The sequence below is a fragment of the Xiphophorus couchianus genome, chromosome 7, assembly GCF_001444195.1.
Source record: "Xiphophorus couchianus chromosome 7, X_couchianus-1.0, whole genome shotgun sequence".
Lineage (NCBI taxonomy): Eukaryota > Metazoa > Chordata > Actinopteri > Cyprinodontiformes > Poeciliidae > Xiphophorus > Xiphophorus couchianus.
In genome coordinates this window covers 2,639,759-2,783,937 of record NC_040234.1, presented here as the reverse complement: position 1 = coordinate 2,783,937, position 144,179 = coordinate 2,639,759, and the positions used below count along the sequence as shown (strand labels likewise).

The 144,179-nt window shown below is 40.8% G+C and overlaps 2 protein-coding genes and 3 long non-coding RNA genes across 8 annotated transcripts in view; 2 read left to right on the top strand and 3 right to left on the bottom strand.

Moving 5' to 3' along the window:
* Positions 1-13,241: 13,241 nt before the first annotated feature.
* Positions 13,242-27,369, bottom strand: LOC114148470 (uncharacterized). Its single transcript, XR_003596286.1, has 4 exons — positions 27,058-27,369; positions 26,784-26,940; positions 25,800-25,801; positions 13,242-13,252 (listed from the first exon to the last, which is right to left on the bottom strand). It is a non-coding gene; the product is annotated as an uncharacterized LOC114148470 (long non-coding RNA).
* Positions 27,370-47,129: 19,760 nt separating this feature from the next.
* satb2 (SATB homeobox 2) lies at positions 47,130-109,938 on the bottom strand. 4 transcript variants are annotated; one of them, XM_028023717.1, is made up of 14 exons: positions 109,832-109,938; positions 92,935-93,150; positions 87,839-88,024; positions 75,696-75,822; positions 73,770-73,893; positions 73,248-73,350; positions 72,089-72,142; positions 71,420-72,003; positions 68,497-68,709; positions 68,296-68,382; positions 66,730-66,882; positions 64,277-64,471; positions 50,653-50,859; positions 47,130-49,364 (listed from the first exon to the last, which is right to left on the bottom strand). In XM_028023717.1, exons 2-14 carry the CDS (start codon positions 93,104-93,106, stop codon positions 48,867-48,869), a joined length of 2,703 nt encoding a protein of 900 aa, XP_027879518.1. In that variant the 5' UTR covers positions 93,107-93,150; positions 109,832-109,938; the 3' UTR covers positions 47,130-48,866. The 4 variants fall into 4 exon arrangements, with proteins under 4 accessions (XP_027879518.1, XP_027879520.1, XP_027879519.1 ...); XM_028023719.1 differs by having other exon boundaries at positions 50,653-50,838; XM_028023718.1 differs by having other exon boundaries at positions 72,089-72,139.
* On the top strand, positions 74,880-89,030 carry LOC114148473 (uncharacterized). The gene is made up of 3 exons (XR_003596289.1): positions 74,880-74,920; positions 80,251-80,409; positions 89,017-89,030. It is a non-coding gene; the product is annotated as an uncharacterized LOC114148473 (long non-coding RNA).
* A 130-nt stretch (positions 109,939-110,068) lies between the features above and the next one.
* On the top strand, positions 110,069-114,203 carry LOC114148467 (uncharacterized). Its single transcript, XR_003596283.1, has 2 exons — positions 110,069-110,181; positions 113,961-114,203. It is a non-coding gene; the product is annotated as an uncharacterized LOC114148467 (long non-coding RNA).
* A 28,942-nt stretch (positions 114,204-143,145) lies between these two features.
* dnajb11 (DnaJ heat shock protein family (Hsp40) member B11) overlaps positions 143,146-144,179 on the bottom strand; it is an 8,383-nt gene continuing 7,349 nt past the window's right edge. The window contains exon 10 of the mRNA XM_028023743.1: positions 143,146-144,179. This exon is cut by the window's right edge and continues 341 nt beyond it. The gene's annotated coding sequence lies outside the window, so the exon portion shown is untranslated.

Sequence of the window (144,179 nt, the reverse complement as noted above, 5' to 3'; positions counted from 1 at the left end):
ATTTAGCAGATTGTTAAATTATTAAAAGCAGTAATAATCCATTCCTTCTACATTAAGGACGTCCCTGCTTTGTAACAGCTTTAATATCAATCCGTGATTAATATCATAATTATCATTCATATATTATGTACAGTGTCTTTAAATGATGTTGCAGCGTCTTTTGTTGTTTTGTGGTTTTGGACATGAGCTGTTCTATTTGACATTTGTAAAGTTTTGCAGCTTGCTAAAGCACCTTGAACCACCTTGCAGCTGACATGTGCTACAGAAATAAACTTGATTGATTGATGGATTGATGTATAACAAAGGGGAGGAATACATTTTTGCCAAAAAAAGCTGTGAAATTTTGAGAGTTATCGCAGAAATTTTCTAGAAAAATGTTGGAAATTCCTGAGCCTGAAAAGTCAAAAATTTCCTACCAAAAACTCAAAATGTTCGAGATTAATCTCAGAAATGTTCTAGAAAGAAATGTAGAGATTTCTGAACAAATGTTCTACCAGATGTTCGACTTTCCAAACTCTGGCATTTCAAAGTTTTTTTCTAAATACTGTTTTTAAAAATGAATCTCAGAATATCTGAGTTTGTTTTAGTTAGTTTTTTTTTTGCAGAAATGTACTCCTTTTTTATATCTACAATGACCTAAGTACGTCGTGGTGAGGGTTCAGTCTGGACAGGTAGGTTCCTCCAGATGTTTGGTCTGCCACCACTTTCTACCATAACTAAATGTAACTCTATAGGACTGTGGCTGAGTGTTTGCTACAGAGTTGAACGTTGCTGATTGCGTTGCATGTTATAAAAATCTAAACAACTACACAGCCTTTCATGGGACCCGTGTTTATACTTGAGCTGGAGAGTGCATATCTGCGCTCTGGCCTTCTCAGAGCGGGGACCAGTGGGTGTGTGTGTGTGTGTGTGTGTGTGTGTGTGTGTGTGTGTGTGTGTGTGTGTGTGTACGTTGGGGTTATCCTCTCCAGATCACCTCTCCACAACAATCACAGGGAGGATGAGATGAAAGGGAGCGAAGCACGGAGACGCGGCGTGTTTACAGCAGCGAGGCCTGAATAAGAGGCTGCGGCGGTCGGTGGCTGTAACTCGAGCTGCGTGTGTGGATGAGCGCGGAGGGCAGCGGGGCCCTCTGAGACGGGGACTTGTTATTCCACAGTCGCACCACAGATCGTGACCAGCAATCAAATAAACTGTCTACAGTTTTTTGGGGGGTCCTTGAAGAAACAGCTCAGCAGGTTTTGACCTAATGCGGCAGCTGCACGTAGGGTCAGATGCTCTTAAAGGGGAAGTGTTATGTAAAATTAACCTTTCTGAGCTTTACATCATGTTAGAATGGTATTCTCTCATTAAAAACATACCTGAAGTGTTAGTTTGATTCTTTCATGCATGTTTAAGAAATCTTTTAATCTCTATGGCAACTATTCAGCTGTGCCGAACGCCTGGGTGGACTTAGCACCGCCTTCATTCACAACCCAGCTACAGTTTCCAACTCCCACAGCAGTCTGTCACCATGACTCTCCCACTCAGCTCCTTCAGACTAGCCAGCAGCAATTAGCAAACACCTGGTGGAACTGCTGAGCTCTTTATAGGAGCTACTTCTCAGAGCACCTGGTAAAAACATTGTTAAAGGTTTCATAGAGGAACCATGTTGTGATGCTGCACAGTTTCAGGAAGTTTCTTAAAGAGACAGAGGCTCTTTAAGCCTTAAGGCGTTAAATTACAAAGTCAAATTTATTATAAGTCATGTCTGATATATGTGGCATTTTTATAATAACTGAATAGTTGCTTGATTGTGCTATAAAATGGAACTATGGAAAACACATAAGCATGTTGCACAAAGCAGCTACGTGATTGGCTTATTGCTCTTCTAGACTTCTGCTGATGAATTTGAACGGTTTGTGTCAGAAGTCAGCAGAACAGAAAACATGCATGTCAAGTTATATTTATATTTATATTTTACTGGAACAACTTATTTTTCAGTGATGCGAGCAACATGTGACCAGCATTCCTGAAGTGAGAAGGCCTATTTTTGATATTATTAATGCCATATTTTCCACTGTCAGACATGAGTTAATTTAAGCACATAAAACCTAGCATGTTTTAAAGCATGGTGTCCAAAGTGTGGCCCGGGGGCCATTTGTGGCCCTTGAACTGAGATTGTGCGTCCTCCACCTGACCTGTCCAGCTCAGGTACTTAATGCAGATCGAGACTTATTTTTGATCAGCGTAAAACTATTAACAACAACATTTTTACACAATGTAAAATGTTAAGTGTGACACTTAACAAGTGTTCGTCTTTTATAGTCAAGCTTTTATAATAAGTAGAATAAAGTCCATCCAGAGACTTTGACTGAAATTAACTTTTATTTCATTTATTAATTTTAGCTAAACAGAGCAAAGTGAGTCCAAAATATTTGAAATCTAGATGTTTCTCTTTTAATATAAGAAACACACAAAATGTATTTTATGTTTTGGATCTACAATGAAGAACATCCCTTTCCTACAAAACAAAAAAATTGGACAGCTTTATTTGCTTGTTTTTCGTTTTCTTGGCCCGTGAATAGTTTTGAATCAACGACGTTGGTCGACATGGCAAAAAGTTTGGACTCCAGTGTTTTAAAGGTTAGTTTGGAATATTTTTGAAGTGTCCTTCAAAATATTGTAGTGAAGAGTTCACTAGTACTAAATAATTCCCCCACCTGTCGTAGAAAGATGAAACGTCTGTAGAGAAGCTCACAAGGCTGGAACATTGAAAACATTCAGCCTGAGATGGAGATGACCTGCTGTTCCCTCTGCGGCCAACAGGGAGCAGTAGAGGCCTGGTAAAGTCTGCAGAGAACCTCGTTAACGTTGTCGCCTCACCTCTGGCTTTTCAGGCCCTGACCGTCACACTGCAGGCCACAGTCTGTCTGTGTGTGTGTGGGCGTGTGCGGGTGTGTGACATTGAGTGTGTTATAGGAGAAATAGAGGTGCTGTGCAACATCTCTCAGTGAGTCTGCGTTTACATTCCCAGCCTGGGTGTATGTGCGTGTGAGGGTGTGTGTGTGTGTGTGGGTGTGTGTGTGTGGGGGGGTGTCTAAGCATGCCTGTTGTTTTTGAGAGGCTGTGTGTGAACAGAACTCAGTCATCAGTCTGCTGGGTGTCGGATCGCTGATCTGCAGAGCGAACATGAGTGGGTGTTATGGAGCCTCAACATGCATGTCAGTGTTTGACACACTTTCCTCTTTTGGCAGTTAAACTTTAGATCGCTTCACTTTTGCTTTGACAAAAGAAAAGTAAGAACTGAATTTGAAAAATGAACTGCAAAACATCATGCAGTGGCCACATTTAAATTTATGTTTTCAAAAATATTCTTCATGTTTTGCCTTTTACATTGAATTTTAATTAAAAAAAAATTTAAAATTCCATTTCAATTTTAGATTAATCTTAGGAAGATTATCCAGGCTTTTATTTGGGTTTCAAAACCCACAAAAAGTTAAAATTGTAACATGAGTTGCAGTTGTTTTTATCAAATTAATATCCTTATATGTGGTTAGTTTGACAACATCATTCATTAACAGAAAACATTTAAAAAGTGTCAAACTGTCTTTAAAACTAGTTGCGTAATTTTGGTAGAAGATGAACTAATTTGTCATTTTGACTCCAGATTCAGCCGATGAAAGCAGAACATCACCTTGGTCAAACTTTAACAGATTCTTCCTGGTGGACAGAGAATATTTCTGCATATTTAAGGAAGCAGGACAGATAATGGAGCTGTCTTAGGGCCGAAACTAAACCAGGTACAGGTGGTGTTGAAAAATAATCAAACTAATCAAACTGTTAAAGCCTGGAATAAAATATGACACAACACTTAGATTAATACATATCCACAAAATGCCTTCAAGTTGAATCAGTTCACAGTAAAGTGAAGCAAATCCCATCTTATTAAAGCTAAATCTCTGCCCTGTCTGCAGGTTTGTAGGTCTGACCGGCGATTCCACTTTGCAACACATCAGCATTAACTCACACATGACAGAAAATACTAAACATGTTCACAAGGCACTTAATCCAGTTTATTTTCACTCATATACATATAGAGCCAGCTCAGAGCCATAAATCCATGCATGGCAGCCGTAGGTTTCAGGAAATCTTTTCATTTGACCAAAACCATTCTTCTGACCTTAAGTAACATTTATGTTTTGCAGAGACTCAGTTTCTTATAGTGGCTCAGATAGAGAACATAGAGGAACCTACAGTAAGGAGGCCTTTCAACCTGAAACACCTGGAGACGGTCAGGAGTTACAAGAAGGGTCTGATTGCTGTAATGCCAAAAAAAGATTTCTCTGTTTATTATTGAGGAGTATAAATAATGCTCAGCTTGTATTTTTATGTAAAATAAAATGTAAATAAAATCAAACTTTTTTAAAATTCATATTTCTTTTACATTGTTTTTTTCTTTTGAGAGATGCCTAATTTTTCTGTTGGAGACAAATGACTTAGTTTATTTTAATTTAGGAGGTCTCAGGGGTTTCAATAACCTGAAGCTTGTATGAATGAATGAATGAATGAATGAATGAATGAATGAACAAATGAATTGCACTGCTGGTTAGTACAGCCCATTAGAACTGGAGACCCTCAACAGACCTTGTACTTCTCATGGAAGTTCTGGTTCTACAATCAGTTCTAAGTTCTATCTACACTTTGAAATTTAAATTAATTTCCACATTTAATAATCCAGACGTTTACAGTCTCTATCATTCTTTAGTTGTTGTTTTTAAATAGCCTAATGAACTAATTTATATCAGTTTATTGCTGTCCTCTTCTTATTAATATGGCAACATTTCCATTAACACTCTTCTCATCTATTCCAGGTGTCAAACAGAATTTTTTAACAAAGAATTTGTCCACAAAAACTGCATATTTTTAAACAGCACCCATTCCTCTTCATTAAAATCCCGTTTTAACACACCTGCTATGCTAACCTCTCTTACATAATTAAGAGAGAAAATCTGTGCTGCTATAACTCACGTTTTAACTCCATCCTCTGTGAGGGTCAGAAGGCAAAATAGCAGAATACCCCACAGTGCTCATCATCACTGCTGTACCTGCTGTACGGTCATTTTCTCCTTTAAAATATAACAATCATAACATGGGGAAAATGTCTTGTTATAAATAATCTGCCAGTGGAACTGATTTCAATAGTATTAAGGAATTGTTGGCTCTAAGCAAACTTCTATTTCTTGCTGAAAAGTTACATATAAGTTAGTTTTATATATTTAAGTGTACTGAGATATTTGCACCAAAATCTAGACCAAAAACATTTGCTAAGATTTTGTGGTTTTGTAGCATTTCACCCCTGACATCACATGTTTGTGATAACTTATCACTTTGGAGAAACTTTGATCAGCTTTCTGTTGCAGAATTGTTTTAATTCAGCCACATTGGAGGGTTTTTGAGCATGACTGGCCTGTGTAAGGCCTCACCGCATTATCTCAATTAGATTTAAATCCAGAGTGGAACATTCCAAAGTCAACTGTTTTTAGCGACCAGAGGTGGAGCTGCTGATGGGATCCTCTGGTCCTGCTGCATAAACCAAACCCGAGAGAGTTTCAGGTTACAGACTGATGGTCAGACCTTCTCCATCAAACATTTTCTGCTATGGAGCAGAATTCATGTTTTCTGATGTTCCGTACAAACTCACTGTTGGTTTAACTCGCTCATAGTCAAACCACCCATACCTGAATATATACAATATATAAAATTCACCAACCGGAGCATGAGCTTTCTGATTATTGGGAGATAATTATTAATAGCACGCCTCTAGAAAGAGCCTGATCTGCTCTGCATACAAAAGCTGTGTGGCGTTCAAGTTCATCATGTAAAAATATTGATTGTTACGTTTAAAGTAAAACAAGACGTTACTGTCACTCAAAAAAAGTTTCATTTGAGAGCATTCATTATATATTCCCAGTTCCAAATATGAAATCCTGTCGTGTTGTTCTTTCCCATGTGTGTGTGTGTGTGAGGGTGTGTGGGTGTGTGTGTGTGTGTGCGCCACTGCAAATTTTCAGCTGCATTTCCACTGACCATATAACTGAGCAATTTGACATTTTGAAAATAAGTTTGCTTTATGGTAACATGCCAATTTTGGAAAAATTCTTGTTTTTTTGCTAAAATAGTTTTGGCACTAGAATGAGGTGATTTTATACACATTTTTGCAAAACTACAATACAATTTTTTCTAAATTCCTGAAAATTTGGCACTTGAAAAAAATAAGGGCTTAATGGAAACACCTCATTTTGGTTTTTTGATAAAAAGTTTTGGTGTTGGATGTGTTTTTTTTTAATTATTATTATTGAAAGTGGTTTATTTTGCAAAACTGCAATGGAAACATCACAAGTCACATGATCAACAGCACTATTGTGCCACCAGCGCAAACCATGAAGAAGAAGACAACAGGGAGCAGCAGGAAGATGGCGGCGCGGAATGTTTCTTTAATGACATTGTGTGAACAAAGTTATTCATGCAAGATTTTAAATGCATTTTTTTTAATCTAATGCAAACACACCAATTACCAGATTGTTTATATGTTTTAATATTAGCGGAATTTTGAAAATATTTCTGGACTACTCAGAGTATTTCCCCGCCTCCTACCTGTCCTAGCAGCAGTCAGTCCTGCTGGCGGTTCCAGCCGCTGGTTCCCACGCTTTGCTCTTCCAGTTGGCGCTCAAGCTGATCTGCAGCAGAGGCTAGGCCGGTCCTAGGACTGCGGTCAAGTACAGGAAGGGAGGGAGCGCGAATCAGAGCTGACCCACAGAGGCGCCTTCGATCCGAGCCAAGCGAGGGCCTTTTCTGGTCCACTGCAGCGTGTGGAGTGTAAACAGACTGGACAATAACATAGAAGCAGAAGGAGAACAGGACGAGGCAGCCGACCGCAGGCCTGTTTGGCATCTGCTCACACCCGGACAGAAACAAGCTGCACGAATCCACACAAACACACAAAAACACCAGTAATGCCGAATTTTAAAAAATGTTGTCTATTTCAACCTGTCATGTGCTTGAAGAAGTAAAATGCATCTACTAACAAGCTAAGGTGATGTCATCAATCTACCACACCAAGGCGCTGAGCAGGCTTTGCTGTTGGCTTGTTTTGATGCAGATGTGATGCAGATGTGATGCAGATGTGATGCAGATGTGATGCAGATCGGATGCAGATCGGATGGTGTACCAGGAAGATGTAGCTGTAAAAATAGTCTAGTGGGCGCTGTGGAGTCAAACTTTAATGAACTTTTAGGAGTTCAACAAAGATCTTTCATATCCAGGTTTGTGCAAACCGGATCATGATTTAGAACCCACACCACTCTGCCACGCCCACTCATCCCAGCCAACAGTCAGCTTTGTTTCTATTGACATACAATTGAGTAATTTGACATTACAAAAATAAATTTGTTTAATGGAAACACAGCAATTTCTATAAACTTGCACTGGTTATTTTCAATAAGAGGTTTTGGTGCTGGGATGAGATGGTTGATCAAAATTGGTTTATTTAGCAAAACTGCAACCGAAACACTTTTTTCACATCACATGAGTCACATGATCAACAACCAGATGTTGCCGCTGGTGCAAACCAAGAAGAAGAAGACAGGAAGTAGTTAGAGGATCAAGTTTTCAATAACTTATCAGGTGAACAAATGTGATTGTAATTGTGCTTCTTATTTAATGGAAACACTGCAATTGCAAAACTTTGCTTTTTCAACATTAGCAGAATATTGACAAAGTTTTGCACGTTGCTATCACAGCTGCTGTGTAGAGCAGGAATCAACATCACCATCTGACTCAGCTTGAAAGTTGTAAGAGTGAATTACTGATTCACTAATAACCAGAATTCATAACGTTTACAACTTTATAAATTTATCAGTCGCCAAGGATTTGCGCTGTGTGTCTGTGTGTGTATATCAACTGAAGGTAACACTAGATTGTGCTATAAAATGGCACCATTTGGCTGTAAAAAAACATAATACTGTCTCTTCATAACAGTTTTTTGTTTCTTGTACTGTATCTCCAGCAGGATGTATCACTACACCCGTATATTCAATGTTAATCTCACCACCATTAAGGCTTGAGGGTTTCTGGTACAAGGCCCTCCTTATCGAAACAGTATAGATATAAATATTCATCATCTATCCATCTCCTATTCTGTCCAGGACTGAGTGGGGCTGACAATAGGAGTACTCTGAGAGATGCACAGGGAGACGAGTCCAGCTTCAAGCTGGAGAAGAAACAACACAATCAGTTAGTTTACTGATTGTGTTGTGGTCAGACGTCAGACCTTTCTCAAAGCTGGGAACCGTATTTGGCCAAGAACATTGAAACCGTTTCATCTCAACTCTCAGGCTTTCAGTTTTTAGAAGGTTTTTCATTAAACATTCCTGTTAATGATTACGCAACATAAAGGTGGCAGAGAAACCGAAGAAGCAGCCGTATAAATTAGTGAATGACTTACTTTATGAAGCGGACGTCAATCCCTCATTATCTTGGACTTTTCTCAGAATCCGCACATCTCAGATCCACCCAGCTCTCATTCCTTATGAATAAGTGTTTATTATAATTTTAAAATGATGGACTAATGCTAATGATGGACACTCATAATCATCTATCGGTTTGTTTCATTTTGCATGAGTATAAATTAAATAATGCTGATTAATGCATTCGCTTTGAATCAGAGGTTTGATCATTGATGCTTGTCATTAATTCATGCAGATTTGGAAGCTGGTTTTACGAGGGTTATTTAAATACTGCATGTCTTCTTTGGTGAAAAACACATGAACACATTGATAGAAGCATTATAGGCTTCTCCATTCCTTTTGATATCGTCTGCCTAGCTGCTGGAGTTATTGATATGATTTTCGTCTGGTACATATAAACTAGCAGAGAGACACCTGTAAATATGCACCACAGGCAGACATGTCCAACAACTCAGAGCGTCTGATCGGAATCCCGATATCTGGAAAAAGAAAAAGGGATAATTATGATTGAGGAGAACTCATCACAGGTTGTGCTCAGTGAAGGGCTGAAATAAACGATTCAAACTCCACGAACCTTTTCACACAAACTTCATTGTATTTTATCTGTTAGAGGAACATGAAGCGAAGCAGTGGACAATTGTGAAGTGGAAGGAAAGGATTCAGGAAACATTCAGGAAAACTCTGAAAAGTGTGGAGTGTACGTGCATCCTATCTCCTAGACTGAACAGTCTGTAGAACCACCATTTGCTGCATTTAGACTTTTGAAGTGTATCCCTATCATATTTGCAAATAATAATAATAAAAAAAGAATGAAATGGTTGCCCGTCATGCCAAATGATTTATGAGATTTGAACCGACTCATCCAAACATTTTCTTTGTCTTTAAAACTCTCCAACGAGGCTCCTCGTCTCATCGGGTCAAATGATAGCGTGAGAATCGCTAACGACCAGATCCTCCATAAAGAGAAGACCCCCATAAAAATCTCCATAAAATACCTCCTCCTCTCTGTCATTACCAACCTCCTGAAAACAATAACGCTGTAAAACACTTATATTTTTACTGGAGTTATAAAAAAGTACCTGCTGAACATGTATTTCATTTTAATGGTGATGCTTGCTTTATGGAGGGCGGTCATATGAGCCATCAATAGGATAAGGCGAGAGTTCACAGAGGATGGATGTGCAAACACACACACACACACACACAGTGCAGATCCTTGAGGACTGATGGGTACACACAGAAACAGAGCTTGTGTTTGGAACAGGACCCGATAGATTCACATTGCCTTGTTGCCTACTTAACCTGCTGCAATTAGCAGACAGGAAAAGGTCTGGTCACTGAAAATGTAATCACAAAATTAGCAGCGTTATACATCAACCCAACATACGTCTATTAAGTCCAGGTTATGGATTCGGCCTTCGTTCATATCAGTGCTGACGATGGCAGATAATTGGGCGCGCTAATCCAGTAATGCTTACAAATGGCCACATTACGTTTGAGCAACGCTGATTAAAGCCCGACGTCGAACATTACGGCCACACACACACACACACACGCCCACACACCCCAACAACTCACAACTCTCTGTTCCCACTCACACACACAGCAGCCGACAATTTTCTCTATTTGTGTTACCCCCATCAGAGGTCAAAGTGTGGCTTTGCGCCGCATTGACAAGTGACACCGCTCATAAACAGCGCTGTCATTAACCCCGCCGTCGTTTGCCAATACATCACACTCCACTGTCATAAAAACATGGAAAACACATTGCTGCGCTGGTTATTACGCGCTTTAAACCTTGACCAGCCAATAAAAAATGACTGAAATTACAAGGACAGTATCAGAAGGGTAATTCTTTATGAGATTTTTATTCTTTTTTTTAAAGTGTCTCAACTAATAAAATTGAAGTCTATCTGATGCTGACCACAGATTGCTGAAAACAAGTCAAGTCAGGTGGAAATGTTACAGTCACACATCTGACTCTGCTGATTCATGTTTGTGAGGGTTTATGACAGCGATAACATTTTCTTCAAATGTGGCTTGTTTTTCTTAGACTTGATTATCTTTAATTTACCTCTAAATTTGAAAAGCTAACACTAAAGAGAACTTTGAGCATGTTGAGGCTAATGTGGCAAAACATGGCAAAAAAATAAGATCTAAAAGATTCATTGTGAAAATGCGTCCAGTTCCTGCAGCACTGCATCAGCGACACTCGGCTTTTAATAAGTATACCACCCAGCAACTGCAGCCCACCAATCTAATAAAAGATGGCAGATCAATTTATGACTGAATATGAAATGTCTTATGCACATGACCTTATGGCTGCCTATTTAACCTAATAAAACTAATATGAGCCCCATATATCACTTATTACTGATAGAGGATCAATACTGGATTCAATTAGCTAATGATGCTGAAAGGTACTTCCTGGATCTGTTCAGATTACAGAGCTTTGTTCGCTGGCTCACCTTCGATACGACTGCTCTGAATATTTGCAGTTCATTCAGGCTTGTTGTTTAAAGTTGGGGCAGACTAATATTTTCAGGTCTCAGTTTATTGCCCAGGTTATAAATGTCCCTTAAACTGTAAAACCTATCCCTTGTTAACTCAAAAGATCGTTTTTTATCTAGGTTAATTTGTTGAGCAGACATTATTTTGGGGGTAAAAGTTGATCCTGTTGTCTTTCATTTCCATTCAACTCACCTGGTTTTACCCAAAGTGCAGATTGACAAGTAAACCGACCAGAACTACATCAATTCTCCACTCCACAGGTAAAACTGACATTTAGATGGATTTATGTGTTTCTCAGGCACATAGTACCAATTTATAACACAATGTAGTAACTATGTTAACTTCATTTGTTAGAAAGATTCTATATATATCAAATATGACTTAAAGGCAATCTTATTTTGTAATTTAATGCCTTGAAATGGGGCCTTTCTTACTTTAAAAACTCCAGTTCTTTTTGAAACTATGCCTCCACAACGTGGCTCCTCTATTAACCCTTAAACATTTTTTACCAACATTTCACTGAGAACTAGCTCCTATAATGATCTCAGCAGATGATCAGTTCCACCAGGTGTTTGCTAATTGCTGCTGGCTAGTCTGAAGGAGCGGAGCAGGGAAGTCACGGGGGAGGGTTCGAAAGTTTGGTCAGAGGAGGAGCTGCAGTTACTTGTAAAGCTTAAAAATATAAAATTTTACACAACACTAGCCTTTTAAAGTTTTTGATTAGGTTAGAAAAACTATAGTTTGCCCTGTTGTTGCATGGAGCCACTGAATGTGCCCAGTTTTAATTTTTTAAATGCTGATATCTGCACACCAGAGTCTGCATGTGCATCTGATTTATGATCCCATACAAAGGAAGATCTGCTGAGCAAATTGCTCAACAGATGCAAAACCTGAAGCTTTTCTCATGGAATTAGCTATGAGGAAACATTTTGTTATCTGAGCTGTTGTGCTTGGGAACAAGAGCTATGATTAGGCAGTGAAGTTAAGGCATTTATGACTTGATACAAAATTAACCTATATTCCATCTGGTGTGTTTGATGGGTGAGTTGCACCGCCTTATCATTAGATTTATCTGCTTTGTAAATCAGCTGCTGAGATCAAGATAAAGAAGGGCGGCGTATGGGATGAACAAACAATTTGTTGTAAAACGTTTTCAAAAGTGAGACCAGTTCGCTGCTGAGTGCACTGACAAAATAAAATGTGTCATTCAACGTAAAAAAATGTAGTTAGTTTGTTTCAAGTGGTCAAATGAAATGGGAGGATAAACTAAGAAACTAAATACAGAGGGATGAACTGATATGGCAAAACCTGAACTGATGGTCTGATCCCCTTCAGAGGCTGAGAAGAAAAAAGGTTTTTGTCAATGTTCTTAAAGGGGATTTATAATTTTTTTTTAGTGTCTGGAAAATAAGTAGTTTCAGAAACTTCCAGATTGTTGAGTCGACGAGCACAACGCCGTCACCTAGCAACCCAAGCAAAGTTTCAATATGTTTGGTCTGCTGGTTTTACTGTTGTAGGTGCTGCATAATGTCTCCTGGAAAAGACAAGAGTTTTTTTGTTGACTTCCTCAAATAATGGTCTTAGTGATTTGTTTTCCCAAAAACAATTCTTTTACTATCTAAATCACTATTTGATAATAAATAGGTGGTGATTTTTACCAAAAAATAAAAAATAAAAAAAGACAATAATTTTTTCGTAAAAAATGACTAAATAATTGCTGAATTGTTATTGGTTGTGCAGGAGGCCCCACTTCTGCTTTTCAAAGAGGTCCTAAAACAGTTCCTTCTGAAAGGAACGCAAAGTAGGCAGAACTGACTAAAATCTCATGACCTACGAACAATTTGGTGCAAAAAAAGAGTAAAGAACATGTTTTGTGTGGACCGTAGATCCATCCTAAACTGTTCAGACAAGCATAACATCGTTGTTAAAGGTGGATATTTGAAATGTGTTGTTCGGTTTTTCTAATGCTTCATACCTTAATGGGTGGATAACAGTGAGTCCCTGTTTATGTGCTGAAGCAGCTTGTCTTTCATGGAGGTTTCTGACTCCGGTCTCTCAGATGTGAGCAGCAGTTGGTGGAGGGCTTTTATTCGATTGTGGCCAAAAAGTCTGGATATCATCAGGCCTGCTCTGGGCTCTGTAAACAGAGTGGGCATTGAATACATTAGCCCCCACATCGATTTGAATCTTTCTCTCCAAACATCGCCTCTCCAGCTTTTGTTCTGCTCCTCCGACTGAACTTCCGCCTTTGCTCTTTAATCTTTTCCTCTTGTTCTCTCGCTGTCAGTCACCCTCAGTCCTTTTCAGCTCTTAGCGACACTTAAAGATAACGACTGCTCGCCGTGTCAATTTAAATGAAGTTGATGACAAAAAGATGCCTGCGAAGTTGGGCCGTAACTGATGGAACACAGAATTCCTGCTTGTTTGAGGGAGTTTGGTCTGATTGCTTCGTGGCCAAAATGCAGCAGTCTGTGAGGGAGATGAGCTGAACACATATCACCTGAGGATAAAAGCAATCTGTCTCCACAGGTACGAACAGTCTCAGATTCACTTCAATCATAATGTAAAAAAATCAAATAACAGAGAAAGAAGGCAAATGTTTCCTGCTTTAAAAGAAAAAAAAATCGTTATTTTCAAAAGAAGTGGGAACACAACAGAGCATTACGCTTCAGGCATATCTAGAAATGATCTACTTTTTGTCTTTTCTCATTTCTTCTTGCTTTGAGTGACATTTTTATGTCATCAGTTAAAACTGGGAGTGTTTGTCACTACCACTGGAAACCAGTGGCGTCACTAGGCCTAATTTAGGGAGGCTCCAAAAATATTCTCAGGCCCCAATAAATAATTTGGTGGCTCTTTGTTGTTGTTATTTCTGTTTTTCATTGGTGGGTGGTGAACTTTAATAAATAATCACATAAATGTGTCAGTTTCCCTTTACTTCATATAGTTTAGGTATTAAATATGGTTAGAATTGTTCAGAAAGTGATACAAGCATAAACGTTTTCACGAATGTTCTTTAAAAACCTACTTTTTATAAAAACCTACTTTGCATCATTGTTGCCTTCACTCTTTCATGCATCTTTGAGAAATCCTTTATTCTCCATGGCAACTATTGAGCTGTTCAAAACACCTGGGTGGACATAGCCCCTCCTTCGAGACACAGCTTTGATCTTCAGGTCTTCGTCCTCACAGAACAGCCCCCCCACCCCCCATTCCCTCCCCAACTCCTTCAGACTAGCCATTAGCAATTAGCAAACACCTGGTGGAACTGCTCATCTGCTGAGCTCATTATAGGAGCTACTTCTCAATGAAACGCTGGTAAAAACAAAAAATGTTGTTAAAGGGTTAACAGAGGAGCCATGTGGTGATGACTTCCTGAAGGCTGAGTTTCAGAAAGAGCAGGAGTTTCTTAGAGTGACAGAGGCCCAATTTAAAGGTGTTAAATTACTAAATCAAATTTCTTATAAGTCATATTTAACATATACAACATTTTCTAACAACCTAGGTTAACATACTGTAGTTACGTGACTGTGCTGAAAAATGTCACTATGTGAATAAAAAACACACAGTACTGCCCCTTTAAAAGTGAAAAAGGATTTTTTTTTTTTTTTGCATTTTTGTTGCTGCTTGAGAGGACAGCAAATACCTGGTGGAACTGCGCAAAAGCCCAAAACGTTTGCTCACATCCTGTGTGTCTCCTGGGGGGCCTGAGCTCCTGCTTGTCCTTAAAAGCTAGTCACGCCCCTGCTGGAAACAGAGCAGGCTGACGGGCGTCATGTACCTCCAAAGAGAAAGCAAGACGGACTGCAGGTTTCTTTCTTTATTTATGTATCACCGCAAAGCCGTGCTGATTTGTTACCCAAGCTCAGCTTCATATTCACCCATATGATGTTCTGTCAATTTATGTGACAATTTAAGTGCCTGTTGCCTTGCGTGTGCGTGTGTGTTTTTGTGTGTGTGTTAGGGGGAGGCTGAGGCGGGTGGGGCGGGGCAGGGCATGGCAGCGTGGTGCCCGGCTGGTGGTTGTTGCCTGGCAGGCTGTCCTGTCGCCTCGGCTCCGGTCTGATCAGCACCAGCAGACCCAGTTAGCGCTGAGCTGAGAGTGCAAAAGCATGTCAAGCAACACACAGCTGTTTACACACCAGGCCACAAACAATCCGCACCGACTCGTCTCGCTCCTGATAAATAATACACACGTCAACAGACGGCCACTGCAGTAATGGGTGTGTGTGTGTGTGTGTGTGTGTGTGTGTGTGTGTGTTGGGAGGAGGACCGGGGTTGGCGGGGGGGTCTGCGAGATTTGACAGGAAATATAAATGAGGAGACACTGAACGTTTTTAGCTATTTATGTTTGTGCATCATTAATTTATGCTCTAAAGCTTCAGTCCAGATTACTTTCTCTGGATTCTAGACATTTTCCTCATGAGGTGGATGAATTACAGGCTTAGCAATAGTAAAAAGCAGTTAGAATAATAAAAAATAAATAAATCAGTTTTTGGTTATAAAAACAAAAAAACAAACATTAACCACATAAACTGGAACTCAAACCAGTAGCATTTACAGGAACCAACTACTGGTCTGATACAATTGATTAGACTGGGCAAATGTAAACAACACAACAAAGTTTGTTAATAATTTCACTTTCATGAGATAGAGACAAAAAAAATCTAAAAAGTAAAATACTGTTGACGATATATTTTCACTGAACAAGTTGAATCAATTTAAATGTTTAAGATCTGTTTTACAGGAGATGCTTGAGACAATAGAGTAGATATATAAAAAGACAAGAGATTCACTGAAAATGTATCACAGTAAGTGTTAACAACACTCTTCAGTGTGGACGGTGTTGCTGCAGGAAGGTTAGGCCAAAGTTCGATATTTTCTGAGTCAGTGAGGTGTTTAAATGGACAGTATTATTGTCTTCCAGGCATATTGAGCCATTTTACAACACAGACAGGTGACTCTGTTACCTTCAGTTATGAAAATGCTGCATATATAAGAAACAATGTTAAAGACATTTGACTTTCCATCATAGCTATTTCTGATGCCTCAGAATTGGGCTCTGTGTCTTTAAGACACTCCTGCTCTTTTCCCCGCTCCCCGTTCAGCATGTCATCACAACAACGCTCCTGTTTGCTAACTGATGCTGTCGCTAGTCTGCAGGAGCTGAGTGGGGGAGGGCTGCTCTGTGGGGAACCAGGCTATGGACTGCAGCTCAGAGGAGGAGCTTTGGGGGAAAAGGCTGCGCTTTGTATGAGCAGGTGTTAAAACACCTTGAGTGGTTGCCACAGGAGATTCAAGGATTGCTCAAACACACACGAAAAAATAAGGAATCACAGTCAATATGACATTAATAGGCAGGAAATGTTAGTGGTCTCTGAAAATGCATTCTCTCCTGAATCTTATGTTTTCAAGGTCTTCCTGCAGCACCAGTGCATCCATTGTGCAGCATCACGCTCAAGTCTCACAGCGGCTTTTCAATGTTTACAGCAATCAGTCTGACTGCCTCACACCTCGTCACAGTTTAATGTTAATCTGTGGTCCAAATCACTCTGATGATCAGCCCAGGAGAGGAATGTCATGGTGAGAAAACTTTGATGAAATGTTGTGCTGACATTGATTTAAGATTTCCTTTGGCTCACAGCCAAGCCAGTTGGCTTTTTTAAAATTTATTTGTAAGGTCCTTATCTACAGCTATGGCTCAACAGTAGAAGCATAAATAACAATGTTGTTGGAAATGCTTATGATAAAGTGGATTTATAATTAAAGTTGAATGTGAAGTGAAATTAAATATGTGAAAGGAATCATGATGCAATGCGGCTGCAGTTCCCCTCCTCACCATCGGGGTCACCAGTTTCCCCCAGAGCCCGCGTGTGTCTGGGACAGAAGCTGCGTTTCCATTGCTAATGTGCAGAAAACTTTGTTGGTACTAAGTTAACACCAGATGGCAAAGGCAGCGTTTCCATTAAAAAAGAAACAGAATTAACATTTTTAGCGAAAAACAAGAGTTTTTTCTAAATTTCCATGTTTCCATTAAGCAAATTTATTTTCAAAATGTCAAAACGCAGTTATATTGCCAATGGAAACGCAACAAATCAGACCTTAAATTCTCCTATCAAATTTGCATTTTATAGATCACAACCTTTGTGTGGAAAGTGACATTCGCCACGTTTAGAAATGGGATCCATAATTCCTTTAGAGTTCCTCTGCTGGTCTCTGAACTGTTTAATGGTTTTCAATTCATGTTTCACCTGCAATGCACATTCTTTGAATGTATTCTTGCTGTCTACTCCACCATGTGGTTTCAGAATAGCAATATTTTACACCAAAATGTAGAATCATAGAAAGTGTCTTGACAGCCTGATTATGTAGGAAAAAAGCAGAAAAGGGAATATTTGTTTAAAAAGTTGGGAAAGTATCACTTTAAGTGGATGGGTTTGGTTTTAATTATACATGATTTCCATGATGTAAACTATATGTCTGCTTCAGGGAGGAAGTTTACGTGTATTTGTTGATGAAAGATGAACAAAAGAGAAGTCTGAGTTAAACAAGCCTCTCCAAGTGAAACAGGAACATCAGTGCTTTTTGAAAATATATGGCAGAGAACTGTAGGCTTCGTTTTGTGTCTGCAACACATTAGGCACATTAACGTCTAAAGAGTATCAGTGTTTTAATGCTTGAAGATGTTTGCCGAAGCTGTAATGGAGTAATAAGGTTCAGTTGTGGAAACTTTCAAGAAATCATCCAGGTCAGCCGCACAGTGGGGCAGGTGGACAAGGTCGGCCTAAAGTCAAGTATGATAACTGTCTTAAAATGTCGCCCATGAATAATAACTTACAATCACGGTGAGAATAAAGTACGCCCTGCACTCGTTTCAGTTATAGAGTTTTACAATCAGGACGTGATTAAAATATTCTCTATCAAGTTCAAATTTTTTATTTTACTTTTGATTTTTTTTGCACAAAACATTCAACAAGTTCCACACCAGCTGCGTTTCCATTACAAATGTGTGCAAAACTTTGTGGATATTATATAAATGGTGAAAAAACACAATTTTGTTACTGTGGTGTTCCCATGAGAGGAAAAATTAAAATCACACTTGAATAAGTTATTCCAGACATTAAATGAGATAATTAAATAAGACATTAAAACACGGTATGCCGTCTTCTTCCTGTTTTCCCCCAGTTCATTAGTAACATCCGGTTGTTGATCATGTCATGCGTTTCCTTTGTAGTTTTGTGAAACACACTAATTTTGATGCAGCTGAAAAACCTCCTCACCCCAGCGCCAAAGCTTTTTTTTTAATCAAAAAACAAAGTTTTTGTTGTTGTTAATTGGCCTGTTTCCATTGAGCAAATTCATTTTTGTAATTCAAATTTACGCAATTGAGCATTTTCTATGCTCAACGGAAACACAGCTGCTGGAACTATTTATTAAACAGGAAGTCACAATGAAAAACCTGTGTGGAAAATCAACATCATGTCATCTGCTTGCGAATGCTTCGTTTTGGTTTCAGTTTATCCTTATTTTTTAATAGTTTATTAGTTTTCATTTTTACTGAGTAGATTATTATCTTACTATCAAAGAGTTTCGTGACTAAAGTTACTAAACTGTATATGAGGAATTCTCTGTATTGAAGAAATGTTTTCTGTTTATTCTATATGGTGCAGGACACACAGTACACAGTAATACAGTAATAGAGTAAGAACAAGACACTGAGTTATCCAAGTACTAAATATGCAGCAGTGATCAAATGACATCAAATTTACATACAAATAGATTTATTCTACTTTACATTCAGATGTCATTTTTTCTCTGATCACTAGAATTATATTCAGGTTCAAACTTCTTAACCTCTTATCTGTATGGACTGAAAATGCTACAGAATCCATGTAAGAATATGTTAAAAGTGGCTCATCCAGCATACTGTTTACTAAAGCCAAGCAATCACACCAGAATTATCTTTATTTAAAATGATTCTAGCCAAATACTCTATGTCCTTATTGCTCGCTCCAACACCAGGTGACTTGGATGTTCACCACATGGACAGACGTGTTATTTCTCCCTTTTCAGATGTTTGTTTTTTTTAAAAACTGTATTTCGGTGAAATCCCTGTTTTAGAAATGTGTCAATTTTTACAATTGCTAAAAAACATCATGCACCCCTGGCTGTTCCTTTAATGGTCTGAAGTATTTGATGTGATGTTTGAAGAGGGCCAACGGAGCCCAGCATCTGGACGGGAGCCGAGCTGCAGCTCTGAACGGGTTAAAACGCAGCGAAGGAGAAGGAAGCATTTGCTGAGGAGAAAGAAAAAAAAAAAAAAGCCCCGATCTCCTTTATTGTTGAGTTTAATTAAATTTTCAGCTCTAATTACAATTAAGCCACTTAGTATGTATAATAATGTTTGCATCACAGAGCAGCACAGATGCAGTCCATCAACGCAATTAAATATTAAAATGGCTGTGGCTGTATTAATAGCAGCATGATGTGCTAAGTCTGTGACAGTGTGTGTGTGGGGGATTGAGGGTGTGTGTGTGTGTGTGTGTGTATAAACCAGCCAAGGCACTGCAGAGGGGGGATTCCCTTGGTAGCAGTGTTGTCGCTTAGAGACCTGCAGCTCCATCCTTCAGAGCGCCGCTGAGCGCAGTGTGGATGTGACCTATATTCACCGTGCGCTCTTTGTGCCAGACGAGCTTCACTAAAACGAGAGAGAGAAAAAAGAAGAAAACACAGCGCCATGGATCAAAAATCCCCATGAGTGTATGAATATTCCTGCGCTGCACAATCAGCGTACTGTAAGTTTAATGCAAAATTAGTGTTTTGGTACAAAATAATTCATGACTGAACATAATGAGGGTGTTTTTAAGTGAAAGTGAAGATCTGCTTAATTCACCTCTGCTCCTCTACCTCCCTGGTTGAGCTTCCTGTTTCCAGCTGCGTGCGAACTGCCCCCAATGCAAACCGGGGCTGTCATGGAAATTGTTCCTCATTTACGATCATCTGAACATGCTGAGAATTCACATTGTTTCATTACATTACAGAGGCAAGACAGAGATAAGTAATGAAAAATTTATTTTACAAATGATCATTTAAAACAAAGTTCACTTTGTAATTTAACACCTTGAGATTGGCCCTCTGTCTCTTTAAGAAACTCCTGCTCTTTCTGAAACTTCACCTTCAGGAAGTCATCACAATATGGCTCCTCTATTAGCCCTTTAGCAACGTTTTTTACCAGAGTTTCACTGAGAAGTAATGACCTCAGCAGATGAGCAGTTTCACCAAGTGTTTGCCAATTGCTGCTGGCTAGTCTGAAGGAGCTGAGTGGGGGAGTCAAGGGAAGGGCTGCTCTGTGAGGATGAAGCTTGGAAGCTTCAAAATTGCAGCTCAGAGGCGGAGCTCCGTCCTTGAAGGCGGAGCTAGGTTCACCCAGGCATTTTGCACAGCTGAATGGTTGCCATGAGTGATTAAAAGAGTTCTCAAACATAAATGAAACAATCAAAGCAACAATACATATATGTTTATGATATGACATTATAACATGATGTAAAGCTAAAAAATTTCAATTTTAAATATTACTGCCCCTTTAAGTGGACTTCAGGTTACTGCCTGCAGATGGAGGTCGTACCACCGGTAAAGAAATGTCTCTTTTCATTGATTGGTGAAATGTCTTTGCTTACTACAGAAAGCCAGGTTTGCCTTTTGCTCTCACTTGACCTGTAACATAGTTATTGGATCAAAAAAAAAAAAAAACAGGATTTCTGTAAAAGCAGTGAAGACGTGGTTTTGTGGAGTAAGTTGTTCATCTTCGGGCCGTCTCTGAAGCGAGCCATGATGGTCGCTGGAATGCGCTGGGAAAGCTCAGCAGCAAAGTGGAGTGGCGGGGCCCGCGTCTGGGCCAGGCCAGGCATGCACTGGTAAATATAGCCGCCGCTGAGGCAGTCTAAATACAAGGCTCCTCTTTGCTGTAATGGATGGGTGTCGCTGACCTGTGGTGCAATCATTCTAGATTCCACTGAAATATCATTGCACAGTGGCAAACAAACAAAGCAGAAAAACAAAGGCATCGGAGCAGGGAGTGCTAATCATGAGGCATGGCGAGGCGTCTGTGGCCAAGGCGGTGGAGATGCTGGATTGGCGTGTGTGTGTGTGTGTGTGTGTGTGTGTGAGAGAGAGAGCGAGCGAGAGAGAAAATCTGTGCAGCAGCAACTGTAACAACCAGCACCGATTCTTCTTAAAGACTAAAGCAGTCCCCTCTATAGCAGAGGGGATGCAAAAAGAAAGTATGTGGGCGTGCGCGCGCGCGTGTGTGTGTGTGCAGCTTGGGTGTACGTGCTGAATGAATCCAGAGATATTTATGACCAGGGATTAGCCTGAGGACGCTCTGTGGAGTCCAAAGGTCGCTCTGCTGTCTGTTCCTCAGGGTTTCTGGGAGCATCATTAACCAGCAGGTAACTGCTGGCTTATGAGTACAATTTAACGAGCTGGCTCGTCCTTTAACGTGGACTCACACACAGCACACCACTGACTGCTGCCGCTGCTGCCACACGGCCAGAACGGACGTGTCACATGAATTCACACACCTCAGTCAGAGTGGGGATGTGTTCATGTTTCACACACAGACACACACACGAGAAAATAATAATAAACACACACACAGTCATCAGCTGCCACAGGCTGTGCTGATTTGCAGGGCAGCTCCTGTAGAACAGCAAGCTGACGTGAAACAGTTTACACACACAATCAGTATTAATAGTAAAAACCCACGGGCCTCTGATCGTCATCACACGATCATGAAGCGCAACTGATTAGGGCTGTGTGTGTTCGTATAGGTTTGAGAGAGAAAGATGGAGCAGGAAAGAGAAGCAGGAAGCAGCGTAGCGTGAGGGGCACACCTGTTAGGGACACACACACGCACGCACACACCCACACATCCACACACACACACTAGCAGGCAGAGCCACCAGCACAGCAGGTTAGCCCGACAGCAGGGCCTCCTGGTCCGGTAGGTGAGGTGTGACTGGGGACTACTGGGAGGGAGTGGTCCACAGAATGCATGAAGAATCATTTCACTACATTACATTACAAATCTTTGCCAGTGTTCTGCTGTGGAAAAAACACAATTGAATTGTAATCACTCGCCTGTTCACATGATAAGTCATTAATATCATGGTAGCAATGGATGTAAACAGTTACATGAGATATTCATATCTCACCACCACCATGATGATTAGCTCATCATCTATCAGCCAATCAGAGCAGACGTCAGTGTCTTATTCAGGAGTCAGAGCGACAAGCCCCGCCTACTTGGGAGCTCTTACGTATGCAGTGTTTTGGGAAAATTCATCTTGTGTGATGTGAAAAGTGTTTTGATATGACCGAAAAACCATTTCCACTGAGGAAATTAAGTTTCGTATTTTCAATGTGTGCAGTTTTATGGTTAATGGAAAGTAAGCTAGTGATGTACTTCATGGACAGGAAGTGAAAGCTGCGTCATGTTTTGCCCGCTCTGGGTTATTGAATTTACTAAAGTACTCACTCACCCTTTTCACATCTGACTACGTTATGACAGCTCTCAGTGTATTTAACAGGTCATTTCTAATCTAGACTACTGTCCCACAATCTTTGGACAGGGCTCCATAGAACCTGACTTCATGCTGAGGAGTCAGCTCAGTAATTTGCTAAAAGTTTGTGGAACCAAATCAGATTGAAAAGTTCCAACACTCTGGCTCTTAAAGACCAGAAACACGACTGTCACAGACCAACATGCAGCAGTGCACAATCATGTATTGGAGAGAAAATCAGACATTTCTTATTAAATTATTATTAATAAAAGTGTGAAAAGTGTGACATTCATTTATATGTTACAGAGCAGCCCTCCCACCACTCAGCTCCTTCAGACTAGCCAGCAGCAATCAGCAAACACCTGGTGGAACTGAGCATCAGCTGAGATCATTATAGGAGCTACTTCTCACTGCAACACTGGTAAAAATGTTAACGTTTTATTAGGGGAACCATATTGGGATGACTTCCTGAAGAGTTCTTAAAGAGACAGAGGCCCAATTTCAAGGTGTTAAATTGTGAAATTTCTTTTAAGTCATATTTGATATATGCGGCATTTTTATAACAACTGAAGGTAACAGATAGTTCATTGTGCTATAAAATGGCTCTATGTGTCTGGAAAATACATAATACTGAAAATGTAAAGGTATTTTCTTCCAGTTCAGAGGTACATACATGTTACTTTTCTATGCTAATATTTACTTGTGTTTAATTTAGTCACTTTTTCCTCCTCACATGAAACATCTCAGTGTCTTACCTTTTGCCTGTTTTTAAATACTATTCAAACAGAAAACAAACTTTCTTATTCTTCATTCAGCCATTTCTCCTCCCTTCCTCCCTTCCTTTCTCCCATTTCCCTGGATGCAGCAGTGGACCAGATGCCGCCTTGTGGGACCCTCATATCTCCTCATTGCTCCACACAGACTGCTCCACATTGGTTCATAATTAATGAAATTAGCAGCTTTGTCTGCTGAGAAGACTCCTGCATCTGTCTCAGACTGATGGAAGAAAGACAAATGGGGTAGAGGGAGCCCCCCACCCCACCCCACACACACACACTTACCACCCTCCACCCCACAAAGGAGACGGGGGAGCAGAGAGGAGGGAGATTGATGAGGAAGACACAACTGATTAACAGGACTGGCAGTAATGAGTAAAGAGAGTGAGAAGAAATGTTTTCAGGAAGTTTGAGCGTGAACACCGAGTCATGTCTCCAGGTCTCCTGGAGTAATGCGGTCTACACATGCTTCTGCTGGCTGCTTTCATAGTCTGTCAGCTTTATGGTTGTGTTAGCAGCCAGTTAATTAGAAGTATTGAAAAGAGTAGATCAATGACTCGCAGCGGCTGCTGCTGTTAGCACGCTTGCCAGATATTTGATTAGCCTCCCCTGCCATTAGCACGGATGCCGCGTGTCCCCGGAGGAGCCTCTGTGATGAAAGTGATTGTCTGACGGCTGTCCATCACCACCACAGCTGCATCACACACCCACACACACACACACCCACACACACACACACACACACCCACACACACACACACACACCCTGGGAAGCCTTGGAGTGTGAGGCCAGCAGCACATTCGCTGTAATATTGACTTTCTGGTATTAATCTCTATCTTCTGCTACCAGTCCTCTGGGTGTCTTTAGTCAGTTTGCATGGTTCCTGTCCCACCCAACCTCTAAGCTAACACACACACACACACCCTGACACCCCCACGAGCTGCGGTTTAGACTAGGTGAGTAAATTGTTTTTTTGTTCTTGAGGTATTTATCAGCCGTGGTGCCGCCTGTTGGACCGGTGGCTTCCGTAATGGAATCTGATTAATGGCAGCTTATTAACAAAAGCTCTGTTGTTCGGGCCCTGAGGGCTCGCTGTAATTCTAGAGCCCCGCGCTGATATAATGGCCTATTTTAGGAGCGCCGTGATTAAGCACCATTAAAGCGCAGAGCGGAGCCAGGCCGCGGACAACTTCAATGGCAGCAAACGTAAACGCAGCCAAGTCCCCAGAGTCCCTCCATCCTTCTCTGCCCGTCTCACTCCGGCTCCCTCTCTGTCTGTCCGCCTCTGTTATTGAAACAGAGTGCTGTATTTATATTGAGTTTGGGGGAGGACGCTCGAAGGGGTGGGGGGCAAAATATATATACCTATATAAAAAATTCCCAAACACCGCAAATATATTATGCTGCCATGGCCATCGGCGGAACGGGAAGTCCATGTTGCTGCGAGAGTAGCAGAAAGCCGTTCGAAGAAAATATGACAGAGAATTAATCTCTGCTTATCTGTTTGTGCTGAATGTCATTATGCACACAGCATGTTAGGAGTAAGAGCTGGGTGGGGGTCTGGTGTTCAGCCAATCTGCATCATAACTGAGTGCTGAAGCTGGATCCATTTTGTCCTAACCTGAACGGTAATCTGGTTAGCGGGGGTTCAGACCACACAGTCAGACACCGACACAGCTGGCTCCGGGAGGGGACAGGGTGGGAGGGGAGCGTTTGCTGATAAAACCACATTTTGATGTTTGACTTCGAACTGTTATTTTTTCTTCTTCTCTTCTCTCTGTTTATTAGAGTTTCGCGTTAAAGCAACAAACACAAACTTCCATCACCGAGCTGCTCTAATCCTAAAGGAAATGACCGTCGTTTAGGGTCTTTTGTCTCGCTTACGTGGGTTAAGTTCTGATCAGGGCAAAGAGAACCGGGCTTTAAAGGGCTAGTTCACCCCTTTGAACTCCCATGATCTCCCAATCATGGGAGATTGAAGAAAAGTAGGAATCAAATGGGTTCGCTTTTTACAAGAACTCTAAATTTGATTCCATCAGCAGAACAACATTGGTTACTATATTAAGTAGTAACCAATGTCACTTAATGTTTGGTTAATGCTGCCAGCTGTAATTCAATTCAGTTTGATTCAGTTTCTCTAGCAGCAGTTCACAACACGTCATCTCAAGACACTTCACAAAAACAAAAAGTCATTTCCCATTGATCCTATGAATCAGTGCATTACGTTTAGTTCATTATTCTACTTAGTTTAAGACGTTTTCTATCTAAGGACACAGGGGATTGCATGGAGCCATTTACTAGCAGCATTCATTCCAGATGTAGCTCCTATAGAAAAAGAAGAAAAAAATAATCATCATCAATCTGCTGGGATAATTTCTAAACAACTTGGAGAAGAACAAAAACGTGCTGCGATACAAACAATGAATTTTAAATTATTTTAAACTCCTGAAGTAATCTAAAACAGGTGATCCATCCAACTAGCAGTTAGCCTTCCAAGTTAGCTTAATCCTTCCGAGGATTGAGCTAACCTGTTTGCTTTTCCTCCTTTCATACAAATTAGAACAATTTTCTTTGTCAAAGTTCTAGAAGTTAAAGTAACGTAATCTCACACGGTATCAGCTACACAGCTGATAGCAGGTGGCTGAGTAATCCTCTGGGCCCTCAGACTGCCACGGTCCTTTGCTGTTGCCCTGGTAAGCCTTTACTATAGTCCCATATTGCTTATGAAATCCATCTACTACAGGTAAGGTAACTATTCCTAACAACAACTTCACAGAAACTCTTAATAATATTCAGTTCTCTTAAGTATGGGCTTAAAGCAGGGGTGTCAAACTCAATTTCACCAGGGGCCACTTCAGCATATTGGCCACCCTCAACGGGCCACATTGACGGTATAAATCAGGAATGCCCAAGTTCAGTCCTCCAGACTGCAACTTTTAGATGCGTCCCTGCTAAAACATACCGCAGACAAAAAGTTGACTTCCCTCATTAGCAGCAACTCGGTTCTTTAGAGGCCTATGAATGAGTCAATGATCCAGGTGTGTTAGAGAAAGAACGCATCTAAAGTTGCAGAGTGATAGGTCTGGAAAACTAGACTTGGGCAACCCTAGCATAAATGTATGAAAATACAATGTTAAAAATAAATTAAACAACACCTCATATTGTTAAATAACTGATTTTATGTATTCAAGTTTTAAATATTACATTTGAGTTTGCATGGATGTAAAATTACTGCTCAGTTTAAAAATTACAGTATTTTTAAACTGAGCAGTTTAAAAATATGCTCAGTATTTTTAAACTGCTCAGCTAAACTTCGCTCTTTAGCTTGTTAGCTTGTCGATGTTTCAGTTTTATTCGCTGGGAAAATTATTCTTTGTCTGTTTAAAAGATAAGCAGACAAAGAATAAAAACAAGTTTTGATATTAACTCTCAACTTCATTCACAAAACCTTTTCGTTATTTATTACACAACGAACATGTATTTCACATAAGAACCAAACAATGAGGTGATGTTGCCTGTCCTTGAACACAACGCTGATCCTCTTCACCCTGTCACCAACTCACACATCCTCATTGTGTTGTGTTCTGTACATAAACAAAAAAACAAAACACAAGCAAAATCAATAAACTATATTCATATTCCAGTATACTGAATTTTGGTTTTACATTCATTCTATTTAAATTTAGTTTGTTCGTGCTTACCAATGTTTTCCCCTGGTCAGTTCGTCCATGTCTGGTTTTAGTTCTTGTGCTGAGGAAATCCGCAAAATGGCCTGTAGGTTTTCGTCAGTAATGCACGATCTGGTCTTGGTCTTGTTTAAACTCATTATTGAAAACATCTGTTCGCACAGATAGGTGCTTCTAAACGTGGACAAAACACAGGAGCTGCATGGAGTCGAAGCTGTGGCATCAAATCATGGGGCAGGAGACGGTAAAAGTCCTCGATTGAAACATCACGGGACTTCGCTCTTTAGCTTGTTAGCTTGTGAATGTTTCAGTTTTATTCGCTGGGAAAATTAATAATCAGCTTGAGGTGACTCTGCTGAATTCTAGTGGCGAGAAGCCGTAATGTTGGCTGGTAACAATCGGAAGGCATTATGGGAGATGTAGTTTGTAGTCAATTCGTGCTCAAAACCTATTTTAAGTCAATCAATGGGGCTGTAAAACGGTGGTGGGGGAGAGGGCCACATAAAATGACGTAGCGGGCCACATGTGGCCCGCGGGCCTTGAGTTTGACACATGTGGCTTAAAGCAAAGGGTATGGAAACTGAGACAAGACCAAACATCCACAAAAACTGAAGCTTACTTTAGGATTCGGTCCTGTCTGTTGCTTAATGGAATCTAAGATGGTACATTGCTGTGGTTTTCCAGGTTATATGTATGATGGGAAATTTTGTGGAGGAACAGCGACTCAGAAACAGTGTTCCCTTGTCTGGACACGGGTCACCAGGGCTCCTCACTGGAGCCAGGCCTGGAGGTGGGGCATTCTGGCAAGCACCTGATGGCCGGGCTACTGCCCACAGAGCCTGGACACGGCCCTTAAAGGAAATGTGAGTCCCCATTTCATGGGCCCTCCACCAAAGGAGTGGAACTGGCCATGTCCGGTGGCAGAAGACTACAGAAGATTGCTCTTGGGACAAATTTTGGCCCTTATACCAAAACGTTTGGACATCACTGACTCTCATATTTGATACCCACTAATGTAATGTAGAATTCAGACATCATAGATGAGACAAAGTCAACTTACATGGAGTATCCTCTAACTATCTGTCAGCCTTCCATCGCTCTTACGCGCTACAATAAACCTGCTGTATTATGACATCTGCCTACTGCAGGTAAAGGAACTATTGCTGGCAACTTTACAGAACATCCCTTCAGAATATCTGAACCATCTCTTTAAGCTCCCGGATCTTCTCTCTAGTTTCTTTCAGCAGCTGCTTGTCTTCGCCTTCATCTCTCTGTTCCTCAACAGGAAGACTCTTCACTGTCCACCTCCTCCTCCCTCACTTCCTCTCTCCTTCTATCCCACTCTTCATCTCTACCCCGGTCCTCACTGTTCTCCCCCAGCTCCTCTAGGGAGGGTGGTAATAATTATTATGTAAATAAATACGCCTGCTGTAATCACATTCGTGCCACTGATCCAATTAGAGAGCTGATAGCAGGCGGCTGATTGCGCGGACTGGCGGCTGATGGTCAGGGCCTGTGTGTCTGTGGGGCTGCTTGGCTCAAGTAGTCGGGGGAGCACACGCATTAGCAGACAAGCAGGCTGGCGTAATGAATGCTGCTTGGTGCCGTGTAGCATGCAGTCATTCCCTCTAAATAATGCTCTTTGACCAGGACCCTGCATGTCTGCCAGGCTCGCAGTCCTCTCGCTGGCCTGTCTGTCGCTGAGGTGCTCTGCGTGTTTGTTGGTCTGCACTTTTGTTATCATGATTCCTGGCTCTGGATCACTTTCACCATGCATCATCTTATCACCAATTACTGCCTTGTTGTGATCCTCATCTTCTTAATGATGCTCCACTGAGACCGTCATCGTCAAAGTCTCATCCCTCACCCGGCATCTACACTCAGATCAGCTTCAGCTAGCACTTTTTTCAACAGGCATGACATGATTTTATAAATTAATGCTAAGCATTTACAGAATCAGTCAACATGTTGTGAACCTCCTAACCAGCTTCAAGTGTTCTGCAGCTCTATCAGGTTATCTTCCAGGATTGACCTGGAGTTAGCTTTAATCTAAGTTCCATTCAACTCTGTTCCTGTTGAAGAAAAGCATTCCCACTGCATTGTACTGGCACCACCACATTTAACCTGTTGATGTGTTAAGATGCTGAGTGATAAACATAACATAGGCTAAAAATGTTTTGCGCTTTATTTTACAGATTGTGTGTCCCACATAAGCCTTGTAGAAACAAAGTTTTTATGGCTTTGTCTTTCATCCATAGTTTTCCTCCATAAAGATCAGATTTGAACAACATGGTATGCGCAGGTGGCTTTGGTTCTGGGGATCATGGAAGTGTAACTGCCTAATCCATATGTGTTTGGTGGATCATAGACTTTCTTTAGATCCAACTTTCAGGTTGCATCCTGTTCAAGGGCACTGCCGGAGGGATGACAGGGTCACCTGCTGTGTTGGTGTCAACTGAGCAGGAACTGCTTCCAAATTCTTGGAATGACATCAAATTTCTCAGACGTGTGAGATGGACAATTGTTTTGAGGATTGGGATTAGGGGTGTAGAGTCAGGGTTAGGTCAGAGGAGTTTTCACTCTCCAGGCCCCCCTTGCCACCCGATAGTTTCACAAGATATTGGGTTCCAAAGGTAGTGCATGCTCACTCGAGATCAGATCCCTTCGCCGGGCCACTGCATCCTATCTTAATGGGAAATGCATGGTGGAGTTGGCTGTTCCAAGAGGCCATTGGAAACAACCTGTTGATTTGCGTGTGCTATGTAAGGTGTAATGGAATATGGCTGGCATTTCCTCTGGGTGTAGGCATCTTGCTTGAGTAGGCTACATCAGTACTTTGAGTGTTTGTCATGTGCTGTCTTTTGTAGAGGGGGAGTAAAGGGACAGACGGAGTGAAAGAGTTGAGGATTGTTATGGTGTATATGGATGGGTTTTGTTGTTTGCTAGTGGGTGTAGATAGAAAATGATATCTTGTGAAAACCTGATGCTTCAACAGATGGGTTGACCAAGGATCTGGCTCCATTAGGCCGGAAGAGTTTTCACTCAGGGTTTCCCTTGGCCCCCAGCGGCTTCGCAATCGGAGAGATGTGTCTCAGCCTCAAGGGGAGGATTTTAATTATTTTGGCGTCTCAATCACAAGAGATGGTAGGATGGGTTGAGAGATGAATAAAAGAGTAGGGGGTTAGTTGGCAGCAATGAAGAAGGATTTGAACATAAAACCAATGGTGTTGAAATATCGATTCATCCACAATAGAAAACTAAAAAAACAAGATCTTTAATACAATGGAGAGAACTTCCTCATGAAATTGGCTGGCTGGACATTCTGGACATGTCCTGGATGCAACCGTCTGGAGATGTTCCATGCACAACTTAGTACTAGGAGATTCCTATTCAGGAACTACAACTCCCTTCTGGTGAGGACACTTTGGTGTCTCCAGCAAGGGGCAGGAGAGCATCATAAGAGACTGGGTTTTCCTTTGTGGATGTGATATTCTGAAACCAATCACAATTATACGTGGAACTTTGATGGACTTAGTTTCTTCTTTTTTTACTTTAGCCAATCAACAGTTCAAGACAGTTCAGCAGGCAAACACATCTACTAGTTTTTCACACTAGAAGAATTTTGAATCATTTAGCACATTATCCCTGGAAGCTCTTTCAAAGTTATTTTATAAAGTCAAAAAAAATCAAGAATGTCTTTGTTTTTGTTTCTTTCATTTGTATGAATGCAACTTGACAAACTATTGACTGAACTGAGGCAGGTTGATGAATTATGTCTACAGATGGGGCAGAGTGCAGAGTAATTAAGTTGATACTGTAGTGTAGCAGTGCCTTGAAAATTTGAACAGTTGACTGAATGGTATTTTATACACCTTAGGAACTTCAAAGCAAAAAAGTTGAATTACGTCAGAATTTCTGAGTCAGAACTGACTTCAGGACTGCAAAATACAAGAGCAAGAAGAACTTCGTTTTTAGAGTCTGATGGTTTTTTAATGATGTGTCTAGTTGTAATAAACTCAGTTTGGATTATTGGAGTTAAAACATTCCTTCAAAGAATATGAAACCTAACTGGTCGTTGTGGTTTGTGTTTACTCCTCAAAGTGTATTAAAAAGCTGAGAGGGAAAATCCGGACTCTCCCCGACATTTCTCCATTTGTTTTGTTCTTGTCATGTTTTGGTTTGTTGGGGCAAAAAGCAGAAATGTTTGACTTGCACTCCAGTTTTTAAGTGCTGAGGAAATCTGAGCTGGAAAAATGAGCAAGTGGTCTCAACATGATGACTCCGTACCTTAACAGATACCGCAATCTGCGAGTGTGGACGTGAAATATGTCGGAGTTCTGGACGTGTCGCTGGCCTGCTCACCACAGCTCTGGCTTCAACCGTGTCTGCCCAGGCGAGTGGGGGCATTAGTTTTACCCCGAACATTTTTGCCCGGGGGGCCATGCTCCCACCACCATGTGTTGGCTGAGTAGACTACTGTTAATGTTGAGAAGTAATGTATGGGTCCCAGTGCTAACTCCCTGCCTTTTACATCTCAATCAGGTCACTCTAGTTTATTTATATATTGTCAAGGGGGCTGGGGGGGGACTGTGGGGGCTAAAAGATGAATGTGGCAGTATTTTTTTTTCTCGCCCTCGTTCTGTATTTAGTTTGCAAAAAGCTTTTATAATGAATTTAAAAGGCGGCGCAGATCCAAGTGTTTGAAAGTCCCAGAGGGGCACTAAGTGAAATGCCCGAGCGGAGGGAGTAAAGAGGAGCCAAAATCGCAGAAGGCTTTAACTTAAAACATGGAATGGATTTTACAGAAATCTAAATTAATTCATCTTAATTTTTTTCCCCCTGCGCTGCTTTCTTTCTTTCATTAGTTTCCATTCCCTGGCCCTGCACTCCTCCGCGCTCTGCTCTTACCCACTCAGTCGCACGCTATTAAGCAAACACTCCTAATATTTTGAGCAGGCTGGCAGTTTGAATTTCATCTTGCCGACGCATCTTGTTTCTCTCAAGCCCTGACTGTTTTGACATGCGGCCCGATTAAATTATAAACAAGCAGGCCTCCTGATGGTGATGCTGGAGCCACTAATTTCCCTAATTGTTTGCAGTTGTCTGGGAGGCCAGGCTCGGAGGCCCGGGCCTGATCCCCCCCCGACTGGCACTGCCGAGCTAAAGGCAACAGAAGGAGGGGAAATGGAGACGGGAGGGAAGAGAAGAGAGGGAGTGTAGAGGAAAAGACTGGATGGGCAAATAGGAGGCTTAGCAGGTAAAACAGGGCTGGGGTAAGAAATTAGAGTGGAGGAGTAATTTAGAGGTCCTCAATCAGTTTACCCAGCAGTCTTCAAACCAAACCATTAGAGGCCAAAATGGCTGACCTGCAGGGACCCTGGAAGAACATCGGTTTATTAAGAAAGCTCATATGGTGTTTTGCTGAAGGCGTTTCAATCAGTCACTGGAGTGACTGTGTGGAACAGAAACTCATACGTAGAAAGAAAATAAACTGAGCAAACAATTTTGCTACAGATTTCATAATTTCATGAATACTGTACAGCACTTAGTAGCTGTTTTTTAAAGTGCTTTATGAATAAAATTGACATTGAGATTCTATGAGCAATCATGTGTTTTAATAATAATAAAAACATGACTGTTTCATTATCATTAATAAAATTCATAATCATCATCATCATAATGATAGTTATTATTAGATTAGAAAACTAGAATTTGCTTTGCAGACAGCAGAACAATTGAAGGTAAGTACATAAAAAATGCAGTAATAGTACATCATAACATCAATATAGCTTTGATATGCTGATTATAATAATAATAATAATAATAATACATTAAGAATATTTAGTTTAGATTTTAATGGAATTATTGATTTCATTTTAAATTACATTTAAATTAATTTAATAAATAATAATATTTGATAATGATAAAATAATGGTAAAAATAATAATAAAACAATATTGTTATATAATAATAATTATTATAATAACACGTATTATAATTTATAATTATTAATAATTATTGTTATTAGTGTTATTATTATTGTGTAATAATAATAAAAAATAATAACAACGATAAAATAATAATAATAATAATTGTTATTATTATTTATATTAAATTATTATTTATTAATAATAATAACAATTATTGTTATTATTATTATTATTATTGTCGTTGTTGTTTCATGGTTATTTTGTCTATTGTGGCTCTGTGGTTTTTCTTTTAATGTCTATTCACATTTAAAAGGCCAGACAAAGTCTTCCAACACTTTAAATAGATGCACAGTACAGGTTTGTAATTTACTGTCAGGCTTAGACCTACATGTAACAAATGCTGGTCTAGTGATATCCAGTAAATAATAAACTATGTGTTGGGCCCAATCAGAGGGAGGAACAAAAATAATTGAATTACACACTGAGAACAAGAGAGACCCCCTTCACCCCCTCCAAAAAAACCTCTGCATCCCAGAATGCACAGCGTTAATTCATGTAGGAAGTAGAGTTGTCTGTTGATTCTGTATTTTTGTCCAGCACTTGCTGTTTAAGAAACTCAGTGCACAAGTTCACTCCTTCATCTATGGTTCTATAATACACACACACCTCACTCACCATTCAGATATTCATAAAACAATCATTTATAGAGGCTCATTATAGATAATGATCTGTAGAGGCTAATTTAGCTGTTACTTCCTGATAATCACATGGTGACATCATAGGTCATTTTAATCAGAATTACTAGCTTTGGTAATAACTGCCTTTGACACTTATTAATGGTTATTTATGGTCAAACCAAACTTGTTGTTGCACAACATCATGTTAGGAAACCCGGCTGTTCCAGCAACACACACTAACCTGACACATGGTTCCTTCTGTTCCTGATATTTTATGAGAACCAGACCTTCTATGTCTTCATAATTCCTCCATTTACCAGCAGACCAGTCATTGATCTTAACTTGAATTGGTGGACCAGACTCAAAGACTTGTAACTCATCACCAAACACAAACTGTTCGATTTAAATCATGTGTCACAACTGACCAAACAGTCACAAAATACTTAAAGCAATTAGAACATAACTATCTCACACAGAAAGGAAAATTCCGGTACACTGGTAACTTTATGGTACACTGAACCAGATCCTGAGCTCACTTTGGAGGAAGCTTCAATAAAAACTGAGCAGCATGTAGAAACAGTGTTGGTTTGGATTCTACCCAGGTCTGGGATATAGCTCCAATGAAAAAAAAAGGTTCTATAAATCTGTTTTATTTTTGTTCTTCTTCAGTTTTGTCACAAAATGATACACTTCATGGAGTTCCAGCAGACTTCCATCACAGCAAAACACGATACCATCCAGACTTCCACTCAGCTTGCCTCTGCAGATCTCCAGTAAAGATGATGATGATGATGATGGGCGTGTGCGCGCGCGTGTGTGTGCATGGTCCACGTAAGAGATGAAAGGTTTCTGTGCAAAGCTGTGAATGTTATCCTGGCTGGCATCAACAGACAAGCCTGGTTCCTCCACAGACAGCACTGCAGTCATATCACCACTGTCATCACCCAATCAGTGGTGTTCCCTGTGTGAGGGCGTGTGTGTGTGTGTGTGTGTGTGTGTGTGTACATGTCCAGTGTGGGTAAATTTAGCGTGACACTGGAGATGGCAGCTATTGTTGCTGAGCAGGTGAGCTAATATCACACTTTCATGCAGAAGGAAGACCTGGAGTGAGACACGTACACACACTTCTGTAGGCACTGCTGAAACGTCCAGGAACTTTTTGTTTTTGGAGGGTAACCTTAAAATGACAAATATGGAATAGAGAATATCAATAACAAGATATTATTCAAGTTTCCTCCAGCGCTCTGTCCTCAGTACTCTGCTTTTCTTACGAAACATGAATTTTAGAGGAATTGGTAACAATGTACAATAAGGCTCCCCTTATAAATGGCTAATAAAAAGTTCATAGATTTGTTATTAAATAATCTGCAAACACTTTATAAATTATTAAAAGGTGCTTAATTATTAATTAAGAGCAAGAAAGGGACAAAACTGACTAGTTTCTTGCCAAACAGTGAGAGACCCAATTTCAAGGTGTGAAATTGCAACCTCAATTTTCTTTTAAGTCATATTTGATATACGCAGAAGTTAGGAACTGAACTGCGGCTTTGATTGTGCTATAAAATGGCACTATATGCCTAAAAGATACATTATACTGTCCCTTTAAATGAACGGGGCCTTTTAGGAGCTCAGTTGCGCTTGTGGAAGTGTATTTGCCAAAACAATGTTTAAGTTTCAGCAGAAAGCTGGAATCAGACACTTTAACATTGTTGAAAGAAAGCCACTGTGTATGTGATGTTGCCATCAGCACAGGAAGTGTGCTGCGGGCTAACTGCTCTGTCAGCTGTTTGACTATTTTTATTTTATTTTTTTTACTGAAAAAGCCCATTATGTGACAGCTTGCAGTGATGAATATTGAATTCACTGTGTGCCAGCGGTAATGTCTCCAGATGTGCGCGAGAGTTTGGGCAAAGCATGCAATAAAATGTGATAAATCAGGGAGGGATTTATCAGACGCTGGAATCACATGCTTGGCGTCCTCGCGTTAGTCTATTAGCACACACACGCACACACACACACACACACACAACACACTTCCTGCACACATTACTTATTTTCACAGTAGTAAATATTTGAATGATTTCTGTTTATCTTTGCTGTGCATGAACAGACGGGGACCAGAGGGGCAGGCAGCGAGTGTCCTGCCAGCAGGCTGGGTGCTGCAGTGTATTAAGATAAACAAGCAGAGAGAATAAGTGACAGGTGTCCATTGAAGCAGCACAGGCCAGCCGCTGGGATACAGAGGGAGTTAATGCCTAATGAGAATTCACCATCAACACTGACAGATGCTGAAAATAATAGTTACTGACTGACAGTTTGCTGCCACATTCTCACAGTTTGTATTGGAGGTAAAAGATCTCAGAGGAACATGTTGGAGGAAATATTGTTGTGATCCCAGGACGCCTTCATTTTCTCACCTGCTTGATGCTTCTCCAGCTCTCTTCCCCTCCCCGACCTGTTTCTTCTGCTGAACCCTTCTCAGACTACATCCCCGGGTTCAAAGCGTTAATTTTCATAATCTATAACTCATCCTGTGAGGTTTAGCAGTTTATCCTCTACTTGCTCTGTATCAAATGTTTTGTAAGACTTTAAAACTTAGACAAAACTAAAGATGCAGTGAAGCTGGCTGATTTCTGATCCCTGGTTTTTGTAAGAACCACATTATAAGATGTGAGAGCAGCAATAAGGAACCTGTGAGGCATTGAGCCGGTTCTCCTGACCTCCAGCTGCAGAGGGAAGCAGACAGAACAGAGCAGCTGCTGCAGCTGAGGCAGACTTCTCCTCCAGCCAACGGGGAAAGAGCCGATGGAACCCTGGAGCAGAACCCGGCTCGGTTCAGACTAAAGTAAACAGACATCGTATTTTTATGGCATACGGCACAAAATCTCATTCCTTTCTGTAAGATATGCTATAGAAGCTGCAAGTTTGGGGAAAACAATTTCTCATTCAGTCTAGTTTTTAACATATGAGGCTGATCAATACTGAGACTGATTTTTATTGCGTTAATATGACGGAACAGACGTCAACATTTAACACATGCCTTCCCTCCTAACACTCATCGGCAAGCATTAGCAGTCTTTATGACCTGCTGGTCCTTCCCTGGACAGACCAGTGCAGACTGGAAACAGCAGGAATGTCACTGACTGCTTCTCACACATCAAGTATTTTTTGAACGGTCACATGCTACCTGATACGTCTGGCCCACATACAGGTGCCGAAACGAATTGCCTTCACCTGTCAGTGGTCATAATGTTATGCCTAATTTTAATCAGGTCCATACTTTCATTCTGAGATTTCCAAAAAGCTGCCAATGTTTCCAAATCCAGCAGGTTACCATCACAGGAAAAGCGTTCATTTGACGTCATCTGTGGCCATGCTAACTAGCTTTAGCATTCCCAGCAGGCTTTGCTGACAGGGAGGAGCTGCAGCCGAGCAGAAAGAAAAAAGTGTAAGGAAAGAGGACTGAGCAGCAACCACAAGGGCATGATTGACATCATTAAGTTCCGCCTCCTGGCTCTGATTGGCTGTTTCTAGTTTGCACAGGGAGAAGGCAGAACATGATTTTATTTTTTTTTCACAAATTATCTGTCTCATATTGTCATAGTGACAGTTACAACAAACATGCAGCATGTAAAGGTACATTCTGCAGCTTTAACAGTGTTTGACAAAAGCATTTACAAATAAACAATACCACATGTGCATGGCGCTTCTGACGCCTAATTTAACTCTGAACATCTGCAGCATTCTGGTTGGTTCCTGTCTCCATCTTCTGTGTCACGGAGTGTCAGCAGCGGCTGAAGCAGCCCCCGGCGCCCGGGGACGGCCTCTGGCTGCCCTGGATGCCCGGCTTTGACCGGCCGTTACGTCAGGGCTCCCGCCACCACAGCCGCAGGCATCAAAGCTGTTCCAGGCAGAGAGGAGAGGCGACGGCTGCCTCCGAAGGTTTGATGTTCCCTGCTTCTGTAGGTCTCTTGTTTTATGATCTAACGCTCAGACAGAGAACCTTTACTTTTAGTTTAATGAACATAAATCGAGCCCCAACATCGACGGTGTGCTCATATATTCAGATTGGGTCCAAATACCAGCACATGAACTTCATTTTTCTGCAACTTCCTGAGCTAATATCTTTACAAGGGGCGCCGAGCTGAAACAATCCTCTCTGAGTGTATTCAGGACTTTAGTTTAATGTGTTTAAGCAAATCCTTTGATGGATGAAAATATTACATTTGCCCCCATGCATAATTCATGTCCCAGTCCAGATTAGTTATTCCAGGGTTTAGAGAAATGCTGAGTGTGATTTATTTTTAATCACAGCAGCTGTTTGCCTTCTCCTATCAAAGATCTGCTCTGACAGAGACGCAGACTCGACGAGACAGAGCTGACCCCGCGTGACCGCTGCGCCGTTTTAAACCGCCTGGTGGTGAATTTTTTGTAATTTTTATTTATTCTGGGTTTTTTTTAATGGAGGAAACAGCCGTGCTGCAGCCTGCGGCGGCCTCTCGAACACACATGTTCAGTAAAACAAACATGACTGTGGTTTCCCGTTTCCCGGGACAACATCTGAAAGTGTTCTGATCGCTTCGAAATGTCACAAGCCATATTCACACGAGTCGAGATGAACAGCTAAGCCCTGACAAGCAGTTGTTAATCTCTCTGTAACATTTGGCTAATTGAGTGTCTGCTGCTGTTTGCTGCTCACTTCCATCTCGCCACACAACTGAGCGTCAGCGGCTGCTTCAGGTCGCCGGGTGGATCGGTGTTGGTGGACTGCAGAGCCGCTCTTCTGCTTCTGTCCTCAGCCTGCTCTCCCCCGGCTCCAGACGGCTCCAGTTTTTTTTCTTTGCATACTAGGGCGGCTTACAATGATCCCAAATACTGTATAGTAATAAACCTGGGGTTACATTGCAGCCATCAGGGCGAGAACATGGGGGGGCCAATCAGATTTCAGGGGGGGTCAGTGCCTCCACCCTCTCTGGCTCCGCAACTGGACAGAAGGCACTTATATGGGAAGTGCGGATGCCCCTACTGTATCAAATCGATATAGGAATAACAGAGAGTTGGCCACTTTAAGGTAAAAAGAACCTTAAAGTGGTTGTTTTTCAGCTGACTCTGTGGGTGGGCACAGCCTCCCAATGCCCACCCATGCCACCGGGCCTGCGACAGGTGCTTCTATCAGTTTCTGTGCAAACCTGAAAGCCTGGAAATAGACTGAGTTCGAAGTTATTATCTTTAATGTCTAATGAACTTGTAGAAAAATTTCTCTCATTCCGCATACTTTTAAAATATGAAATTCAGTAAAAAGCCTTTATTGTGCCTCATGTTGAGATGGCTTCCTTCAACATTGATCTACTTAATTAAAAGCTGTGGTTTGGTGGAAAAATACCTGGAATATTGAACAAACTGCTCAAAAAATTTAGAAATGTGAGGTTTTGAAGCATTGCAGGGACTCTGGTTAGTGCTGCGCTGCAACGTCTGTGATGTTGATTTTGATTAGTGGACATATTGACCATCAGTTAATGTTCCTGACTGTCTGCAAGGTTCTCTTCTGAGCACAGTAGGAGGCCACAGGTGTGTGAACCCTCTCTACAGCCGGCCTCCCTCTGGGCGCTGCTTTGTGGGTAATAATAGTTAGCAGCAGCAGCTGTGCCCCGTCTCCCTCCTTCACCTCTAATGTTCTCTAATCAGCCCTCTATCAGGCCTAATGCCCTGCAGTGTGGCCCTCACAGCTGTCTGAGGGGCCCTGGGTATCCAGACACCTGTCAATCTCTCTCTGCCTCATTTCCACGCTCCAAGAAACAGAAGCACAGGCCAACAAAACTCAATCATCCCACTCTGGCTGTGGGAGAATTTCCAACAGATATTTAGAGCTGCTTCTGGCAGAAAACAAAACCGGACCGTAAATCAAAAATCTCTGCTTTTAAAAGTTTGTTCGTCATAAAACATAACTGGGCAGTATCATAGAAAATTAACTTTTTGAGCGTCACATTATGCTATAATGTTAGTTCCTCATCAGAAACATACCTGGAATGTTGCTTTGATTTTTTTTCATGCATGATTCAGAGATCCTTTAATCTCCCATGGCAACCATCCAGCTGGGCTAAACACCTGGGTGGACCAAGCACCGCTTCCAAGGATGACGCTCCGCCTCTGAGCTTCAGGTTAGAAGCTTCCTGACGGAGCAGCCCTCTCCCACTCAGCTCCTTCAGACTAGCCAGCAGCAACTAGCAAACACCTGGTGGAACCAAGCATCTGCTGAGCTCATTATAGGAGCTACTTCTCAGAGCAACACTGGTAAAAATGTTGTTAAAGGGTTAATAGAGGAGCCATGTTGTGATGACTTCCTGAAGGCGGAGTTTCAGAAAGAGCAGGAGTTTTTAAAGAGACAGAGGCCCAATTTCAAGTTGCTAAATTACAACATAGATTTTTTAAAGTTGTTCTTGACATGTACAGCATTTTTATAACAAATCAAAAATTCACATACACTGAGTAAAAAGACCCAAACACATTTTTTCTCAGTGTCTGAAGTTAAACCAGACCAAACTTTTCTTGGTTTGACTTTGTTAGAATTACCTAAATAATTTCTAATATCTCCTCGAATTCAAAAGTTTTCATACATTTGGTCAGTATCAAGGATAACCGTCTTAATCTTTATGACTCGGGTAAAACCCTTTGAGTTTGGGTTACCAGTTCTCACCAGGTTTTCTGGCATTCAGCAAACAGGAATAGTTCTAACTGAGCAAAAACAAGAAATGTTTGTTCTAACTTAACTTCAGACAGGGAGAAAACAAAATGTGAATGTGTCGTTTTATTCAATGTGTGTAAATATCTGGTTTCAGCTGTAAAATAGTTTCTTGATTGAGCTATAAAATGGTAAAATGTGCCTGGAAAATACATAAAACATCCTTTGTATTCCTCATTCTAATCCTTCTCCAGTGTCCAGAGAGTCAGTGGGTGGGGCTGCCTCACATTTGGAAACTTCTGATCTTTAAAGTGAAGTAATAATTCAATTAATGAAGCCTAGCGTCACAGGGTTATAAAAGCTTTGGGTTTTTCATTAGTTTAGTTTTATTTTCTTGCAACGTTTCTCTCAAATTCACTTTACTTTTAGTTTTTAGTGAGTTTATTAGTTTTTATGAATTAGTGAACTTTTGCTTAGTTTTAGTTCAGTTTTAATTAGTTATAGCAGTTTTAGTTTTTTCATGCTTAACTTTTAGGTGCAGAGTTCAAAAAAAGTCAAAGTATTGTGATTATGTATGCACTGACTGGTTGATGAAGACTCCACAGAAGATATTATTTTTTTAATCAAAAAATGAATTCTGTTATTGTTGGTCAACCAGCTGACTGCTGTTTTCTAACAACTTTTGTCTTTTCGTCATTTTGGGGACTAGATGCTGGCAGGAAGAGAATGGAGAACCAACCGCAAAAAAAATCTATTTTACATCAATTTGAAAGGCTAATAAATAGATTCATGAGCATGAAATCAAAGGATATTTTATCTATAATTCATTACGTTTTAGTTAGTTTTATAAACGCACCATATAGTTCCAGTTAGTTATAGTTTCCCCCCCTTAATTACCATTTTTATTCATTTTGTTTCATTAAAATGCGTTGTCATTTTAAGTTTTCATTAATCCATTAGTTTTAGTCCCGGTTTGTCAGGACTGAAGCTTTGCTCCCTCCAGCCGAACACACCCAGACGGCAGCGCAGCATCCCGGGTAACCGCAGGCCTCTGGGTGGTCTGCTGTGTTCATTACTGTCTGTCTGCATGTCTGTCTCAGCTGAGCAGCGCTGCCTCCGGGCCTGGTTCTGACGGAGCCGCCGCGCAACGCCAGGAGGCTGATTAAAATGCAGCGACACCCTGCAGGCTGCTCGGGTGTTTTATGGCACTGCATGGATGAGAGAGAGAGAGGGAGAGAGAGTTCAGGCCTGCTAACACACCCCTCCACTGCATCAACAACCCTGTCTGTTAATGACTACCAGCTCTGGAAGACCCCAGGCAGGGTGTGTGTTTAGGGGTGGGGGGTGAGGGGCTGAAACCCACCAATTGGGCGAATAATGAGTTGAATTAGGAGATTTAGGGGTGAGGTGGAATGAGATCGGGGCGGATGGTACTGAATGAAAACCAGAGGTGCTTACCACAGAACCGCAGCGCAGAGAGACTGCAGCTCTGTCAGAGACCGGACAGACACTTCATTTAAAGGGGCAGCGTTATGGAAAATCAACTATTTGAAGCTTCACATCATGGTATGTTATTCCCTCATCCAAAACATTTCTGGTGTGTTACTTTGGCTCTTTCAAGCATGTTTGAGAAATCCTTTAATCTCCATGGCAACCATTCAGTTGGTTGGACCTAGCCCCGCCTTCGAGACCCAGCTCCTCCTCAGAGCTGCCGTTTGCAAGCCTCACAGAGCAGCCCTTCCCTGTGACTCCCTCACTCAGCTCCTTCAGACTAGCCAGCAGCAGTTAGCAAACACCTGGTGGAACATCAGCTGAACTCATCATAGCAGCTACTTCTCAGTGAAACGTTGTTAAATGGTTAATAGAGGAGCCACGTTGTGATGACTTCCTGAAGTTGGAGTTCTTAAAGAGACAAAGGCCAAATTTCAAAGTGTTTAATTATAAGGTAACATTTCCTTATGTTTTTTGTTATATAGCAAACTGAAGGTAACAGTTATTTAATTGTTCAATAAAAAAGCACTATGTCCCTGGAAAACACTTACTAATGTCTCTTCAAATTTCTTAAAAACTTATTTATAAATGTATTACAGATTTTAATGATCCCACAAACACATTATATTGCAAAAACGTTATCCCTTATTTCTCTAAATCATTGAATTCACATGTCCCAATCATTTCCATTTCAACAGGTGTTTAGAATCCAACACTGAAGCAGACTGCAGACTGCTTCTACAGACATTTGTGAAACATTGGGTTGCTATCAGGAGCTCAAAGACTTCCAGTGGTTCAACAAACTAAAGCTTGCAGGAACATTTCAGCCCTTTAGGTTTGTTGTAAGGGTTTGTTGATCCCGTCTTTGTGCTCTAACATAATGCCCGCGGTCCGAACAGGCGTCTGGTTCAGAAGAACATCTGACTGGAATGCAAACTGAAGCTTTGGGATGAATTAGAGAAGAGCCAACATCAGTGTCTGACCTCTCAAATGTGTTTCTGTGAGGATGGCTAAAAACACCCACACTGATGAAGGAAAATTGAGTTTTTCCAACCTTACTTTATTTACATTTGTTCACCATGACAAGTTAATGAACTTAATACATTTACTTGGATAAACTTAGGTTGACGACTTGCAACAAATTAACTCTTTTTTTGAAAGCTGGGTTAACTGTTTTCTTATCTTTCAGTGCAGGAGCACTCTGCTCAACCTCCTGGAAAACCTTCCCAGAAGAGTAGAGGCGACTACAGCCACTTCATATTAAACCCTATGGACTGAAATTGGTTTGTGTCTAGGCAGAAGATTATTGCTGCGCTAAATGTCGCCACTGAAAGTAAATCACATTGTGAGCAGGAAGCCAGCTTCTGTTTGCTTCAGAGGCATGTGCCAGCTGAGAAGAGCATTTCCATCCAGATGAAGTTGACGTCTCCTCGAACGCCTCGCTTTGCATAATGTCCTGGATGATGGGCTTTAAAGGGAAAACGTGCATCCTGGTGTTGATCAGTTTTCTTGGGTTTGACGGAACAGAACAGCCTCCTCAGTAATATTATTTCATATCAAGTTGAGTTTGCTTGCAGAGGAAACTGGCAGGTCTGATTAGGATTAGCATCCAGACTGAGCCACTGCCCACTTATTAGCTCTATGCTGCGTAATATTTCATTTTATTTAGTTGGAGGCTGATTAGTTTGGGCGGTTCTGAGTGAAACTGGCCCTGGAAGTGCCTTCGTCGTTTCGAAGTTTGGCTTTTTAATTTCTTGGAATGTTGGGTAATAAAGCTTTTTATAAGTGTGTTCTCTCACTGTATAAACACAGGAAGCTGCATTGTCATCCAACGGTTCCTGTAAATCCCTCCCTCAGCGACCTCTTGGTTTTTTTTTTTTTTTTGTTCCATCCCTGGTTTTCTTTGATTGTGAACAAATGGAGCAATATTTGGTTCCTGTGGCCGCGTCGCTCACTCACCCGGCCCCCCGTGACCCCTCCCACTGCGCTCCTCCAAGCCAAGCCTTCTTCCAGTTTATACACAATGCACAACATTGTTCAAAAGACAAGGCGCTGCTCAGGCTTTGAACATCATCAAACAAAGCCATTCTGGGGGTTTGCTCAGACAGCCAAACATAAACTCTCAGAGCCGGGTGATTCATGCTAGAAACAACGACAGAATTTGGTTTTTTGTTTTATGAAAATGACACTAAAGCAGCAGCAGAGGAGAAGAGGGATGACTGCTTGGTCTCTGGAGGACAAGTCTTTTTTTTGTTGGTTTGGTCAGGTATTCTGCTCAGTGATGCTGTGATGGTATGAGGATGTGTCAGTGTCAGCGTGGAGCGAGTCTGAACAGTGTTCACATGCAGAACCAAACCCTCCATCCGTCACATATCTTCTACAATCAGATGTAAAATCCAAGAAATCTGTCGAAGGAAACGATTCAGAAAGCTTCACAACCTAATTGCATTAGTGGGAATATTTTTTACCCCAAACTTTGTTAAAGCATCTTTTCATTATTTTCTTTTGTCATTATGTCTTTCGGACTGTGAGGACGTCTCTTGTCCAAAGCCACATTCAGTCCGTTCCAGAGATCTAATTATGAATATTAGCTAGTTCATTCCAAAACTTTCAATTTCCACTCATGGAGTCAGTCCTTTGTTGCTCTGTGTTTTTTTTTCCAGGTCAGAACAGATTTGTGTTTAGAACAGTTTATAATTTTATCCAGTGTGACAAAAAAAAAGTAATCCTACAGTAAGATGCAGCCAGCACCATATTGCACTGTGGGCAGAGCTGTTTGGTGTCAAACATACATTTCGGAATTATGCGTCAAATATTTCAGTCTTGTTTCATTAGACTATAAAACTATGAACCACAAGATTCCAAAAATATTCTTTAGGGAATAAAAGAGATCTCTTTACCATGTGTACTGTATGATAAACATTGTAATATTCCTTAAAGGATTACTGTTTTGTTTATTACTTCTTTTGTACCATAATTATTATCATTTCCAGAAGTCATGACGTGTTTGGTTGTGCCGTAAGACATGCAGGGTGTGAGCGCTGGAAGAGACAGAGAGAGCTGACTGAGCAACAGAGAGAGAGAGAGAGAGAGAGAGAGAGAGAGAGATGAGATCATGTTGATCTTCTTTAGTGTCTCTACAAACTGCAGCTGTAGCTGAGAGATGCAAGCAAGCCAGTCATAAATCCTAGCAGACTACATAAAACATACAATCGGGTTGTGGCTTTCACTTTTTCTGAAATTATTTTTTCATTTCCAAGTCTTAAACGTGAAAGGGGTGTGTATACTTTTCAGAAACAAGAGTTTCTCAGCGGGAAGAGTCAGTCCACAGACAGAATCACAGCATGAGCTGATTGTCCTGAGGCGTAGAAGACACACTGAGTGGGGCCGGGTCTGCAGGAAGACCTCTACCCTCCGGCTCATCAGCTGCACTCAGGCTCCATTGTTTACTGAAAGAGTCCAGAATGGGCATATAGAGCCGCAGAATGCCTGATCCGGCCCCCGGCGGCAGGTTAAACACCTCCAAACACCTCAGGCTCATTACACAGCCAGCATGAAATGTGTTTGTTCCACTGATGTGGAACAAAGAGCAGTCATCCCTCTTTCCACTGATGACTGTCATAATGAAGCTGTCGGGTAAATTGTTTTCTTGTTGCAGCTTGGCGTCAGGATGCATCTGGTGATTTAAACGTTCAACATGTCCTGTCTTACTTTTCTCCTGACTGAAAATATAACTGTCCCTCCTGAGCTGTGACCAAGTGTCCTGGGTCGCATTTGAAAAGTCCGATCCGTGTTGTTCAGACAGTCGTGAACAGATAGGGTACAGGTCGCATGAGGTCAACGCAATCAGACGTGGGTCACTTCAGGCTGCAGTGTGAACGTAGCCCAACTCTACCAACCTTTTTGAATGTTTTCCTAGAGGGTTGCTGGGTCACCCTGGTCATCAAAGGTTTTGGCTAACATTGTCTACACCACACTCAAAGCATAGCAGACTCTTTATTTACTGTTCTATGATGGTGGGATGACCTACGCTGCACAAAATGAACTATCTGTCTTCATCTAGCTCCCTTCTACTGCAGCATCAGATCTACAGTTCCCTCTATTCCTGCTTTAATAGTTGTTTTCATTCTAAGAAGCTGATTGTTAGTTTTGATACTAACTTTGCTGTTTTTTCTGTCATTTGAGATAAAAGTCTCTCCATAAACATAAACATAAACATCCAGGATTAGATGAGTTGGATGTTATAATACGGAGTTACTGTATGGAACTGGATTAGAATATGATTCTGCTTTTTAATGGAATGAATCGGATTGTGTTTGCAGCAGAAATGGACTTAATGGGTTTCTATACCATATCTATACATATGAATGGGACTGATTTGTCTTTTTGACCACACTCTAAAGTGATCGCTCTGTAAATTGAATTACATGAATAGAGTTTGGTTTTAATTTAATATGATGTAAAACATGTTTGTAGTTTGAAAAAGGAGAAATGATTGTGACTTCAGATTAAGGTCCTTGTAGGTTGAGTTGTTCAACTGATACAAAGAGCATCAAGTCCACCTCCGAATGGGACAAAACACAGCAAAATGAAGACCGTAGAATGGCCTAGTCAAAGTCTACAATATTGACCAGACTATTCTACAACCTTAAATTGAACCACCTTAAATTGTGACGTGGTAGAATGTTCTTAAGCTGAAATTCTGAAAAAAGAAGAGTGAGTGAAATAAAAACTAATTAACTGATTTTAAACGTTTGAACTTGTTGCTGCTTGGAGCGAAACAACCAAATGTTAGGGAGCGATTACTTTTTCCCACAGGACCAGGTTGGTTTGGATGTTTTTTCCCTTAATGAAGTAAATTATCATTTGAAAACGCTTTTTAATTTTATTGGATTCCTTTCCTTTATTATATTATAGCTGCCTGATGATCGGAAACATTGGAAAGAAAAACAGAAACAGAAGAAATATGTAACAGGTATATCACTTTTGCATGGCTTTGTGCTAAAAAACCCCCCAAAAAACTCTTTTTATTTACATCAGTAAATATGATTTCTTTATTCAGGTTTGACTTACAGCTTTACTTATTTATGTGTTATTATTAAATGATTAATGCTAGCAGGGTGGTGGGTTTGAATCCCAGCCTGGAGTCTTTCTGTTCTGCGTGGCGTTTGCATGTTCTCCCTCTGCATGCATGAGCGACTTTTAGGTTGACTGAATACTGCAAGTCACCCTTAGGTGTGAGTGTGTGTGCACGGTCGTTTGTCCTGTGTGTGTGTGTGGGGGGGGGTGATAGAGATTACAACAACAAAACAGTTTTGAATGCACAAATTTTAATTCACTTCAACATTTATGGACAAAGATTTGCTTACTGGTTCCTGTCACACAAAAGAACACAACATCATCATCATCACACAGAGCACTGACTGGATAGGCAGCTCGCTGGGCAGCAGCCAATCACATCGTTGAACCGGACGGTATCCATGCTAGTATTTCAAACATACTGGACGCTTACACGACTGCACCAGACATCAAATAAGAAGAGCATGGGGGTGTGTGTGTGGGCATGTGTGTGTGTGTGTGTGTGTGTGTGTGTGTTTTTTAAATAGCCTTGTTGAAAGTTTTCACTGAGTCCTCCGTCTCTCCGAACTGGCTCAAATTTTTAAAAACACAGAAAAAAAAAAAAGAAACAAACAAAAAAAAAACAAGTATAATAACAACAATTTATCCCATTTTTGGGTATTTACAAACATTAAAAGCTAACAACAGAGTTAAACCTGCCACTTTTCTTTAAGAGCTCAAAAAGTAGATTGTCATCAACTGCAGCACAAAAGAAGCACTCTGGATTCTGACCTTCCAAGAAGTCTTTCCTATTTTTTTGGAGGAGGGGGGGGGGGGGGGGTGACATAGCTAATAAAAAAAATGACATAACACAACATGAAAGGACATTTTTATTTTACCCAGTAACATCAGTAACTGCCTCTCTTTATGTTTGTCCAGCCTCGCCGACTTTTTTTCTTTTCTTTTTTTTCTCGTCCCCCACTTTTTGACGGCGGAACCGAAACTTTTACTGTCTGTTGTCCACACAGCCGCCCAGTTCTGGAAACCGCCGCTTCAGACCATGGAAATAAAACCTAGAAATAGCACGCAGTGACAGCAATTCTAACCATAATAACAACAATAATAAAAATAATGATAATAATAATCATGGATAAAGATAGCAATAAATAGGCTTGGTGACGTTTAAGTGCGGGTAGGTGTGGTGAAACACAGGGACTGTGGGCAGGGAGGGGAGGAGGGACGACTACCGCACATAAAGTGACTGATTGTTTGGTTGCTGAACATCTAGGCGCTGTCTTTAAACCTTCTGGGTACTTTTTGTTTTTTTCTTCCACCACACATTGACGGGTGGAGCCAGGAAGGTGGGTCAGGCCCGACTGTCCCTTGGGGAGAGCAGAAGGTCGCCCCTAACAGCAGTGAGTCCATGTGAACTCTAAGTGCTAGACAAGACTACCGGGGGCTCTGGAGCCTCGGTTGCCCTCCTCCCTCGTCAAATTAAAGCTTGTCTGTGTGCATTCTCAGGCAGGTGAAAGCAGCGTCACCGTCTCCTGAGGATGGATGAAAGCCTCAGGCTCCCGTCGCCTCTGAGGGGAGAGAACCTGACAGTCAGGTGAGGACTTTCCCGGTGAGGTGTGCTCAGACTTCAGTGATCAGAAGGAGGAACTTCCCTTTGTGGCAGAGAAGTTGCGGGACTGTTCCTGCTTGAGCAGCGAAGGGGGGGAAACAATAAAACGGTTCTGTGGTCATTTGGTCACAGTTAACACAAACCGCTCCTAAAAAAAACCTGCAGTCTTTTTCTGAGGTAAATTCACAAATTCCACAGATGGGAGATTGTCACGATGAACTTTTTGAGTCATGTACATGTGGGATCTCAGATCAGTGTGCCGTCTCGGACATCCACGCCTCACGCCGTCGCTTTGCTGCTGTCATGACAACTTCCTAGAGTCTTCTTCTCCAGTTTCGTCCTGATCTGGTGATGTCACTCGGTTTCTACCTCTGGTAGTCAGTCTGCTGTTGAGGACTGGATGAGGAGGAGCCGCCCGGAACCAGAGGACCACCAAGCCGGCTGGGCCCCTTGTCCTTGCCCTCCTCTGGAGTGACACTGCTACCGGAGGACGACTGACTGGGGGTGGAGCTGCAGGAGGTCAGGGGTTGGTTCAGGCCCCCCGTGCTGCCGCTGCTCCCCTCGGCTGTCTGGTAGATCTCCTCTGCCCCGTCCTCGCTGGACTCTGGGTCCTCAGAGCCGGAGAGCAGCTCCTCGTCCCTGTACTCACTGACGTCAACGCCACCGCTGGCCGCCGCCCCCTCGCCCAGCTCCTTGAGGCGGCCGTGGTGCTTGACGTGGTAGCGCTGGTTCTGGAAGAACTTGATGATGGTGTGCTTGGGGAGGTCGAGCTGCGCGGACAGGGTGTGGATGGCCTCCTGGTCTGGGTACAGGCCCACATCCTGGATGAAGCTCTGCAGTATGGCCAGGGCCTCTAAGGAAATCTGGAAGGAAACAGCCGATTCAGACAGGAAGAACAAATCAGTTTTCACGTTTTATGTGACAGACCGATACAAAGAAGTGTAGAATTCACTGCATGAAAAGTTGTTGCTGCATAAAATTACTGTGAGCCTTGAGATTTCGGGCTGTCAGCAGGAGTTTTGTGTCAAAATGGAAAACTATTTCCTGCAAATCAAATATTCACCACTGGCCTTGCTGACTACATCTCCATAACCTCTTGCTTATATTTTAGCATTTTGTTGAAATGACTGCAAAATGTTGTAACCAAAGTTCTATTATATTGCAATAAAGTGAATGGAAAAATGAAAAGGAATTGAACATTTCATACAGAAAGTAAAGAGCAGAAGAATATTTTAATGCTGCAGACCTTTGAGGTATGCTTCAGTTCTCCCCAGTTTTCTTTGCTACATTCCTCAGTCTCAGTCAGACTGGACAGAGAATCTATGAGCATCAATTTCAAATCTTGCCATTGATTCTCTACTGAATTTATACACAGACTTTAAACGGGCCATTCTAACAGAAGACCATGTTTTGGTCTTCTGTTAGAAGACCACTCCTTTGATCTAAGCTGTATTATACAGTAGCTCTATCTGTGTGTTTAAAAAAGTCACACTTATTTCATAGTTTGGCTTGTCCTGTGACTTATTGTCAGGTGCATCTTATGAATGTCTTTGTTTTCTTCATGATGTAGTTTTTGACTGATGCGTTAAAGGTTAATTCATACTGACAGACGTGAACCGTCAAGTCCTTCCTTAGACTTGATCAAAGGAAGTCTAAGGAAGGACTCTGATCGAGGGCTGAAAGCAAAATGGAGGACTAAGTCTACAGCTGGGTACTTAGAGGGCTAGTGAACGGTGCAGCTATGTTCTGTAGATGCCAAGTAGATGAATATAGACGTCTCTCCATCACACCGGATTTACACTGCATGCGTCTCCGCTCCGCCTTGCTGCGCTCTTCACTAGCAAAGTGCTACTGTTCCTGACCCCACTATTTTAGCGGACGGACATCGGCGGTTCACAAATTGCTACCAGACCACCATGCCGAAGTCAAAAATTCCCGTGAGTTTGTTGAAAAGCAACTGAACACAATGTGTAACCATTTGTTTCCTCTTCATGATGTAGCCTTTGGCACTCTCCTTCCTTGATCTGTCATTTTAGCTGTCGTAACTAGCGTCATTTTGTTTGGGTCTCTCGCACCGGATATTCATAGTGTGACCCCTACCACAAAATGTCAGCTGAGTCAAAGGTCGGAAGGGTCTTTTAGTGACTGTACCTTAGTGCGTGATCGCGGCTTCTTGTTGCCGCCGGCGCTGCTGGCCGCAGCAGGAGGACATCCGCCTGCTGCTCCAACTACCGCATTCTGAGACCTCTCCTCGTTGGCTTGGGCAGGCAGCGGCTCGTCTCGCATCGGAGACAAGTGGTGCTCCTTTACCTGAAGCTGGGGTGGCCTGTGAAGTGCCTGGCGAGAAAGAAAGTAGAGCTGATTAACGGGGCACAGTGACCCCTGATCAAGAACCCAACCAGAAATCCATTTAGTAAAAGGAAAATCATGTGGGTTTAAATCTAAGATCAAATGGCAAGTTTTGAGAAAATGAAAACACAATGTGATGCAATCCATCATATAAAACAACTATTAACTGCCCCTCCTCTGGTACACAGTAGTCAGGGCTGCAGGGTGAACAAAAGGTGAGAACAAGTGTTTCACAGCTCCGAAGCGTCAAGCACCATTAACCGGCTCCAGGGCTGCATTTAAACGCCTTTCTGTCCAGTAAACCTTTGACCTAATGTGTGTAAGATTAGCTGTAGTGAAACACCAACCAGCAGTCCGCCAGGAAGTGTCTTACAGCCCCGTCACTATTTAACCAGCTCATTCAGAACCTCTGAGGGTGGACCAGGGGAAAGGGTGTTCAAGGATAATCATACAAAATAATGCTGTGTACATCAGGGCCACAGCTGTCTGAGCTGCAGATACATGCGAGATAGGCAGAAAGAAAGACCTTTCAAAACAAAATGTACGACTTTATTAACGGTGTCGTATTTTCCCCAGCAGTTAGAAGGGAGATGCGGTCATAACGGATAAAAATAAAGAAACATAAACAGTCGCGTTTGTTGATTTGGAATTAAATTTGAAACTGCCGCCATATGACAGGACAGTATGAGACAGATAATATGTGGAAATAAATTGAGATTCTTTGCCTTCTCCCAATGCTAACCAGAAACGTCCAGTCAGAGTCAGGAGGTATGTTGCTGTCAATCATCCTCTGTGAGGTGCTGCTCTTTCCCAGCTAATGTAGTTAGCATAGCTATACTGATGATGTTGGATAAACAGTTTTCCTGTAGCGGTGAGTTGTTTCTCCGCCATTAGCACATTTAGCAGCGCGTACATAAAGATGACTGACAGCGCTACACCCCTCCTCCTGGCTCTGATTGGTCGTTTTTGACCGGGAGTCACCAGCCACTCAGGGAGGTGGTGGAGATCTTTTCAGATTATCTCCTTCATATTACAAGGTAACAGTTTTTACAAATCTGTAAAAAAACATATATTTTTAAATAAAACCTTTAAAGATCAGAAGGATTCTTGTTCAGCCTTAGAAAATCATTTCAAAAGCAGGTTTCTCACGTCTCATACTCCACACCAAAGGTGTATGTGTGTTTTCATCAACTTAGATTATTCAGTAATCTGGGTTAGGACTGAAGCAGCTCAATGTTTAGCAGCGTTTGACCCGTAGCCTACGTGTGGGGGGCGTGGGGAGGGATGGAGGGGTACTAGAGGGGGGGTTTGGAGGGGTTGGTGTGCTGGCTGTCAGCTGAGGCTGTTTGACAGCTGTAAGGAGGCCAGGGGATTCTGGTTGTTTGTCAGAAGGTAGTGGCTGTTGTGAGAGCCTTGTGGTCCCGCCCCGCCCCACTGTCTTAAAGAGCAGGGAGGGGCGTCCCCACTGGAATGCCCAGCTATAAATCTGTGGCACATTAAAATTAAAGGACCCACATAAAGATAATAGTCCTTCGCGTTTCTCCCTCTCTCTTCAATAATAACAGGGTATTACTTAAATAATACTGTGGGCCGGCCAGACCATGAAACTGCTCCACTTTATTCGCGGGGGCTTTATATTCCGGGGGAAGGGAATGACCAGTTTACAGGAATTCACTCCTTTCTTTTCCCTCTTTTCTTTTCTCCTTCCATAATCCAGATTTTGATATGTTTCGCTCCCTGAAACATCTAAAAAAAAGGCTTGAAGAATGCAGGCGAGGCCAAGAGCAGAACAGAGACAGTTAAAGGCATAAGGCATGAAAAATAAGATGTGTTTCCTCGCTTTAATGAGGACCACACATCCACAAACACCCCACCACTGCAGCTAACCCAGACACTTAATAGCTTAATTGAGGGTAAATCATGGAGAGGATGGTGAAATGCACCGCGACCCACCAGCCCTCGTCCCTAGGCCTTCATCACTTCTCTGCTTATTCGTGCTGACATGTGGGGACTCGTTGGATCAATGGCCACACACACAATCACACACACACGCAGGCACGTATCAGCGGTGAGGTCTGGTCTCCCTCATGAGCTAATGATGATGTTAGCGAGCAGAGCGCAGCGAGCCCCGCTCTAAAGACACCCCTGTCTCCTCTTTCACTCCGACTCTCCAGACTCCTGGTTCAGGACGGGAGTGAGACGGGACGCTGCTGCCATGCCAACCGGGAGCCACCACATCATTTGAAGTGTCGATGAAACCGAGAATCCTCCATGACCTCCTGGAACTGATCTTATCCTGCAGGGCTTTCTACATCTTCATTTGTTTCCCCCACTGAACTTTTATGTAAGAAATTCCTGTAAAAAGTATAGAAACAGCCAGCGCTGGACAATAAATCTAATAAAATATTCAATATCATCACATTCCTAAAATATTGGGCAAAGTCTCTTTTTTGCCAAAAGTTATTTTGGGGAAAAACCAAAAAAAAAAAAACATCACTTATGGCAAAAAATTACAGAATTTTAGGAAGATGCTTATATGTAGAATGCCATAACTTTAACTTTTAGCATTATTGCTGTAAATGAGATTTCCATCATCGTCTAGACCACAGAACAATGTACTTTTATTAAATCCTAGATAATCCGTCTGATAGAATTTTCAGTAATTTCACTGAAATCCAAACCAGAACTGCACAGCATTCTGGGGGATGTAGGCAGAGGAAAGGCTTTAGCTGCTCAACCTCTCACAGCCAGCTCAACAAGCGTGGTGGCATAAACTCACTCTTTGGTTGCCTAGCAACAACCTGTTGAGTAACTTGCGCAGCAGCAGTTTCAGGTTTCGCCACTGTGACTCATAATTGCTGAAACATGAAAAACAATGGCGTGGAGAGAAAAATATGGATGAAACAGGAGATGAAATACTGACAACAGGAGAGGTCAGATGTCAGTAGTTCAGATATTTAAAACAAAAAAACTAATCAATAATTATTCATACCGACAAGTATAAAATGGTTATATCATACGTTTTTCAGCTTTTCAAGTATGTGTGTGCGCAAGTTTTCCTCAGAAACATTTCATCTTTAGCATAAAATTCCACTAAAATATGTTAAAGTTGGCATTTATAACATTATAAAAGAAGATAAGGTTGAAGGTGTAAGGCTACCTGTCAGAGCTGTGTGTATGTGTGTTTTGTGTTATAGAGAAAATCTGCCCGGTTTATGGGGTAAAAGTTTAAACGTGGGGACACGAAACCAGGTGAAAACTATTAAACATGTCTGCTCTCTCTGGTAGATTTAATTAGAAACTGAAAAAGCAAGAGCCTCATGTCACTGAGGTTACTCCACTGAAACAGCTAGCTAAACGTGTAGCTGAGCAACGGGACGGCCGGGGGACAGGACCTCGGAATCCGATTGCTTTGTTAAACATTTTCTGGTCCTTTTTTTCCTCCTCCCCCCCAAAAAAATGAGAAAAACATGTTTCAGACTTTAAAAAAGGGATTTGTTAGTCGGAAAACTGACTCATAGGATGACTGTTTACTGACCTGTCATCCACACGGGTAAACTCTGCTTAAGTTTAGGAATAAAAACTATTGTGTTAAGGTTATGTAAAGATCATGGTTTTGGTTTCCAAACCTCTGCAGCGAAGGCCAGAGAAAGATCAGAGCTACAAGAAGATCCACTGTAATCACTTCAGGAAAAAAAGCCTCATGCTCAAAGCTCAGAGGAATGTAAAATGTTCATTTGGTTAAAAAAAAAGAATCCTACACGCCCGTGGCACAAGCCGTTCGTGTTTTCCTACTCACTTTCATGAGGTTTTACCTTCATCTTCCTGTTTTAATAAAGGCAAATTTAATAAATATTTTTTATGCTCAGAACATAAATATTTGTTAGAAAAATAATTCACTAACTTTTGACCAAGTTAGTGAACTTTTGACCAACAATTTACTAAAATTCCAATTCATGTGTGCATTTATAAATTACAAAAATTAACTTTTTTTGCAATTAGATGCCTTATTGAACAGTCAACTGACAGGAAACAAGATGGAGAGAGAAAAGACATGCAGCAAACGGCTCTACACAGGGAATCGAACCCACGACAACTACATGGAGATCTACGGCCACCAGACATAACAGTTTGTGTCTCTGTATGACTTTAAATCAGACTAAACATTCCTGTTTTTGGTCATTTGGCCACATCATTTTTTATATATATATATATATATATATTTTCAACACCCACAGGCTCCCACACACCACCAAGTTGTCACATCCAAACCACATGATGGTGTCTTCAGACTTCAAAGCTTCCCGTATCTTCCTACAAATATATCGCTTGACATTACTGACAAAGTGATCAGACCACAGGACATAACAACCGCATGGGGGCTTTGTTCCTTAATATATTCCTTGTCTATAAACTTTTACTCTGAAGAAAGAAAGGAAGTAGTACTGGAGCAGCACTGTTTGATTTTCATCTTGAGATAATCAAAGGCAGTTAGATATTAAAGAACTAGCACTAGCAGGAAGCTCTAAAGTAGATGCTAATTTCAACAATTAGTGGCTAAAGGTCAGTTAGCCACAGTATTTGAAGAATACTTGTGTTAAACACATGTTTTGTCTTTTTTCACGGAATACCAAAGATGCTGCTCCACAAGCACCTTACCTTGACCTTTAAACAGGTCGCCCTTGTTGAGATGCTGCTGGCCAGCCTGAAGAGAAGTCTGTTTTCAAGTAGTAACATGAAGAAACTAAAACCTAACAGAAACAGTAGGATCTGAGTCACATATGCAAAACATTCTCTCGTTTTCTTTTCTTTTCTTTTCTTTCTTTTTTTTGCTGTGTTTCACACACATGCAGACACAAGCCCCTTGTCTGCTGCAGCAGGGCCACAGCAAGGCTTATTTCATATGCAAATATTATATTTTGTCATCTGAGTTGTCTACACTGCTTTCGCTTAAAGAGAGTGACTGGCAACTTGTGCTGTCAACATGAATAATCTGAGCCAAAGTTAACATGGCAGCATCTGGATGGGCTTTTCTGATGACCAGGATGATCCAGAAAAGTACAACTGACAGAAAAAATATTCCATTTTAGATAACTGGTATTACCACTTATAGAGGTGGATTCTGATCAAAATCTTACCAATTCTTTAATGTCAGTGAATATTATGTGGATAACATTAGCTAACGTTAGCAGGCTATAATACACCAAAAGAATGGTCACACCATAACAGGACAATTCTACCACCAACAAATTATTTAAAGTACATTTTGAGATTTATGAAACAAGTTATGTCTGCAGAAATACAGAAGGGGATCATTTTGACTGCAGGCCATTTAAAAACCTTTTTCTTACTTGGGAGACATTTTCAATTTGTGAAAACCAAAACTGGGGTTTTCTTGATCCCTGGGTGTATCATTACATCGTTAGAGAGAACTCCATGAGTTTGTTATTTTATGTAAGACTTACTCCTGAGTCTGTTTGTGTATCATTTGATTAATCTAAAGAAACTTGACTAGGTCGTGTTGTTCTTGGTTCTGAGATGCTGGGGTCTGTTTGGTACCTTTACCTTTCTCTCAGGAACAATTGCAGGACAATCAGAACAGATAACACTCATGAACCTCTGGACTAACCAGACTCCACTGGAGTCTCAAAGTGTTGCTTCTAAGATTCCTAAAAAAAATAAAGAAGATTCAATGTCACTTTTAGATCAAGCCAGTCAAACCACAAAGATCTGGAGCTTTGTGGTGAAGCCATCTCTCCTTGTGGTGTGATTTAATATTCTTTAAATCCCTTTTTTTCCCCCCAATTCCTCTACTCCCCGTAACTCACACACACACACGTCGATGCGCCAACACACCCTCCTGTCCTCCTGGCAGCATTCTGAGTGCTCTGCAGTGAAATGAGAAAGTTTTCTTTTAAACGTAAATCAAGGCAAATTACGACGCAGAACTATGAAAGAATTATGGAATATGAAACATTTATCTCTTTCTTAATGAGCTCAGGTCCTCCAGGGCAGCTAACGCTCCCCGTGTTTCTGCCGGCGTGGATGTGTGAGTGTGTGTTTGTAGGGGTGGAGTGGGGAGGGGGGAGTGTGTGACCACCAGAGACACCATTAACACAGAGATAAATATATAATGGGGGAGGGAGTCACTTTTCTCTTAGTTTTTGGCATGACTTCACCTTAGCTGTTAATTTTTGCTTCATTTTCCCCAGATCCTCTGTCTGTCTGTCTGTCTGTCTGTCATAGTCTGGACTAAACCACATCCTGCTTTATTGACATCACACGCAGTTTCTCTGATTAAAAATCATCAGCAGACTCGTGCGGGTCTACATCCCGTATGCTGCGTATGTGCACTCTGCATGCTAGTCTTTGCTGCATTGTCCTTTTCATGTCTCTCGCTGTGTGTGGTATTCATTCCATTTATCTGCAATTAAAGAATTAACTTAATTGTGGTTCACCATAAAGCCCAGACTCCACCCTGCAGCAGCAGAGCGAGAGGCCACCGGGGTACAGCGCTGAGACAAACACACTGAGGCAAGCACGGACACAACACACACACACACACACACACACACGGCGTCAACACTCCGTCCTCAAATGGGAAACATAAATGATAAGATGCAGCAACCAAAGATCCAAATGTAGAACCTTCATTTTCTTTTTCTTTTTTTAAAAAAAACCCACGTGATTTAAAGTTCACGTTAATAAAAATTGAAGCTGTGTTAATAGGTGTGCAGACGTTACACCAATGTTTTAGGAGGACATCTTGTAAAAATCAATGCTTTCCAGTCCCTAACACATTTTCCCAAATAAAAGTGTAGAATCTAGCGAGAGTGTCACGACAGAAAATAAGCAGATAAAGACAAAAGCCGAAGCTTTGCTACGGTTTACTAAAACTAACGAAATAAGAAAAAGTGAAACTGAGAAAACATTTTTGTTAACTGAAAAAAACAATAAAAACTAAATGGTAATTAATGGGGAAAACTATAGCTAACCGAAACTATATTGTGTGTTTATAAAAATAAACCATGCTTAAATTATAGATGATATTCTTCACTTTGGTGTTTATGAATCTATTTATTAGCTTTTTGAACAGATATGAAATAGATTTTTTTTCCCCACACCAGCAGTTTATGTCAACCATCTATAAATTAGTTCTCCATTCTCCTCCTGGTGGAACTTAGTCCACAAAATGGCCACAGCAAAAGTTATTAGAAGCCAGCAGCTAGCTGGTTGTCCTGCAATAACTGAATCCATTTATTGAAAACGGATTCTTCTGGTGAGTATCCATTACTCAATCGATGTATTCATAATCACATTACAATACTTTGACCTTTTCGAATTTTGCACCTAAAACTGAAGTATGAAACAACTAAAATTACTACTATAAACTAGAACAAAACTACACTAAAACTAAGCATTATTTAACTTTTACTATGTAATAAAAACTAGCAAGCACTCTAAAAACTAATTAAATCCAACTGAATTAGTCAAACATAAAGTCACAATGAAATAAAACTAAACAGTAATGAAAAAATCCAAAGTTACTATAATCCTCCTCCAAACCAAAGCGATGAAACATCGACCCTTCAGCGGCTCGTTCTCAGTCAGTGAACTTTAAAGGTTTTTAGGTTTTTCTGTGAGCTATGGAAAATCAACAGGGTCATAATCTGTAATCTGTACTTTACAACACCTGATGATGATTCAAGAATGTTGTTAAATATCCTACCTGGTATTCAATAAGTTCCAGTTGGAGTTTAAGTAATAATAAGTGTAATAATAAGTCAAAAGGTAATGTTTAACATTGTTTTTCTTTGCATTTTCACATTGGGAAGGGTTCTTTTGTTTCACTTATGAATTTGTTAGTGTTGATGTTCTGAACTCTATCAATGTACAATTTGTAATAAATACACATCAAACAGAAAAACACTCACTCTTACCAGAATTCATTCAAATTTGCATTCCTATAAAGTCATGTCTGTTTCAAAATGACCTATTGATTTATTGTCTAAATGCAACTCTAATTTGCAGCAACCAGGAGTTTTTTCTTTTTTTCTGGTTTCTACAAGCAGAAAGGTTCCAGGAAGGAGACCAACACGTTCCGGCAGCATGAGAATATAGCCGACTGCATAAACTCACACAATATTAAAAGCCTTTTTTATCAGAACATCTTATCTACATATAGGAAAGAGATTTAATTCACAGCCTCCACCCAGCTAAAGTCCATCACCAATGCTGTGGCCACAATAAACTGCAATGAGCTGACTTGTAAAGCAGACGTTTTAATAGCTTTGTTAATGATCTGTCATGTAAAATCATCAGAGATTTACAGAGAAACATAACGAGTGTGCATTGTGGTCATAGTTCAGCTCAGCTAAACAGTAACACTGAAGTGAAGCATCCGCTTGTTTGAGTTGAAGAAACTTCAACATGGCCGCCGCTGGTTTAACCACTTCGTATCTTCCTGTCTGATGTAATCGTGTTCTCATGCAAAATGTTTCCAATTCACATTCTGCCCGACATGTAGTTTCATATTTTAGCTTCTTTCTTTTTTTTAATGAGATGTAATAATTTTGCTGTTTGTTAATCTGGATGTGGCGTTTGTGAGGAAAACTGTTAATATGTTGTGGGATCTAATTATTATTATATACATATTTCTTTCTTAGGGTGGCATATTAAATATGTTCATTTCATGTAAATGAACTGCAGTCTTATATCACAATGAACAGAGGGGAAAAACGTCAATAACAAAACTATTTATTTACCCAAAATAAAACACACAGGTGTGTTTAGCATGTGAAAACTGTGCAGTAGATTTGTTTCTTACAATGGATCATTTTTCTTGTCACACAATTAGCCTGTTTAGCTCAGCGCAGCTTAACTGTATAGCACTCTGTTTTTAGCGCTGCTATGCTAAATCTACTCAACTTACTTATCTGCTTAAAATCAAAATTATTGAAACTTTATAGTTTACAAATTACAAACAACTGTGTCATTTTCCCATTTTCCACTTCATGAAGTTTTTTGGTGCAGTAATCTGAGGCTGCTTTTTCTTATTATTGTTATTATTAAACAAAATGTACATCAACCTGCTGAGGAGACAAGAGATGAACAACAACCACTTGGCTATAATCTAATGTATTTAAATGAAACTGTTCATTGATATGTAATGTCCTAAAAAAACAAACTCAAAACAATCACCAAAAAATGTATTATTGGCAATTGTAGAATAACAATAACAAATAATAATTTCTAATAATTTGTGACAGAAATGCATATTTCATAATGTATGTAGAAAAGTCCTCATCTTCTGATGAAGATGAGGACCTTCCCACTGAAGTGAGACTCATAGATGTTGTCTTTTCTTTTGCTAGTCTGAGTTTCTCTTCCAGAAGAAGAGGTCATGCACATAAACAGCAGCACAACTGGAGTAAAGAAATAAAAATAAATGGAGCAAAAATCAAAAGAGAAATTATTCATGAGGGCAGATTTACCACACTGGCAGTGGCATGAACACTGCTGCTGAGGCGGTTTCTGGAGAGCCGTGATGCCGCACCGACACACAGCACCTGCAGACCTGACACACACACTCTGGCAGGCAGTGATTTCTCAAAGCCCCCCAACGCACAGGACCGTCTCACACCGAACACCCGGGTCTGTTCAGACACACACTTCAGGGGTGCAGAGCTTCACCTCAGAGTCGCAGCGGCGCTTTCATTTTTTATGTGGATCTGCATCGGTGCAGACTGCTGAGCGGCGGAACCACCCAGGATCAGTGCCAGATTGTGTGAAACATGGGGCCAATGTGGGGCTCGCAGTGGAACACAGTCTCACGCACAGACACACCCACGCACCCACACACACACACACACACACACACACAGATGTAGTTCCTCTTTAATACATGATAAGAGCATCACTTTGAACTCTGAACCACAGCAGAAGTAGAGGATGGTAAAGCGATGCTGAGCGTTTGGATCAGAAGATGTGATGTTTGAGCATTTGCCTGAATGTGGTAGAGAGAATTTGACACTAACATCTGATATTGAAAGAAATTCTAGATCTATCGGTAACAATGTGCCCGATCCATGAGGGCAGATCTATTCAGTCTGATTCTATGCTTTGTGTCATACTTTATTATTTATTTTTACATTATATTCAGAATTTTTCATTTCACTGTCTGAATAATTCAAAAGAAGGCTTGTCACTGTATAATTTTTACATTCTTTTTATCAGTTGATGTTTCTTTATTATTTATTTTAAATTGGATGTTAATTTCTAATTTCTAATGTTTGTGTTATTACTATGTGAATCACTGCCTTGTTCCTGAAATGTGCTACATAAATAAACTTTGATTGATTGATTGATTGATTGATTGATTGATTGATTGATTGATTGATTGATTGATTGATTGATTGTGCTGACTGAACAAATTAAAGTTGTGCTGTTTTTCCATGTCTGACCAAGCTTGTGAAGCTGTTGGTGTATTACAGTGAGCTGTTCTGGTGCACAGTTATCAAATAAATTTGTAATTCACTACATTAATGTCTGTGTTTAAAAGAAGAAACGTTTTAAGTCAATTCACTGTTTTTCTGTGTCATATCAATATCAGCCAATACTAAGCCTCAGATATTGGTATCGTATCAGAAGTGTAAAAAGTGAACCGGTGTGTCTCTAGCATGTAGAATAATGATCTATTGGAGATCGGATGGATTTCTAGATGTGTTTTCCTGATTAAAGGCATATAAAGCTGGACTCAGGCTGACCAACAACCCTTCCATCTTCACTGAGAACCATAACAAAGGAAGTGACACGTCTTTCTGTTGGACGCAGCTCTGTGGTGGTTTGACTTTTTTGAGACTTTGAGGGGGGAAAAGGAGGGAATCTGATTTGTTATCATCATCACAACATGATGACTGACCTCAGTGACAGTGGCTGGATGCTGATCTCTTGCACAACTGTTTCTACAGACGTATAAAACAGATGGACGGAGAAACAGCGAAAATCTGCATGAAGAGACGCTTGACTTGAGATGCTGAAATCTTAAAATGTTGGTGTTTTGTGGAGATGCAAAGATGTTCAGCCTGGTCATGAATAATAAGTTCCTCTCTGTGACTTTCTAGAATTCTAGTCCTCTCTTTTTTGCAGCATGTTTACAGATTTCTTCCAGTCTCAGCATTTGATCAAATTTTGAGTTTTTTGCAGGACTCATTATTTGCAGGTTTTGTTGTAGCTATGTGGTTCTGTTTGTGATGCTATTTGCTTTTTTGTTTCTTTTTTTTATATTGACTCTGGACAAGTTTGGCTTAAATAACATTTTGTGATTGACTCAATGGATGTAGGCCCACATCACCAGCCTCCACCACTATGCTTGGCCAATATGAAGCTTATGCAGCTATGCTACATGTAGAGCTGGGTTTGAGAAAACTGGCAGCTGCCTTGAACGTTTTCAGCTAATTTAGTCATGGATTAATTGTAACTGGAGTGAAAGAACAACACACTCAGAGCAGTAATTAAGATAAATCTGTAAAATATATTTAAGATAAAAAAAAAACTTTCTTTGTCTGTAAATCTACCTAAGACTCGTCAAGTGGCATTTTAAGCTTCAGCTGGTTCAAATTCTTTTAAAAAATCTCCTATAAAGCATCTTTTACTGTACATTAATTAATCAGTTAATCCTAAAGACAAACAGCTCAGCTGGACACTTATTAATGTTCAGGTTGAGCTTTTTACATGTTGATGTCAGAAGGATGTTTTGTCCCTTTGCATCAACTGATCACTAAAGGAATGCCGTTACTGAATTTTATGCAATAAAATGTTTCTTTTCCTATTTACGAAAGGAATCTAGTTATTTGTTGATTTGCATTTTCTTATGCATTTCTAATGTACAAAAATAGTTAAATGAAAAATCCACAAATCTCTTTATCCAATTACTCGTCAAAATAATAGATAATTATTTTTGCATTTGCTAAAATTTAAACGCAGTCCTAAAACAGAGTTGTACATAAAGAAAATACATTTTTAAAAAGAAAGCAAAAGAACAAGGGTAACATATAATAATTTTCACACGTTCAAAGGAGTGAGGAGAAGAATAAACTTATTCTTAACTCCACCGTTTTTCCAGCAGCAGAACCATCCAGTCAGTTACTGTTCCTGTTACGTGGCTTCATTCACCAAACTTCAAGCTACGTTCAGAGTTGATTTCAAATTCATCAAACTCATCTGAGGATGACGAGGGTCTTCAGTGGGAGAAAGTGAGTGATCTCCATGCTGTGTGGGAGGGTCGCAGCAATGAAAGAGGCTGACATGTGAGCATGCGTCCTGCATCGATCCGCCCCCACCCTCACCCCCACCCTCCTCATAAACTAATGGGGTATTTCCTCTGATGCAGCAACACTGTTTATTCTGGGCTCCAGAGGGCCACGCAGGGACACAAACACATGTGCATGAGATCAAACGGCCCCATGCAGAATAAATATGAGGGTAATAATGACAAATGAGCTGCGTGATGGTGGACACATCCAGAGGAGGAAAAAAAAGTTTCATATTTTGGAAAAAAAAAAAGCAAATGAGGTGTTGAAGAGAGACATGGAGGAAAAACAAGATGGCAGCAAAGTTTGTCTCAAGGTTATTACAGTTAACTAAAACTAATGAAATAATAAAATCTGACATTGAGAAAACATGTTAACTCACAAAAGCAAAAATCTTTATTTATGGGGAAGAACTATAACTAACTGGAACTATATCCAAAAACATTCTGAAATCACAGAGATAATATCCTTGGTTTCTGTGTTTATGTATCTATTTATTAGTCTTTTGAACTAATGTGATCTTTTTCCCCTCCATATAAGTAGTTTACATCAGCTGTCGATAAATTGTGATTCTCCATGTTCCTCCTCAAGCTACTCCGCAAAAAACCCCAAAAAACAGCAAAGGTTGTTATAAAACAGTCAGCTGGGTGGTCAACAATAACTGAATCAGTTTTTTGAAAATGTTTTCTTCTGTGTAGTCAATTCAACAACCAATCGGTGAATAAATAAACCCAATACTTTGGTTATGTTTTAGTGCAAAATTCAAAAAGATCAAAGTATGAAATAAACTAAAACTACTGCTATGACTAATACGAGCTAAACTGAAACTAAACAATATTTAAGTAATAATAACTAATAAAAACAAGCAAACACTTTAAAAACTAACTGAATGAGATTAAAAAAAAAGTCAGAATGAAATAAAACTGGAAAACCCAAAACCATTACAACCCTGGTTTCTTTTCCAGTCCAGTTGGTGTAAATGGGTGTTTTGCCTCAATGCTTCAGAACCAATCAGAGTTCAAAAGGTTCAACCAACCAGAAATGCATATTCCAGCGTTTGCTGCCTGCTTCAGGAGCCAATCAGCCAGTCCGTCCACACAGTGAGGAGTGCTTACCTGAGCGTCCTGCGGCAGGTGGAGGACGGTATGCAGCCGTTCGCTGTGATGGTGTCGGGACTCCTCCTCGTAGGCCAAGTCCCTGTCGGCCTGCGGCAGCGCCAGGAACCTCCGGATGGTGCACAGGTTGTCCCACAGGGTGCGGTTCTCGGGGCTGGGGTTTTCCTTCCATCGAAGCAGCTCACACAGCCAGCCCTGCGGAGGAGAGGAGCTTCCGTTCAGACCTGCAGCGTTCAGTTTCTTATCACTTTCTGCTAAAAACCCCTCCACAGGAACTCTAGGCATTGTGAATAATCGTGATTAATCGCACATCTCTGAGATTACATTTTTGAATTGACTTAGACTTAGACTTAGACTGACTTTATTGTCATTTTGCATGCACAGGGTGAATACAGAACGAAATTTCGTTGCATACGGCTCAGGACAATGTTTTGAGCTTTGAGCTCAGAGGAGGAATTGATTCTTCCTCTGAAGTTCTCTCCTTTTTCCAACCAGCTCACAGTGACACGGCAGCTTCCTGCTGCAGGGTAAGAGAACTATTACGGGTAACTTCACCAACCCTCACAAAAAAGTACAAAGTAGCGGTTTAAATTGAGCGGAAAAGTCATGGATCTACGGGACGTTTAATGAGGAAGACGGAGAGGATTCAATTATGTCTGCTAGACTGCTCCAGTTTGTGCCGCCAGCTGCTGTGTTCAGCCAGTCTCCTCGGGCAGCATGTGCCGCTAATAGCCTGATCATCTCCGTCCTCCTGGCCAGCTGCAGCAGATGGGTGCACCGAGCCGTGACCCTCCGCCACCCCCACGGACCCCCACAACCCCCGACCTGGGGGACGGAGGAAACCACCGACACACAGAGGAGACTCATGTCCTGCATGCACACACACACACACACACACACACACACACACGTCTTGTGTACACACACATCTAGACGGCCGTCTATGAGCCAGACGCTGCTGCTGCTCACTCTACAGATCCTGAACTCTTTCACATTTTGTCAGGCTATAACCTCAAACTTTCATGTATTTAATTAGGATTATATGAGGCAGACCAACACAAAGTAGTGCACAATTGAAAAAGAAATGAAAATGCTAATAAGTTTTTAACATTCTTTTCAAATGAAAAGGCCAAAGATGTGTCATACATTATTTATTTCAGCCCCACTTACTCTGTTAAACCCGAATCAAATCCAAAAAGTTGCCTACAGAAGCCAAACAGGTAGTAGGGGTGCACCGATTTATTGGTGCCGATTTTCTTAATTTTGGGAAATCGGTGAACTGCCCATTTTTACACATGAAGCCGATCTTATCCACCGATTTTTATCTACCTCTGCAAAGGCCTTTTAATCAGCACTCTGCTGTGACAGAGGTTTGACTGACAGACCGGCCCACCAGCTCACCTCTATATGTTTGGAGACACCCAACTGTTGGCAACTCGTCCACTTTATTACTATATTTAGCAATGTTTCAGACAAGACATAAATTGGTATCGGCCAAAATCGGAATTTGCAGCTCAATATTTTTAATACGCTGGTAATCAGTGATCAGCCAGAAAGATGCAACCGGTGCAGCCTGACTAGGTAGTAAATAGTGTCGACTTGTGTCTAATGCAGCTGTTCAGTTTCAGCATCATGGACACCAAGGAAAGGTCAAAGTTCAGACTCAAATTTGGAGGATGACTGAGGTGGCTGAATAAAAATGATTGGTTTGTAAAGTTCATCGACGCTCTCCGTTCAGTCAGGCAAAACTTTTAGCCCTTACATGTGCAAAACTGGAAAAGTTGTTAGCGTTTTCCACCCAGGATAAATCCACACCATTTATCATAAAACTTCGTCTGTAAATAATTTTGAAAAAATAATTTCCTTCATCTTAATAATGAAACACATTTTTGTCTTACATAAAATCGCAATTAAATATATTAAAGTTTCTGATCGCAACGTCACACAACATGAATAAGGAAGCTTTCAGAAATGTCAGGTACCAACAAAAAAACCTCCAATAATCTATTCCTCAAAAACTAAAATTACATAATTAAATACACCTATTTCCTTTTTATTTTCTCCATACAAGAATGTCTTCATGTGAGTTATTTTTAGATGAACTTCCAGCATTGTGTTGCTGTAGAGAACAGATGCAGTAACTCTAAAGCCGGACAGAGCATGGAGGCATTTTCCCACTTTCAGCGACAAAATTTACATCCTCCAGTGAGATTTTAAAGTATTAGAAAAGTCGACATCTAAAACCGTCTGCAAACAGCACCACAGGCTGCAGCCACATTTAAAGCTCTACAGTCCATCTTATCACAGTTCTGGATCTTCTCTGTCCCACCTGTTGCTTTAATAACTTTTCAAAGCAGTTTTCTCCAAGGGGATTTTTTTGGACTCATTTATATCTTTTGGACTCTGATCCAGACAGAACCCCTGGCCGGTCGGAGCCTCCTCTCCCGGCTCACCTGGCTCTTGTTGGCTGCCACCTTGGCAAACAAAGCCTGCGACACTTTGGCTCTCTTCATCTCCTGCTGGATCTCGTCGTAGATGCCCGACGTGATGTTGACCAGTGTCTCCAGCTTCAGAGGCAGGTCTGGACCTGGGGCGGACGGCTTCGGCTGGGGGTAGAAGGACAGTGCAGGGTCACAAAGTGACGGAGTGTGAGGTTCAACTTAGAAAGCCTCCGTTCTCACAGAATAATCTGTTAAAGGACAAAAGTGCTGAACCACACTGTCTGTTACCATTAGAAAGAGCGCCACCTGTGTGGCCTCTAAAGCAACAGTATTTAACTAAACAATATCTTTAATCCATATCTATTAAAAATCTCACCATTTTGTGACATTACAATATGAGACAGATAATCTGTGAATAGATCCTCCTGCCTGAGTTTCTATTGCCATCTAAAACTATGAACTGTTCCCGATCAAAAACAACTAATCAGAGCCAGGAGGAGGGGCTTAGCGCTGTCAATCAATCTCATGTACTCATAATGTGTTGATGGCAGAGAAACAACTCACTGCTACAGAAAAACCGTTTATCTGTGGTCATTAACTGCTACGCTAACTAGCAATAGCATTCACATCAGGCTGGGCTAACTGCAGCGTAGCAAAGAACAAGGAGGGGGAGGACTTGATTTATTTTACAGCCAACGTAAAATAAATAATAAAGAAACTGAAACTGACAAAAACAATAGGCTAACTATCCTGGTGAAACGTAGAAATAAACTTTCAAACCGTTTTTCAAATGGTTCAAGTTGAATTAGGAATTAGGAATAATAGGGTTCACTCAGAACACAAAGCATAGAATTAGACTGAATAGATCTGCTCTTCCGGATCTGTTATATCATCACGGATACCCAATCTAGATTTCTTTCAATATTGGGACCGATACAGATATTAATATCGAATCTGTGCAATCTCCAATAGTTACGACAACATTGATACACGCTGTCCTGGCGGCAAGTTATTGCTCTCTATCACTTGATGCCCATTTCCTCTCTGAAACCACTCTGACATTTCTGAGTGGGACCATGTGAGTGGAAGGCTATCAGCTGACAATCGAGGCGAGCCGCTCTCAGCAGACGCGCCGCGTTCACTGCATATCTGCGGCACACGTCTCCACATGACCCGTGTTTACAGATCAAGTCATTAAGAACCCCCTCTTTTGTCTCTCTGGGCTGTTTCTGTTCGAGCCGACGTGGGCTGCCTCTCCCAGAGCTTGTATACACAGCGTTTGAAGTCGTCCGCGAGACGTGCACGGACCAGCTCGCTTACATTCCCCCAGTGTAAACCATGCTAAGATAATTTTACATAGCCATAATAAGAATGGGGCAACATATTCATGGCTGCGGCCATGAATGGGCATATGCCCTGACATCAGAGGCGGCTCCTTATCACCGCCGCTGCCAAGCTGCTGGGTGAACTTGCTGAATGTCGCTTTATTGTTTACAGCGAGCTCCTCTGAAGGCTTTTAAGGCTGCTTGGGGTCGGAGTTCTGGGCAGCAGTCAGGTTAAAGATGGCAGATAACTCACAGAGTTGGAGATCTTCGTCTTGTTCTTCCAGATGGATGCCCAGGTGTCAGGAGCTATTGGGTCGTCCAGGCTCCTCTCCCACACTTTCTATGCACAAACACACATAGAGGCCCAGTTGAACGTTCGCATGACTTCAAATGTAAAAAAAAAAGAACAAAATCTCTGTTTTCATCTTTTCTGAGGTTGGAGGAGACTTCTAACCTGCGTGAGGCGCTGGGCTCCGGGGTTGGTGGAGTTGGAAGAGGGCAGCCCCACCGAGGGGTTCATGGTGCGCTCCCTCTCCTCCTGGTAGATGCGGTCTCTCTCACTCTCCGGCAGGTTCAGAAAATTCTGCATGGCCTTGAGGTTGACCAGCAGGGACTGGGATGCCGTGCGGGGGTCCTCCTCCTTCCTCAGGATCTCCGACAGCAAGCCCTGACCAACACAACCCAAACACATCACCACTGTCACCCACTGACCACATTCAGAGTATTTCAAGGGATAGTTCAGGGTTTCAGTAGTGAGGGGAAAAGACCAGGAGGACTTGGAGTGTCTTAAAGAAGATTTGTTTTCCAGCCACATAATGCCGTTTTATAGCACAATCAGTTGTTATGAACTTGTTGATTTAATGCCTTAAAATTGGCCTCTGCCAAACTCCTGCTCTTTCTGAAACTCTGCCATCAGGAAGACAATACAACATGGCTCTTCTATTAACCCTTTAACAGTGTTTTTGTATATTAAAGTAGTCTGTGTAATGAATTCCATGAGGTGTTTGCTAATTGCCGCTGGCTAGTCTACAGGAGCTGAATCACGGAAGTTTGGAAGCTGCAGCTCTAAGGCGCCGCCGTCTCGAAGGCGGCGCTCGATCCCATCAGGTGTTTTCCACAGCTGAATGGTTGTCATGGGAGATTTAAGGATTTCTCCAGCATGCATGAAAGAATCAAGTCAAAACTCAGGATATGATTTTGATCAGGTAATAACATAATAACAAGATGTAAAGCTTGAAATAGTTGGTTTTACATGATACTGCCTTTGCAGTGGACCTGAATCAAACTAAAACCAATCAATAAATGTTTGCTAAGTGAAGTGACACATACCACCTGCTTATGAGCTTTGAAAAAACTGAACTGTCTCTTTCATGTTTTATAAACCATTTGACTTAGTTTCTTTCCCTTCACCCTCCCCACAGTTTAGCACTGTGTGAAACTAAAGCACTCTTTGGTTTTGATGAGCTATTGACTAGACAAACCAATCACTGTGTGTTTGATATTTTTGAGTTGGAATTCATCAAACCCTGCTCCGCTCCCAGTGAATGGCACACACCCGTTTGTGTCCATTTGATGAATTTTGGTTTTTCCAGATATGTGGCCAGGCATTAGAAGCCAAACATCTTGTCTTTGTTCTCATCTCCCCCAAAAAAGGCTTGGGGCCAGACAGCTTGTGGTTTTTCTTGGAGCAACTTTGCAAACCTCCATTATTATTATTACACATGCACCAATCAGGTTTTTACTGGTCAAAGCAGATTTATGGTTTGATTTAAGGTCTGACTTGCTGCTTTTGGGTTGATGTAATTAGGATATTACAGAACATGCCCTTGTTAATGTTTTTACGGACTGGAAAAGTTGGAGTTTTTACACTGGGTTGCAATTAATGAGTAATGGAGAAAAATCAGGACTGAATCCAGGGGATTTTGGCCAATTTGATGAATCCAGTTTGATAGATTAATGCTAACCAAAAACCTCTTAATTTGTACAGATTGTTCTCAACCACTATTTCAGTTTCTAGGCTTTCTTTGTTTTAAAAAATACATCACACAGTGTAATATTTTAAATGTCGTTCATTTGACTAGTTTTAGGCTCCAACCTTGTAAAGTTACAGTCAGATTAGCTTTTATTATAAACACATTACTGGTGTCGACTTACCTTCCTTTTGATCCATTTCATTATTTAGTCATATTTTACTTTTCTATTATTTTTATAATTAGTAAGTATTTATGAGAAAATGCCAAAAGACCAGTCTGAAGAATTTGTCATCTAGTTTTTGTTAGAAAGAGAAAACGATAAATTATGCAAATACAAATTACAGAGCTTGCTTTTATGTATCATGCAATTAATTGATGAGTTGATTTATGGTGACAGGCCTGTGTATTAGCAATGAGCAAAACCAATTACTTGTTCAGTCTGGTGGAGAACCAGAGCTTCCATTGAGATTTCTCAGCTGGATCTAACAGAACAGGACAAAGTGGACATCTGCGCAGGAGTCTTCTCCTCAAAGATGTACTCAAAAACATTATTTTATTATTTGAGATGAGAACATTTAACCTGCTGGACTCCAATAAAGAATGTTTTTTTAATTAATAAATCTTGCAATTGCTTATCGTTGGCTTCTAAATTGTTGATTGCCATCATTTCTGATGAGATCAAAGATGCTCCCTCAATACAGGTCAGGTATTAACATGGTGCTCTAATTTGAATATTAGAAGCTAAGAAAGGGTAAAGGTGTGGTTGATAGCATGTGACCGGGTGACTTCACATGTAAGTGCAGCTCTATAAACAGACACAAAGCTGCCTCCCTCCATCACACCTGGCCTCCCTGAGCCTCCTCCTGTTGCTCTGCTCTAATGGGGCGTGCTGTAAGCAGCTCAGCGCAGCCTGAATGCATCAGGTGTTTGTGCTGCTGGGACCCAATGACCCAGCAAGCTGCTGCTAATCACAGGGACCACAGGACAAGATAGAGGGGCCCTTCCTTTATAGACGTTCTGATGCTTGGGATGAGCTACTGGATGTCTTCAGTGACTGAGAATGCAACGGTATGATGCGATGGAGAGCATCATACACTGTAAAACCTAATTAGTTCTGTTTACTTAAAAAACATATATGCAAATTTGTTGCCTACATGTTTCCGCTACAAAATGTGCCTGGAAAACACATAACGCTGCCCCTTTAACTAACCTGTAAAGCCTTTTTACCTCAAAAACCTCTCAACTTATTTAAACTGAATTTATTTTTATTAAAGTCAACATTTTAATTCGCCAATTGAGTGTTAACAAAACCTTGACTGAAGTCAGGTAATAGTCACTCATCGTTTTCAGTGAAACACATGGTAACAGCCTACAGCGTAGTGCCCAAAGCCCCAGAGCTCATACCTGTGTGCGGTTGAAGGCCACCCTGGCGAACACGGCCTGGGACACGCTGGCCCTCTTCAGCTCATCCCTGACCTGCTGGTAGATTTCAGAGGACACCTCGGCGGCCGAAGGGTTGCTCCCGGGATGGTCGCCCGCTCCTTTGGTGGAGCCCCGGGGGATGGGCGGGTGGTTGAGGAACTGCTGGTTGAGGCTCTGAGGGTGCTGGTGGGCCAGCAGGCGACTGACGGCCAGCTGCTGGTTGATGAGGTGGGCCATGGCGAGCTGCTGGCGAACCAGCTGTGGGGAGAGCTGGGGCGAGAGGAGCCCACCTGGCCCCAGCAGGGGCTGCAGCGAACCCGGCGGAGGCGGCGGGGGAGGAGGAGGCACCTGCCCTGTGCGGAGGGGGGGGCTGTGGTGGAGGGGGCCGTGAGGCGATGGCTGCTGTTGGGGCAGAGGGGGCTGCTGAAGTGGCTGCGATGGGGCCTGAGGGTCCCCGGATCCTGCTTTGAGGAGGGGGCCGCCGGCACTCAGGTGGGTGAGCTGAGCCAGGTGGGGCGGGGGCCTCGGCCCCAGCACGCAGAAGTCCGACATGTTGTCCCTCTCAACTGGAGTCAAGAGAAGCAACGTTAAACAAGCACCAAAAAAACAACAAAAAAAAACAAAAGTGACCTGAGAGAGTTAAAGTCTTACTTTTAATGTCTGCGGCGTCGCGACCAGCCCACATCTTCTCCAGGTAATCCCCTGCTTAAAACAACGAGCAGAGAGTCAGTAGCTGCGTCGACATTGGAATTGCAAAAATAAATTGAATTTAGAAAAACGTTTTCCCGCTGGGATGAGGTGATTGTTCAGCGGCACTGAAATGAGTGCATTTTACTAAACTGCAATAGAAACACGTTTTTCGCAGGTCTATCTCGGTCGAACTCAGGAAACTGAGAGCCGTCTGAGACGCCCCATAAACTTTATGTGTCTGATTTCAGTTGGATGGGATTCCAAAACGGAGCCTAGACAACAGCACCCTTACTGCAACAGGCAGGATTTGGAAACTTTGGTTGGTCCTTTGGAAATCTCAGAGTTGAGGAAACTTTCTGCCAAATACACACAGGAACTGTTATATCATTCATGCTAACTGCTCATATAAAATGCTAAACTTATTAAAAAAGGTATTTATATGAGCTACATAAAGTGTTTGCTCTTGTTTTGAAATGATTGAACCTGGCTTACCAGCAACCAGTCTGTCACACAGCATTGTTGTCATATTTTCTAGAATTCTTAAATATTACATTATCGGACACCGGATCAAAGCTTTGTGGACACTGCAGATCCGAAATCTTTCCTAAAATACACATTTTTAATTCAATCAAAATTTGCATTTCATTTTTCCTTATTCTGACTTCAGTTAATTGTGGAATATATTGTTAAAGCATCATGGTTAAAATAATAATCTCATGGAATATGAAAGCATTGCATTTGCATGTTGTCTTGCTTAAACATTTTAAGAGTATCTTAAATTGTGGGTTGACATTTATCGCATCATTTATCATTTATCATGATAAATTTCTTATCATGATAAGAATTCCTATTTATTGTTGTCATTATAAGTTTCAGTTAATGTAAAAAAAAAAAACTGTCTGAATCCTCAGAATTGTTAGTTTTACTATTTTCTCCTCTACAAACAAGTTTGCTTGTCAAGAGCTGTATTTATGTTTGCTGTGTTAGCTAAAAAAGCAGTAATAAAGAGTTCTTATCATCACTTTTATCATTATCACAATATTACCACAAAATATTATGATAAAACATAAAGTCCATATCGCCCAACCCATACTTAAGACTGCGTGAGCATTGGCCTTACCTTTGATTTTCTTGTACTTCTTATACCAACGGCCAAACTCTTGACATTTGGCAGTGGAGACATTGGCATAGTAAGAACTGTTCACTATGGAGGAAATCATGCTCTGAGGGAAGGAGAGAGGAAAAAGATAAATAATAACTAACAACATATGAAATGCTTTGACTCACGCAACACCCACATGGCATTTACACACACAGACACACACACACACACACACACACACACACACACACACACAATAGAAGCAGAGAAACATTAATCATGACTGGAAGCCACCCATGGAAAGCCGAGCCAGCACAGTGCAGAAGGGGAATCTCCAGCCACACACACATATGCTAGCAATTAATGCAGCCATCGACACCCCCACCAGAGATGGCGTTAAACACAACATGCAAACACATTGCACACATTATGGGAGCAGGGCCGGGTGCCACACTTGTAACTGGCTGAGGAGACGGTGCTGCAGTAACCAGAACCCCGACTCCTGGGAGGTTAGAGATGGACGCCTCCTGAACGGCCTACCTGAGACAGAGGACACTCCTTGGCCAGAGTGCTTTGGTTCATTTCCTTCAGCAGCTCCTTCAGAGCGTTCCTGACAGTCGCGTGGTTCCACTGCTCACAGGGCAGATCTTCCAGCTTCGCAAAGCTACAACAAATCAAAACCACACACACACACACACATCATTCATTGCTATCCGTAGACACAAACGCATCAGTCACGCTAATCGTTTGGAACGTGTTTTACATCATTACACATGGTGTGTTAGGAGAACCACTTCATCATAATTATTAAAAGTATTTGGAGGCAAACAAATGTAAGGCTGCTCCTTAAAGCAACATGTTTGTGTCCCTAATCCCTTTATGCTGTAAAACTGTTAGTTATGACATTACAAGTTTGCTTAATTGAGCATTTTGAAATATTGGGAATATTGTAATATTTTAAATTAGCTCCATGTGTAACAGTGAGAGGAGTCTATATCATAAGAACTGTGGATGAGTCAGAACCACAAACTGTCTGCTTCAAAGAGGGAAGAACACCAGAGCAGATACATTAGATGTACACTCCAGTCCTGTAGGTGGCAGTAATTCATTTGAAGATTGTTTGAGCGCTGAGTGAGAAGAAAGTTTGGTAAAAAGTGGTTGAGTCCAAATTCACACCGACCGGCCGGTTCCTTCGTCGGCCACAAAGACAGAAAGTTAGCAGCAGCGTAATCGAACGGTCAAGCCTTCAGATTTATTCCTGCCGTCACAGTGGTGTATGTCAGGTCAAGTAAAGTTCACTTGTATACTGCATTTCAGCAACAAGGCAGTTAAAATGCTTTGCACCATGAAAACATTATGCGGTCTCTTGTCGCCTAGCAACCGTGACAATGCTAAACACAAGCTGGTAAAACTGGGAATGTATTGAAGTGCCTAACAATCCGTCTTCACTAAAAATCAACAGTTTTTTATGAAGTCCTGCATTATAAGAAGAATGTGTGTCTCTTACAGAGCACACCTGACCTGCATATTGCATAAAACATTTGAGATGTTTTTTTCCTCTCTCTTTTATTGTCAATAAATAACCAGATGTTTGCTAATTGCTGCTGGCTAGTCTGAAGGAGCTGAGTGGGGGAGTCGTGGGAAAGGGCCGCTCTGTGAGGCAGAAGCTTGGAAACTGCAGCTCTGAAGAGGTTGTTAGGTTCACCCAGGGGTTTTGAACAGCTGGATGGTTTCATGGAGATCAGAGTTTCTCAAACATGCATGAAAGAATCAAGGCAACACTCCAGGTAAGTTTTTGAGGATTAAATAACATTAACATGATATAAAGGTTAAAGAGGTCAATTTGACAGAAGACTACCCCTTTAAACACAGTCTGAGTGCCCCCAAGTGGTCAAATAAATAATTAGTCAAAAAGTAAGAAAAGTCAGAAAGTAGGTTGGGCTGCCATCAGTTGGAGTCAGAGGAGAGTTTAACCTTGTCTGCAAATTAGAGTTCCATCGTGAACTTCTTTCTTTCTACTGTCTTTTTGTTTTGTTTTGTTTTTTGTTGTTGTTTTTTAGCTATTTTATTTTCAACTTTAAATAAATGAGTCAGACTCTAAAAAATAGCAGCACAGAGCCCTGCCCTTGCTTTGGATACACACATAAGCAAGCCTAGCTGGAATGTTTCACGACAATAGAAACAAATAAACCCTCTGATGTGGAGTTTATCAGTTCTTATCTGCTCATCAGAATGCTGCTTCATTTCTTCTCTGGAACCAGGAAGTACCGAAGAACAGACCCCTGCCCCCCATCAACCCTCCCTGAACATCTGACGCAGACAGATAGCAGATAGTTCTCCATCAGGGCTTTAGCGTCTGAAAACCACTGCAGTCGCATTGGCTGCCCTGTAGACTAACAACCTGACATCCAGCTGAGATCCTACATGCTTTTTGAACCAGTGCTGGTTGGAAGGAGGAAGTCTGACCTCTGCAGCTGAATGTGGAGCGTGACCATGTGATAAACCTCCATCAGCATGTCTGCCACGGTCGCTTCAGGCGCGTCTGTGAGGAAGTGGATGGGCAGAGGGTTCCACCGTCCCACCTTGATGATGCCTGGACACAAACAGAGAGGATCCACGCAAGTTTTAACATGTAGTCTTCATTTGTTTGTTAAAAAGTCTTTTAGAAAAAGCACATGTATTTGAAAGGCTCATGTCCTTACAATTTTTAGAAATCCTGTGATAACATTAGAGTTTTGTTTTTTATTTCTGCGGTGAGACATTTGGAGAGTTTTGCTGGCGTGGATTTATTTTATTTATTTTATTTTTGTATCGTTCTGAAAAACGAGAGTATTCCGATTTTTTTCCGAGCTTGGGCATTCACGCCGATGACTTGACTCTATTGAAATTTCAGGAATAACTGAAATTTAATAGCTTGACGTAGAGGAAAACAAAACAATAAAGAATAATTAGAAACAAGCACTTTGACTGTCTAGTTAATTAAAACCCTCTGCCTGAGAAACGTTTCTCTCTCAAATATTACCACCCAGATTTTTTTTTTTTTTTTTCAGAACTTTCATGCTAAATTGGGAAGAAAGCTGCAGCACACCCACAAAAAGATATTAGACAACGCTGCATTACACCAGGCTCCAGTCACTTAGTATTTTTGAAATATCTGACCAACACCCCCATGTTTCCCCGATATGAAGCAAGAGCTGCAAGTGCCTGAACACAACCACAAAAATTGTCAGTCATGCCTAATATGCTGTGAGTGGAAACTGCTGAAAAACAAATGAAAAACATTTCTAAGCTCATCATGAGCAACAGCTGCTCCAAACTGGCAGCTTCTAATGCCGCTGACTGACAGGTGAGCAGCACCGCTTTTCAGACTGATGCTCCTGCACCTTTCATTGACATAAAAATATTCATATAAGATTACCAACAGCAGCCAGTTCACTCATCTACAACCCCCCACTCCAATGACGTCGGGTCATTGTGTAAAATTGAAACAAAAGCAGAGTACAATGATTTGCAAATCCTTTTCAACCTATATTCAACTGAATACACCACAAGATTAAATATTTAGTGTTCAAATGGGTAAAGTTTACTGATTTGTTTTCATTTTGATGCCTGCAGCAGGTTCCAAAAACGTTTGGACAGGGGAATGTTTACCACCGTGTTCCATCACCTTTCCTCATGCCGCCGACGGCGGATAAACGGTTTTCCTTTAATGGTTTCTCTGCGATTACCACATGGAGTAATGAGTACATGAGGATGACTGACAGCACTAAGTCCCTCCACCTGGCTCTGATTGGCTGTTTTTGACTGAGTGATGTATTTCTTCAGACAGCGATAGCAGCTCAGAGATCAAACTGTCACAACATGGTGACAGTTTCAACAAATATGTAACAAAACAAAAACAAAAAAATATGTTTTTAATACCGATTACATACTGTAGAGTTAATGGCAGAATCAGCCCAGAGACCTGTGGCGACTCTGGAGGAGCTGCAGAGATCAGTTTGCCATAAGTCACATAGAAAGACTTATAGCATAGGGAGACAATGAGGTGAGGCTAATGTGAAACACTGTGTTTGATAGAAAATTAACAGTTCAACCAGAAAACATCCCCACTTTTCCTCTGACTCACTTCAGGTTGATGACCTTCAAATCTTCTTCATGTATTAGAGCAGCGGTGGGCAACTCCAGGCCTGCAGGTCCGGCGTCCTGCAACTTTTAGATGCATCAAATGATGAGGTCACGTGCAGGAGAACTTGACTGCACTGAGGAGGTGATTCAGCTATTGGATTGAAGTATGTTGGACCAGGGAGACATCTAAGAGTTGCAGGACACTGGCCCTCAAGGACCAGGATTGCCCAATCCTGTGTTAGAGTGGCCCACTTAAAGTGCAGAACTAACAATTGAACGTTAAATCGGTGAAACATGTTTCTTGCAGAGTATTTGGTAGAGTATATTCCAGCTGAACCAAACAGAAATTGGCCTTTTAAGAATTCAGATTTTAACGTTTCGATGATGATGAGGTTATGATTTTATCCTTGTAAAATGTATTTGTGCATTATAAATCTTAAAGCACTTCTGCTCAGAGTCGAGAGACGCTTCTAGAAAATGTCACCAGACCACACAGACTGAAATCTGAAGCAACCTTAGCAATAAATTTAGCATTATGGTTGTCTATCTGAAATTAAAAAGAGGGGAATATTATTTAGAGCAGCTATAGCGTGGGTTAAAGGCAGCAGTCCAATATTTGTGATTGATGGGCAACTATAATACCAGTTCTTTATTTCATTAAGCGCAAATAATAATTACTAGTGACATTTTCTGATTAAGAGTGACTATAAAACACATTTTCCTTGTAGGGAACACAAAGAACATCAGAACCATTATGCCTGAGACTTTCTTCAGCATGAAGCACTTCTATGAAATGTTGTTAGAAACATACAATGGCAAAACTATCCATGACCTTTGAACTTCCAACATATTTTGTCCTCTCACATTTTACTGGCATTGTTTGTGATACTCCAACATGAATAAGTCATTCATTATTGTTTTTATTCAATACATAAATAGCCTCATTTATAAAAAATTATATCAAAATACAAGGAAATAAAAAACAAATAGAAATCACAGATTCACATAAAGACTAAAACACCAAAGGTTCTACATTCTGGACTTCCACCTGACTGAGCTTCGTAGTAACAGGATGATGGTATTTGGAGCGTTTCATAATCTTCACATTATTGTGAAGTGTTGAGTTTTTTATCAAACTATTAAATATAAGAAAAATGTGGCATGTATTTGCATTTAGCTTGCCTGAGTCAAAACTTTTGGGATATGACTCTACCTGCTTTGCACATCCAGAGGCCAAAATTTCTGCCTGCCGGTTTAGTGAAAACGCTCATGTTCAGTCAGATTGGGTGAAACACATCTGGGAACATAAACTCTCAGGCCTCACAGAGAGCCTAACCAGGCCATTTTAAAACTGGAACATATTTCACAGTAAACCATTCCACTGTAGGTCTGGTTACTTTAGGCTGGTTGTCCAGCTGGAGGGCGAACCTGACCTTACTCTACTTCCCCACAACGTCTTCATGCTATGCTCCTTATTCCTCATCATAAAGTTTGTTGTAATTTTCGTAATTCCAATTCGCACAATTTTATGGTCATAGAGCGTGCAGCTACTGACACTCTACTTTTGATCAATTTTGCGATGCACATTGTCCAAAGAAGCACTTTTTTTTTTTACCCCTCCAGGGAGTCTTTTCCTGGGTTCTAGTGTCCCTTTTTACGAAAGTAGGCTGACAGGAATGAGGAAGGAGAGGGGGGAAGACATGCGGCAAATGTCGCCGGGTCCAGGAGTCGAACCCGTGACGGCTGCGTCGAGGACTCAAGGCCTCCAAATATGGGTCGCGCTAACCACTACGCCATCACGGCACGCCCTCAAAGAAGCCCTTTGTTGCTACATACAAACTGGAGTGACTGATGTGTTGCAAAAAAAAACATTGTTTCCATTACAGTTTCGCTAAATGCACCAACTTTGATACAATAGAAAAAACCCGCCTCATCCTAGCGTAAAAAAAAAAAAATTCTCAAAAAATGTTTGTTTTATGGAAATCAGCATGTTTCCATTAACCAAATGTATTTTTATAAATCAAAGTTGCACAGTCTTTTGGTCAGCAACACAAATGTAAGGAATTTCCAGAGGTATTAAAATGTTTGCTAAACATTATATTTTTAAATTCGGTGTGGTGTAAAGTAAGACTATAATGTGAAGGGACGTTTCACCATTTCCCTCCAGTACACACAGACTCACACACATAGGCTTCTTCATGGGACTGGCTGGAGCTGTGAAAACTAAACAAAGCTAATCGCATTACTATCCTCTAAATGAGATCCAGACGCGTCCAGAGAAGTCTCCCATCATCTCTCTTGTTCCTCCTGCCCCCTGCCCCCCATTCCACCCTCCTCCCTTGCATCGCCCTTTGTGCGTTTCTTCCTCCCGTTTTCTCTGCCCTTGGTTCTCTGATGTCTTTTTGGTGTGTTTACTGCCCAGCTATATCTGTGTTTCCACTCGGTCGAGCTGTGTTCTTCATTAATTGGGCCACGCAGAGGGAGCATCGTTAAAACACCATGTACAGAATGGGCCGTTCTCCCTCAGGGCCCAGAAGAACTCCTGAGGAACCTCAGACCTCCATGGGAACAGGCAAGAACTCCAACAGGATCAGAACAAACTGTGTCAGAGCAATTGCAGTTCATGTAGGCTGATGGATGCATAAAACCACTTAAGTATAGTAGGCACAGTTAGATTTACAGATAATTGTACTTTCTTAAAGGGGCAGTATAATGTATTTTCCAGCCACAGAGTGCCATTTTATAGCACAATAAAGTAACAATGTTTCATTCATTTGTTATAAAAATGCTATATATATCAAATATGACTTAAAAAAAAATTGCCTTGAAATTGGGCCTCTGTCTCTTTAAAAACTTTCTGATTTGCTGAAACTCTGCCTTCAGGAAGTCTGAGGAGGAGCTTCGTCCTAGAAGGCGGGGCTAGGTCCACCCAGGCGTTTGGCACAGTTGAATGGTTAGAGAACATCTCAAACGAGCATGAATGAATCAAGTCAACACTCCAGGTAGGTTTTTAGATGAGGGAATAACATTATAACACAATGTAAGGCTCAAAAAAGTCAATTTAAAATAAAACTGCTCTAGCTATGCCTAACTGGTAAATTTTACATGCCAAATTAGAAATGTTTTATTATTGTTGTATTTGTTTTTTTCACTTCACACATCCAGACAGACTCTACAGCCTGCCTCCATGCAGCGTCTGCACATCCAAACATGAAGCTAATGCCAAGTTAGGTGGAAGCGAACGGGTGAATAAACAGACAAACAGGAACTCACAGAGGACACATGACAGCACACAGAGCACTGGACACATAGCGGCTCGCATGCAAACACACACACACACACAAACACACCCACGTGCACCCCCGCACACGCCCACACACACCCCCACACACACAGAGCCCCTGCTTGCTGTGTGATGCATTAATAATTGATCCATCATTCTTGGTCTGCCCCCATCAGTGGGCTGTGCTTCTTGTGCGCATTTAAAAGTAGAAATTATTGTTCTCATTTCCACATTAAAATTCCATCTCCCAGAGACGAGCTTTCATGTGGCCGACTGGTGGCTTGGCTCATGTCTGAGTGTGCCCATCTGTACAAACGCACACTCACGTCTCCGGCTCCTCTCATCAGCGCTCGCACGGGGCCTGCACGCATGGATGCATGCGCGCACACACTCACGGGGAGGCGCGTGTGCGCACAGTAATCCCATTGTCCCACGCCACGGTGAGACTCAATGCTTGACGCAGCCGTCCTGAGCCGCTTGCTTTTAAAACGGTTCCAGGTTCCACCCCTGGAACGCTCTGCGGGAAACCCCCTGCATCTAACTCATCCCTGTCATCCACACTGACATTGTCAGGGTTTTTTTTATTATTACCGGTATTATTATTATTTTTTAAATTATTATCAAACAGACAATTCATCAAAAACACTTAAAATGTGAGGATTACTAAAACAACATGTTCAGTTTAGAACTTTTATGTTTAATTCAGCCGTTATTTAACTATTTAAAGGCAAACTTTTGAACTGATATATTGTATTTACAAACCTCTAACTCGGAGAACAGGATTAAAACCTGACTTATTCCACATCTGCTCATAATTCTGCATTCATTTTAGCGGGCGCTGAAAAATACTTGGTGCAACACTGCAACAGGAAATGACTGGATGAAGATACTGTACAATTAAAAGCACTCCACACCAAGGCCGTGCCACAACGGCTGGTACACAGGAGCTTGAAGACCAAAAGTTTCCGTTTTCTTTTCATAATCTAGGACAGCAGTGGAGGTTGAGTGCTGGATGTATGGAAAGCCAAAAGGGTCACATTTCTGATGAATGATGCAGAATATGGCAACATCTGTCCAGTAGCCACAGCTGGTGGCAGGCTAGTAATGTGTGATCAAACTGGATGAAATGTTCATAGGTTTTGTAAATTTGAACAGAAGAAGGTTTCTAGTGGTGTAGCTTTAAAAGCGTTTCCTCTCAGTGGGAAGGTCCTGACCGGTGCTGTCTTCTGTGAACGTTTGCATGTCTTCCCAGTATACATCCACAGTCACGTGTGTTACGTTACCAGGATATTCTAAGTTTCCCATAGGCATGAACGTGTACACGCATGATTGTTTGTCCTGTGAGTCTCTGTGCTGCTCCATAATAAACCGACCACCAGCATTAGAAAATAAAGACAGAGCATTTCAGCCTAAATAGCTTCAGGTTTTCTAAACCAAAGTTGTTACGTTTGTTTTCGGTTGTTACAGCTAGAAACGAATGATGAGGCCTGGAATCTGGGCATAGAGATGGACTCAGACCTGAACCCTGAGTGTCACATAAAGACAGTTACAAAGTCGTCCCTCTGTCACTTTGAACTGCCTGGCTGCAAATAAACTTGACTTGTTTTGATTGCAGTCTGATTTTTAAGAGTCTTCTGCTAAAAGAGTCTGGCTTCATGACAAGCCACCTGCTGTAGGAAGAAGGTCTTGTCACCAACCAGTGGCTGGTGACTGGGACCATCAGTTTACTTTTAATAGACCGTTTACAAACTGTCTTCTCTGATCTGCTCCACTCTCCAGCGAGCAGCCGGATGCGCCCTTTGACCCCGCCTGACCTGCGAGACGTGGCACCGTTAACTGTTCGCTGATTGAAGCTGTAAAGTACAGGTCTGCTCTCATCCGCTCTATAAAAGCTTCCAAACCCTTATAATTGAAATAAACAATATCTTCCAGCTAATTACTGGGCTGAGCTAATTAAAGAAAGGCCGCGGCGCTTTAAATACACCGCTGGGACGCAAGAATGCAGGACACAATTCAAACAGGGAGAAAATAGCTTGGACTCTGTATAATTTTGGTCATAGACCGCATGGGGAAAAAATGTATAATTTAAGCCAAAAATTATTCATTTAGCATAAACGCTTGTTTGAAAAAAAAGTATTCATTTGGAAGATGCTTGGGAGAGAGGTTTGTGTGAGAGGGCTTTGTCTGAGGCTGATTCACGTCCTTGTATTCTTGTATTAGCTTTGTTCGTTTTTTAAGGTGAATTCCGCTCCAGTCCGCTCTGGGCTTTCGCTGATGTCTCCCTCAGCCTCGCCTTTGATGGGCCCGGCGTTGAGCATTGATGTGGCTCATAGTTGTCAGCACATTGTCTGCTGAGACAGACAGAGACCTCCATTTGGCAAAAAAAAAAAACACTGAGGGTACAAGTGTGACTAACAGCATTCATCTGTAAACCTTCCCCTAACTGTGGAGCGAGCTGCTCAGGCCGCTAGCGTAGGGTAATGGCTGTCTGAGTGATTGTTTTGTGGCTGTTTACTGCAGCTCTGAAGTTTACAACCTGCAGCAGAAAAAACTCAGAACAAGTTTTTTTTTTGTTTTTTTTTATCAAGTTAAGGAGTAAAAGTAACTGTTTTGCATTTGGCTAACATCTGTAGTTATAAGACTGAGTTGAACCTCAGGACAGCAAACAGCTTCTGGTTGAAATGCATCGACAAATGAGATGATTTAGAGACTGGATGACTGGAGACTTAAAATTATGATCCCGTACCAAAGTGCTACCAGGTTGTCCTGACAACCGTCATCTCTGATAAAGGGTTAAAATGAAGTGCAGAGAAGTAAGAAACTATACTTCTAAAATGAATTTTGTTTAGCAGTACTAAACAAAAAAATACATAAAGCCCCTCAATAAAGGAGTAGTAGTGTAGCCATATAACATGTAAATAACTCAAATTATAATAAAACTAGAACAGATCTTTTCCAATTTTGCTAACTTCAATCTATCTGAAAACATCATTCTTTCCATTCTATATTAAACCATATTTGTTTTGATATTTTGATCCAGGGATGGACTGTTTTTTTTTTGTTTTTTTTTGCGGATCAGTTTCGTTGTGATAGCTTTATGGTCCAAGAAACTATACTTAAAGCTGTATTGTAAAATTATACATTCTAGACATGTTGAGATGTGTCTGAATGTCATTTAGGCTGCATGAGAGTGAGAGAGAGCAAGACTTTCAGCAGATAACAGCTAAACTATGCTGGATGCAACAAAGTAACTCCAATTTATTAGTTTCAGCTTTCGACCTGTCAGTCTGGACTAAAGAATAACTGAGGTCTTTAGAGAGCAATATGCTAAATGATGGTTATACACACACTTTAGTGTGAATTTCAAGAGACATGGTGGAGATGGAGGCTGTGTGTGCTGAGCCTGTTTCAGGATGGTTGGATAAGAAATAAGAGCTAAAGACCCAGTGGTAACACTTTGTTACCACTGGTAACAAAGTGTTTAGCTGCCATAACAGAAACAACAAAGACCTGTGACAAGTTAAAGGAGAAACCTGAACCTTTGTACTCTGTGTTCAATTAGACCGTCCTGATTGGTTTGAAACAGAGATGCTGCCGTACACTGAAAAAAAATTTTTTTAATTTACTTAAAGGGGAAGTACTATGTATTTTCCAGAAACATAGATTTATAGCACAATCAAGTGTTACCTTCAGTTGTTATAAAAATGCTATACATAATAAACAGCACCCTCTCCACCACATAGTGGACAGACAGCGGAGCACCTTCTCACATAGGCTGCTCCAGCTCCGCTGTCGTAGGGACAGATACAGGAAATCCTTCCTGCCACATGTCATCTCACTGTACAATAAAAGCTAAATCATTGTTCTGCACTAATCAGTCCAATTTCGCACAACTGCACTGTGGCACACTTACTGTACATATATTTACATATACATACTGTATCTGCATTTTTGAATCCTTGCAAGGACTGCTCTAAGCTGCTTTTTATATTGACAGCATGTTATATTTTATTCTTATTTTATCTTGTCTACAATTGCTACTCAGTGGTGGTTGTTATGTGTCTTGTCTCTATGCTGCTGTAACTGCGAAATAATTTCCCTGCTGGGATGAATAAAGTAATTCTATTCTATTCTATTCTATTCTATTCTATTCTATTCTGTTCTATTCTATTCTATTCTATCCTATTCTATTCTATAAAATTTGGCTTAAAAGAAATTTGACTTTGTGATTTAAAGCGAGAGTGGGTCTCTGTCTCTTTAAGAACTCCTGCTCTAAATGAAGCTCTGCCTTGAGGAAGTCAGCACAACATGGCTCCCCTATTAACCCTTTAGCAACATTTTACCAGCGTTTCACTGCAAAGAAGCTCCTGTAAAGAGCTCAGCAGATGTTCCACCAGCTGTTTGCTATTTGCTACTGGCTAGTCTGAAGGAGCTGAGTGGGGTAGTCAAGGGAAGGGCTGCTCTGTGAGGTGAAAGTTTATAAACTGCAGTTCTGAGGAGGAGCTGCGTCTCAAAGACGGACCTAGGTCCACCCAGGTGTTTTACACAGCTTAATGGTTGTCATGGTGATTCAATGATTTCTCAAACATGCATGAAAGACTCAGATCATCACTCACGCAGGAATGTTTCTGATGAAGGAATAAAAAAAAATTTAGAAGTCGCTTTTACATAATACTGCACCTTTAAAAAAATGACTAATGTGTTACAAGCAATTTATTAGTTTTGCAAAAGCTCTAATTCTGATTTGAGAATCATCCTAATCAAAAATGTAGCTTGAGCAAAACGAATAAGATAAGCTATAACAAATTAGTCATTTGAAAGACACTTTTTTTGCAGTTTACAAAATCTCTGCGTACAAATATGTCTGCACGCTGAAACAAGAATTAGATGGGACAACATGAACACACACACGCGCACACACACAGTGCTAGGAGATTTCAAACAGATGGGGATCTCCCAGCATCCTCAGCCAGCTCCAGCAGCTCTGCTGTCCCCCATCACTCTGCTGTCCCGTTTTATAACGTTGTGAGGCAACTTCTCCAGATGGAATATTCTGCATACTTGAGAGAAGACAGCAGTAAATGACACTGTCCTGCTGCAATGACTACCATGTGTGCGACAATAAATTACAGCGTTTTTCTTTTTCTCTGCTTCATAAACATTCTCACACGTACCCCGCACACAGTGTATTTTTGTCTTGCGAAGACATTCCTGTCCAGCTCTTTGTTGACTCTTTAATGACTTTCACAGCCTCTGTCTGTGTCTCTGGTGTGTTTTTCAAGCTTTCCCGTGCTTGTTGCCACTATAACAATGTCTGCTCTGTACACACCACTTCACATCGCACACTCGCACGATCAGAGGATCGTTGATGAGAGGGACGCTGTCCTGCCTTGTATGCTGAGCTGTGACTACTGTAGCTCACACAGAGACAGGCACAGAGAGGCTAAATATGTTTCAATTCAGCTTTATCTTGTTAAAACAAGCTTCTGTCAGAAGCTTTCTGTCATTTTACTGTTCTAGGAGAAAAAAAAGAACAAAAACAAGCATTTACCGAGTTTATTGACACTCCTGGTGAGTAAGCTTATGCTTTATATCAAGGATGAATGGGTTAAAAAGTACTTTAAGCAAAGATGGGAAGTTTCCCAGGGCGGCATTAGGAATCGGGAGGGTACACTACAAAAACACAAAACCTTACCAAGTATTATTGGTCTAGTTTCTAGTGCAAATAGCTTAGTACATGTGAAGTAAGACAAAAAAGTAATTTTTAGAAAGAAATAGGAGCTCATTTTAAGTCAATAATGCTTTAATGTTGATGAAAAAGTCCTGATTTTACTGTTAGGTTATTTCACTTATAACACAGGAAAATTACGTTATTAGTGCATTCGATGAGTTTAAAGCTGTTTAATGGCCTATCCAAAACATGTTGTCTGTAAGCAACGTAGTAACCGATTCATAAATAATCTTAGTGTCATTGGTACTTTGAAAGACCCCCATTCAGTCCGACTGGTGATTTGAAATCAATATTTTATGTCTTTCTGATGTCTATATTTTGTGAAGTGCACCAGTCCTTCCTGCAGTCAAACACTCACACAATGACGCTGCTGCCACCACACATCACAGTTTAGTCCAAAAATGAAGGCTTTTCTCCCTTAGAGCACAGGTGTCAAACTCCAGTCCTGAAGGGTCGCTGTCCTGCAGTTTTTAGATGGTACAAAACACTGGAATAGTTACTGTACCTCCTCCTTGTGTAGATCAGTTCTCCAGAGTCTTGCTAATGACCTAATTATCCTACTCAGCTGTGGTGCAGCGGAGACACATCTAAAGGTTGCAGGACACCGGCCCTTGAGGACTGGAGTTTGACACCCCTGCCTTACAGTATTTGTAAACAGTAATTTATCATTTTATGTTAATTTCATAGTATTGGCTTCTTCCTTCCTGAGTGACCTTTTAGCCCATATTGGGATGCCATTAGTAACCACTAGCAGCAGCTGTGTTTCCATTGCAGATGTGCACAGTATTTTGTCAATTTTCCATTAATGTCGAAAAAGAAAATCAATTAAAGAATCAAGTTGATGTTGCAAAAAAATAATTTCACAACTGGGAAAAACCCAATTAAAATCAGACGAGTGATAAGTTACTAAAGAACATGCCTGTATCATCCTCCGATGCACTTCCTGTCATCTTCTTCTTCTTGGTTTGTGCCAGTGGCGACATCAGCTGCCCTGTGATGCCAAGAATTTCCGTTGCAGTTTTGCAAAATAAACCAATTTCAATATGGCCACAAAACCTCACCTCATCTTAGCATCAAAACTTCTTATCAAAAAGCGAGATTACCGTGTTTCCATTAAGCAAATTTATTTTCGAAATGTCAAACTGAGCGTATGGTCAATGGAAACGCAGCTGCAGACGCTCCCTCACCAGCTTTCACTCCGCTCTTCAACAGAGCTTTTCCTTTGGTTCTTGCATAGATGAATGCAGCATCTTTAAGAATCAGGAATTTGGACCTAAGATATAGCAACTTTAAATTAACGTAAGACCCGACAAACTGTGCCTGGAATAAAGTCAGGCAGTGACAAGAGAAAATATCCTCTATTTATACCGTGTATGTAAATGTCTCATTTGAACTTGTTCCAAACGGCATAAGCTCATAAAACATTACAAAACCCTGAAGGAAGCTGATGGGGATGTGTGTGTGACTGACCGTGGGCCTGCGCGGCCGAGCTGTGGGAGTAGCCCAGCGCCAGCAGGGCCGTCTCCACCAGCTGGGAGAAGAGGATGTCCTTCCTGACCAGCACAAACTCGGCGTGCTCCTCCCTTCCTTCACACCCGTCGCTCTGAAGCCCCGCGTCCGACTGCTCCACCACGCAGAATACGGGAATCATCAGACCTGTGGAGGGACGACAACAAGTTAAAGAGAACAGGGAGGACTTCTCTCTAAAGGCCTGGCATTAATTGACGATCATCCCGGCACAAATTGGTCTCCTCCGATGAGAAACATGTGGAGCGCATCTGGTGTCGGTGAAGCCTGAGATCACTTGCTTTTTTTTTTCTTTCTTGGTTTCACTTATAAGGTATTGGAACACCTTAGACCCCATTTAGTCAAGCAGTGATGTCAGATGAGTAATACATAGCAGTTTTAGAAAGCACCGTCCAGCTGCTTAACGGAATATTAGATAGGCTACTTAGGAATGACTCCTCTCACAGATATGCAAAGCCAATACACAAAACAGTCACTGTGATAACAGCAGCTGCCCTCATTAGGGCATTAATAACCGTTACGATGCTAAATGTCCACTAATGCTCTCCATGCAGGTCACATATTTTGCCTCGCCGTCACTGGCCTCCAGGTGGACCACATCAAGTCCAAATCAGACTGTTCAGACACCCGGGTGCCTCGCAAAGGTTTACTGGAACTGGAGCGAATGGAATACTGACAACTTAATGCCCTTCCAGTCTGAGTCACTTTCACATCTCGGTGCACAACACAGAGTTCAGCCTAGGCTACAGACACGCTGAAGCTTTCCCTCATGCAGAACATGTCAAAGAGCACAACGTCGGGCTCGTCTAACCAAAGCGGCTCAGTCCACACGTCTGCTGTGTCCCCAACACGGCTTGTTGTAAACTTTAAACAGAATGTCTAAGAGCTTAATTGTTGCCTTTCTCTGTGAAGAATCGACTGCAGTTACTGGGCGTCCACAGATTGGTCCACGCCACCACACATGGCGCTTTGCATGTTAGCTAACAGGTTCTCCTTAGCTGCATTTCCATGGACCACAGAATTGCACAAATTGGAAGTGCAAAAGTGAATTTGCTTAATGGAAACATAGCAATCAAAAAAAAGAAAAAGTTTTTTATAAAAAGCTTTGCTGTTTAAATGAGGTTGTTTTTTGGAAATTAGTGATTGGTAAAACTGAATGGAAACACTTCATTTTTTTTTGCATCGCCTCAACAACATGGATGATCACTGGATCCTCTCCAGTGATCAACAACTGGATGTTGATGCTGGCAGAAAAGATGAAGAAGAAAAGAAGTAGTGAGACAATTATGCTTTTTTAATGATTTATTGTGTGAAAAAACATTCGTCTGTGATTTCTCTTTGCGTTTATTAGGTTATTGTCGCACAGTGCAAACAGAACCTCTACTGGCTTTCAGTTATTAACACCTTCCTTCTTTCCACTCTTCAGTAGCTGTGTTGCTACTGACAACATTGTTGTGTAATTTGACATTTCGAAAATAAATTTGCTTGATGGAGACAATTCGAAAAGCTCTTTTCTCGGAAAAAAGATTCGACACTGGGATCAGGCGGATTTTTGGTCAAATCAAAATTGATTTATTTCGCAAAACTGCAACAGAAACACTTTTTTCTCCGCATCATCCCAGTCACATGATCAACAACCAGACGCTGCCACTAGTGAAAACCAGGAAGAAGAAGACAGGAAGTAGTTAGAGGTTGATGGGGTGGCATATTTTTGAAAGACTTATTGCCTGAATAAGTTTATTCATGTGGGATTTTAATTGTGTGTGTTACTTAACAGAGACACAGCAATTGCAAAAAAAGAAATTTTTCGACATTGGCAGAATTTGGAGAAAGTTTTGTGCACTTTTGTAATGAAAACTCAGCTACTGTTGGTCTACCACATTGATGTTTTGCATCTTGACACAAAGTGAAACAGCTTAAGGGGATCGATTACCATGGCAACACTGTCAACAACAGTGGAGAAACCTGCTCTCAGTAAGAGTCCAATTCCAAAAAATTCCTCTTCTCGGCTCTCTGCTCTCACACTAATGCCTCTGCTCCAATCTGGAGCTTTTTTCCTGAAAGGCTTTTGGTTTTGGGCCATCTGTCAACCGGCCGTTATTTAAAGTCCCCAGAAGAAATGATGGACTGGGAGCATTAGGCAGCGTCCCAGCTCTAATAATACAGGCGCTGGTGTTTTACCATATGGCCAAACAAACCCACACACATTCATGGTTCTCTCAAGTAAATGGTAAACGGTTCAAGCCCACACACACACACACACACACACACACAGACCCCGATCCATTTCCTCCATTGTTTTAATCAGTCAATTCCGATATTTCTATTTCCTCCTCATTAATCACTCGGCTCCCAGTCCTCCAGGCTCTCATGGAGTGAATTACACACTGGAGGACCGTGCCAATTGAAGTAAGTGAATTTCCCCCAACAGGGAAATATAACTGTCAACACAGAGTAGATCCCTCCGACCCGCGCGCTCCTCTCCCTCCGTCTCTCTCCATCTCCAGCTCCGAGTGTCGTCTCCGGCATCTTGAGACTGGATGATCTGGTTTGGATGATGTGATGTTGCCTCAAAACCTCTAATCCCTCTAATATGTTGAGGGATGAGTGAGTGGAGATATTAAAATAAGATATGTGTGTTTTGGCAGGTTCGCAGTGTTGCAGCGCGTGACGGCTGGTAAATCCGCGTGCGGGGGTATCCTCTGTGTGGCGCAGCCTCCATGTGTGCATTTGGCCCCCATCCTCGCAGCAGCCGTGTGGTTTTGGGGGCGACACATGGAGTTTCCTGTATTCAAAGTCAACCCGTCATTATTACAAGCCGTGGCTTCCACCGAGCGCAGGAAACCCCGTCCTTCTCCTGCCTCACTATCCGCTCGGTTTCTTCTTCGTCTCCTTCTCCTTCTCCTGTTCAGTGCGCTATCGTTCTTCCTGCTGCATCCCGGTGGTCAGACCTGACCCTCCTGCCGGTTTGTTAACTCTGCCTAACCACAGATGGATTATCTTCACAAACTCTTCAAACCCACAGAAACGGTTTTGTTTCTGGAGGAAAAAAAAAACAACACAAAAAAAAAACTGATCCTCCGTCCGAGAAACATTCCGACATCAATTCTAAAACATATTTACATCAAATGGACCGCATAACGTCAAAATAAATTGATCGATTTTCATTATTGTGCCGCACGTTTCAAAATGTGTGCTCTCCAAGGTCTTTAGTCAGAATTTCCATGCTGTAGGATTTATAACACGCCTATAAAAGAAACCCTTCTGTCTCCATTTTTCCAGTGTTTAAAGACAAAGCTGCCAACAGAGACACTAAAATATTACATCTTTTCCTATACTGGGGCACACTCCAGGATATTACACAATATTTCTTTGTTTTTTAATGTATCACAATGGACAAACTTAGATTTTAATGCTCTCACAGACGCTTAAAAACCCACGATTTATTTCCTATTAGAACACGAAGTCTAACTGTTGGACTGGACAGCAAAGCATTTTAAAGTGCTAAAAGTTGAAAACTGAGTCAAACAGCTTGAATAATAATAAATATCATGGATGCGCATTGTTGGCATTAAATAAACTATTATTGGTGTGAATGCAGCGAAATACAGACATCACAACCAGAAAGGAAACAGACCAAGAAAAGAAAAGAAAAAAAAACATGAGACAACATGCACATGTTAATGATATCATCCAAAGTAGAGATGCACTGTTCCGATATTAATGTCTGCATTGGCATCAACGCGTACTCAAGGCGGACTTCCAGAACAAAGGTACATTTTTAGCACCATGACTCACGACTCACAAGAAACTTCTCAGCAGGAAACAGTGTTCCTGTCAAAATGTAGCAGCAAGCTGAGAGTGTTGAGATTCACCATAACCAGAACGCCACGCTCTGCGCAGCGCTGATAGGTGGAGAGGAAACGGGGCTAGCCGCCAGCTAGCTGATGAAACTAGCTAGCATTCTTTCCCATTGTGCGAAACAAGGAACTTGTGAAGAGAAATGTAAGCAAACGACTATGACATCTCAACTGTCGCAGACAGCACAGGGGTCACAGGTCACACACAGTACGCCTCAGTACATGGGAGCAGTTTCAATGTTTTGCCACCGTGCTTAAAAATAAAAAACAAATCATTATATTGAGGAACATTTTCAAGCCAGATCGCTGGATATCACAGCCCTGAGAAAGGCTGTGATCATGCTGCCAACAACACAACTGGTCCTTCCTTAGTGAATACTAGTAAAGCTAAGCTGTGTGCTAAAGGCATCACTGTGGGACTGTTTGTTGGACAAGCTCACATCTCACACACATATCAGTGACTGTATTTATGTGTCTCTGAGCCAAATTCCTTATTCTGTAATGTTCTACATTTTGATTAAATGTGGACATGACCCACCTAAAGATTAAGACAAACTTTCATCTGGGCTAGCAATTTCACTTTTTAATCTTTTTTTTTTTTGTAGAGCTGGTAAAGAGTGGAAAAGAACAGGAAGAGTTCATGATGCCACAATTATTCATAAAGTGAAAGGACAGGTAAAGACTGAGACATTTCTGCAAAAGCATGAAAAGCACCGACACGGAGGCACACACATGAACAGCTGCACACAAGGAGGAAACAACTTTCACAGTTAATGCAGGGATCGATAACCCATAGTGACTTGTATAAATCTTGTTTATATGGAGCAATCTCCTTTATTTGGTAAGCCTGTGTTATACAGTTCCCCCCTGACTTATAGATTAACAGCTCAGGGCTCTCACAGCACTACATCGTGGAACACGGAGCCAAACTCAACCCATGTGGCTCGCAGCGCAGCCAGCGGCTGTTTGTGGGTTTGGAGTACAACGCTGCTAAAAACCTTCTGGCAGAGGGAAAGGGTCGAAAAAAAATCACTGTATTTCATTCATTTATGACACTTCTTCTCACCGTGTTGCAAATGTCATTTTTAGAAGACAACTAATATCAAATATCTTCACTGTTACTTCAATCTCTCCAGTGAAGACCACTCCGTCAGATTTCTCTGTCAGCTCTACGGTTACCTCCAAGGGGCCGCGGTGGGGCTCCGTTGTGGCGAGTTCGTGGCCCGGTGGGGCTCCCGTTCAGCTCCAGTCGGCTTTTCTTTCCTGGCGGCGGGAGACCGCTAAGGTCCGGACTGCCACCCCTCCGCTCGGGACTGCCCTGGGCGACAGGACTCTCCCCTCCTCGCTCCATCCTCCTCCACACCCCCAACGGAGCTCCAGTCAGAGACAAAGAGTCTGAAGGGATTCAACAGAAAAGCCAAGAAATCAGGAATCCAGTGTATTTTTTTGTGTGTATTCTTTTGTTAGTGTATTTCACAGAACTACCATGGAAACACCTTTTTCGCATCACATGATCAACAACTGGGTGTTACTACTGGTGGAAAAGATGAAGAAGACAACAGAAAGTGGCAGGACGATGATGGCGCCGTACATTTTTTACTGACTTGTCACACGAACAAACTTATTCACACGTGATTTTAATTGCATGTATTGGAAACACGGAAATTGCAAAATGATGTTTTTTCAACATTACCGGAATATCGAGAAAGTTTTACACGCATTTGTAACAGGAACGCGGCAACTGTCCCAAAATAACATAATTCATTCTCATGCTGCTTTATGCTGACTCTCTATCTGCACTGATGAGGACTTCCTCACCTCAGAATGCCAAATGCTTTAACTGACAACAACCTTACCTATTTCAGGATTATAATAATAATTATTTGACCACTTGGGGAGATTGTTTAAGCAGCACTGGCAATAATAAATATGGAAAAATAAATCAAATGATATGGTGACATCGGTAAAAGTAACTTACTCTGTTCTGAGACAGTAGCACACTGTTTTTACATCCTTCATCCTAATGTATACACACTATACAAAAAGACACACACGTCATGTTGAAAGCCTAATCATGTTTGAGATATGCCACCGTCCATAGCAAGATGAGAAACAGTATGACAGTGGCCATAAAAATACCTCAAAAATATAATCAATTTAAATATTTGTTTAACAGCTTCGTCAAAGTAACAATATTCCAAAATGATAAAAGCACAAACAAGGCCTCCAACCTGACCTGTAAGTGAAATGTGTCTATTCCTTGAGAGATGATGTTCATTTTTGCAGGTTTTCTTCAGAAAAAAGCAACACAGCTCTCACTTTTAATCATTTTTTTTAAATAATATGAATCAAACATAGATTTTTAACATTCATCCTTTGTTTGAGAATACCTACCTGTTAAGTTTAACAATATATTATATCTCTCACAAGCTGACATTAGTGGGAATTACAGTGAAGAAAAAGTCGGCAAAAAACGTCTAGAAAATGTTTTGTTCTTGTAATAAGAGGCTGATTGACAGGCTGTCAGTCCAGTTCACTTTGTTAATATAAGTCAACAATAACACTGCAAAGGCCAGTCCAGTTAAATCCACTCCATCCAGGAGTGATTATTTAAGCTAAACTACTTTCTTCGCTTATCAAAGGAAAAACAAATAGTTACAAACACACAAAGAATTTGTTTTTATGCTTTGATAAACAGGTTGTACCCTTCATCTCAAACAGTGGTTGCTGCAGATAGACAGCCATCTTCAGTACTTCACACATTATGTGAGGTATGTATGGGGGAAAAATGAATGAATGAAAATGGTACATGCATGTTGCTACCCAAGTTAACAACTCTGAAATCTTTTCAGCGTTGAACTACGTTTAAATTAGAACAGTTATCAACGGGTTTCAAGCCCGTCCCATCAACTCTGCCCCCTGCCTCCTACCCCTGCCTCCTGCCCCCTGCTTCCTGCCCCCTGCCTCCTGCCCCATGCCTCCTGCCTCCTGCCCCATGCCTCCTGCCCCTGCCCCTGCCTCCTGCCCCCTGCCTCCTGCCCCTGCCTCCTGCCCCTGCCTCCTGCCCCCTGCCTCCTGCCCCTGCCTCCTGCCCCCTGCCTCCTGCCCCCTGCCTCCTGCCCCTGCCTCCTGCCCCCTGCCCATCAGTTCCAAGTCTCTCCCAGCTCCCACCAGCAGATAAACATCATCACAAGTTGCCACTGTTGAAACACAACGATCGATTTTAAATAAAAGCGCAAATTTGCTTTCAAGGTTTTCTTGTGTTAAGCTTTCAGACAAGTTTGGCATCTTTAACGAGGAGTAACCAGGCTGATTTGGAAACTCACACATTTCTAAATATGTGTTTAGAAACACATATTTTGCCCCCCAAAAAATCTTTTTTTTTCTTTTTTTTTTTTGTCTTTTTGCCAAAAACAATATTGGCTGGGAGAGGCCACCTTTTTATTGCCAAAAGATGGATTTAGACAAAAAGAATAACTCTTTCTAAAAAATGACATTATTTTTGGAAGGTGACAATATTGAAAACTAAGAAAGTATTTTTTATGAATTCAAAGATGAGTAACTGGTACAGGTTCCATTTGCCTCCAAAGTTATCCGTTCCTCTCAAACCTTTCAACATTTTGCTAAATCCACAAACTTCATTGCATTTTACTTAGATTTTATATGATAAACCAACACGCGTACAGTGGATTTCCAGAATTCAGGTTATTTTCCATGGCGTGACAAAATGTGTAGCAACTCGCCTGAAGTAAATGGAGCCAGGAAGCCTGCAGAAGTCCACTCCAGGCTCGGTGTTTTCTGATTGGGACGTGTCAGCCAAACATCTAATATGTGTAATGCCATTAGCAGCGCTGCCAGGCCTGAGTGGCGGCTTGGTGCCAGCATACCCGGGCCAAATGAACAGCTGTTGTTCAAACAAAAGCTCCTCAGCAATATCTGACACTCTGTAAGTAAAAAAAATATCTGGAAGCTGTGGAACCGACTCACTGATTTGCAGTTCTCAAGAAAGCATCAGGTCTCTCCACTTAAATGAGGAGTCAAGCCCTAAATAAAGAGATACAAATCAAAAACATTGAGTCACAAGTAGATTTACTGTTACTAAAACTGATTCAAGTCACTCTTATTGACGTACTGAGATGAAGCAGAAGGTGGAATTAAACCTGGAGAACTCAGTGTTGCTGTTACACTTCAGTCTTTGCCTGTTTCTCCAACTACATTCGATTAGAAACCAGAACTGAAAAACCTCCACAAACAAAAAAAAAAAAAAATTGCTTCCATTATTCTTGTTCTAAAATACATTTTGTATGAAAACCAAGATCGTAATTTCTACCACAAAAAAGAAAAACAGCTTGTGTTACAGTTTATTATTTTATATCATGGAACAAAATTCAAGTAAGCACTTTGTTATTTCTATTGCCGCTTTCTGATGCTAAAATATGACAGTAAACACTAATAGAGTGTGACAACATTAGGAGTTTTATTTCTGCCCCTTTATTCAATAAATGCCTTTTCAAAGATTCATGGAAACGATTTTTACCTAAAGTGAAACCATGTGTTCACAGCCGAGGTGCTTCTATTGAATTTACATAAAAAAGTAAAATAGATAAAATGAGTTTCACTTGATATGACATTTGTAGCTTCTAACATCAAATGAGAACCTATTTATATAAAATGAGGTTTTTTTTAATCATCCAAGTAACGAGCTATGAATGTTTTACAGTAAAGCAAACATGTTAGTCACACGGCCCTCAGATATCTTTGTTTGCAGAAAGATTTTCCAAGTTCTCACTCCTCTGCCTCTCTATTCTCCTCTTTTGTCCCTCCACCTTCCACACACACACACACACACACACGCGCCCACACACACACACACACGGAGACGCATTCTTCCACAACAGCGAAGCTGAAAAACACCACAAAAAAAGTAAACAAACTCATGATCTTAGAGGCGCTTGGAGCCTGGGGAAAATGTACAAATGAACAATAAATTAAAGACATTAGCTCTGGCGTGATTAAAAAGTGTGGGAGGCCAAAGAGGCCAGAAATGCGGGCGGCAAAGTTTAATAAAAGAGAAAACAAGTTCAAAGGGCTGAGCAGAGCGAGGGAGCAGAGGGTTTAAATGCGACTACAGCGGTGGCTCTAATTCACAGCGTGAGGCTCGCTGAGAAAAAGGGGGGAGGCTCCACAAATAAATCCGACTGCTAACAACGTCGTAGCTGCAATAAAGAGCAGTTACTGTAGCTGCGATAGCATGTTAGGGGGAACCACAGGCTCGCGCTCAAATTCAAACTTGATGTAACGTTCTGATTCTCCTTCATATTTTCGAATCATCCTCCAAAGAATCCGACGGTATCAGCAGCAGGTCCAGTCCTGCTCCAGCTGCTCATGATAGCCATCAGAACCAGGCTGCATAGACATCTTCTGATCTCCCTGGAACTCACACACACACACACACACACACATGCCCAGCATCTTCCTCATCTCTACACACATCCTGCTTCTATTACACTTCTTCTGGTATTTGATCCAGCAGATACAGAATCAAGCTGCATGTTTTGTTGATATTTTTTCTTTTCCTTTTTTTTGGGAGGAATCTAACAGATAAGATGTCCTGCCTGAATGCCAGCGAACGTTACCAAGTCACAAGGTCAGAAGAAGACGCACGGAGGGATTTTCTATCAACCTTCTGAAGACATCATTACATCATTAAAGTCGCTGCGTTTCATTTCTGTACAGAGTTAAGGGAAGCCCAGGCCTGTAGGAAACTCTGCAGTGACAAATTCTGTCTTTTTCCTTTGAGTTCTTGGTGTTTCTCATGCTGCTGTGGTCCAACCTTTACAGAAAATCCCTTGTTGTCACTTTAAACAGGATTACCAGGACTTGAACACTGCAAAAACACAAAATCTTACAAAGTCATGTTGGTCTTGTTTGTACTGCCAATATCTTAGTACACTTGAAATAACACAAAACTAAGAAATAGGAGCTTGTCTTAAGTCAATAATTCCTCAATATGGGTGAAAAGTGCTAATTTCACTGGCAGATTATTTCACTTATAAAAAATGTTTTGTTATAAGTGAAATAATGGAGCCGATACTTTTTCCTCCATATCAAGGAATTACTGCTGGGAAGTTACATGCAATTTAGTTTTGTCTCATTTCAAGTGTAATAAGATATTTGTACTAGAAACTTGGGGAAAAATGACTTGTTAAGATTTGGTGTTTTTGCAGTGAATGATGCTGATGCAGGTCGTCCTGAATGTCCCTTCATGTCCCTTAGAAAAGTATTTGCATTCCTTCAACTTTTTTGGATCTTTATCATATGACCTCAGGGTTGTTAATGATGGTGATGGATACAAACTGCAGCCTTGTTGTGAAGTGGAAGGAATCATATTTGCTTTTTTATTTTCTAGAGATGTTTGCATCCAGCCCAGATGGATCAACACTTTGTTAAAATGTCTCCACCAGGTTTAAACATCTACAGACTGGATTTATTCTTCTATCTTTCAGTTTGGATGGAGAACATCTGTTAGGCACAAAAATGTTCAACCCTCGTCACAGATTGATGATTGGACTTAGCTCTGGACTTTGACTGTGCCATTCTAACACGTGACGTTCATTTCAGGGGGATCTGCTGGACAATGGATCTATTTATTGAATCTTTTGCAGCCTCTGAAAAGTTTTCTTTCGTTTTTCCATCCACTCTGACCCAGCTCCTGTAGATGCAGAGGAAAAGATTCCCCACAGCATGAAGCTGCCACCACCGGCAGGTTCACAACATGTCATGAGAGCCTCCATTTCCTCATTACATGTAACATGACATATAGATAATTATGTTACAGTAACACCTAAAAAAAGATGTGGGTATTTTTTAGGTACACTACAAATAGACAGATGTGAGCCTGATATTTGTTCTGTTGTGCATTATTATATTTATGATTATTATTATTATTACCCAGAAAACAGAATGTGTTTTATGTGATAAAATGACTTTCCATCATTTTTAATTTTTGTATTTAGTCTCTTAAGTGCAGGAAGTGAGTCAAAGACTGATACTTGTTCTGAATTAGGAATTTACGAGGCGGACCTTAAACCTATCGTTCAGTCCTTCGCTCTTAGTTACATCAGAAGGTTTTTGATGTTATTCCACACCAACGTTGAGTTTTAAACATATTGATGAATAAAAATGTCTCTTAGATCATTTGCTCTGCTCTCCGACACACACACACACACACCCACACACACACACACACACTCCCCCCAGTCCTCCCAGTGAGGAGATCCCCCCCCCGCCCCCCCGGTCTGTAGCTCTGTGCTGTGCCGAGACAAAACAAAGGCTTTTGTGCATTGTTTCCTTTCTGTTTACATTAGGCGGTTTATTGAGTCCAGCAGGTGGCAGTATGACCTACAGCTGGAGGTGGATGGGCTGCTTGTTGCTTTGCAGAGATTTTAGTTGAGTTGCGGTGAGGACAGATTAGTTACAGATTTTCAGGATGTATTTTTGATCAATCTGACAGCTCTGGATGCTGGGAGTTTGACTTGTCCAGATGTAGACAGATTTGTTTGTCTTTACTTCCACTCTGGTGTCAATCTACACCATGCAACGCATCAGAAATGTTCATAACACTTTCTCAAGACCTGAGGAACCTTTTTACGTTGACGGTATTTTTGATGTATTTTCAAATTCATTCTGTTATTCAGACATTATTTTAGCTCAGATGTTCACTTGCAAACTGAAACTGTAGGAGAGAATTTGCGGGGAATAAACCAGAACTGCTATCTTAAATAGATATCCAGTTGAAATAAGACAAAACTAACTTAACAGTAACTTTTCAACAAGTTATAGCAATTTGCTTTAAGTAAATAATTCCTTAATACTGATCAAAAATACTTGTTCCATTGGCAGATTATTTCATTGATTTTATTATTTACATATTTTTCCCAATGTGTCAATAGAACTAATACTTTTTATCAGCATTAAGGAATAATTGACTTGTATGTTACTGAAAAGTTACTTGTAAGTTAGTTTAGTCTTATTTCAAGTGTATTAAGACATTTGCACAAGAAATTATACAAAAAAATACTTTGTGTGACTTGTTTTTTGCAGTATTTGATTCATATTTTTAGTGAACTGTGTTTAGTCTCAGTTGGTTAAATGTGAAGAGGTTTGGTTGTCGGCTGTTCCAGTGAATCAGTTACCAGAAAATAAGTGACAAACAGGAAACATTAAAAACCTAAACAACTTCCTAAATAGAAATGAAACGGCTCAATGTGAGAACGTTCCAAATGATGTCACAGGAAATTCTGTGGTGGCATTTAACTACAGACACGCGGCTTTATTGTCTACCTGGACTTATTCATTAGCTGGTGCCAGGTTGTTTCCAGATATTATATTCAGTCAATAATAAATTAAAATGATTATAATTAGTACTGATAACGAGTGAACCAATATCACATGTATAACTTAAAGCCCTGACAAAGACCTTTTTGTAAAAAATAACAGCAAAAACAGTTCATTGGGTTTCAACCATTCTAACTAGAGTTGACTAACTAGTGGTAACTAACCAAACTAACAGACACCTTCTTGCTTCACTGTTCAGCAGCTGTTCTCAGCTTTGGAGAGACACGTCTAAACAACATGTTGATCAGATCACAGTCTGAGTATTACCACCTTTGTTTAAATTAAATAAATTAAATCGGGACACGGACTGGCTGCCTGGAAGCAGTTTATAAAAGGATGTGTGGGCAGAATGACTCTGCCTTTTTTTTTTAACCACGATATGCTCAGTAATTTTTTTTGCACAATTGGAAATCCAACAGACCAGCAGATCACAAGTTGTCACATCTAAAACCTTGTAATACTTTATAAATTAAAAGAATTAATAATGCTTAGCTACATTATTCTCTAATGTATGAATTTATGAGCATTGTTGTAGTTCTTGTTGATCATTTACATCATTTCCTTCTTTTTTATTTCTTAACACTGCAAAGGCACCAATTCTAACCAAGTCATTTTGGTCTAGTTTCTACAGCAAAGATCTTATCTCATTACAAATAAGACAAAACTAACTTACAAGTAACGTGTCTGCAGGACATAAAAGCTTCTTTTAAGTCAGTGATGCCTTAATATTGATGAAAAATGTGAGTTCCACTGGAAGATTATTTTACTTGGGGATAAATGTCTTGCTAATTTGGCCTCGATCTCAGTTCCTCAAAACAAACCTTTGCTCCTGTTTGTAGTTTATTAGTTTTTTTTGTTTTTATTTTTCATTTTACTTTGTAGTTTAGTTGAATGTTAGCAGCCCAGCTAAGCAGTTTGTTGACTGAGGTGCCATAACTGCAGGTCGAGTTATTTTTGTGAATATATTCTTAGGTTTCAGAGAGGAGTTGTTTGTGTTTGTTGCTGCCTGTAGTTCCATAACACCAAACAAGAACTGAAGCTGTTTGGTTATTAAATCCTGATAATCAGGCGGCGTCTCGATTTTGATTTTGATCTCAGTTATTAACTTTGTTAATAATTGTCTTTGGCATTTATTAATTATTAATAGCTATTCATAGTCAAACCAAACCTATTTGTTGCACAACACAGGACTTCCTCCAAATTGTCGAGCTTCGGCTCAAATCAATAACATGATGGTTGAAACTTGAACACTTATGGGGTTGTAACACAAAATGATCCTATTTTATTATTGTTATTATTATTATTATTTTTAAATAATAGCAAAATATCAAACAGGAAAAGAATAAGCTTCTAAAACATCTGGAATTGAACCACATTCAAATTTTGTGGACTGTATTTAACAACCATTTAAATGTACTTTAACAGTTCTGTACAGAAGAGCGGTCAAATGTTAAGTAAGAACGAACCCAGACTTATTAACCAGTTATTGCTTATAGAATTCAATAAAGCTGTTGTGTTGTAAGAGCCATTCTTTTATCTAATTTCACGATGCATTTAAATTATTTTGAAAAGCATGTCCAAAATGAGTGGACGTATACTCCTAACTGCTACTACACTGCAAAAACACAAAATCTTACTAAGTGTTTTTGGTGTAGTTTCTAGTGCAAATATCTTAGTTCACTTGAAAAAAGTTAAAAGTAACTTACAAGTAACTTTTCAGCAAGATATAGTGAATTATTCTTTAATATTCCACTGGCAGATTATTTCACTTATAATATAGGAAACAATGTCTAGTTATAGTGAAATGAAACTGGCACTTTGTCATCAATATTAAGGAATCACTGACTCCTATATCTTGCTGACAGGTAACTTGTAAGTTAGTTTTGACTTATTTCAACTGCACTAAGAAATCTGAACTAGATAAAAAAAAACATTTGGTAAGATTTTGTGTTTTTACAGTGTAAGTGCTTGTGATATTTGGCACAGTAATTAATAACACTTCATTGTGGGTAAAAGTAATCAAGTAGGTAATCTTCACAAAGATAAGATGGTTTCTATACTCTGGGAACGGACTAATAACTGGGCGTGAGGAAACATGACATAACCGTATCCCTCCTCAGCCTGATAAATGCCAACCTGCTTTATCTATTATTGGTGTGTTGAGCAATAATGAGTCTTTGTTCCAGAGACCGTCTTTAAGGACAGGCGGACAGTATGTGGTGCATCACATGTAAACGCACCCCGCGCCTATTAAAACGGAGCGTTCAGCAACACCACTCAGATACTGAGATGGCTATCGAGTCCAGAATAATCACAAGGTGTGTGATAGTGAGGGCAGTTAATAAGAGGAGCGATAAGAGGAGCTGTTGCACGTCTGTTATGGAGACATGGAGCTGCGCGTAGCATGGGTATGATAAGGAACGGGTCACAACACATAACTTAGTTCATTGCTCCGGAAGGCACTGTCAGACCCAGCCGGCCAGAGCAACAATCAAACTTTACAAAGTTTGGGCTGAAGTGAACTTGACTTCGGAGGATGTGTGTAATTAGTTTGACCCGATGTGTTTCCAGTAAACATTCAAGTGTAATTATAAGTCACTGACCAGCAGTGATCAGCAACATGTGGGGGAAGGACAGCAATGCATCTGTCTGGTTGTGTCTTTAAATTGACTGGTAAGGGTAGGAACAGTATAAAGCGTAACTATGGCAACTTTGAAACCTCAGCTGTTTCAATCATTGACATACACTGCAAAAACACAAAATCAATAAGATAAAACTCATTAACAAGTAACTGAAATATAGGCGTTGGTTTTAAGTAGATAATTCTTCAATATTAAAAGGGCAGCATGATGTACTTTAAACACATAGTACCATTTTACAAATAGATAAAATTTTACCATAGATAGACAGACAGACAGACAGACAGACAGACAGACAGACAGACAGACAGACAGACAGACAGACAGATAGATAGATAGATAGATAGATAGATAGATAGATAGATAGATAGATAGATAGATAGATAGATAGATAGATAGATAGATAGATAGATAGATAGATTATGTTTTTTAAGAATTGACTTAAAAGAAATTGGACTTCATAATTGGAGTAGAGGTAAGAGCTAAAGACTTAGCAGTAATAAAGGGATTCGCTGCAGTAACTGAAACAACAAAGACCTTAAGAAGTTAATGAGGAAACATGAACTTTCAAACTCTGTGTTGTATTTTGTGAAGGAGATTTGTTCTAGTAGATGGTCCTGATTGGTTTGAAACAGACCAATCAGGTCTGCCATACACTGACATTTTTTTCTTTCAACCAACTTAAAGGGGAAGTAATACGTGTTTTCCAGGCACATTTTATAGCACAATCAAGTAACTATGTTACCTTCAATTGTTATGAAAATGCTTTGTATATAAAACATGACTTAAAAAAAAATTTTACTTTGTTATTTAACACATTGAAATTTGGCTCAAAAAGTTCATGTTACATTATACTGTCATTTGATTTTAAAAAGTCTTACTTCAACTGAAAGATTATTTCACTTATAACACAGGAAAATGTCTTGTTATTGGTCAAATGATCTGCTGGTGGAAGTAGGACTCTTTTGTTAATATTAAGCACTATTATACTGAAAACTCAACACAAATACAGTGTGCAAAAACTACACTGTGTTTTTGCAGTGTAGTTTGATATTAATAACCACCTTATGCCTCATCGTAGTGGGCTTCCTCCCTAAACTTCCCGATAATCTGACAACAATAATTGCTCTTGACGTAGGAAGATCTGGCCCCCCAGTTAAAACTCTGTTGAAGGGCCCCTGCTGCTACTGAGAAGTCGTTCGTCCCTCAGTCTGGGTTTATACTTCCATGACAAGAACCGACCCACCAGGAGCCGAAGATGAGATTATAAAGTACAAAAACAAAAAAGAAAAGATTTTTTGGGACACACCCGAAGAACACATCAACAAACACACCTATAAACAATGTGTTCTGCTCAGACACACACACACATACAGAGGCCGACGTGTAATTCAGAGGCAGACTCTGCTCACCGTTTTTATCTCAACCCCAAGTTTATAAAAATACAAAACTCTTCTCTGAAGGCAGGAACCGTCAGAACACGGCTAACAAACCAAACATCCAGAAGATGTCCTCCCACAGAGTCCCACTGAGAGGCAGACAGGAAGCACACACAGATACAGACACACACACACACACACGTGCATGCCCACACACAGGAACACACACCCTAAGGTGAAGCTGGGACCTTACACCGGTAGAAAACTAGTGAAGGTTGGAGGAAGAACTGACCTCTGACCCCCGGCTGAAATGCCTCTCCTCTCCAGCGTCTCGCTGTCAGACTCTGCTGCCGTCCGAATGCAAACCAGGCAGAGTCGGAGCGAGCTGCCAGGGCATTATTAGCACCGTTAGCGGGGGAGGAGGAGGAGGCGTCGCCTCCAGGGAAATGTCTTGAGATACGGACGCTCTTCCCTGTTCCGCATCAGCTTTTATTGCAGGGCTATCAGGCTATTGGTTAATGCGCGGCTCTGCACAGCAGATAAAAGAATGGCAGAGATATTAAGAGACCTGCTGTCTAATGATCATGCAGAGTGTGTGTGTGTGTGCGTGTGTGTGTGTGTGTGCGCACACAAGGATCTCCTGTAGCAGTCTGTAGTACAGCGAATTTCACAAAGCTTCTGACTGAAGATACTGATTTATTTATTTTATTTATTTAAAAATAAAATAAAATTGTATTTAATTTTTTTTGTATTTTGTACTTCTTTGATGTGGAGATATTGAATATCAATTAGAATATGTGGAGAATCCTGAACCTCAGGTGTGAGATCCGACTATTTCCTGGCTCTGGATCTGGTTTAACAGCTTGTTTCGATGAAAGCTGGTTTGTTTCCAGGGGGATTCTTCACATAATTCACACATCCACCAACAGGCAGGACTCTGCTCTTCCACAGCCTGATCCAATCTGAGGACCAACGAGAAAAGGGATTTTATTTTACGTGGTGAAACTAGAAGGAAGCTGTTCCTCGGTTTATGGCCTGCTGTTGTGGAACTGCCGATGTGAAGCGAAACCTTAAAGGCTCTCGTGTAAACGTCCTGCTTGATAAGGCGGAGAGGAAGGCAGGTGGCCTCGACCTCCAGGATGAGCGCGCGTCCTTGGTCACACGCACAAATTCACGCACACACACACACACACACACACACACAAAGAGCACAAATTCTATGACCTTACACTGTAAAAACACGAAAATGTCATGAGTTTTCGTGAAGTTTGTCCTCGTTTCTAGAGCAAATGTCTCAGTACTTGAATTAACATAAAACTAAATCATTTTAGCAAGATATAGGATTGTGTTCAGAGTAAAAAATCCCTTCTACTGATGAAAAAGTACTAGCTCCATTTCCATGGGGGAAATGTCAAGTTATAAGTGAAATAATCTGCAATATTAAAGAATCATTCACTCTGAAGTAGCTTCTATTTGATACTGAAAGGTTCCTTGTGATTTAGTTTTGTCTTTTGTCAAGTTTACTAAGTCAAATTACTAGAAACTAGACCAAAACTACTTTTTAAGACTTTGTGTTTTTGCAGCGCAGCAACCGGAGGAGTCGACTGTTGGAAGCAGACCTGAAGGGTCAGATGAAGTCGTCCAGCTGGTTTCTTGTCCTCCACAGTTCAAAGTTTACAAACCACATCATAAACTTTCCACTCAGACTGTATCATGATCTATGACGATTATCAAGGTCATCGGAGTTTTGTTAAAATTACCAGTCGTTCACTACGAGGGAAGACGGCAGCAAAAATAGATTGACCAAGGTTTCCATCAGGATCTTGTTATTGATAGTAGTATTCAGGTAGAATATTACATATTAGCAAATTTGATAAGTGTCCAGTGTTCTGGTGATCAGGTGGTGAAACAGTCTGAGACGGTTGGGTTTTTTTTTTTTTACTATCGCTGTCATCACACATGGTTTTAACTGTAATTTCCCATTTCGATGCTGTTCCACTAACTGTCATTATTTTATCATGGTAATCATAAAACCAAAAACGATGTCACCCTTAAATCAAACATCATCTGCAAACTGTTCTGCTGCAGAAGGTCCGGCCTTCCATCGGCGGATTCTTCTGAAGCTGCACAGCACGGAAATATCATAATATCAACAATATTACAAAATGAGGATTTTAATATTCTGGACTCTTTTTTTAATTTTCTGCAGCCCAGCTGGATGACCCCTCCCTGACCTTGATGCATACCAAGCGGCATTTACAACGGCTCTGTTCTTCACCAGCGATAAAAAGGCGTGCTCCAATAATTTCATTTGCCAGCCATAAACCTGTGATTAATTACAGTACACACCTTTCACTGTTTAATTCAACTTTCCCTTCCACTACAGAAAAACTAAGAAGTTTCTGAAATATACACTGCTCAAAAAAATAAAGGGAACACTTAAACAGGTGTTTAACACTTAAAGTGTTCCCTTTGTTTTTTTGAGCAGTATATATATTTTTAACAATAATACAAAAAAACAGACTTTAAACTGGTCGAACGCTTCAGCTTTAGTTTCGGTGTCTAAGCAGGTTTTAATGATCGTTTTACACGTAGTGAGCAGAAAAGTTCAGCTGAGAGCCAAACAGCAGACAGGATCACAATGTAAGCACAAAGAAAATGATTATCAAAAAAAAAAAAACTGCATCAATTTGGTTTCCTGGAGGGAAACGTATGGAGCTGCTGATTGGCTGCTGTGAAATCCTGCTGAAGGTTTGGTTGTTTTACACGTGATTTTTATAGGAAACACATAAAACTCTGAGCTGAGAAAATACTCAGTTATGTTTCGCTGCAACTCAGAGCAATAAGGCTCATTTTTCATGTTTATGTTTTTGTATTAAATGTTCATCTTTGCTAAAACCAAGCGCCTCAGGAGAGCGTGGCGTCTGTTCTCCACTTGATAAAAGCTGCTGTTAATTTATTAAATTCATACAATTCGACTGCTGAGTAATTTCACATCATTTCCAAAACACACAAGTTGAAAATCGTGATCAGAGTCATTAAGATGCATTTCTAAACATATGGATGCCTCTATCAGAAATGAATCAAAAAGGTTTTCAGTTTTTAACTTTAATGAATCCCCACTAACAACTACAGTGACATCTCTGTGCACTGTAAAAATTGTTTTTGGAAGATGTTAAATATTGCTACGTACTTCACTTTTAATCGAGCCTAATCACTTAACAATAGCAATTATTAACTTATTATTAATTATTAAATAAAAAACATTTCAATTAGAATGTAGCTGCAGATGGTGGTCTGCTGTCTGGATGGTTTTATGAAAAACTTAATCAGTTCAGCAAAAGTTTACAGTTTGGACGCAGATTTAGCTCCTTTAGCAGCAGAGCTAATGCTAAAGTCTAGCATGCTAAGCTGAGTAACAACCATGTCAGAATGTTTATGCAGTAAAATGTAAGAATGCATTGTAAATGCATTTTATTTCACTAAGGTTGTGTGCATTCATCACAACCCGGGTCTGTTTGCTATGAACATGGAGCTCCAGTCATCCAGACCAGTCAGAACTGAACTCACCACGATGAGCAGCTGCGTTCCAAAAGGAGAATTAGTTCAAAATGAACTTTTTCATGTTTCGTTTGGCTGTTCAAGTTCCATCACACCCAGAAATAACAGATGAAAATCCAGCTGAATAAAATATTCCGTGCAACTGTTTGGTCAGTGTGAGGCTGCTGTCAACACAGCGATGCTTTTTTGTTACAATCATTTAAAAAAATAAAAAAATAAAAAATAAAATAAAAACTCGCCAATTTAGAAACAGCAGTTTAAGTTGCAGCTTCATTCTGATGGATGAACAATTTATTCCAATAATGAAACAGTTTGACACCCAACCCAGGAATTACGCCTCCCGGTGTAGTAGATGTGTTTACCGGGATTTTTAAAAAAATTGTTACTGTTAGATGCGTTTGATTCATTTTTGGGGGCACTATGCACACACACACACACACACACACACACACACACACACCTACACACACATTGACTCCGAGTGAACAAAGGGAGCGCATCTCTGACGTTCTGCAGTATTAACAGCTGGATTGATATATATTTTTAAAGTGGTTCGTGTCGGTTGCAGAAATCTGGGCTCTAACTGATCACTTATCAGAAACACTCACATCAGACTTCGAGGGCGCAGGGCCAAACTGACCCACACACACACACACACACGCACACCCACCCCCACACACACACGCACGAGGCCTTTGCTGTCTACTCGGAGCCAAAGAAAAGCCTATAAGTTTCTCCTGTTCTTTTGGACGCGTCGCCTGCGCCATGCAGGCCAGGAAAGTTGGAACGACGCCTCCCATCACACCGACCGAGACCAATCTGGTTCTCCACGCGGTTCGAGAGGAATTCTGCTTTTAACACCAAAGCAGACGAGAAAATAATAATAATTTTTAAAAAAAAGAACGTAAGAAAAAGGAACATTTAGAAGAATTCTGCCTGGTGGGAGGAACGAATTTTTAGAATAATTTGATGCGCGACTCACGAGCTGCGAATAACAATAATAAAAATAATTACGTATAGTGATTCACAAGAGGCTTCGCGCGCACACTTTACCTGATCAGGTGCGAAGAAGCTCCGCTTTAAAAACTAGATGCTACAAAACCAGGAAGAAACGCATCTTGATTCACTCTCCGCTCCAAAACATCTGGGTTCTGCGCAAACTTACAAAATAAAAAGATTAAAATACAAAAATAATAGAGTCGACTTTTTTCTTCTTTTTTTCTTTTCTTTTCTGTCGAGCAGCAGGATGGAGTATTGCTCCTGACAGGACGCTCCGCTCGACGCGGGGCTGCTTCTCATTTGTGGCCTCCGCCGCCTCTCTTCACATTTCTCATGATTTTGGGGGCTTTTTTTTTTTTTTTTTCCTTTTCCCCTGAACGCACCGCTGCTCGGTCACAAGGCCTTCATCTGCGTCTGTTACCTGCAAATTATTCGATTTATTCAGCCCGGCTTCCAACGCTGACCCAATGAAACAGCGACAAAATGATCCAAAAACACGCGCACTGTAATGATTGACGGCTCTCGCGGTAATTGGTCATTAATTGTTTATTCTTGCAGGAGTTAAAATGTTATGTTGTGAGTGACGCATTTTAAAACGGATTTAATCTGTTTTAAAATGCATATATATATATATATGTGTGTGTGTGTGTGTGTGTGTGTGTGTGTGTGTGTAATGAAGACTTTTAAATGAAGATAGTTTATCACTGCTAAGCTACAATATAATTCTGGTTGAGTAGCTTAAACGAAATCGCTTGAATCAAACGATATCACCCCACAAATAATTTCCAATTTTTACTCATGATTCAGATTTACGATAATTAGAATTAGCCAACTGTCTTTACTGCACAGTTATCAACCTTAATTAGGCCACTAATAATGGAGAACGCGAAGAAGATTCACTTCTGTTCTTTTATTTACAGCTATAGTTTACTACCATGTGTTCTGAGTCGTCCAGTGTGTGTGTGTGTGTGTGAGAGAGAGAGAGAGAGAGAGAGAGAGAGGGTGAGTGTGTGTGTGTGTGTGTGTGTGTGTGTGTGTGTGTGTGTGTGTGTGTGTGTGTGTGTGTGTGTGTGTGTGTGTGTGTGTGTGCTCTGCACTCACTGTTCACGGCGTGTCTGTAGCGCTGCTGGCCGCCGAAGAGGCTCTGTCCATTGATCAGCAGTAGTGAATCCAGGGCTGGACCTTGGTTCGGGTCCGGGTCCTTCTGTTGTCGGACCAGATCTGAACTCGGAGCAGAAGATCCGGAGAGAAAAAAAAGGGGGGAAAAAAAGAAAAGAAAAAGTTCTCCGAGAGCGCGCGCTCGCTCGCGCGTGTGTCTGTATGTGTGTGTGAATCTGTGCGGTTTGTGCGCAGAGCGACGCGGTCAGAGCGGAGCGGTGGCCGGATGATGGGCGCTTAGGAGCGGCTCGCCGAGACGGTCTGCGGACCGGACTGCGCGGCACCGGCTCTGGGTGAGTTCCTCTGACTTTTACTGTCCTCCGGCCAGATTTCTGTGCGTCTCCAGGCTGAGCCCGACTGGATTCACGTCTTCATCCTCGAAAAGAGGGAGAGAAAGAGACAGGAGGCGCAAAGAAGAAGAAGAAGAAGAAAGCGCGGGTCAGTCCGGAAAAAAAAACAACAGACCTGAGTGAAAAGTTAAAAAAAAAAAAAAAAAAAAAAAAGAAGAAAAAGGAAAAAGGAAAAAAAAAACAGCAGCGTCTGAGTTCCAGTTGTGCAGCGGGCGCAGAGCGCTTTGGAATCACACTGTCACTTTCAATCGTCCACTGCGCTGACGGCTGCAGCGCCTGATAGAGGGAGGAGAGAGGGGAGGAGAGACGGCCAGGGGGAGGAGAGGAGAGGAGCCGCGGAGGGGCTCGGTGGGCCGGATCTCTACTGGAAATGACCAGGGAGGAACTCTGCTGCTCCGGATCACCAGAGGGTCGTGACCCGGCGGCGGAGGGACACCCTGCGGGGCACAACTCGGCCCGAGGCATAAGCGAACTCAGCTGCCGTTTAAGGCCAGCAGGGGGCCCTCAAGAGCGCTTGACCTCTGACACAGCTTGAAGTTCAGAGCCGTTCTAGGATTCAATTCACTTCTTAAAGATGGTGGAGACAAAGTGATTCCTCTGACTGCAGCCTGGAGATCAGACTGTCAGTGCAGAGCAGGAACCAGGAAGTAGGAAGCAGGAAGTAGGAAGCAGGAAGTAGGGGTCAGCTGTCATGCTCTCAGTAATTAGACTGCATTTCTGATTGAGCTATCAACATCGCTAACGCAAGCAATGTAATATGAGTTTTATTATTATTTGTCTGTTTTTTTAGCATAACTATCAGACTGAGTGTTGTGAAGCCAGTTTGGTTTTTGTTGCCATAAGCTTCCAAAAATTTGATTTAATATTGTTTAATTTTATTTTTACTTTTTAATCTTATCCAAAATGTCAATACTGTATTTGTGTCAGTGTTTGTTTGTTTTGTTTGTTTGTTTGTTTTGTTTGAAATATTTCAAAGTACGAAGAACCAGACCATTTTGGATCATGTCATATTAATATTTATTATTTATTGTGTGTCTTTGTAAAGATCCTGTTTGGAAAGAAAACTGAATCACCTCACTGAGCACAAATAGAGTGAGTGAGTGAGTGGTCATTCAGTTCTGATATTTCTTTTCTTTGAAAGAATTAAACAAATTTTAAAGGTGAAATGTTAACAGTAATAATTTTCTGCTGGTTATTAATAACCTGCTCTTAAACACTGAGCTGCTTCTGACTGGATGACTCCATGATTTATTTTCTGCTGGTTCTAAATGAGGAAATGTGAACTGGAGTTTAGATCCCCATAACAAATTCTTTCTTAGGATCTGTTCTGAGTTCTGTTCGCTGAACTATTTGTCACCAAACATGCAGAAACTGTGAGGTGAGAAAGGAATAAACTTGTCGGAGTGTTTTCTGCCTCGCAGCAGGAACTTATCAGGCTGATATCTGCAGCTTCTCTCCGTCTCATCCAACAGCCACAAACTGAAGTCCATGTTCTGATGTGTGTTAATAAGTAGCCTAATAATAAGTCCAGGATGAGCTCTCTCTCTCTCTCTCTCTCTCTCTCTCTCTCTCTCTCTCTCTCTCTCCCTCCACTGTGTCCACATCAGATGCGCTGCAGCGTTAATCATAAACCTGTGTGGTGATAGACAGATGTCACAGCGCCGTGTCTAATAGATAAGGAAGCCTGAGAAGGTCAAATGCCACCGAGGGCTGCTGCAGGGGAGAGTTTCCTCCCAGCAAAAAAAAAAACAAAAAACCAAACACACTTCATCTTTTGTTGTGATTGTTGCGCTGAGAGTTAGGCTGACTTTAGCAGGAATAAACGTTTCACATGTTGGAAACATGGGCGGAGCCAAGACTGAACAAACAGACTGAAGGACAAATAAATACATAAACAAGTTTACATCTCACAGCAGCTCACTGAGTTATTTAATACATAAATAGAATTTGGAATAAAGTGTTTTTTTAAGCCTATAGCAGCAAATGAACAACATTTCAGTTCTGGGGAAAATGTGTGTTTTTAAGATGTTTTCAGCTACAGGATGCCTGGAGCGTGACATCAGGAGAGATTCGACCCGATGCATCAGTTCATAAACGGTTTCCTGAGCTGAGATGTAAAACATAATTAATCAGTTATTAAATCTCTGAAGCAAAGTGAGATTTGAAATCCAAACAAGTTTGTGAAACCATTTTCGATTCCCAAAACACTGAAGTGAATTTAAAAGCTGTTTCGTTCTTCATTTACTTAAGGATTATTGCAGCATTTTAAGATCTATAATCTGTACGGATTAAAGATCACTTGGGTGCCTCCTACTGGTCTGAGGGAGCTTTAACTCGTTGCAGAGTTTCCTTATAACTTGGGCCGGCTGTGCATAAACAGCTAACCAGTTATAGAAATAAGGAGAGAAGGTTTTTCAGCCTAACTGAATTACTGCACCATCCCAACATGACTTAGTATTGAGATAAAAAGAAAAAAAAAACCTTTCCACAAAGGGCCGAATGCACGAGGACGCGCGAGCGGGGGTCACCGCGCGCGCAGAAGATGCACAGACCAGTCAGAGAAGCTGCGGCGCCACTATTATTATGATTTAATGTGACAAATATGCGACGAATACAATGCTGACGGGGATCTGCGTCTCCTTCATATGTTTCTAAAATTACTTTTTTTTTCTCCTTTTTTTTGTAGAAACGTCATCACGGAGCTCCTCGTGCCGCCACAAAGCGCCAATAACACCTGAGACAGAATCACTTGACCATAAACGTAAAATATTCTTGGCTTTATTTTCATAAAAAAAACTCTGCTCTTAAAAAACATACTATTTTTATTGTTTACTAAATTGGAATAATTAAGTTTGTGTTTAAATTTTATAAGTATTTCTTTCCTCCGACAAATTATTATTATTAATTATTATTATTATTATTATTATTATTATTATTATTATTATTATTATTATTATTATTATCGGATGAATTATTTATTAGCAGCTCCAGATCAGACAGAAAGCCTCTCTGTCTGTCTGCAGGCAGCGAGTCTTTGGTTGGAACATGAACGGAACTCATGAATTAAAATACTTTAAAACAATAAATCATCAGAGAGTTCTAGTTTGCTGGGTTTTATTTAGAAACTGTTTTTTGTTGTTGTTGCGCAAAACAGAGAACAGAAATCCTCCCAGAAACACTCGGCAGTAAATTATTGAAGCCTCCGTCCCTCCTTCTTATTTTCCCACTTCTTGTGGATCTACAGATCAACTCAAACAAGCGTGCAAATCCCCACGGCGCGCTGAGCCCGAGATGAAATATTGATCCCTGAAATAAACAGGCTGATACTGAGACCAAAAAAGAGAAAAGAGATCAAATAAAACCCCAGAGTTCTTCGAGTGCGCGGAGGAAGACGCAGCGCGGCGCAGGTAGAAGGCCTCCGCCGGGCTGCCTGCAGCCTCATCACTGCTGCAGCCGCCGCCGGGGAGGAAAAGCAGAGCAAAAACAGGATTATTATGTTAAGAGCAGATTCATAGAAAGAACGTGTATGATTTTGTGCAGAGCACGAAGCTCATCTAAAATTCAACAAGTCAGCGGGATCATATGGAGAAGAACGCGCCTGGCTCGGATCAGGCAAAATGAAGCGTAAAGAAGGAGGCGCAAGTCTGGCTGCGGCCCGCAGCGGAGCTGATGCGCAATAAATCATTTCTTCAACTATTAATGACGGAGCTTTTCATTTTCAGGGGCCGTTCTGTTCTGGAGCTCCTCTGGTCAGAGTCTCCCGGTCAGCGGTGGCATCACTCTGTGCGAACAGAACAGCGCGGCGGTGTGGCGAGCAGGAAGAGGCTGCGGCGGCGCAGGAGGCAGGCCGGAGTGGCGCAAAGCAACGAGGAGCGGCAATTCTGGCTAGAGCGGGAGAAGAAGAAGAAGATTGTTCCGGAGAGTGGATGGACAAAAGGAAGGAAGGAGAGAGAGAGAGAAAGAAATGAATAAAGAAAGAAGTAAAGGAAGAAAAGGTGTTTATTATTATTATTATTATTATTATTATTATTATTATTATTATTATTTTGTTAAGGAAAGCTCTTTTATTTTTTTACTAACATCATCAGAACGACAGGTCACTTATTGTTGGGGCGGTTTGAGTTTTTCTGAGGCTTTTTGTTGTTCAGCTCAAACTTTCATCATTTCCTCTGAAACCAAGAAGAGAAATAAATGCGGGAGACGAGATCAAAATCTAAACTCACATCTGGGAATCCTCTGATCCTCTGATCTGCTGCGGGGATCTACTGTCCATTTTAAACACGGTTGATCACAAAGTGAGCTGGTTCTCCACACATACACACACACACACACCCACGCCCCCACACGCACACACACACACACACACACCCACATACACACACACATAGAAAGAGAGAAAGGATATGGTGCAAAAAATGTTTCAGAAAAAATGATCCATCAAACAGCAAGAAAACCAGAAATGTGTTCTTATTTATTGACAATAATTGTAAAGAAAATAAGCAACAACATTCAATCCAAACTGATGTTATTAATTATTATTATACAATTGTTAAGGACATAATAGTTATATTAACTTAATATTATTAATAATAATAATAATAATAATAATTTTGCGACAATAATTTGGCCCAAAAATTATGCGTATTGTGTTTTGTCAGGGTTATAATTAGTAAAGTTTCAATTTAAAATAAATGTAGATGTTTGGGGAAAAGCACGAGATTGAGAAAAAGGAAAAGAAAAGAAAAAAAAGAAGAGTGCAGATGAGTGTTTCTTCAGAGGAGCTGAAAGTACCAGAGGAGGTTGAGGGTCTGTCAGAGGCTCGGGGCTCTTGGGAGCCCGGGAGCTGCGTGGGTTCCGCGTGGCTCCGCCGCGGCACTAAAGAGGAGCTGATGGCCCCAAACGGCCCAAATGGCTTGTTTTTAAAGGTTGGATCTCGTTTCCGCGGAGCATTAATTTGTCTTTAATTTATCACTTTCGGGCCGCCAGCTAATTGCTTCCATGCTCAGGTCACGGATCACGGATCCATTATTGCTGCTCTAGTTTTCACTGAGAGGCGAAACCCGCAGCTTTAAACCCGCAGCTTTAAACCCGCAGCTTTAAACCCGCAGCCGACAGCAAAACACAGCTTTTCAAAATTAACTACTTTATTATTATTATTATTATTATTATTATTATGTTCAGTATTATTCCTTTGTATTCCTTATTAAATATTTCATGTCACTTCAGATTTAGGAACAAATAAATGAATTAATTATTTATTTAAAATTTATTAGCATAATTTATATCAATAATGTAAACAATTATTTCAGATATTAATTATTATTAAAAGCATATTTATGTGTTAAATTAATGTATAATTAATTAGATATTGAACTAATAATTATGTTGTCTATTTTGTTTTGTTTTTTGTTTCTTTTGGGAACTTATAAATAAAGGTTTATTTATATGTTTGTTAATATTATAACCGGAATATGAATGTGTGTTCTCAACTGTTTCTATTTATTACATGTGCACAGTGTAGTTATGTATAAATTATTTCTATTCATTCATTCATTTATTCCTAAAAGGCATGAATTCATTATTTCAACAGGTGGACATGCAGCAGGTTATTAATCTGATCAGAACCTTTTAGTATTTATCAATATTCTGATATTGGTGTTTCCTGGTTCAGTCACCATGGAGCCTCAGGCAGCCGGTGGTTGTGAGGCTGAGCTGACCCTTAAAGCCTTGAGGATCATTTTTCCCATCTCCACAAAAGTAAATGTGAAGTTTCAAAAAAATAAAACGCCAGTCTTGGGGTTAGGTTTTCCATGTCAACATTTCTGCTCAACTCAAATGATCAGCAGCGACTCCTGATGACTTCATGGCCTTTGAGTAAAAACCCGAGCTTGGAGGCGGGGAGGTTCCGGGCGCTCTGGGTCCAGAACCCATCAGGGCGGCCGGGTTCCTGGGCAGAAAGCAGCTCTCGGCGCCCGGCCTCCGGCTTCCAGCTCCACTCCGCAACGCTAACGATTGTTTTCCTTTCAGTTAAAGCCCCCGCCGTTCGCTTTTCCACCCAGCAAGAAGTTCTTACCTGAAATCAAATCCGCCTGCTTAACGAGGAGGAGGGGGCCGGTGGGGAGCATTTCTAAACGTCAGCACTCTGCACTATGTCATCCAGCTCAAGTATTTGACAGCTGGAATTATCTGTAAATACTTCATTAAAGTGTGTGTGAGCCCCCCTCTGCCCCCCGTTTACTTCCCTCCATGGTCCACTTCTGGTAAGATCGACAAAATGATAACATAAACAAAAAGAAAAAGAAATTCAATTCTCATTTGGTGGAGAGAGTAGAGGAGGGGGGCGGGGGAGCAGGGGGGCACGATCTACAAAACAGTGGAGGTCTCTGATGAAGTCTGGAGTGTGTGTTCAGTGTTTGGAGCTCAGGGTTTACTCAACTGAGCCAGACGCTGAGCGGAGCTGCGTCCTCCTCAGGCTGATGGGAAGCAAAGAGGGACAAAAAAAAGAGAAAAAGTGCTAAACTAGAACCCCAAACATCTCCAACCATTGGTCCAGCAGGATTCGCCGGCGAATCAAAATAAACCTCAGAGCCTTCATCCTCCCTCTGAACAGCGGCTGACCTCAGAGCCGCAGGCCGGCCTCTCCAACCGATGCGTCTGCAAAACTGCCGGGCGAAGCATGAAAATGGAAAGCAACAACGAGGGGTGTGTGTGTGTGTGTGTTTCCAGTTTGAGGTCAGAGGTCATCCTGCAGGTCCTACCTTGACGCTCGCTGGGTCACGTCTCGTCTGGTGTCCAGCTCCTCGTGTGCTGGCGCGACCGCCCACGCGAGATGATTCCACTTCACACTTCCTGTCTGATTGGGCGGAGCCCTCCATTCAAAATACACGTCAATCATTTACTGTGGGGCAGCGGCGAGCAGACCCTCTGATTTCTCCAGGGGAAGTCAATGATTGAAAACACGAATTGAGGGACACCCATGATGGCAAGTATTTAGAGTGGCTGCGTGTGTGTGTGTGTGTGTGTGTGTGTGTGTGTGTGAGTGCGTGTATGCGTGTGTGTGATACTGTTCAGCGACTGTCAGAGTGATAGTGATCTGGCCGGCTGTGTGGAGGGTGCAGGGTCAGAGGTCACCTCAGGGCTGTGATCTTGTGTTTGTTATTGCTTTGCTGCCCTTGGACGGGTTAACATAGCACACACTGCATCAGCTGCTCTACGCACTTCCTCTGTCACACACACACACCCCTCTCAGCCAATGGGTCTGTGAGAGGCGTCTGAGGGTCACTTCCACATGTGTTGATGGGCCAGAGTGAGTTAATCTAAACTGGTGAAATGTTATATCCCAGCGCAGGGCGGGCAGGAGCTGCCGGTTCATCGTGTTCAGACTGGAGTCGCCACCAGCATGTTTGACACTTCACTGTTTCAGGATCAGATGCACAGAAATCCTGCCGCACTTAAAGGGGCAGTATTATGTTTACCAAGACATTGTGCCATTTTATATCACTATGTCATCTTCAGTTGTTGTAAAACTGCTGTACATTTCAGATATGAGTTTGAAGAAAATTGACTTTGTAATTTAACACTTTGAAATGAATGGATTTCTCAAACATGCATGAAAGAATCAGAGCAACACTCTAGGTATGTTTCTTATGAAGGAATAAAATTAGAACGTGATGTAAAGCTCAAGCCCCTTTCACTGTCCCGTGGTTTTAAGAGATGGGGTCATCTGGAACCCACAGGTGTTTTATTCTGTGTGGAGTCAGTGCAGCACCACCAGACTGCAGCAGCAAAGTGCATTTCCAAGTTGTGTGTGTGTGTGTGTGTGTGTGTGTGTGTGTGTGTGTGTGTGGTTTCAGGAATTGAATGTCTGACATCTGCCATGCTCCTCCTGACCGTCACGTTGCAGGACAGTTAAAAGATTTGAAATACTTTCAATCTTTTAGTGTAATTGTTTCAGATTTCTGTAAAGTGACAAATGTAGAACAACAAAGCGTTTCTTGCTAGCTAACAGCTATGATAGCAGTGCTAATTTAATTCATTTCCTGCTACTTGCATCTCGCACTTTACACTCATCCGGTCTTCATGTACATAGTTCTCAATAAATAGATTAAATAGACTGACTTAATCCATTCCTCCTCCCGGACATCATCAGTGTAGCCATGCTAACTAGCCTTAGCATTCACAGCAGCATGAGCATTCAAAATGTCACAGTTTTAGATGTCTTAGAGTTTGCAGATGACAGTTTTCCACCACATTTTTCTTACACATTACATTAAATAACAAAGACAGGAAAGCAAATCCTACCTGTGTGATCCCTGGGAGGAGGAGGACGGAGAATCCCAGGTTCAGGTGGTGTTTCTGAGACTTCTGGAGGAGGAGGTGGCGTGGTAATGTTTGCTTGAGTTCTACTCTTTTTGGCGACTAGATTTAACTGTTTATCCCATCCTGAGCATCTTAGCTCGACGCTCCTCCTTAGCTCTTCCGTTTGCAAAAAAGAAAAAAACAAACTGGTCAACCGGTGACCCCGCCAGAACTACGCACATGGTGAAAATTTCAGGCCTCATAACTGCAGAAGGGGTAAAAGTCTGGTTATTTATTTTTAGTTAGCTTAACTGCATAGTCACAGTTAGATTACAGAAAGAGCTCCAAGTAAACAAATGTCAACTGACCAATAACATTCAGCTTTATACTCTTTTTCCACCAAACTTTTGTTAATAGTAAAGGGAGTTTATCAATAATAATAATAATAATAAAAATAAAATCCAACAACTAAAATTTAAAGGAAATTTTAAAGGTACGCACAGTGTACAGCTGTACAGCTGCAGGCGCTACTTGTGGGTCACAAATCGGGTCAAATCTGTGGTGTTATTCAATCCTGTGGATTACTGATCATTGATCCTGAATAGTAAAGCTACTCATAAGATATAACTCTTTTCTGTCCATGTGTATTGACTTTAAGACTAATTCATGATGTGACCTTTAGTTTCAACTACTTAAAGACTTCATTATTTTGTCAGTAGAAAATGTTTTATGATTCTCTATTTTAAGCTGCAAATGAAAAACAGAAAAATCTTATTTAAATACCAAATTAAATGAGCTTACTGCACAGTTTGATAACTAGGATCAACAGGAATGTAAGTGTGATTGAATTTTGATATATATATTTATACAGTATATATATATTTAAATCCCTTGAGATGACATTTTTTGTGAATTGAATTATCATGTTGGGTTTTTATATTTTCCATAAGGTCAAATAAAACAACCGTTATTTGTCTTTTTACCAATAAGGACTCCACCGGGAAACATGATAGCTCCACTGTTAAACAGTCAGCTTTCAGCAAGATGTTATTTAAGATTCAGTCCCTGATTAGCTGCTCGTTCTGACAGCACACACTCAGATCTTTCAGGATTTGCTTCACACAGACAGACTTCCAAATGTTTCTGTGATGCAGCCGCCACATGAATACAATCACAGCCACATCTGAGAGCCGCGCCGACTGCAGCAGCGCCAGAAGAGGTATGGTAGCGCAGACAAGAGGACGGTTCTCTGTGCGTCACACACCTCCTCTGAGTGTGGCAGTCGCTGCCCACCCACCTCCTTATAGTTCAGATTTCAAACACTCTAATCCCCTGTAACACAGAGGATGCCAGGGAAGGTGTGTGTGCTGGAAAAAAGCGGACTGTATCCTCTTAATCAGCCGGTATTTATTGTCTGTGGAAGGCTAAAATCAACATGTTCAGGATTCCAAAGCGAGCTCTGCGGCCTCAAAACTGCTGTTCAAATAATCGCAGCACAGATACCAGATAAACATCATAAAAATTCTTCCTCCACCACAGTCCTCCACTTCTCACCTGATGTTTCAGCTTGCTAAAAGCCGGATTCAGGTTGTGACACTCTTCCACATCCTCAGTCAGAAAGTCTACATGTGGTTTTATCTCTGTGCGCGCGCACACACATGTGCGGATTTCGGTCTGTGTGTGTGTGTGGGGGGGTGTGTGTGGCGTTTCAGCAAATGCTTGAATGAAATGAAAACAAATGGGGATCTTAAGTGAGGTGAACATGACTGATGGAGCTCTGTGTGGGGAACAGAAGCATTAGTGTGTATGGTGAGTGGTCTGGTTTGGCACATGGGCTCTGTCTGTGGGAGTGCATGCGTTTGTGTGTGTGTGTGTGTGTGTGTAGGAATGATGAAGCAGATGAGGAGAGGTGGGATGGAGTCAGTGAAGATCTGATGTTGCCAGAACCTGCCATGTGTCATCTATTAGCCGAGTTCAGTTACAATGATTTAGTTGCCAAAGCATCACATTAGCTCCACAGATCCAAAACATTCAGTGTGTGTGTGTGTGTGTGTGTGAGGGGAAAGCCAGATCCTTGTTCACATTAAGTGAGGTTCCAAAGTCATATCGTGACATTGTTTATTTCTCACACTGCTGCTTGTCTTTTATTGCCCTGAGAATATCGAGTGCCATGGCAACACATACCAAATGGCTGGGGTGAGATGTTGTGGGAATTCAGCAGGTATTAGAAGCAAAGTGCAGGGCAGCAGTTGTTTAGACATTCTAGTGAAACTGATGATAATTACAGTGCAAAGGCAATGTTTTGTTTTTCTTTTTTGTTTTTGTTTGATTAATGTTGAGCTGCAAATGAAATCCAGTCAAGTGAAACTAAGTAAAAAGTAAGAATTTAAACAAAAAGAACAACAACAAAAAAAAATTCCCAACACTTTTTTTGCATTATTCGGTTCTCTACAAACTTTGAAATTAGTTTATAGACAACATAGACATGGTACCTTTTACTTAAAGGTGCAGTATGTAACGTCTGTTAAAAAAAATACATGTAAATATATATACAGTATATATATATACTGTATATATACTGTATATTACATATTTGCTGAAACTCTCCCCATGTGGTGACAGAAAGTTATTAGACAGATAATCTGTGTAAAGGTCTATCTCCTCCACCTCCTCACTGAGCTGCTCCTGCCATCTGTAGAAATCCACCAAACACAGCCAGGAGGGGCTTAGCGCTGTCAATCAATCTCAGGTACTCACTGCTAGATGTGCTACTCGCAGAGCAACAACTTGTTACAGGACAACTGTTTAAGCATCGTCATCGGCGGCCATGCTAACTAGCCTTAGCATTTATGACAGGCTGTGCTAGCAGCAGAGTAGCACAGAGTAAGGTGGGAAGGGAAGGGGAGAGGAGGGATGAGCATTGCCACAAAACTCCTCCCCCTCATGTTGCAGTCATCCCGTGCTACTTAAGGGGTTAATAGAGGAGCCATGTTGTGACGACTTTCTGAAGGTGGCGCTTCAGGAAGAGGAGTTTTTAAAGAGACAGAGGCCCAATTTGAAGCCATTAATATCCAAAAATTCATTTTTTTTAAGTCATATCTGAGGTATAATGCATTTGTATAACAACTGAAGGTAACTCAGTTATTTGATTGTGTTATAAATCGGCACAATTTGGCTAGAAAATGCATAATACCGCCTCTTTAAAAGACAAAGCTGTTGAAGATACAAGAAAAAGTGTGAAATATAAACGATTTTCAGTTTTTATTACAACTGAAGGTAACAGTTACTTGGTTGTGTTATAAAAAGGCACGATGTAGCTTGAAAATACATAACACTGCGCCTTGAAAAGACAACAAAACTTTTGAAAATGCAAGAAAAACATATGAAATGCCTCAAGTTTGATCAAATTTAGAAATAAATTTGGTCATCTGTCAGAGGAAGGAGGGGAGCGCGAGGTGACAGAGCCAGGTAGAGTGGAAAAGGAGAGGAAAAGTGAGGGCCAACACTTTCCTCCAACCCCAGCCGGGCCTGTTTTATCTCAGAGGGAGGAGAGAAAGAGGAAGCGGGGTCTTCGTGGGGACAAGGCCAGGCTCGTCACTGCGGTGAGGAGAAGCGGGAGAGAAAAGGAGAGGAGAGGGGAGGAGAAAGAGGATGGTAAGATGAATCTGCTGCAAGCCTGGGGGTCTGCCTGCCCATTCGTCTGCATGTCTGGGCTCTGTGGAAAGCCCTGCTCCAGGGGCTAACTGATTAGTTCTTAATTTGAGGGCCGTCTTGAGGGAACAGCCAATGTTTTTGCCCACCGTCTATAAACTCCGCAGCTCCCGGGAGACTGTGGCTGCTGCAACAGGACCCCAAGCATGTCAACATGCACATAGAGACATGCGTGCTTATGAAATGATGGATAAGCAGATGAGGGGATTGTGAGCAGGAAGTGATTGTTTTAAACAGAGTGCCAGAGACGGCAGCAACAGAAACCTTTCTGTCTTACTATGAAAATACAGACACTGTAGAGTTCAGTCAGACTTTTATACTCAGTTCAACTGATTATAAAAAGTTTATTTCTATCTGCATCAGATCACATGACTGTATGAATTCAAAGGAATTAGTTCCATAAAACAGCAAGTAATTTTATAACAATAACTTTTCAATTCAAAATAATATTGTATTCAGTAACAGTCCAATGTCTTACTATCTCTTTAAATGGAATGTTTTATTTTTAAAAAAATCATCTGTGTGAAGAGTTTCAGAATAAGAATACACCATATCAGCCAAACATCTCTACTTAATTAGGACTTAATTAGAAATGTATAATTTCTTAACTATTTTTTATTAAAACACAGTTAAGATTACATTTTGTTTTCCCCAGCCAGCCAGCGAGGTGCCACATTATTACGTGATAAAAATGTCTCTACCGATAAATATTTGAACATGCTCCTGTTTTATTTTCAGTTTCTATCGTTCATCACAGTGCTTACAGACACCAAGTCTATAAATCCTATTAAATATCTCCACATCCAGGCAAACAGATGTCTAAGTAAAATCAACCTAATTTCTGACCACAAACAGCATGTAACATGTCATATTCCCAACTGGATCTCTGATTCGTATCAGTATCACTTATTGTGTCTTTAAACCTGTTAGTTGTCATGAGGACCCCGTGTCCTGATGAAGCCGTTGTCTGACATGCAAAGGTTTTGTGGGTTTCAGTTCGGGGTTAAAAGGTGTTAATGAAAGGAGATGGAAACGGGGTCCGCTACAAAATAGTGAATGGAAGTGCAGCTGTGACCAGAATACTGATTCAAAACGACTCCAACGGTGAAATGTCTCTGTATCATCCTACGCAATCCAAGATCAAGACCAATGACAAGAGTGAGGAGGTCTGTGGACACTATGGGTAAAATCAGTTGAATCCAACACGGTTTTCACTAAGCTTGTTATGATGGTGATTTTTTAATTTATGTTTAAGCTACATTAGTGGAATACAATGTAATGGGTACCAGGGTTCCAGACCCGTCAGCAGCAGATGAAGCTGAAAAACAGCATGTCAATGATGCAGTCTGTTACTCCAATTTCTCTCAGCTTATTTATTGAACAAACCAGCTCATTTAACTGTCAATACAGCCCAAATTATACTTCAGTAATTTACTGTATATATAATCTATGTAGATATATTCCATCATAGATATAAACATTAGCTTTTCTTAAACCAGAAATAATCCCATAACATCATATTTTGTCACAATTCTCTCAGGTAACATGCACCTCCAATTCACTGCACTTTATATGCATATTTAATCACACAGTGACATATTTCATGGGCATGTATCTTATAGTTATTGTCAACTGGCATAACTATCTTAGAATCCAAACTACTTTAATAGTTTGGATATATATATATATATATATATATATATATATATATATATATATATATATATATATATGTAGGGCAGTGGCTTAAATATGTCAGCAGATGCCACCAAAATGTTAGATTTGTTCTTTGAGTTGTGGAAGTCGGTGAAGTGTGTCCGTTGAAGAACACCGTACTTGGCGTCTGTTACGGTGCGCTGGCAGTACAACGGTCAGTATTTGCTGTGAATTCTGAAGGTAAGCAAAGCTGACCGCCAGCTCCTCAATGTAGCCGAATGTTACTTTTAATGTCCAAGTAGTTAGTTTTGTATCGTTTTGTCCTTTTCTTCTTTTTTTTTAATATATGCTGTATCTGTTAAACAAAAAAAAGAAAAGAATGATAATAATAACTGCGTTAATGAGACTTATATTGACACGCAGTATTTGCTGTGAATTCTGAAGGCGAAGCCGGTGCGCTGTCGGTTGGTCCGAATAAACGGTCTGAACCACGATCTCAACCGCCGTGTGTGTCCGATTTATGCCTCAAGTTTCCTTCCGACAACCACCATTAAAGAAAACACAATGCAGAGTCTAAGGAACAGCGAGGTGTCGTCTCACACGGACAGGGTTACATATATATATATATATATATCCACACACAAGCGGTTACTGTTAGTAATTCAGTGGTTGCACCAACGTAACCCGCTATTATGCTATTATCCACCGCTACAGTGTGCTAACCAACTAGCATCACGGTATATTAGCTACTTCCTCTAGCCACTGCAGGCTCCGAAACACACAAAACTCTTCCAATATCTTTCACAAATTGACGCATTAATATTTCTCGAACAGTACAAATAATAAAAAAGTACTTTGTTAAAATAAACTTGAAGGTTATTCTCATCTGAAAAAACAGCATGTAAATGAAACACTGGAGACGCAGTCTGTGTTACTCCAATTCTCTCAGCTTATGAGAAACGGCAGAACAGGCAGCTCAGAGTCTCCATGCGCCACCCACTGGCGAAACACCGTTACTACACCCATCGTCATTAACCCGTTAACAAAAAACAAAATAGCTACTTATCATAACCCCATAAACATTTAAAGAAATGCATGCTCCTTTTTTTCCTATTGTGGGCACACAACATTGGGCATCACAAAAAGCTAAATTAAATCAACAATTTAAACGTGTTGCTCAAAACATTCTGAATGTTTTGGACTCTATGAGCCCACCTTTGAATTTCCAAGGCACAAAGGAGGGTCGGGGTTCGTTCTGTGACCTCTGTGGTTCAAGCCTTCACTCTGCCCAACTCACTCTGCTGCTGTGTCTTTGGGAATGAAATTCATTCATTGTCATTTACTATTCATTAAAACTGAAAATGGCTTTTATCAATATCGTCATCTAGTGAGAAATTTATAAGTAATTTCTTCTAGCGTGACAAAAGATTTTTCTTTTAATTGGCAGGTTTTTGCTAATGATCGTGTCACATGTAAATTTGGTTAATAGAAGTTTACAACATCATGCTGATTCATGGGTGATTCCAATCTGATTCCAATTATTCGTGCTGTATACAATTGCTACAATAACACTATTTGATTCTGAGAAATCGCTTCCTACCAATTATGTTATGAGCAGAGTTCAATTCTGTACATATAGTGAAATTTTATTCTCTCATCTCTGGAGGCTAAAGTCAGAAAAATCAGGCTGTAAACCAGAATGGATGTGGAAGAGATGCAAACAAACTTCATTAGCTAAGAATTCATTCCTGAAGTTTTTTTAGTTTTTTTTTTTTAGAAAAGATTTCAAACAAATGATAGAAACCAACTGCATGAAGAGAAAACAGAGACGAAGGTATGACCAACAACACATTTATATCCATAAATATAATGACTGACAGATTTTAGGTGAAGTTAACAGAAAGCAAAGCTAACTAAACACAGCAATACAGTATTTGTCAAAAATGTCATATTTTTTTTTAAGAAAAGGAGTCAGCTACATTTAACTCATGGCTGTCTGAACTTTGGCCATAATGAAAACCTCCGCTGCGTGACCTTGTCTGCAAAGAATGTTCACTGCTTCTCCTGATTATTTTATCATGTCCACAAATGTTAGAGTTGATTTTGACCAGAACTTCTTTCGATGGCCGCCACTCCTGAAACAAATAAACATATCGATGGTTCTCGGCGCTGAAAATGTTTTGGCTGCTGGTTTTTGTACTGATCTCTTCCCGCTATGCCTGTCAGGACGACGAGCATTTTGACCACAGCTTTCATTTAAGCTAAACCATTAAGCAAAGAAGTTAGGTACGATTGCACCAACCTGCTGATAAAAATAGTTAGAGCTTCTGAAGATTACAGATATTTAGATTATTTGCAGGAAAAATAACAAAATTAAGTTTTTTTCTTTGTTGTCAGACTTATTTCAGATCATTTTGTAGAAAGACAACTATAGGGAATGTGACTGACCACCTGCCACAGATACGTTTGTCGCTTTTCCCTAAGAATCATAAAATTGTGAGAATTCAGACTGAAATTAGATTATGATTCTGTGATCAAACATGCTGTTTATAATGTATAATCCTCTAATGTGGTTGAATTAAAACAATTCTGCATAGAGGAGTGGGTCAAGAATCACCTACAACTATGTACAAGACTCACTGCCAGCTATCACAAACCTTTGATATCAATTATTATCACCAAGGGCGGCGCAACCAGGTAATAGGTTTTCAGGGGCAATTCTTTTTCACACGGGGCAGGTTGGGTTGGAGAGATTTTTTTGCTTAATAAATTAAATCCTGATTTGAAAACAGCATATTTTATCTTCTTGAAATGAAAATGAGTTTGATTATCTGAAACATTTACATGATTAAATCCATAAGGGGACAAACAGTTTGTTCTAACTAAATATGGCTGCTAAAGAAACTGTTGTGCAAGTGGTGTAGAATGCTATTAGCATCTCATATCAGGTTAGCTTATGTTTTAATGTTACACACAATGTTGTGGCTGTAATTACAGCTATATACAGTATTTATTGCAGGCAGTTTTAAGCAAAGAGGCTGATATTTATCCAGTGATTATAGGCACTAAAGCTCAGCCCTGCTTTGTTTTCCCTGTGTTGTTTGGCCATTGCCATGACACTGTGTGGGTCTCCACAGTCAACAAGCAGCCAGCAATCTCCCATTAGATCAGATGCTATTAGGGCAGAGAGGAGTCACTGAGCAAACAGTTGCCTGCCTTTAACGGCGAGTTATCTAATCTTGTAAACTGGGATGAGCTGGACTTTGGAGTTCACAGACAGGAAGGCCAGTCTGTTCGTCAGCATTGTTTAGAAGGAAATGCCACTCAAGATGTGACGGGTCTCCATTGGTCCATGGCGCTTTACGAGGCTGGGGGGGATCAGATAAGAGATGTGGGCGGTTCTTTGTTGTGGACCTGATAACATCTGATGCTGATGACTGGAGATGGAGCCTCGTTTTGATGTGTTCAGCCTCAGGTTGTGTTAAAGGCCTTGAGGAGTCGTGACCAAACAGACGAGATGCTATACGGCAGGGGTGGGCAACTCCAGGCCTGGAGGGCCGGTCTCCTGGAGGGCCGGTCTTTAGATGTATCTGCACTTCAACACACCTGAATCAAATAATGAGGTCACTAGCAGGACTCTGGAGAACTTGGCTGCACTTAGGAGGTGATTCAGCTGTTGGATTCAAGTGTGTTGGACCAGGGAGACATCTAAGAGTTGCAGGACAATGGCCCTAGAGGACCAGGACTGCCCAATCCTGCTATACGGGATTAAATAGCTGGGTTGGCTTTGTCGATTTTTCCCTTCCCGTCTAGCAGGTTCCGTTTTTGCCCCTCTTCAGTCACTGTATGGATAAATGGATCGTCAATTTACATCAGATTTATGAATTGTAGACATTTTAATTCTGACATTATTGTTTTATTGAAAGAAACGTAGGTGATATTTAACTCAGTGAAGGTCAAGGACCAATAAAACCAGAATAAAACAAGCTTTTAAAACAGAGATTTTATTGAATGAAATTCTTCCTGAGAGTAAAAACCTTCACACTGACAGTAAAGAGATGTTTTCCTGACTGGGTGGGCTGGACTTCAGCACCGGATCCTCCAACAAACAATTAAAGAAAACTGATCTTTTTAAATGACATATTCAGAGGAGATACAGTGACAATAGCTCCAAACTGTTATGATGAACACATTGGAATCTGATTGTTTGAACTGTTGCTGTTCTGAAGATGTGTGGGTGTGTGTGTGTGACTTCTGTTTATGGGTGTTTGGGTATTGGTGTATTTTTATATTTCAGTTTTATGAAAATCATTAAGCTAAAGATAACAATTTGTAGAACAGACTGACTAAAATTTGTGAAGGTCTCTTCCATATTAAGCTTATGTTCGCTGTGTAGGTAACAGTGGCGCCCCCAGCAGGACGTCCCCCCAAAAAATCATGTTCAGTTCATAAAAATGAATCTTCTTCAAACGAGGAACAAAATTAAAACCCAATAATTAAATAAATAAATATGTGTTAAAAAAAAACATGTTTATTCATTGTTAGGTCATAATAGACATCACAGGACATGTGCATAACAATGGTTTATGTACATTGATTTAATTTTGTGAATGGATCACCTACACTTGAAAATAACCCTGTTTCAGAAAAAGAATTTTAATTCACATTATTTAATAGATATATAAAAATGTTACTTTTCTCCCTGACCTGGTCTGGTCACGCCAGTGAACGTTTTCTGTCCTGCAGTTCTTCCACTTGTTTTGATGACACCCACTGGTGTCATATTCATGAACACAAATCTATGAATATGACAATAAAACTAGACCATCAAAGTTAGACAGGCCGTGAGACGCACTGTTCTTAATCTTATAATTATTCATATGCCTGGTAGATTGAGATCTAAAATTATTTTAATATGACCAAGAAGTATTTTCTTTTGATGCAACAAAATGAGGCGGCTCTTAAAAGACCACGAGACAATGCAAAACGAAAAATACATTTCTAAGAAAAAGCATGTATGTGCTTTCATTGACATTTTATTAAACAATTACATCAATCAATCAATCAAATTTTATTTGTATAGCACATTTCAGCAGCAAGACATTTCAAAGTGCTTTACATCATTACAAACACAGAATCACAATGCAATATAGAATCAATCATTAAGTCAAGTTACATCAATAAATTTGTAATTGATTACATTTCAAATGCAATTCTAAACAGGTGGGTTTTTAGTTGAGATTTAAAAGAAGTCAGTGTTTCAGCTGTTTTACAGTTTTCTGGAAGTTTGTTCCAAATTTGTGGTGCATAGATGCTGAAAGCTGCTTCTCCTCGTTTGGTTCTGGTTCTGGGGATGCAGAGCAGAACCAGAAGACCTGAGAGGTCTGGAAGGTTGATACAATAAAAGCAGATCTTTAATGTATTGTGGTGCTAAGCAGTTCAGTGATTTATAAACTAACAACAGTATTTTAAAGTCTATTCTTTGAGCTACAGGGAGCCAGTGGAGGGACTTTAAAACTGGTGTTATGTGCTCTATCTTCCTGGTTTTAGTGAGAACGCCAGCAGCAGCATTCTGGATCAGCTGCAGCTGTTACATGAGGTTTTACACTTAAGAAAATTCTCAAGGACCAAATAAACACATTTCTGTTGATTCTGCTGAAATTCAGCATGTCAGCCCAAACCAGCAGATACCGACTGGTATCAGACTGTAGCTGCATTTCTGTTGCAAATGTGGACAGAGCTTTGTCAATATTCCACTAATGTTAATTAAACACAATTCCTCAATTGTGGTGTTTCCATTAAACAAGAAATGCAACTAAAGTAACATGTGAATAAGTTTGTTCACACGATAAGTCATTAAGGAACATGCCTACTACTTCCTGTCGTCTGGTTCTTTGTGGCAACATTCGGTTGTTGATCTTGTGAATTATGATGCAGAAACAATGTTTCCATTGCAATTTTGTGAAACAAAACATTTTTGATAAAACCGCCTCACCCAAGTGGTAAAATCTTTTTAGCAAAATAACAAGTTTTTTCAGAATTGCTGTGTTTCCATTAAGCAAATTTATTTTAGAAATGTCAATTTGTGAAATTATATGGTCAATGGAAATGCAGCTTATGCTGTGGACACACTAAGTCAGTATTTTAAGCTCAGTCTTTTTCATGCTGAATAAACAGTAGCTGCATTTCCATTGACCATATAATTGAGCAATTTGACATTTCAGAAATAAATTTGTTTAATGAAAACACACCAATTAAAAAAAAAAACTCTTGCTTTTGAATAAAAACATTTTTGCTCTAGCCTGAGGTGATTTTTTTGGCTATATCAAAATTAGTTTATTTCACAAAACTACAAAGGACACACATTTTTGCATCACAAAATGATGATGATCAACGGCCAGATTTTGCCCCTGGCAAAAACCACAAAGAAGAAGACAGGAAGTAGTTTGAGGATCATGACGCAGCATGTTTCTGAGTGACCTGTCGCGTGTACAAACTTATTCAAACTGGTTTTATTTGTGTTTCTTATTTAATGATTGTGAAACTGTTTTTTTTTTTATATTAGAGGAATATTGACTAACTTTTGTTTTGCTTGTTTGTAATGGAAATGACAGTGAAGGTCTTCCCACTGAGTGTTTTGCTCGTTCGTGTGCTCATCTTTGTCCGTCCCCCTCCCTCTATTTCCCTCAAAGCTGAGTTCCTGAGTCCAGGCTGAGGAGTCGGAGACGGCAGGCTGGCCCAGCCTGCCCAGCGTCAGGCTAAGTGCCTCTGACAGCCCACCACACAGTTATTAACTGTGATCCCCCTGTACCGGGCCTGAACAGGGTCCACCAGAGGGCTCAGCTCCAAACACAAAGACCTCTTTCACCTTTGCATACCTTCCTGACCCCTCAGCACTCACTAATACATATTTACATGAGTTCATATGTGAATCACACACTTTTAGCTGCTCTGCTAACATTTCCTCTCCCTGCTGGGAAGAATTTGATGCTTTCATAAGAACATCTGTGAAGGTGTCGCCATCACAAAGTGGTCGTACGAAGTGTGTGTACAGACCACTGCTGCTCGTACCTTCAGTCTCCTTGTCCCCCTGTGGAATGTCGTCCCCATTGCTTGTGGCTTTTATCCATATAGGTGGTCTGCTGTGCAGTTTGTCCCGAGCTCAGCCTCCCGCGTCCCAGCCACCCCTTCTCCTCCTCACAGGATGTGGGCGACCCGGGAGCCATCAAACAACAACACAACACGGGTCATTAGAAGGCAAAATTGGAGAGAAATAAATAAATGCTGGAGCAGAGAGGGGGAGGACGGCTGAGGGAGAGAGAGTGAGATCCATAATGACAGCTGACTAAGTTTAGCCACAGAAAGGCTCTGAGATAAACAGCAGCTCGTCCCGGCTAACCGGAGGGCTGCGAGTCGCTGCGACAAAACCCCCCAAAACCTGTTTTTTTTTTTTTTCTGCCCACATCGGCCATAATGACAGTACCGCCATTCAGTTGTTGAATATTTGAGGCCGTTCCCTTTGAGGCGACTGGCTTTAATATAGAAAGAGGACAGACACAGCGGAGTGGCGGACGTCCCCAGCACTGTTCAAAGCTGCGGCGGGACAATGATACGGCTGACATGCATTATTCCCTACAAAAGTTGCCCTTTGTTTGCTTTATGCCCAGATCCCACAAATTGTAGGCTTCGTCCATCAGCGTGTTTTATTTCAGTCACAATCTGTCCTCGTTTTTTTCCTGTCCTTTACTGACCTTAGCATTTATTGACGTGACAAACACACTGAAAACCCCATTTCTGTTCCTTTCTGTGTTTCTGTTCCCATTTCTGTTCCTTTATGTGGAAGCCTAGCTGTGACCTGTTGGAACAGCTGGAAGGATAAAAACTCCAGTAAAGTCAGACCAGTTTGGGAACGGTTCTCTGCCTCTCAGGCCTCATTCTAAGGCAGTGGTGCCCAAAGTCAGTCTTCAAGGGTCGGCATCCTGCATGTTTTAGTTCTCTCTCTGGTGGTACCAACAACCTTCTCATCATGTCAGTGTTCTTCTTCGGTCTTCTAATGAGCCATCATTTGATCCAGGTGCGTTAAACCAGGGAGAGAACTAAAACATGCAGGATGCCGGCCCTCAAGGACCCACTTTGGGCGCCACTGTTCTAAGGGCTTAGGTTATCCTGAACTATCTCTGTAGTAAACTGCTTCAGGCTTTGGAGACTGGAGGACAAACTGACCACTTTTCCTAACCTTTTTCTCCTACTGCTCTCCAACTTCCTTTTTTCCTTTTGCTGTTATTTCAACTGTTAACATTTGTTTTTTCTGGTGTTGTATGGCTGTGATTCCCTCCTGGAGGAGGACATCAGCGGAGTTAATGCTGCCATCAACTAACCCTTCTCCCTCTCCTGCTGTTATTTTAATTTATTTGGTAGGAACAATGCATATCAACTGACGTATCTGTAAATGCGCCAGGATTAGCTAAATAGCCAAAGTCTATTTTCAGTTGTTGTCCCTGAACATTAACTTTTAACTTTTCATGAACTTGGAAAGTAGAGCGTTTTGCTTTTTGTGTGTGTGCGTGGGTGTGTGTGTGTGTGCGTGTCCTCTCAAATGTGTGTGGTCTGTCTTGTGGCAGATTGTACTGATCCAGGTTCTGGTTCTGCTGGTCCAGAAAGAGTGAATGCTGCAACTCAATCACTCAATCTGATTCGCTGGGTTTCCTTAGGAAGAAAACTTTTTCAACTAATTTCAATAATAAATTGAGTGACATCTAGGATCAATTTGAATCTATGGGTGACGGAACTGAAATGACTTTTGTTGTATAGAGCCTTGAGACAAACCTACTGTGAAATGGTGCTACATAAATAAAATGAATTGAATGTTTATACATCTACGCACAGGTGCTTTATGTCTTCAAAAATATTTGTTAAAAAATAACTCGACTTATCTTAAGCTCAGAGATTCCCTAAATCTGTCTATGTTTAACATAAGTATGTAAATATTTAAGCCTTCACAATGAATTCCAAACATAAAGCACCACTGAATATCACTTTCTTTTACGTCTCTTCAGAAAAGTTAGCCCACCTTTATTAACCAAAGAAGTTTGTGGTGGATTCAATGTCTGTGCTGCAAAAAATACCCTTTGTCAGGACCTTGGGTTGTTTTGGTGTTTGATTTATTAATTCTAGTTTCATTATTCTTCTGTGTTCCTGAGTCTCTGTGTTTGATTATGTCAGTCTTGTTTCTGTTTTATTTTACTTCAGTGCTTTCTTAGTGATTCTAATTTATGTTTATTTGTGTGTCTAGTTATTCTTTGTTACTCTAGTTTAATTATGTCAAGTTATTTTTTAATGTTGTATTCATTTCCTAGTCCCCAGTTTACTCTCCCTCACCCCCGTGTCACTTTTTCTCTCTCCCTTCACACCTGCAACCCGTTAGTTAATCAGTCAGATCATTTGTCCTACATTCACTCTCCTACCTTTTTCCTTCCTCTGCTGTCACTCCTGGCTGGAATCCTCCTTTAAATGCCATCACTTCCCTGTTTCATCCTGCTGGCTTTTTATTCCCAGTTCCTGTTTGTTTGTTTTTGTTTCTCTCTGGCTCCCTGCCTTCCCTGTGATTTTTTTGTATTTTTTGATCCTTCAGTTTGAGTTAAAACTTCAAAACCAACTCGACGTCTTCGCCTGCTGCTTTGGGTCCTTCAACTAATCTACACATCTTTCTCAAAACAGGTTTAAAAAAATATAGAAAGCAAGACGGTTTTCCCCAAGTGGAATAATTTACCAGTGGAACTAGTATGTTTTATTAATGTTCAAGAGTTATTGACTTAAAATAAATTCATATATCCTATTGAGAAGTTATAAGAAAGCTTTGCCCTATTTTTAGTGAACTAAGATATTTGTACTAGAAGCTAGATGAAAATACTTGATAGGATTTAGCATTTTTTGCAGTGTACAGTTTGATCTGAGCTGCAAAACAAGCTCAGATCATCACTTCTCCTTCACTTTGGTTTGTGTGAGGTATAGTGCTCCTTTGCTTGACTTTCTTCAAAATGTTTATTTCCCTGCCCATCAGCACAGCCTTCTTGCAAGTGGAAAATGCAGGAAAAAACATCCAAACAGAAATCCAGGAACTGTCAATCCAGGAACTTTTTTCATCAAGAACAGATTGAAGCATCATCCTCATTACTGCCATCACTGATGAAGAGGAAACTGTCTCGAATGGCTGAAACTTGTGAATAATTGTCACTACAGAATGTTGAACTTCAGGCTGCTGTAGCCCTTCTCAGACTGATGGTACTTATTATATTATATTATATTTCATTCAGTGTGACATTCCATTTCAGTGTAAATGGGAATGTAACTTTATTTGTGGAAAGTGATAATTCTCTTAATTTGCCAAATTTTCCAAGGATCAGTTTTCAAACAATATATATATATTTTTTTATTATTTTTATTTAGCTGGAAAATTTAACTTTTATAAAAGAAATTTATTATTATTATTTTTTTACATACTTGTTCAAATGACCACCATATCGTGACAATATTTAGACAATCTATGGAAAAAAATCGAGCTACATTGGCTTCTCCCAGTGCTCCCAGTACAAACTGCAGAAATACACCACTCAACCAATCAGAGACAGGAAGGGCGTCTTAGCACTGTCAATCACTCGTGTGCTCACCCGCTCCCCTGTGCTCCCTGTTACGCTACAGCTGGTTCACCACAACAAAGCCTGCCACCAATGCTAACATTAGTTAGCATTGTCACTGATGATGGTGGAAAATGATGGCGATTTTCCACCATCATCAGTGATCAAACAGGGCAAATGGTGAAACGGTGACTTGTTTCTCTGCTCTTAGCATATTTAGCACCATTGATTGACAGCACTAAGCCCCACCTCCTGGCTCTGATTGGTTGTTTTTGGTCAGAGCGGTGCATTTCTTCAGACAATAGCAGCATAAGCTAAGGAGCACTTCTATCTATTCACAGATTATCTGTTTCATAGAATGGTGACGGTTTTAACAAATATGGGAAGAAAAAAACCAACATATTTCTGTAAAAGCTACATAATGCAGCTTTAATGTCTAGAAGTCCAAAAGAAAGATGACTCAATATTTTACTGCTCCGTTTTCCTGTGAGAACCATTTGCCTGTTTTCTGAATTACTTAAATATCCTTTCATCAATGCCTAAGAAGTTTCTCATTACATTCTTAAACACTGTCAGAGCGAAATCATATTCAGGAAATGCCAAACAGTTTTCTGCTTTGAATAATGCCCCGTCAGAGAGGTCAGGCACCATTAACCGAGCACACCGCCACAAACAGCTAGTAAGTACATAAAATGTTAAGTACGTGCATAAAATGCTGACTAAAAAAAAAATTCCCCACATCGTTTTTGCGCCCCCTCTAGTGCAGCATACAGTGCATACGCACTTTTTGTGCCACTGTACCTGGATGTCAGACAAATTCTGGGGTTTATGTCTGCTTATTTGCAAGCCCAAAAACGACAACCCACGACTCATTAAATCTGCAAGACTTCAAAAAAAGTATAAAAAAAAAAAAAAGCCCAAAGTCGCTTATAATAATCAAACTTGGCGAGCGAAACTCAAAATAGCTCCTGTTGTATCAGCAACAAAATGCACATCTCTGTCTTCCCACCATTGTTTGTTTCTGTCGCTGCTGATACTGTTGCATAGAAACAGCGATGACTCCATAAGACGCGTAGAGGAAATGAAATGAAATTCCAAAAGAAAATAGCAACGCACAGTAACGCAAAGTGATTTTGATAAGTAACTGTAGTCTGACTACTGGATTTGAAATAGCAATTTGTTAGATTACTTGTTACTGAAAAAAATGGTCCGAAGCCAGTAACAGGTTGCTGACATCACTGTTTGAACTCAAAGCTCAGTTTGCACTCTTAGCCATGTTTGCTCAGTTTGCACACTTTACTCAGTATTAACTCTAAGTTCAGGTTGCTCAGCTTGAACTGAGAAAACTGAGCCAAGATTTAAAACTGTGCAAACTGAGCCAAGTGTGCAAACTAACCAAACTGAGCCAAGAGTGCAAACAACTGAGCCAAGTGTGCAAACTGAGCCAAGAGTGCAAACTGAGTTAACTGAGCCAAGAGTGCAAAATGAGCCAAGTGTGCAAAATGAGTAAACTGAGCCAAGAGTGCAAACTGAGTCAAGAGTGCAAACTGAGACTTTGAGGCTTTTATTTTAAAATTTTCAGTAAGCTTCATGTTAAATGGCCACGCTAACCCAATAAGATCAGTGCTAGGTTCGGCTACGGGAGTAGAGAAATGTGTGAGTGTATTAATGACCACAGACCAGAAAATAAGTTTCAACTGCCAGCTTATTGTTTGAATCCAGTGCTATTTCAGCAGGAAAACATGGGCAGGTCATACCAGTTTGGATTATTCGCAATGTCCAGCAGAGGGCGTAGCTCCTGCTACACGGCAGTTACAGGTACAGGGCTCCCGGGTTACGGCTCGCCATCTTGTTTCTCACTAGCATCCCATTCAGCAATCGACTCGGAATTTCCCGGTCCAATTTCCAGCAGAACCTTAAAGGCCTGGTTTAATAACTAACAAAGCATAACAAAAGTTCTTTTAACTTTGCTTGGTACTGAGTAAGATAATATACTCGCCGATTTGGATGCTTCACCCACACCAGCTCATCTGTTATGGTTTTTGAACATAAAACAACATAAATGCGCTACTTTAGCTTTCCGTTTCAATGAAATAAAATTATTTTACAAATAACATCCTTCACAGAAAATAAAATACGCTTTTTAACTCACCAAGTCCAGTTCTGTAACATATAACACTCCCGAAATCAGTCAGTTAAAAACAATGCGGAAAGCTCCTCCTCCAAAAATGGAAAAAGGTTTCCAGACAGCAGGTAGACTTTTTAATCGTCGATTTTCTCTTACCTTTCTCTCTTACACAGCGAAACTCTTTTAGCTTCTTCGTTCTCTCTGCTTCGTCTTCGCGCTCTCTATTTTTCTTCTCGCGCCAGAGAACGTAGCAATCCGATTGGCTGGAGCTTGTCACATGGGCTACACATCAATATGACCCTTCAAAATAAGAGATTTTTCTCACGCTTGACCGTTTTAGCTGCTGACAAAATACATATCTGTTTTATACGGTTTTAAACTAAATAAAATATCATTACATGAAATACTGCCAGGTATGAAACTGTACACAGTGAAAAAAAAGAAAAACACAAAAAAAACCCCGAAAATGTCCTGGTACTTTTCTGTCATTTCACCTTCATCTGCGTGGTGTCAGTCGACCTGGTTCAGGGTTTGAGTCCAGAAAAACTCTAAACAAAGGGAAAGGATACTCAAGTTTAACACAGAAACAGTTCATGTTATAAACTTGCTTTTTACAAGACACTTCTAAATTACACTGCAGCAGCACATCACCTTTCTCATCAGCGTCTCAACAATTGCAAATAGCTCTTTGACAAACAACAACATTGAGTAATTTGGATGAATTCTGACAGATATAAAAAAATTTACACTAGAACTGCGCCAATTGCAGTTTTCTGGCCAGTCTTCAAAAAGTCTGACCTGTTAATTCTGATTTTGGCCAATACTGATTGTTTTGTCTGAATATGCAGCAAAATGTCAGTGGGTTGGCAACAGTGAGGTGACTATTGAGAACTGCAAACATGGAGACATGACCTGCAGGGCCGGTCTATCAGTCAAACATCTCTAACGGGAAAACAGGAGAGGACAGTGGTTGATTTTTAGATCTTTGCTGAGACAGATAAGATCAGTGGATAAAATCAGCTTCACATGTATCGGCATCGTATGTTAACATGGAACTTGGTCTGTTAAGATGTTTTTGATTGAAATAGCTTTTGATTTTATTACATGTGACCACTTAATGCTGCACATTCAAAGAATGACCGTTTGCAGTTCTTTATAATCCATAAAATGTTCAGAACATCTGCTGTGCATAATAATTTGGAACATTTTGCATTTTGAGTTTTTTATTTTTGATAAAAATACTGTTCTCATGGGGAGCTTTGTTCAGTAAAATATGATTTATACTGTAATAGTTCATGACTTGGAAACTGACCATCATCAGAAGAGAGAACAGATAGAAATTTACAAAAGGTTATTCCTTTATTTCTCACTGTCTTCGACGTAGAGAATTTAAAACCAAAAAATAAAATCTGAATATTTTTCTATATAAACTCTCGTGCTTTAAGTGTCACCTAAAATTATGATACTCCCTAGATATTCATTTCTATCTACTTGTTTGTTCTGTTACCCAGGACATGCCAAAACGACAAAAGGCTTAAAAATAAAGCAACTTAACAAGTTATAACTTAAATAGGCCATAACTTGTATTGGGAGCCATTTCAATAAATCGATGTTTATGAGGAATTTTATTAAGAGCAGCTACTCATTAAAGCTTTTGTATTTAGAACCTTACATTTTTGTAAAGGTGTAGCAGAGATTAGATCAGTCCGACTGAACAAACCTTGTATCTAAGCAACATTTGAATTTTAGTTTTACTTCTTTGCAGGCTGCTTCCTGAGAACAAGTAAGAGAAACGAATGCTTACTGTGCATTACTAGTCATTTTTGGTCCTGCAGCTTGAATGTGGTTTTAAAAACGTTTTAAACCACATTTTACGTTACATTTCAATGGAGCCTCGTTGACCCCCCCAAAATTGCTCTTAAGAAATTTTCCTGTTTATGGTCCCCCCCAATGATGAGATGGGCTTTACGCCCTTGCCGCCAGAGTCAGAGCAGGTCAAAACACCCCATGGCGCCAGCGCATACACACACACACACACACACACACACACACACACACACACACAGAGCTGATTGCTCAATTAGTGCTCCTTTAGCTGGTGCCTCTCTTAACCCCGCAACTACGCTTACAGGTTATTACATTCAGGGTCAAGTGTGATCCTGGTGCTTATCTGCGTCAACAACTGGCAAGTGCAGAAGCTTCACATTTTACAAACAGACCTCTGTGAGGAATAAGAAGTGTTTTACGGAGGGACGCGATCAGAGAGGCAATGCTGCCCCCTTGAGCTCTGCACTTTGCAATTACGCATGGATGAAAGATATTGTTTGTGGGTGGTTGGTAAATCCCAGACATAACTCACTCAGGCCTGCTCTCCGAGAAGCACATCTCAGAGTGGGTCACACATTCACACACTACAGTGCCATGCAAAAACGTTCATGTGAGTATTGGTTCTTGAACTTTCGTATAGTTTTTGCATGTTAAAACTAGAAACTCACTGCTGGGATTTTAGGAGAAAGACTAAACAAAACTAATGGTGTATAAGGGTCAGTGTAGATAGAAAAAATATGGAGGAGTGAATTTTCACCCAAAAAATCTCAGAAATTTTTTTAAAAAGTTTGAAAGTTGAAAATTTGCTGGAAGAATGTCTGTCTGTCTATCTATCTATCGATTTATTTATAATCAATTTATTTTTCCTTGATATTTTCAGACTCTCTTCATACATATTTTTCTTCATTCTTTTCACAGTGATCACATTTTATATGTATGTATACTGCATGTATTAAGCGTTTTGTATTATAAAAAGTGTATAATTAAGTCTTGATCTTATAATTAATTATTAATATTTCCTCTTCCAGTTCTCCTTTCTACGGAGCTCAATTGGTGGCATGGGAGAAAAAAATACAGTGGTCACAACTTAATAACTCGTGAGAACGACTTGTTTAATTTGTGGGAAAGACTTAATTGTACCAAGTCATGGGCACAGCTTGTTTTTTTGTTGTTTTTTCATCCACGTCACCAGACATGGTGAATATTTCATGTATTTGTTCCATATTTGTCTCCTCCTCCCTTCTGAATTTCATAAAACCATCTTCCTTTACTTTTTTCATCTCCTTGTTTTGGCCATTCTTTCATCAGTTTTTTTTTAATACTCTTTCCTTTGGGTTTGCTTGGTTTTACCATGAAGCTGACAGGATTTTGAATTGCTGTCATTGACATCTTTTTTGACATCTTGTTTCCTTTAACTCCTACATGTGCTGGTGCCCAAATGTTAGTGTTAGACAAATATTTTGTGTTCTAAATAATGTATGCAATATTTCAAGTATAATGTCTGACCTACTATCAGAGTAATTATGCTTTAAAGTTAAAAATAGAGTTTGAATCTAAACAAATGATGGTTTTTAGTGGTTTCATATCTTCTGTGTTGTACCACCAACATCTCGCCTGCTCACACCAACAATCCACATGTGATTTGTTGCTCTATTTTTAAGTTTAATTTCAGTTCTGCTATGCTTTACCCTCTTCTTTCCTGGTCAAAGGGTTTTTGATAAAATGTCAAGTTTGGTTTGCGTCCTGCGCGACAGCAAAATCAACCAGATAAAAGTGACATCGGGTTGCTTCAGCATCCGTCGAAGTGGAGAGGGACTCTTTCTGAAGCGTGCAAAGGCTCATTTGGAAATAAACAGCCTGTGGTTGTAATGTGTCAAAAATATGCAACCAGGTCTGAATTCTTTTGCACAGCATTTTAAGTCTTATGGTCAACTTACAGGGCGCAAAGTGTTTTGTAGGAAGCAAAAGGGATTTCTTTTTTTTCTTCCAGGGAAGCGTCTTTAATAAAGTATCAGTCTGAAGCGTACTGTGAGCAGTCTGAGGTTGGTAGTCTTATGAATGCCTAACTGAGCAGAGGCATCCAGCTGTAGTGGGCTGAGGCTAAGTGGTTTTATTAGCTGGAGAGTTGAGCTGCGAGGCAGAACAGCTGTTGACAAAGCTCCTCTGTTCCTCTGCGGAGCTTCTTCTCCCTGAAAAAGATGGTGCAGTGGGGCTGAGGAGGAAACTCCCTTTACCACAGCCTTGCTATCTCTGTGGGAGTTCATTATACACACAGACTGGCCACACACACACACACACACACGCACATGCAAACTAATTCATGAGCTGTGTGAGATTATTGCACATTCACAAACACTGGTGGGCAGATGTGCATTTTACCGCACCGTAAACTAACCACAGTGATTATTTCTGTGGACATTCCCCTTCCCCACCCATCCACACAGGCTCCCCGGCAGCCTTCCACCCACAACGCATCCACCCACGAGGTCTGGGTGTGGATGTTAAAGGTTGAGGCAAGGAGCACCCACATGGCAAACATTAATATAAGAAAAGCCACAGAGGAGTCAAAGGGTCAGATGATGGCAGGGGTAACACCACTGTCACCTAGACCTCACACATACAAGAGCTCCATCACTACACATTTCAATCCAAGCTTTGAATGTAAGTCACTAACATGTTCATGAAGTGTTAGTTTACAGAGAAATGTTCTAGAGTCCAGTAGTGCTTAGTGGACAAATTAATTCTCTGGTTCAGGGTATTTTTTGTGATCTTGTTGCAGTTGGAATCTTTTTCCAAATGAAACAAGGTGTTCCACTAGGCTCAGGTTTCAATTCCTTTTTTTTAAAAAATGTATACTTGCCGTAACGAGTAAAGATTTATGATCATGTTCAAAGCTATGCTGATGATAAACAGTTCTATGTTGCATTGGTCCACTGTTTGACCAAATTTTAAATACTTGGGTATGGATAGTTTAGATTTTTCTTCAACTCAATCTGGACTAAACTAAAAAAAATTCAAAATTGGTATAGACGTACAAGAGAGAGACTTTAAACACTGGTTATTGAAAAACAAATTAAAAATATTAAGGTGTTTTATTTGGAACTAATCTCAGTTTAACATCAGATTAAAAATGCTAGGCAAATAGTCCAGAACAACTTCAGAAGAAATTAAACTCCAAGGTCTATGTCAAGACACACTATTGCTCACCATCCACTATCACCGTCAGACTGCCCCAGTCAGCTGTGGCTGCTGTCCAATAGCTTGCCACCATCAGAATGTGAATGACTGACGGTAGTGTGAAGTGCTTTGGAGTCCTCTGGACTTGATAAAGTGCTATACAAGTACAGGCCATTTACCATCAATCAGTATTTGAGCCAAAGGGGAATTCGTGGTGGACGACTTTGTTGAAAGCAAAGCATAAAAATCCAAGACCGGAATTTACCACAATGCATGTCGAAAAGCCACAAAGCTTCTGGGAGAATGTACTATAGACAGATGAGTCAGAACTGGAGCCTCCTTGGCTCTTTGTTCACAGATGCAAAATGAAGCAGACCAAAAACAGAACACTGTCCGTACGCATAGAGGAGGCTTGGTTCTGTTCTGGGGTTGGGTTGCTTTACTGCATCTGGTAGAGTGACTTGAACAATGTGCCGAAAATGAACCTGGTAGGATGAATTCTCAAGACTATCAAGGCGTTCTGGAGAGAAATGTGCTAGCGTCAGAATGCTTGGTCTCAGTCACTGGTCATCAGTCTTCAAATAAGGTAAAGACCGGAAGCAAACAACTAAAAAAATCCAATAATAATCAAGAACTTAGATCAGGGCCTTCTATGAGCCCTGATCTAAATCCTGTTGAACATCTGGAGAAGGTACCTTTCAAACCTGACACCACTGAAGCAATATGGACCTGTGGAAATTTGATTGCCTCAATGTCAAATATCAAGTTACAAGTACAATCATTTTTGTCAAGTTCTTTTTCATTAGTTTGGTTTTTCTAATGGATCTGTTGGACTACAATTCAAAAGCAATGTCTGATTTTCATTGGTTCATTTTCAGTCGTTTTTTAAATTTATCAGTACTTTTGTCAGTTTCAATTTATTTCAGTGATCATTATGGGCTCTTTGTTGATTCATTTTGTTAACAAACTCGGCCCACTTTTAAGTAAGTGGGACAAATTTATACAGAGCTTCCCCAGTCATACTGACCACGCAAAGTACTTTAAAACAGTCACAAACACATTCAAGCACTGGTAGGCAACTTGGGGTTAAGGGTCAAATCACTATGTGTTGGGAAGAAGCTGTACTTGAACCCACAACCGTCCGATTACAAGATGACTACTCTTACAGAGATGATGGAGCGTTTTTTCGGACAATGTCCAGCTGGCTCCTCCAGAGCTCTCACAGTCCATAAAAAGTTGTGTGTCATTCAAACGTGTTGAATCCGTAACGCTTCTGTAAATTCACCAACTATAATTTCCCCAAAACGCCTCATAAATAGCTGCTCCCAAGAATAAGGGGCTTGTCTCCCCAACGCCTGAATAGGACGCTGACATCTCCTCTGATTGGCTGACAAAGCACCATGGCTGAATTATGAATATTTCATGTAATTATTTTCACCCATCACTTCCATAATTTTGAATGACTTATCACGTGAGCAGGCTTATTCACATCATTTTAATTTCTTATTCAATGGAAAAACTGCAATTACGAAATTGCATTTTATCGACATTAGCAGAAAAAGATTTTGTGCACATTTGTAGTGAAAATGCAGCTACTAAACTTGTGATGTCCGTTCTAGATTTGTCAGCTCCTTGCCAACCAGCCCATCTCATATCTGCGCGTGAACCAAATGACATTCAGATCCGATCAGTCCTCCTGATGTGCTCATGGTTTTATTGTCAGTAGGAATGTAGACACCGTAACAGAGCAAAAAACTCGAGTTCTGCTTTAGAAACAGCAGCTTTCAAAGTCCAACAAGACCTGAGGGCTAAACTGCAGTTAGCGTGTTTGTACAGAAGCAGCGACGTTAGTCTGCCATTTTAATGACTCTGGTACCATCTAGTGGTATATTTGTGGTATGACATGTAATCAAATTTGTATAAATCTTTATTTATATTTTAAGTAAAGAACATTATCTCATTGTACATGTAAAAACAGCCAAATAGTTTATATTAAAACCTTATTACTCTCGAAATTTGGACAGGGAGGCAGCGTTGCAGTCACATTAACAAGAGAAGGTCCTGTTGACAATCCTGATTGGAGGCCAGAGTCCCTTTGAGTCATCAGTGAGGGAGAAGAACAGGAGAAAATCAGAAAATGTCTGAGATGGCAAAGAAAAAGCAGTAAACCATCAGGTCTGAAGAGGCAAAGTAAACTGTGCTCACTGTATATTTGAAGAGATCAACTCTCGCCACAGTAAACCTCAGAGGATGACACTTCTCCCACCAGGAGGAAAAAGCAAACATAAATTAGGAAACTAATGGAAAAACCAACAGGTTTTGTTCCTCCCCACTGAACTGAGATTAAGAGCAGAGCAAATTCACTCAACACGTGGTGCTGTTGAGTTTGGATCAACTACATAAGGTCCAAGTAGAGCCATTTCAGGTGTGTGACTTCAGCTCAGCATCTCCCCCTGCAGGAGGAGTCATGATACTGCAAAAAAAGGTCTTCTCCAGGTTTTATGTTTCAG

Bases quoted from the DNA above. Each gene is read 5' to 3' on its own strand.
- satb2 (XM_028023717.1), bottom strand. From the start codon at position 93,106: ATGGAGCGAGGAGGGGAGAGTCCTGTCGCCCAGGGCAGTCCCGAGCGG. The intron at 88,025-92,934 runs GTAACCGTAGAG...GTCCCTCCACAG, and splicing joins CCCACCGCGGCCCCTTGGAG to GTCTGATGATTCCCGTATTC. The intron at 66,883-68,295 runs GTGAGTTATCTG...TTCTACCCCCAG, and splicing joins AGACGAAGATCTCCAACTCT to CCGAAGCCGTCCGCCCCAGG.